The 131,879-nt window shown below is 33.2% G+C and overlaps 8 protein-coding genes across 26 annotated transcripts in view; 4 read left to right on the top strand and 4 right to left on the bottom strand.

Annotated features, from left to right (window-relative positions):
- Positions 1–746: 746 nt before the first annotated feature.
- On the bottom strand, positions 747–22,890 carry LOC148311149 (cilia- and flagella-associated protein 61-like). 4 transcript variants are annotated; one of them, XM_088257132.1, is made up of 26 exons: positions 22,695–22,890; positions 22,042–22,176; positions 21,528–21,688; positions 20,770–20,911; positions 20,524–20,659; positions 19,682–19,801; positions 18,759–19,108; positions 17,405–17,481; positions 17,199–17,316; positions 16,524–16,635; positions 15,939–16,009; positions 15,143–15,325; positions 14,091–14,310; positions 12,934–13,193; positions 11,331–11,456; positions 10,742–10,810; positions 9,538–9,827; positions 8,512–8,666; positions 7,508–7,709; positions 6,869–7,038; positions 5,794–5,984; positions 4,350–4,500; positions 3,332–3,502; positions 2,209–2,325; positions 1,545–1,613; positions 749–1,016 (listed from the first exon to the last, which is right to left on the bottom strand). In XM_088257132.1, the coding sequence occupies exons 1-26, from the start codon at positions 22,829–22,831 to the stop codon at positions 849–851; spliced, it is 4,101 nt and encodes a 1,366-aa protein (XP_088113258.1). In that variant the 5' UTR covers positions 22,832–22,890; the 3' UTR covers positions 749–848. The 4 variants fall into 4 exon arrangements, with proteins under 4 accessions (XP_088113259.1, XP_088113258.1, XP_088113260.1 ...); XM_088257133.1 differs by lacking the exon at positions 3,332–3,502 and having other exon boundaries at positions 747–1,016; XM_088257134.1 differs by lacking the exons at positions 22,042–22,176; positions 22,695–22,890 and adding an exon at positions 22,207–22,665.
- A 6,089-nt stretch (positions 22,891–28,979) lies between these two features.
- On the bottom strand, positions 28,980–54,149 carry CoRest (REST corepressor). Of its 7 annotated transcripts, none has more exons than XM_088257127.1 (11): positions 53,626–54,134; positions 49,816–49,968; positions 47,904–48,118; positions 46,157–46,327; positions 43,491–43,574; positions 40,787–40,896; positions 36,307–36,547; positions 31,292–31,442; positions 30,434–30,616; positions 29,734–29,852; positions 28,980–29,367 (listed from the first exon to the last, which is right to left on the bottom strand). In XM_088257127.1, the coding sequence occupies exons 1-11, from the start codon at positions 53,732–53,734 to the stop codon at positions 29,269–29,271; spliced, it is 1,635 nt and encodes a 544-aa protein (XP_088113253.1). In that variant the 5' UTR covers positions 53,735–54,134; the 3' UTR covers positions 28,980–29,268. The 7 variants fall into 7 exon arrangements, with proteins under 7 accessions (XP_088113253.1, XP_088113251.1, XP_088113252.1 ...); XM_088257125.1 differs by having other exon boundaries at positions 46,118–46,327; positions 53,626–54,120; XM_088257126.1 differs by having other exon boundaries at positions 43,491–43,571; positions 46,118–46,327; positions 53,626–54,120.
- A 1,094-nt stretch (positions 54,150–55,243) lies between these two features.
- Positions 55,244–85,341, top strand: LOC148311147 (uncharacterized). The gene is made up of 11 exons (XM_088257124.1): positions 55,244–55,613; positions 58,889–59,073; positions 62,748–62,821; positions 65,378–65,483; positions 67,647–67,813; positions 67,898–68,592; positions 70,948–71,261; positions 72,789–72,950; positions 73,481–73,646; positions 75,267–75,368; positions 78,208–85,341. The coding sequence occupies exons 1-11, from the start codon at positions 55,499–55,501 to the stop codon at positions 78,546–78,548; spliced, it is 2,427 nt and encodes an 808-aa protein (XP_088113250.1). The 5' UTR covers positions 55,244–55,498; the 3' UTR covers positions 78,549–85,341.
- e(y)3 (PHD finger protein enhancer of yellow 3) lies at positions 83,075–113,908 on the bottom strand. 4 transcript variants are annotated; one of them, XM_088257120.1, is made up of 16 exons: positions 113,710–113,907; positions 109,165–113,553; positions 107,057–107,501; positions 104,279–104,406; positions 103,591–103,698; positions 102,610–102,709; positions 99,216–99,345; positions 97,861–98,033; positions 96,986–97,209; positions 96,530–96,680; positions 95,770–95,810; positions 95,555–95,682; positions 94,237–94,425; positions 93,675–93,870; positions 90,759–90,868; positions 83,075–88,408 (listed from the first exon to the last, which is right to left on the bottom strand). In XM_088257120.1, exons 2-16 carry the CDS (start codon positions 113,523–113,525, stop codon positions 87,891–87,893), a joined length of 7,002 nt encoding a protein of 2,333 aa, XP_088113246.1. In that variant the 5' UTR covers positions 113,526–113,553; positions 113,710–113,907; the 3' UTR covers positions 83,075–87,890. The 4 variants fall into 4 exon arrangements, with proteins under 4 accessions (XP_088113246.1, XP_088113245.1, XP_088113248.1 ...); XM_088257119.1 differs by having other exon boundaries at positions 95,555–95,810; positions 113,710–113,906; XM_088257122.1 differs by lacking the exon at positions 103,591–103,698 and having other exon boundaries at positions 95,555–95,810; positions 113,710–113,906.
- Positions 113,909–114,899: 991 nt separating this feature from the next.
- Naa20A (N-alpha-acetyltransferase 20 A) lies at positions 114,900–118,114 on the top strand. 5 transcript variants are annotated; one of them, XM_088257116.1, is made up of 6 exons: positions 114,900–114,954; positions 115,278–115,383; positions 115,922–116,037; positions 116,789–116,918; positions 117,680–117,816; positions 117,897–118,114. In XM_088257116.1, exons 2-6 carry the CDS (start codon positions 115,331–115,333, stop codon positions 117,980–117,982), a joined length of 522 nt encoding a protein of 173 aa, XP_088113242.1. In that variant the 5' UTR covers positions 114,900–114,954; positions 115,278–115,330; the 3' UTR covers positions 117,983–118,114. The 5 variants fall into 5 exon arrangements, with proteins under 5 accessions (XP_088113242.1, XP_088113241.1, XP_088113244.1 ...); XM_088257115.1 differs by having other exon boundaries at positions 114,900–114,960; XM_088257118.1 differs by having other exon boundaries at positions 114,900–114,960; positions 115,811–116,037.
- crn (pre-mRNA splicing factor crn) lies at positions 118,015–121,536 on the bottom strand. The gene is made up of 5 exons (XM_088257113.1): positions 121,386–121,536; positions 121,128–121,313; positions 120,928–121,043; positions 120,000–120,156; positions 118,015–119,651 (listed from the first exon to the last, which is right to left on the bottom strand). The coding sequence occupies exons 1-5, from the start codon at positions 121,422–121,424 to the stop codon at positions 118,104–118,106; spliced, it is 2,046 nt and encodes a 681-aa protein (XP_088113239.1). The 5' UTR covers positions 121,425–121,536; the 3' UTR covers positions 118,015–118,103.
- Positions 121,537–122,319: 783 nt separating this feature from the next.
- mldr (mitochondrial ribonuclease P catalytic subunit) lies at positions 122,320–127,676 on the top strand. Of its 3 annotated transcripts, none has more exons than XM_088257101.1 (5): positions 122,320–122,618; positions 123,632–124,460; positions 125,207–125,584; positions 126,275–126,467; positions 127,489–127,676. In XM_088257101.1, exons 1-5 carry the CDS (start codon positions 122,528–122,530, stop codon positions 127,621–127,623), a joined length of 1,626 nt encoding a protein of 541 aa, XP_088113227.1. In that variant the 5' UTR covers positions 122,320–122,527; the 3' UTR covers positions 127,624–127,676. The 3 variants fall into 3 exon arrangements, with proteins under 3 accessions (XP_088113227.1, XP_088113228.1, XP_088113226.1); XM_088257102.1 differs by having other exon boundaries at positions 122,352–122,618; positions 123,700–124,460; positions 127,489–127,670; XM_088257100.1 differs by having other exon boundaries at positions 122,386–122,618; positions 124,061–124,460; positions 127,489–127,670.
- A 1,879-nt stretch (positions 127,677–129,555) lies between these two features.
- The window catches only part of LOC148311142 (uncharacterized), a 6,078-nt gene continuing 3,754 nt past the window's right edge, over positions 129,556–131,879 (top strand). Inside the window, exons 1-2 of the mRNA XM_088257097.1 lie at positions 129,556–129,716; positions 131,128–131,278. Coding sequence (XP_088113223.1) covers positions 129,641–129,716; positions 131,128–131,278 — 227 coding nt within the window. The 5' untranslated portion in view covers positions 129,556–129,640. The remainder of the gene's footprint in view (positions 129,717–131,127; positions 131,279–131,879) is intronic.

Raw genomic sequence — 131,879 nt, 5'->3', positions numbered from 1 at the left:
TTTTCACCTGTTGTTGAAACTAGTCGTGTTTAAGTTGTAAATAAAAACATTTGTTTTTTTACCACTTGAGTTATATTTATTTTAACTCCTAGTTTCACAAACTACAGATACTTATATCTTCAGGTCGGAATATAAACTGATATATATTCAGAGTTTATATCAGATCTGAAGAAATAAGCATCTGTAGTTTCTGAAACTAATTTCAGAAACGACTAGTCGCTAAAATAAATATAGCTTAAGTGGTAAAAAATAAATGTTTTCATTTACAATTTAAACACGACTAGTTTCGATAACTACAGATATTTTTAACAACGGGTGAAAAAACAAACTGTTTGTATCTTCACCCATTGATAAGAACATTAGTAGTTATTGAAACTAGTAGTGATTACATCAATAAACTCAATAGTGGTCTTATACAAGTGTTGTATTTTTATATTTAAATAAATCATATGTGGCCAATGACTTCAATTTAAGACTTTAATCTATGAATTGTACAATATTACTTTATAAACTTTATATGGTATAACTTATTAAACATACATATCAAATCGATCAGTGATTTGTTAACACGAAATAAATGATGCGTTTCAGCGAATTGTAAAAACAGTTTCTATTAATATTAACCGAATCATTGAAATCAAATGGCTATCTTTTTCCGTTACACAGTTAATTTAATAAACACAATTGTTAAAAATATGTATTGCATTGTAAGTAAAACAATTTCCTTCTTATAAATGTTTTGTAAATATATTTCATAGGAATTATTATAAATAAATAATAAAATAGACGTTTATGATCCAATCAATATGTTTTATTACCTCCCCAACAAATTTTAAAATTGGTTTATTTTATATAATTAGAGATCCAAGAAGGTCTTGTAAGCGTTTCGGTTGAGAATACATGGGTAGACTGTCATCATTCTCTTCCAAAAATGTGATTAGTTGTTTTGTTATTATGGTCTTAAAATCGAGCAAGTGAGTTTGTCTTCTTTGTTCACGCTTATTAGAAGTACCCGACTGAAATAAAAAATATTACGATTCGATCATTTACATACGAGTATATATACATATATGTCTTACAAGGGCGTGCTTTCCATGTCAGAAAAGTAGTGCCTATCCTAACTTACTCGCGTGACATATAAAAACACAAACAGTACCTACCCTTCTTTACTCGCTTAGCCTAGTTTTTTTTTTAATTTGCCACTTTCCCTACAAAAGTGATTGCTTTGATTTTTCTTAAATACAGTGACAGTGAACGTAACCTTAATTTTCTAAATAGAGTCGATGCGTATAGCGCTGTTATTCCTGAATGTAAACTCATGTCTCGTAAGGAACAATTAAATGTAGAATCAGTGAAAAAAAAAACAACCTTACTAAGTAGTACCAGCTTACCTTACTAACTACGTATACTGTCTACCCTAATTAATTATCTGTGCACCCCACTGTATGTCTATGGTTCTAGTAATATGTTTCGCGCGCTAAATATTATATTTCTAGGCTCTATCGGCTTAAAAAAAAATACCAAGTGAAAAAAGCAATTCTTACCTCTAGAAGGTGACTTGATCTCATTAAATTATTTAATTCTTTATGAGAATAATATTCTCCATCTCCACTCTGTAATTTCAAAAATATATTAATCAATAATTTAAATATTTAGCAAAATATACACTTGAAAGTAAATTATAAATCTAATTAAAATATCAATACTGGAAAACAAAAAAAAGCTTTAAGCGACATTTAGTCGTAAAGTGATTTATTTGAAATAGTTCCTGACATCAGTAATTCAAGGTAAATCGAAATTTACAAAAAAAGTTTTTTTGCTGTTTTTTTTTAGAGATTTAGAGATTTAGAGATTTTAAATATTTGTGTTCGTGGTATAAACACAAATATTTAAATTTCACACTATTTTCGTAGGTCTTAGGCCCGTTATTGAACATTCAACATTCCTACATAGGAATCAACTGATTGTATAATAGATTAGACTCGAACCTAGAATCTCTTGACTCAAAGACCGTGACATTAACCAGGGGACCACAACCCGACTGTTACATGTCATTTTTTATTTATTTTTAGAGTTCGATTTTTCTTTATTGAATTATCCATCAAAATCCAAAAAGACATTGAAAATAACTGACGACAAATCGGTCAGGAGCAAAACGTTTAAAATGGCGCTGAAAAAAAACATTTTCCAGTATCGATATTGCCTCACCATTCTGAATAAGTAGTTTTCTTTTAAATTATACAAGAGATTTTCAAAGCGGTCGTGATAAATTGCATAAGCCCACGGTTGCTTGAAGTATTCATAAAAATCTGATATCTTATTGTCCTGAAAAAATACAATAATAAATAAAATTAAAAAAAAGTATATGGAATTATGTTAACAATAAACAGAACTATAACACTCATATTTTCATACCACTTTTTTCGTACAAAGAACACTTGTTTTGTGGTAATATGTATAGGTACGTAACTTAAAGTTATCGTTAAAACCCGCTTAATAGAAAACATTTAACAAGATTTATAATTTATGATTCACTTGGTAAATACCACTATTTTATAATATTTACTTAGTAACTTTTAAATTTAAAATAAATAGATATTCTTCAAACCCTTATTCGCACCCCAGTGGTGCATAGGGCACTGCATATAAACGCAGTGTTATCTTGATCGTTAACACATGAAGGAAAGGTGATCAGCCCTCCGCTTCAGGTACCAGTTCAGGGTGATATTGAATCAATATTAGAGTGAAAAAATCACTAATATTTATTTGGCCCCCCCTGGGAATCGAACCCGGGACCTCCAGAATGGTAGCCGAGCGTGCTGACCATTATACTATGGAGACGGACAAAATAGATATTACCACAAAGTAACTGCGGAATCAATTCAAGAAAAATAGCTTTTTTTGCATTTCACAATACAATATAATTGTACAAAAATATCATGTATATTATGTCACTAAAAAAAAGATCCCACAAAGGCATGGCTTGTGTGTGGGTATATATTTTACTTTAGGTTATAATAAAGGGTACTGGAAAGAATACAATAGATATAAAAAAGATAAAAAGATTAAAAGTGCTAACATAAATAACAAATATTTTAACAGAAAACAAAAAATCAAAAATCAAAAAGAAACTAAATGAAAAAAGTTAGCAATTAGAATGTGCTGTATGAGTTATAAATTAAAAAGAAGAAGCTACTTAGATCTGTTTTTTTTTAATAAATAATTTGAGCAAAATTATAAATCTAAATAATTATTTTTACAGATTTAAATAATTATTTAATTCACAATTTTAATACGTGCGCATTTCAGTTATACATAATTGAAAACATACCTCATATCTGTATAACAGTTTGTTCAACATGACTTCATTTCTTCCCCATAAACATGAGATGTTGTGGACATCCAAAGGATTTTCGGTGAGACATATTATACCGCTGACTGTATTTTGTGCATTAAGACAAAGTTTAAAGTAGCCGTTTTTCGTGGTCACCAATATTCTACCCTACAATTACGTAAATGGATCATTTTCAGAAGGGAGGAATATCTAATTTATGTAACTTACTCAACTTATAAAGAATTGTATTAGACTCGTTTTGTGTTTATAACAGCCGATATAATCAACGTTTTCATTCATCATTTTCTTTTGGAAAATTCGCCTTCGTAAAAACGTTGTTTTCGTATGTTGGTAATGAACGACGTCACAGAAACGATGGATTTACTTTAATATTAGTGACATTGCTAAATTATGGGCGGCTCTATTTGTTGATGTCTATGGTCCACCCTAACACCCCTCCGTTCATATTATAACACACATGGTAGTGTAGTGGTAAACAAATAATCCACACTTCTACTATTATAGAGATGCAGCAGAGACATTTTGGGATACGCCGTATAACACACCCGATGACGTATAGCGTAATTTTATGACGTACAGCGGTGACCGTTTTTCGTTTTATTCGAAAATCTGAAGTTTAAACCTTAATATCTCCCTTACTTCTCTACAGATTTTAATAAGAATGTTACCGATACTCTTGTGATTTTTCATACTAATTTATTAGCTAATAAAAACACATCATGAAATTGATCCATTGCAGACCTTGCTAATATTAAACAAAACTAACTTACTAACTAACTAACCATCACGCCGCTTCCCCGCAGAGGTAGGCAGAGAGAATAGAACGCCACACCACTCTGTCTTTGCAAACATTCTTCGCCTCTTTCACGTTCATGCATCTCCTCATACATACCCGCCGATTATTACGATTCCTAACCTGACCACTTTCAAGTATTTGGCATACCTGATCGTCCTGATATTAAACAAACATAAATAATTTTTTAATTTGACTTACAAAATCATCTCTCGTCATGGCCAACTCCAAGGGGATGAATACTCCAGGACTCCTTATCATGAGATAGTTCAATCCACCGGGTAAGACACACAAGTTGATAAGATGGCTTTTAGGTTTGAAAGGATAGTTTAAATCTTTTTCCAAGATATTTCTAAAGAAAAAAAAGTACTACATTTTGAGTGTGTCCAAATACTTGTTCACAAATCTGGATTGTCTCCAACTAGGAGTTATTTGTAATAATAACTTCTGATAAGAGATAATCCAGATTCGTGAACCAGTATGTGGACTCACTCACAATATGGTAAATAAATTAACTGGAGAAATTATAAGCTTAAATAAAAAATGAAAATGGTATTTGCTAGCGTTTCTCAATTTTGTGAATATAATCCAGTATTCGGACCTCACATATAAATGAAATAGTTTCTTTATTGACTTGGCGTTTAATTTGTAAAACTCCATTTTAATTTATGTATTAATTTTTAAATCAAACACAATTTTTTTGACTCTACTAAGTTGTATTTTATTAACAAAAACACATTAAAAAATGGTGACAATTGATTCACCTAGTTATGGCATTTTCAAACGAATGTGAAGAAACAATTGTCACAATATTAATTTGGTGTTTTTGTTAATAAAACACAACTTAGGCAGGTGCACTAAAATCAGTTTTAGCAAATAAAAATCTATCAGCGGAAGCTAAACTGGCAGTACACAATGGAGTTCTGGTTCCAACCCTTATGTTTGGAAGCGAAGCATGGAGTTGGCAAAAGAAGGATGAAAGCAGACTGAATGCAGTCGAAATGCGATCCCTCAGACGAATGTGTGGCAAAACGATGTTTGATAGATGTTCGAATGATGAAATAAGGAAAGAATGTAAGGCTGAGATAAGCATTATCGATCAAATTAAGAAAGGTGTGTTGAGATGGTTTGGACATGTGGAGCGTATGAGTGAAGAAAGAACGGTTAAACAAATTTATGAGGCGAATGTAGTTGGAAAAAGAAGCAGAGGACGACCGAGGAAAACTTGGCACAATCAGGTATGTCAAATACTTGAAAGCGGCCGGGTCAGGAGTCGTAATAATCGTCGGGTATGTATGAGGAGATGCATGAATGTAGAAGAGGCAAAGAATGTTTGCAAAGACAGAGTTGTGTGGCGTTTGATTCTCTCTGCCTACCCCTGCGGGGAAGCGGCGTGATGGTTAGTTAGTTAGTTAAACACAACTTAGTAGACTCAAAAAATCTGTGTTTGATTTAAAAGTTAATACAGAAATAGTTTCTGCTTAATAAAAAGCTTGCCTCATCTCACAGATGTCTCTCATAAAGTATGAAACTCCCTTATGTTGTGGAGCCAGGATAATAAACACATTTACGACATATTATATTTTATATAGATACATAACTACTTCGGGAACAATCAATGGAGGTTCTAAGCCTTCTAACTTACAATTCGCTCGGGCACTTCACTGTGATACTAGGCGCAGAGGTAATCGAAAAGTTTGAGAAATTATTATTATTTTCAGCCTCCCTTTTGGTTGTAAACAAACCGTCAGTGTTTCCAAAAAGATAGAGTTCGTCATTTTTAAACGAACACTTGCTTGAAAAGGGGTTCAAACTGTAGAGAATCAATTCACCCAGCTATAATGCGAAAATAAATACATAAAATGCATGAATAAATCAAGAATTTGTTCATTGAGGATTTTATAATATCGCTGGTTAAATACCAAGGGGCCACAACGCTAAAAAACTCTTTATTCCAAAAATAGTATCTAAATCGTCAACATTTTCATATTCGAAAGACACCCATGATTCTAGCGGTACAAACGGATATTTTTTAAATATTTGAGATTGTTTCTCTTTTTCCACATTATGAATACAAAGGCCATGCGATCGATTTTTTGACCAAGCATTCCTTTCCCAAAATTTCGATGAGGGTAAGAAAATTGTTCGCCTCCGTAATGTACTGGTTATCATATATAGCTACCGTGCTCGATTCCCTGGGTGGTGAAAATAAATATTAGTGATTAAACACTCTAATATTTATTTAATATTACCCGGACTGGTCCCTGAAGCGCATGAGTGATCACCTTCCCTTCATGTAAGTAACAATCAAGATAGTACCTGCGTCAATACGATGCAGTGCCCTATGCACCATTGGATTTGATTTGTATTTTTTTAGATGGGAATTGCATTTTTTATTTATCTTGCTTATTATGTACAAAGATTAAAGATCATTAAGTGGATTTTTGTTTCTTCTAACTAAATAAAGATGTTTTTATTTGAATCTGTGTTGGGAACAGAAGGGATAATCTAGTGTGGGCCGGTCAGGAACTTCTCAGCATTTGTATTTGGAGATTTTTGAATCGTTGATGTGGGACATGGTACAAATGAGGTTGGGAAACACTTCTTTAAACCGAATAGTTTGACGGCGATCACTATAACAACTAAATAACTGTTTTTACCAAATCTAATTGCACTAAAAAGATATTTTTGGTTTATGAATAGAATACAAATTGAAATACCTTGAAACCAACTTCACAGGAAGAAAAATGTTTATGGTCCAAATGGGAAGCGTTGTATTTTTGCGAATATTTTGTGAGAGGACCAGCAGCAAATATTTGAGGATCATTTGTTTTGAATTTGGAGTTTATCACCAAACGTCCGTTATACACCAAACCACACTCATTTATAGCTATTTAAAAAAATATAAGTAAAGTCAAATAAATTAGAAAAATATTGTAGTATGTGATCGAAATATATATCGCTCACCCCTTTCAAGAACGTCATAAATCTAAAATCGTCAATTTTCAGTTGTGCATGTTTTTGGAATGCCCAGAAAATGTACTATATCCCAGCAAAAGAGGCATATTTTTAACTTAATATTTACCAGCTACATGGCAGAAAGTGTTGTTTTAGCATTTTGAAGAAAAGGTATTGTTTAATTTTTTTTTTATTTACTTAATATTTTTCAAATAGAGAAAATAACATTCAGGTTTTAACTGAAAAATCTGTTCCACAGTAAAAAGTTCATTTAGTGGCTTGATATTTATTTTTAATAAATTGTATTATAGATTTAAACTTTAAAAACGTTCTCCTGAAATTTTTTATTTTTTTATTTATGACGTTCTTGAAAGGAGTGAGCGATATATTTTTTTATTTACCTAAAAATGTGTTCGTGTTTATGCCTTTGGTTCCATAGTAAAACATGGCGATGCATTTCAATTCCTTCATTGTATAATGTGAAATGAACTTGACAGATAAAATCGTCTTACTTTTATTACAAACATTCCATGAATGAAAGTAATATTTGCTGTATATTTGAACTTTATTTTTCAATAGCGATTGTCGGACAGCATCGTCAACCTTAGCATAGGGGAAAAACGAATTCATTATAGACAAAATACAGATGACTAACTACCACTTCTACCATCGCGCTGTTTCTCCGTAGGAGTAGGCAGAGAGGGTGGAACCAAAGACTGTCCTGTCCTGACATACACTCCAAGCTTCCTCCACATCCATACATCTAGTCATACATGCCCTCCGATTATGTAGACTTCTGACAAGACCAGATGTTAGGTTCATATTGATCTGATCGTGCCAAGTCTTTTTCGGTCGTCATCGTTCTGTTTTCTCGCTCATATTCGTCAAAAATACTTTCTTAGTCATTCTCTCGCTATCCATTCACTCCACATGTCCATACCACCTTAATAAACTCTTCTTATTAAGCATTAATATTTATAATTTGTCTATACATAAATTTATATGATGATTAAGCCGTAATATTTATAATATACCATTTAAAATTAATATACTAGTTATAATCAATCTAGTTATATACTAGTACCTATTCCATTTCGAAAAACTGTTCGTAAAAAATAATTAACTGCGTAATATTAAATGTCTCATCGAGATATCAATCCTTTTTTATTCGCACCATATCTGACTGCTATCAGTTCCGCATTTGCATTTGCAAGTTGTAATCATAGAAAAGGTAGTAAGATCAATTAATAACGCGCAATATAGAAAGCATCAACACATTCAAACCCTTTTATTATCAACACATTTACACTGTGGATACATTTCCACGTACAACGTAGGATGAATTTGTGAATTTCCACATGAAGTTTATAGAACAATTGAAAAAATATATGTTTTTTCCCCTTACATATTCGTCATTGAAGAATGAGACTTGCTGAGCGCCTTCTTCAGTGGATGGGAATGGTTCCACAAAAGCTATATATTGTCCGGGAACACCAAATTCCAGTAAACCTGTTATGCAGCTGTAAGCTTCAATTGTGGCACCATATACAATTATGATATCTGGAACAATTATACGCATTTGCAGAAAACATAATTTGCAACATTGTCACCTATGTAAGATAAAAAGCAATGCACTAAGCTTTAACAAGAAGTAGAACTTTTCAGTCTAGAAAGAAAAGTAACTTACATATGTTCGTATTTATATTTTTTAGACGAAAAACTTAGTTTTTAATATGTTTGTCTTGTCTGTGATTAATTTATAAAATATTGCCATTTATAAAAGGGGTGTATGAGGCTTCGTTGAGTAGCGAATGAATTGTTCGTATTAATTACAATGAAAATATAGATATTTTAATCATTTATACACCCGCTTACATTTATGTAGTGGTTAGCTCACTAGGCTACTGTGCTGGAGGTCCCGGGTTCGATTCCCAGGAGGGTCAAAAAAAATAAAAGCGATTTTTGACTCTTATATTTATTTAATACAACCCTGGACTGGTACCCGAAGCGCAGGGCTGATCACGTTTGATTTTTGTATTTGACGATTAAGATAATATTTATTTCTATAAGATGCAGTGCTCTATGCACCATCGGGCCCGAGTAAGGGCTAAAAGAAGAAGAATCTTTTGGATCTTATTTTTTTTGTTTAAGACTTCAATTAGAATAGTACCGATTGAATAAAGAAATGAGAATAGTGTTTTTTACATAAAATTGTTTTATTTTTCTTTAAGGTTTTTTTTGCAGATCTTTTGTAGCATTTTTTTAAATTTTATAAAATAAGACGAAGATGAAGATGACAAGGTTATTGTCGAAACCAGTTGGAGAAAAGCACCAAAAATAAAAGCGGTTAAAAATAATGTTTCTACTTTTATTTTGTAAAATTATTTTCGAATAAAAAAGTATCGCATATTCTATGATAAATATGGCTTACACTTAGTAACAAATTCCGTCAGTCCTTGCAAGGTATTCAAAGCCAGATTTGCATCAATTATATCATTGATAATAAAGAGATTGACGGGTTTTCTCGGAATGGAGATACGATCCATTGACGAAGTTTGGAAAAAGGAATTAGCCGTGTGTCGACATGCCGGGGCACCTTTTGATTTGTCTCCGTTCAGCTCTTTTAAATATTCCGGATGCTGGTATTGTTCTCCGCAAAATAAAAATAGAATATCGTAAGGTAATCTCTTGTTCTCAGTGACGACAATGTACTTTTCAGATCTAGAAAAATATATATACAAAACGCTATTAATTGCTTTCGGATTGTATTTTGATATTCCAAATTGGTTAACATTTACAACATTTTGAGTGTGTCCAAATACTTGTTCACAAAATTTGGATTATCTCCAATTACAGGAGTTATTTTCATATTATTATTTTTGACATCTCATCAAAGATGAAGAAGAATATGGAAGTCTGGGCATTTACGGGGCTGACAACCGTCATAGGCTGGTTTAAGTGATCACTTTACACACGTGTAACATTCACCAATTCTACCCATTATTGACAACCACACTACTCAAATTCTTGGAAGTTCTATATATATGAACCAATTTAGAAACCTTGTTCTTGAATCACTAGAACTTCACTAGAGACATCTATTGGTGAGATGTAAAGAAGCTTTTTATTAAGTAGAAACTCTTATATTAGTATGTGAGGTCCGAATCCTGGATTATAATCACACACATGAGAAACGACAGAAAATACCATTTTCATTTTTATTTCAGCTTATAATTTGACCAGATAATTTATTTTACAACATTTTGAGTGTGTCCAAATACTTGTTCACAAAATCTGGATTACCTCCAATTACAGGAGTTATTTTCATATTATTATTTTTGACATCTCATCAAAGATGAGATGATCTCATCTCGAAGATGTCTCTAGTGAAGTTCTAGTGATTCAAGAACAAGGTTTCTAAATTGGTTCATATATATAGAACTTCCAAGAATTTGAGTAGTGTGGTTGTCAATAATGGGTAGAATTGGTGAATGTTACACGTGTGCAAAGTGATTATAGAACCAGCCTATGACGTTTGTCAGCCCCGTAAATGCCCAGACCTCCATATTCTTCTTCATCTTTGATGAGATGTCAAAAATAATAATATGGTAAATATTTGTTTGATGTTTTCTAACCTTTTGATGATCAGCATAGTATTGGTCACTACGTTGATATAAGCTTGGTATGGTGTGCAGTCAAAAATCCTAAACAAAAAACAATATAAATAACATTTGTTCTTTTTAATACGCATGACAATACATTTCGCTCACTCCTTTCAACAACGTCATATATCAAAAATCTTCATTTTTCAGTTGTGCATGTTTTTGAAATGCCCAGAAAATGTACTTTATCCCAGCAAAAGCGGCATATTTTTAACTTAATATTTACCCGCTACAGGGCAGAAAGTGTTGTTTTTGCATTTTGAAGAAAATGTTTTGTTAAATATTTTTTTTTAATATACTAAATATTTTTCAAATGGAGAAAAAACCTTCAGGTCTTACTTAAAAAGATCTGTTGCACAGTAAAAAGTTCAATAAGTGGCTTGATATTTATTTTTAATACATTGAATTATATTCTTAAACTTTAAGAACGTTCTCTTCAAGTTTTTTGATTTATGATGTTCTTGAAAGGAGTGAGCGATATGTGCTAATTTTTATTAACGACTAAACTTTGAATTTTCTTTTAGTTGCAAGAAGAAGAAAAAAACAATGAATTATATCAAACCTTTTGTTAGTATGATCGGTAGTCACCATCATAAGATCAGCAGCTTTCAAGCTGTTTTGTACATAAGGTATCCCATGGTTTGAGATCACAGTTATATTATTAAACGTTAAATACGCAGATGAAGGCCTGAAAAAGGGATAAAGAGAAGGGTAAAGAAAATATTGAGAAATTTGGAAGCAGCAATCTCGCAGCGGATCACTTTGAACGTTTACGAACAAGTAATTTTATCAAAACTTATAAGTTATGGAGTGATATTTATAATTCTTAAAAAATAATTCAGATTGTCGCACACAACTCCCCTGGGCACTGTATCAGCATCGCTTCAATTCGAATCTACATATTTATTTTTATTTGAATTACCTAACGTCCAAGTGACTCTGAAATCTAGCTACGGCTTATGCAACACCGCTTATCATGACCCTACTCAGGCTTCAACTTTTTAAGTTTCATAGCCTATGCCTACTCGTGAGTGGATTTACTCTTATGTTTAAAGTTACTATAATTTCATGTAATTCATTAGTGAAAATTCTAGGCAAAACACTAGCATTTTTAAACTACAGGTTTCTCTCTCTATATATAGAGTTCCATACATTGTTGACACACTTATCAGTACTGTATCGCCTTGCTACAAGAGCTAATCAATTTATGTATTAATTATTACATCAAATACAGATTTTCGAGTCTACTAAGTTGTATTTTACTGTCAAAAAACACATAAAAATTAATATTGTGACAATTGTTTCGCCTAGTTATGGCATTTTCAAACTTATCTGACGTTCGTTTTCAAATACCATAACTAGGCGAAACAGTTGTCACAATATTAATTTTTATGTGTTTTTTTTTAAATAAAATACAACTTAGTAGACTTAAAAAATTTGTGTTTACTTTTAACTATCAATACATAAATTAATATGGAGCTCTACAAATTAAACGCCAAATCAATAAATAAAAAAGAGCTAGTCTACACCATGCTGTCAATGTGGTCAACTGGAAGGTAGACGGTCTACTGTGGTCAACTGAAAGGTAGAACGTAGACTGTAGTCGGTCTCTGTGCTTCGCACTTACGTCTTGAGGGTGACCCGTGATCCCAATTTCATATTTTCTTCTGATTCCACCGATTTTATTCCTCTTTTTCAAGTCCAATGAGTTAATTAACCATGTTCTTCTCTTTCTGGCCCTTAACTGTGCCCAAGTGGTGCATATACCATAGGGCACCGCATCGGATTGACGTGACGTTAACATGATTTTTTATTATACGAGTAGGAAGGCAAGGTAATCAATGAATACCAATATTTGATGGAATCTATTTTATATATGGCATTCATGAAGAGATTAAGATAAAAGATTTTTTATTAAATGAGAAAGGTAATAGAAATTAGCAGCAACGGGTAGGTAGGGGATACATATCCATACTCATACAAGCTTTCGAAAGCTACCGCAAAGGTATATGATCAGGTATACCATATTAAGCAATGTGATCTGAGCCATAAATACATCAAGTCAAATTCATTGGATATACACGTATGATGGCTTACTGTTGTTATTAAGGCTATGCATGTGAGATGCTGAGGCGATTAGTGTGCGACGATATATTTTATCATACCCAAACAAAATGGCTTCCAAAAAATCAAACGCTGTGTTGCTTGCCCCGACAATCACAATATTAGTATTGACATGAATCTTGGGATAGCTGCATATAGCTGGATTGATGTACGAGATGCTTATCTGCGAGTCGAGCGATTTCTTGGGAGGAGGAACACCTTTATACTTTTCAAAATGTTCCTTATTGTAATCCATTATATGTCTCGGGATCAAGGGGACGAATTCGGAAATGGTTGACATGATATGTCTTCCGATGGAAACCTTTGGATAACAGAACTTTTAATATCAATTCACAAAAAGGTTATAAAATATATGTATGTATAAATCGATAACGCGAAAGAGGCACGCAAGTGCCGCGTAACGATTAATAAATGTCTACTATGAATAATTTATTGTAAATGCAGTTAGTTAGTAGAATTCGATTTTTTATTTTTTTTGGTAGGTAATGTATTCGAAATAAAACAAAGTATTGGATCGAATTCCACTTTTATTTTAATACAACATTTTGAGTGTGTCCAAATAAATACTTGTTCACAAAATCTGGATTATCTCCAATTACAGGAGTTATTTTCATATTATTTTTTGACATTCCATCAAAGATAAAACATCATCACTTAAATCAGCCTATGACGGTCGTCAGCCCCGTAAATGCCCAGACTGCCATATTCTTCTTCATCTTTATTTTAATATATACAATGATATAGAGTTTGATAATGTCTGGATAGGATGAAACGCCTCACATTATATATCATTGTATTTATTAAAATAAAACTGGAATTCGATCCATTAATTTATTTAATTTTATACACATACCCAAAAAATTACTTTGAATGAGTTACTTACACATAAATGGCAGTTCTATAATGTCATATTATATTATAATTAAAATGTAACTTTGTTTTAAAATCACTATAAATATTTAATAATAATTTAATTATAATGTCTACCGGTTAGTTTCGAAACCGGTAGACATTATAATTAAGTTATAATAAAATATTTATAGTGATTTTAAAACAAACATTTCAATTATAAAATGGAAAATCACAAAGTTAGTGCTTCAAATATAAATTAAGTATATCATATAATATTATTCTATATAATGACTATATACTATGAAATTTAAATTAGACAAGAGTCTTAAAAACCTGGTGAACTCACGGTTTTGAAAAAATGTATTTTGAACGGCCAGAACAATTCGTAGACCAAAGACAGGCGAAGAACCTCTCTCAGGAAGAACCGGGCGTTCTGTTGAAACTGTGGAGCTAATATCAACTGGTGCAAGGTGCTATTTCGCAAGAATGGACGAGGTTCGGCGTTCACAGCTGCATATGTTTGGTAATTTCTTTTGATATTTTTATAGTTATATTGATCGGAAGTCCTTTAAGGGAGATGTCAAAATAAGCCAGCGTTAAAAGTTGATATAAATATTACGGTAATAGTTTCCGAAATTATATTTAACCAGAGTTGTTTAAGCAATAACTCCTATACTTGGAGATAATCCAGATTTGTAAATAAATTAATAATAATAATAATAATAAAACCCTTATCCGCACCCCAATGGTGCATAGGGCACTGCTTCATATGAACACAGTGTAATCTTGATCGTTTACACACGAAGGAAAGGTGATCAGCCCTCCGCTTCAGGCACCAGGTAATATTGAATAAATATTACAGTGAAAAAATCACTTATATTTATTTGACCCCCCCCTGGGAATCGAACCCGGGACCTCCAGAACGGTAGCCGAGCGTGCTGACCATTACACTACGGAGGCGGACAAAACTGGTTAAATTATAAGTTAAAAATGATAAAATGAAAATTATATTTTCTGGAGTTTCTCATGTCTGTGATTATAATCCAGGATTCGGACTTCACATAAAATTTAAAGTGTTTCTGCTTAATAAAAAGATTCTTTCATTTCACAATAGATGTCTCTAGTGAAGTTCTAGTGATTCAAGCACAATGTTTCGAAATAGGATCATTTATATATATATATATATATATATATATATATATATATATATATATATATATATATATATATATATATATGAAACTTCCAAGCATTTGAGTGGTGTGGTTGTTAATCATGGGTAGAATTGGTGAATGTTACACGTATGTAAAGTGATCACTTCCACCAACCTATGAGACTTCCATATTCTTCTTCATCTATATTGAGATGTCAAAAAATAATAAGAGCTGTTTAACTTACTCAATCAATGCTAATGCCACAATTGTCTTTTCAGTGACCATGACATAAGCAAATTGATTTTTTGCTTTATCGCAGACGATTGTTTCAAAATGCCTCATAATACTATTATGGTTTGGGAAATTTTTGATCATTTGCTCAATTTGATGAGTATCCACCATGTCTGCATCCCTTACAAATAGTGCGCTGAAAATAACCATAAAGAAGTAAACAGCAAAAATATCATCGCCGTGTAGCGAAAAGATGATGTCATGTTTGAAAATAAGCCATGTCTATGAGGTTGACCCCTGAAATTGATAAATTGAAATAGTATCAATTTCAGTGGTATTTTTTCATAAAACACAAGTACGATACAATTAATACGATAAAATAAAAGATAATCCAGTTGAATTTTGTTATGTAAAAATAAATTTTGTTTTAAATTTTAAATTGAACAAAATCGATATTGAAAATCGCAAGAAAATAACTGCCCATCACTATTCTGAAATATCAAATACGCTTTGCTGTGTGAGTAAGAATAATATTAAAATTTTTGATGAAAAAATGTAAAAACGACAAAGAAAATTCATGTTGGTCACTTTTCGCACTACGAAGATGATATGAAAATGTTGTGCTTTTAATGTTTACACTTGCATTTTATTAGAATAGCACGTTTGTAACGAGAAACGGTTGTATGCATTATAACAAAATATCTTACTAAGCCGAAACATTATTTAATTTACATCAACGTCTTAAATAAAACTGTAACTTTATTGATGAGAACAGAAAGTTTAAATTCATAATTTATCATAATTCTCACCTTCGAATGCAATTCCTATGAAGAATATATAAACAGTGATCGAAGTTTCCTTTTGAGCGTTGAGGAACAAACTATCAAAAGAAAAATTGCATTAAATGTACATACATAATATAATCATCCTATCCAACATGTTGCTGAAAATAAATCAATCACAGTAATAAATCAATCCTCTTTTCTTCTTGCCCCTTTCTCACTTCAGCGGTGCATAGAGCAATATGGATAACACGGTATTAACTCGGTCATTGAGTATATGAAGGCAGTATGATCAATCCTACATAGGAGTGGAATATATTAGCACAACATTCGTCTCATTTTTAAACTAAAAAAATATTACTATGTATCACATTCTTGCAGTAATTAACTATTTTTTAATTTTTTCTTCATTTCAATTATCGCATGAACTTGCAATCTCTGTCTCTCTCTACTTTACAATATTCTTCACAACCCAAATACAACTAAATATCTTGCAGAAAACTGTATGTACCTTATATATCATGGTCTATCACTTTATTAGTAGTTTGTAGAAGCTACCGTGGAGGTGTATGAACCCTTTGATAAGAAAAACCTCAGAATACCAATACTAACCACAAAGTGATCCAACAAGGGGAATGATTTGCTGAAGGTGGGTATGGAAAGAAGACAATATTCCAAATCGGGATATACTTCAAAAGCAGCTTCTAAAATATCAAATCCAGACCTAGAAATATATAATACATTGAGGAGATCATCTAGGCGTTCCAGATCACAGTGCTTGTAAGTGATATTTGCTTTTAACATTTTTCAAAAGACACTTCTGGTTAAGGAGCATAATCTGTCAAAATAACTGAATATTTTCACTTAATGTTAGTTATTTTAGTATATAACTACTCAAAGTTGTTTAAATCAACTAATTTTAATTTTTAAAATCATCAATTGCAATGTCCCATTTCCAAGAATGTCTTTGATTTTTCCTTACAAAAGCCTTCTTATTCCCAGCATTGTAGCTTCAAACGTAGTCACCATATTTTTCTTTTAATAAACAGTCCTACGCCCACATCAGAGTCAGATACGGACCAAATGGTATGTTGAGATCCATTGCTATGGTCTCTAAATGACATAGCCCAATCACTATTCTACTACCGCATTTACATAGCAGCATAATATATAAATTATTTGTTGATATGTTAGCATGGGCATCCTTATCCATCAGCAAGTCTACAAACTTCTGACTTTTGGCAAAATGAAGATTCTGGCATAAATTAACTTCATTTTCATACAAACCTTTCATCAAATTTTTCATCCATTGCAAATATTTCTATTATAAATGCATTTCTTTCAACAATTTTATCAGAAGTTGGAGAATCATAAATATAAGATGAATCCACCGAAGGAAAATCAACTGTAAAATAACAAGATACAGTTACTTAATAATAAAATAAGATTGGTAAAAATATTTTAATTAATTAACAGCAGCATTAAATATTTACCCGATTTAAGTTTTTCATACAGAGATATAAATGAGGTGTCACTTTCGGAAACTCCATCATGAGATGAAATTTTTTGCCTAAAAATAACAAGCAAGTAGTCAAATAAAGGCATTTTTTTAGAAAACAAGTATAATTCATTTATAGATACCGTAGAACGGGGCTACTTGAACTTTGATGTGTTACTTGAACCCAGTACAAAAAAATATTTAGATCGTGGTATCGATTGAAGTATCGTGATAATAAGTGTCACCTGTCAGGGAAACAATGAATCATATTGATACATTCATTGTTGTAGACCAAATACAGATTTAAATCTCTTTTGTGTACAGGGCTCAAGTAACACATCAAAGCTCAAGTATCGATTGAAGTATCGTGATAATAAGTGTCACCTGTCAGGGAAACAATGAATCATATTGATACGTTCATTGTTGTAGACCAAATACAGATTTAAATCTCTTTTGTGTACAGGGCTCAAGTAACACATCAAAGCTCAAGTATCGATTGAAGTATCGTAATAATAAGTGTCACCTGTCAGGGAAACAATGAATCATATTGATACGTTCATTGTTGTAGACCAAATACAGATTTAAATCTCTTTTGTGTATAGGGCTCAAGTAACATCTACGTAGTAGTTCTACGTAGATGTTACTTGTTAAGTAGTTCTACGGTATTCATCTTAATATTTTGTGATTTTTTATTGTTTTCATTATTAAATTTGTAAGATTTTACTTTGAACTTAATTTAAGAACCTGATGACAAATAGCTTGAATCTTGAATCACAATTTATTGATTCACGCTGGTGATTTTTATTATGTGCATCTTGATAAAATATAAATAATATAATTGATTGCATCAACAACCACAGTATTCAAATTTCAGAAAGTTGCATAATGTGCTTATTGAAAACATCAACTGGATTTTTCACTAATTTATGTTGAGATATTAATAATAAAACAAAAAAATGAATAACTCCAAAGAAGGGGAAGATTGGATGCATTCAAAATTTTACAAAATCAAAATGTAATTACACAATAAGAACATGGAAAACAAAAGATATGATAAGAAAACAATCAAAATCACAATTATACACCTACTACATGAGGCTATGAAGTTCTATGAATCAGGAACGGATATCAAGCGCCCTTGAGGTAGTTTTTTTACAAAAATGGCGCTATATAAATCATCCAAGATTATTATTATTATTATTATCTTTTAAGAAAATACTTTTTAATATTTAGGAATAAGCAAAGTAAAATGTAATATTAAAAATGAAAAGCAATAACAAAAATTTATAGAACAGCATTTATAATAATATTGTATTTTAAGAAAAATAAGTTAAGAAAAAAATGCTTACGAGCCTATATGTAATACATCATGCAAAAAATTATCTATTTTGATAAAAATATTATCATCGACATTCACAATGTCATAATCATCATCAGAATCATCTTGGTAAAGTGACATATCACTGATGTAATCAATGTTGCTAGATAATATGTAAGTGTCCATGGAGGATGAAATATCATCACTCAGAGACAAATCTGAATAGGAAGAGATATATACATTATCGTTTGAAATGTATAAATTCTTATTGGTGTATTCTCCTGTGTTGTTAAATTCATTAAAATTTCTCTTAGAATCCTCTGTTTGTCCTGAATCAATGGGGCTTGAATCTTCATCGTCAAATTCTTCCGTTTTTTCATCCTGTGTCAGCAACAATAAATTCACATGTAAAAGTAAGTATGTAATAGGTTATAGATTAAATACATCCTAGTCAACTATCCATATTCGCACCCAAATGGTACATAGGGCACTGCATTAGATCAACACGTTATTAACATAATTGCCGGGTTGTGGTCCCGTGGTTAGTGTCGCGGACTCTTGGGAGTTTCTGGGTTTCGAACCCACTGTACCACACTTTGATACCTATTTTTAAAAATGAGACGTGTAGGCTCACAGAAATAGTATGAAATTGAAGTATTTTTTGTAATAATAAGCACACTTAATTTTTCTCTTTTTTTAAAAAAAAGAAAATTGTCAATTACATGAAGAATTCCTAGGCCGTAGATTTTTGGGCATATAATGATATAAATAAAGTAGCTCAGGATAAAGGACATTACCACTATGTGCGAAATGAAATAGAGAAGGAATAGTAGGTAGGAAAATAACGGTTAGCATACCTGTACTCCTACTAGCTTGCGTACTTTGGGACATTTCTGATTTTTACCCTTGATTCTGCTTAAAAATATAAATATTTTAAAGGTATGATATATTTACCTTCCCCTTTACTGTTTGTTTTCTCAATCCGGAAAAAGGTTCAAGCTCAAAATTTTCATTAAGTTTTTTATAGTTAATTTGAGTATTTAAAATCATAACACCGACAGGAACTCCTTTACTCTACAAAAATCATTTATAATATGTTTATATCTTAATGATACATACACAGCAATGCTCATATATATAGATGGTAGCTAATCAATCATTTAAAGGGCCCCAAGCGTAATGTGAATTGGTGGCCCCCTTTTTGTGCGATAAATAAATGTCTTTTTAAAAGACATTTTTTGCTGGTTTATATTACGAGGGACCACCTCAAAACTGATATATGTTTATTATTGATTCACAATGTACAATTGTATACTTACATAAGAATAACTGTTTATTCTCTAAGAGTTATTGCCAAAATCCTTAAAAATATGGATTCACTACAAAGCTCTGGATTTATTAGATTTATATTTTTTAAAAATCAAAAGAATGGGCTAATTTTAAGGCCCTACATATTCCAATGCCAGAGGCGAATGCCTGTATAATATATTTTGTATATTAATAATAATAATATATTTTGTATATTAAAAGCATTGATAACTTTGTGGTATAGTAATAAAACACTCTCCTTATCATTCATTGTTTACTTTGTGTAATACCACTATTATATAAGTGGTATTACACAAAGTAAACAATGGATGATAAGGAGTGTTTTTTTTATTGTTACCTGTTTAATAATTTACCACTGACCTGGGAATACGCTGTGATGGTTGTGTTTATATTCTCAAAAATGTGAAATACGTACAAAATGCGTTTATAAATATTTTATATAATGCAATAATAGTAAAAAGAACAACCTCTCCTACTAAAATAACCCTTTCCGAGCCAAAAGGGTGAGCAATCAATTCACTAATATAAAAGTCACCATACAGCTTTCTCGGACAATCCGATTGTTGTTGTATTATTTCCACTAAATCGTCATTGTCTTCTTCTCTGAAAAGATGAATTCATGTCCTCCAGTGGACCATTATAAAACTCAACCAGTAAATATAGAGTGTAGAGAAATGAAAAAAAAAACTTATTCAATTTTTTTATTTACTTACACAGCCCTGCGCACTTTCAGCTTGCTACAGAATCGGTCTCTGATAGCCACATACAAGTATTGTACATTATCATCATCGTAGCGTCCTTTTTGATCCACTCGTAAGAGAATATCACAGAAAGAGCTATCTTTCGGCAAAACAGCTATAAAATATGATAATAAAAAATTAAATTAAAATATGGATAGACTACTTTCTGGCAAAATATTTTTTTCATTAAAATTACATTAATTAGAAAAAAAAACACAAAATGTGTTGTTATTTTTAATACTACTGCAAACATATTTTTGAAAATATGTATATTATGTAATATATATATATTTCCAAATATTTTCAAGCTTTTTTATATTAAATACATTTTTCAACAGATAATATTTTATTTTTTATTGGTCTGCCTCCATAGTGTAATGGTTAGAGCGTTTGGCCACCATACTGGAGGTCCTGGGTTTGATTCCCAGTCAATAAGAATATTGGTGATTTTTTCACTCAAATATTTATTTCAGATCACCCTGGTCTCATATATCAAGATAATACTGATTTGATACAACATAGTGCCTTATGCACCATTAGATGCAGATAAAGGTTAGAGGAAGATCCAGGTCTATGGACATCTTCACATAAAATCATTTTAGAGCAATTATCTATAATGCTAAAAATATACAATCAAAACTCTTTTCCAGATAATGTTTACTTTATAAAAGAGAGTCCAAGAGGACATCAAAAGTTTATATGAAAGATAAATATGTATAAAATATACCTACATGGTGGCGAATTTGGTGGCATAACAAAAATAACGTATTGCAGAAAAGGATCACTCTTGAATATGGACTCTAGAATTGATCTAAGAAAAACCCTACTAAAGATTCTTTTCCAAGTGATCATGTGCACAAATAGGGAATTTCGGGGAGTCACCTTGCACAAGCTAAAAAGCAATTTTTAATAAATGCCAAACCACATGGAAGGGATGGAAATATTTATTTTATTTTATTTATTTTTCTGCTTTCATATTGTAGTAGATGGCCCCTCTGGTTGGAGGTCCCAGATCATAATAAACATGAGAGATTTTATCACTCTAATATTTATTTAAGCAGATATGAAACGTTGGACTTCACATTGTCTTCATGAGATTGATATTCAAGTTGACACCGCATTGATTCAATACAGTGCCCTATGTACCATTGGGTGCAGATGAGTCAGATTAAAAATATTATTTCTCAATTTTCTATAAATCTTGTATATTATCAACATAAATATAAATATATATTTTTAACATACTCATATAAAGTATGCATCCATGATATCCAACAATGTTCCGGAATCGCAGGACAATTCGGATATATATTTAAGGCCACAAAACCAATTATACTGCCATATATATCCATCTGGCATATTGGCAAATAACAAAGTTCCCTGAAAGAAATAACATGTTTTAAAACATACCTTAGTCTAGATTAGTAATTCATAAAACGGGAATTAATTCATCCCCTCCAGAGCACTAGGGAAACAGAACAGGTATGGGAAACAGTAGAATTTGTAAAATTGAGTTATCACTTTATTGGTCACCTACGTGGGATCATTTAACACTTCTCTTGGAAAACTATTTACAGCATGTTAAACACATTTACTCCCTATATGGAATTTTAAAAAAACCAACGTAAAAAAAAACAATCGGTTGGGATTGACAGTCAACCCGGAGTGCTGATCTGTGAGTATTGTCAATGTCCCAGGCAATAAAGAAAAGGCAGGTTCAATGATCGTTTTTGAGGCATGCAGAGTAAATGAGCCGTCTGAAATATCCTTAAAAATAACATGGGATTTTTAAAAAGATGAAAGTGATAATTGTTTTCTTTCAGATACTGTTTTTCAAATCATGCTATGAAATATCCCAATTAGCTTTATCCAGTAAATCAGGATTATAATGTAATTACAAGATGCTCTCAATTGTAAAATCTCCAAATATCTTTTTGCACTCCTGTGTAATGAGAGTGCTCAAGAATTCCGCATCTTGGATAGTCGCTCTTCTTATGCATCCTAATTCTAAATGTGCCACCTTTTCTGATAACATTTTATTAAAACAATACTAAGAAAAATGGAAATATTAATAAAAATAGAGAAAAGTCAATTTTCTAATATTATTCCGTCTGACGTAAAATTCAAATTTAAAGAACACATTTATTAAAATATTAATAAATAAGTACCGGCCATTGAACCTTCTAAGGGAGGTAGGTACTTACAATGTATTTTCATTAACCCTTTCCAATCCTATGTCGAATGTCATTCGACATCGACTTTATTCTGGTGAGTCCAATGTCGAATGTCATTCGACATTTTCTTCATCAGTTTAGTGTTAAAATACAAGCAAACATATTTTTTTCTCACTCGTATTTAGTGTAAAATGTAATAATAAGAGACAAGATTGTATACATTCAAAATAAAAATAATTTTTTAACACAAGTGTAGTTTTATTTAAAAAAAAAAACTTGGATGTATTGTTTAACCCTATAATGCTGTTAATCTATTGTAGACCTGGTGGAATTTTCAATTTTTTTTTTGAACCGGAAAGGGTTAATTGATTCGGCAGCCACTTTGTGGCAAATCTATCCAGTTTTAATTAATGTCTTACTTAGTAAATACCACTATGTATTCCTTAAAATCTACTGTGACACGTGTTTCGATGCATTCTGCATCATTTTCAAACACCGTATTTGAAGCTAATTCTAAATTTTAGAGTTGGGTCCTGGGGACGTTAAAGGTTGAAGAGAGGGTAGAAAACTTACAATGTAATTAGAGTATACATCTCAAAATAAATAAAACAAATTATCAAGCTTATGTTCGTATATTTGAGTGTTAAAGTCTTACAATTATAACATCATAAATGTATTCATTCATTTAATTATTTAAAATTACCTTATAAATATTACTTATCCGATCAAAATATAAATATTATATTCTAAATCATAGAAAAAATAAAAAAAGGAAATTCAGTAAACATAATTAAACTTATTAATACTATAACAATATGTTTCGGCATTATTAAAATACATACGCGCTATATATAATTTATACAGATTTATCATCTAGTGGACCTAAGGTGTTATTCAATACGTAGCATCAATTTAGTCTTCACAACTCAATATAACTTCCCTGTAATTTTTTTTTCCATTCAGTTCTATTTTCTATAAATTACAGGGCAACCAATTTAAATTCTAAGTGTAGCCAAATACTAATTACATATGGGCCTACAGTGCCCTGATGCTTGTATGAAATTATTTTAACAATCTTGAGATCACAATTTCGACCCACTGTTGAAATAAAATAAATAAAAAAATATATATTGTGATGTATTATTGCTTTCAAATGCATTCCCATTAGTTCTGTAGGATTAAAAAATTAAACACAAAAAGCAATTTAAAATAATTTAATATAGAAATGAAATAACTTGACCTCTAGGCAAGTAAGTACTTCGAACTAAACTGTATCCGACTTTTATTTTTAATAAAAGTTTACCATGTTCTAAGTTATATTGTGAATAAAAATGTCATGACAATCAATTCATGGGTTAAAAAGTGAAAAACCAAATATGTTAATAATATGTATACAGGAATTTCCAAATACTTTAAATGGCAGTCACCAAATTTGTCATATTTATGCTTAGTTTTCATTATTTCAAGTTTATTTAAGTTAATGAATTTAATGTACAATATAAAATTTTTGTGTACTACTTTCTTTTACACCAAGTATTAATTATTTTTATAAAATAAAGATGGCTGCAAAAAATAAAATATTCTTCCACAGCACACTTGACATTAGTGCCTAAGCCAGACAGTTTAAACGGTTTTGTCCCCTGGACTTACCAAATTGGAAGACCTGCCAGTCAAAAATGCGAGGGAAGATGTCTTCCCTGACATACAGAGTTTTCATAAACACAAAAAAAAGTCCACTGTTTATGCGAAGGTTCACATATAAACATATTAAGTATTTGAAAAAACTGACAAGGGCTCAAGTAATCTTTTAACCAGTGTTGCCAAAACAAACCGGTATTTTATTACAATTTATATGATGAGATGTCAGTATTACAGATAATTATGTGAACAAGTCCATAATCACATAAGCCTAATGCAATATCTCACACATACTCCTTTGGGATCAGTTTGGTTTTGATGATAAAGTTCGTTTACCCACTGAGAGGTTGAACTTAAATCACTAAACTCATTTGGCGGGAAGTAAAAATCCACTATTATTCTTATAGCAAGCTAGTTTCTGTTGAAAGAGTAGGTGTAAATGGAGTAAAATGGTTAAATGAATGAGTGAAGATTTGGATAATACTCGGAAAAGTTCTTATCCCAAAAATACATCATTTCTCACTGGTTAAAAGAAATCTCGATAGTAAAAAATGTTATTACAATGCATAAAATTGAACTCTTGGGATAACAGATTGTCCAATATTGCCATTTTTTGTGTTTCATCCTATCCTAGTACATAGTTAGCGAGTTAGAGCGAGTACTATACAAAACCTGTTTAAAAATAATGTGACGAATATTACATACATTTCTATGCTCAGATTACCTCATATTGTCATAAATGAACTAAGCAGTGACAGTGGAGCAGCCTTATTGCTCTACATTTTCCTAAACAGTCTTATCAATTGATTGAAAAACAATTCTTTTACATAACGCATTCAAACTTATCAGAAGAAATGCTAATCACTTTCCAAAGTGATGAATACAATAATCTGTTACAAATATTACTATGAATATAAATAAGGGAATCAAGGAAGTTATTATTCCCAATTCGATCAAGAATTTAATAAGTACACAGTGATAACAAAACTGGATAGCTAAGAGATGGTATGTTACTCAATTTTTTTTAATGACCTCTTAAATATTTTTTCATTTCATTCAAACCATTATCCGAACCCAAATGGTGCATAGGGCACTGCATCATATAAACGCAGTGTTGATCTTGATCGTAAACACATGAAGGAAAGGTGATCAGCCCTCCGCTTCAGGTACCAGTCCAGGGTAATATTGAATAAATATTAGAGTGAAAAAATCACTTATATTTATTTGACCCCCCTTGGGAATCGAACCCGGGACCTTCAGAACGGTAGCCGAGCGTGCTGACCATTACACTATGGAGGTGAACAATAACTAAAATATTTACTAAAATAAAATATACAATTACTAAACATCGATAATTTCGTTACAAAATTTAAAATCAGCAAATTAAATACTGTTTTACCATATACATACATGGTTAAAGAATACAAACATGATTTATGAGGTCCACTAAAAATCACTGGAATTACTAAAAACTTGACCAAAGGGTGATTAATAACAGCCATGGCAGTTCACTTCTAACCTTTTAACTGGGGAATATTCGTTTGCACGTTTAGAAATGTGTATACGGAGTGGAATTTTTTCTAATGCTGTGACGACACCACATTTGAACTCGAAATAAAGCACCTCCTTACAAAAGTTGAAAAGGATAAGACCAGGCCAACGGTGGTTGACAAGCCTCGATATCTTAAATCAGTTGGAAACAATTGGAAACAGTTGGAAACAAACAAACAAACAAACTAGGCGAAACAATTGTCACAATATTAATTTTTGTGTGTTATTTTTTAAATAAAATACAACTTAGTAGACTCAAAAAATATGTGTTTGATTTAAAAATTAATACATAAATTAAAATGGAATTCTACAAATTAAATGTCAAATCAATCAATAAACAATTTATATTACCCAGTTAAAAGGTTAACGACTGTTACAATCTTAAATGCTAACAGCCATCCAACTCTCTGATGATCAACTTCAAAACATTCATTTTCATTTATATTTGACATTCTAAGAGAATCACATAATAGGATTAAATATAATTTTTTGGCATATTTTTCATCAGAGAGAACTCTTCTCTTTCAAATCCCGAACGTAGTCTAAGTTTCCCGAAAATAATAAACTAAATAGGCTTGGCTTTACCGCAAATTTGGTTAATAATTATTCTTAACTCTAAATTTACCTAAATGATATGCATCAAACATACATAAACGTTTTGTTTAAATTATTTTCAAATACAAATTTGAAACAAAAAATATCTACACAATACATTGTACTACACGCATGAGAAATCACGTATACCGATGATTTCATCGTAAATCATAATCAACCGATGAAATTAAATAAAAACTCTTACAAAATTTGGACAAAAATATTCATAGCCATTACAGTAATAATTTCAAATGTACAAATAAATTACAATAGACCTAAACTAATTATTATAGCGTATTTATGTTTCTATGCCTAATGGAGTACACAAATTATATTATTCACAATACTCGTATGGAATTATTTCCAATATTACAAAACCACATTGAAAAATAATGTTAGTTGAAGCAACATTTATTTTTTTTAAAAAGTATAAATTTAGTCCTAATATAATCAAGATGTATGTTTTTTTTTTACATTTGACTATAATATTAAGAGATTTATTGTGTACTTTTTGTTTATGTCGAGTCTATGTAGACAAAATTACATTAATATGTGTTTTGCTTTAAGCCACCCAAATCATATTTAGGGGTAAAATTTAATGGCTATATCGCTTTAAAGGTAAAACCGCGGCAAAATCACAGAATGCTTGTCTAGATCTCATTTAACAATTTAATTTTTTTTTGCCATTTAAATATATTTTTTTTACTGAAATAATTATGACAAATTTAAATATTAAATTTTTATATCCATGCTTGGGTGTCGGATTTCTGATGATTAAAAATAAAAAATATTTTGCCTTGTAAAAAATATAATCTCCAAAGAAAATATTTCTAAAATCTCATACAAAGGCATATTACACGTGGCAAATTATTTTTTTAAATGATAAACTGAGATTTAGGTCAACATTTTGTGAATGAATATTTCAGGTGAATCGCAATATAGTATTTTAATTAAGAGTTTAAAAAATAATTGTACAAAAAATTACATTACCGAGAATAAAATTTCATTAATTTTGAAAACCTTGTACTAAAAAAAAAGTTATTAATTAATACCTACAGTATGAAGTATTTTAAAGTAAAAAATATGACTTTTAATAGTAAAATTATGAAATTGGTGAGAGGTGAAGATTTTTTTTACATTTATTAACACACTATCTGCGGGAAGGGTAATTTTACCGTTTCACTCGACTGTTGGTGTTGGGCGGGAAGGGTAATTTTATCTTTTCACTCGACTCATCGTAAATTGCGTGAAAGTTATTTTTACGCATGACTTTTGCGGCATCTTTTGATCTCATATCCATGTTTACAGTATGGTTAAATATTATCACTTCTTTTCAGAGATGTTTATCTCTATTACGAGCGCGAATCCGCCCGCAGATAGTGTGTGTTAAGATATAATTTTATAAATGCGTATATCGTTCAAAAGTAAAGAGTTTTGGTAAAATAAATATCTATGAAAATACTATATTTCGATCCCCCTTCAATCAATATGTTAATTGATTGTGTAAGCAATTAATTAATATTGTGTAAGCCACAATATTAGATCGGTATATTGACAGCGGAAAGATGAAAATTATCATATTTTTTTAAAAAGTAGTGTAGGCCTTTCAAAAAATCAACACCACGCATGAAAAGCATATGATTTTACAGCCAGTTTACAACATTCCGAAAGAAAGGATCGACATTCCGATATACAAAGCTTCTTCGAAGCAAAGTAATTATAAAATTGGTACAAAAATCTAAATGAAATAGTTTGGAGATTATAATGGGTTTGCCATTACATTAATAGTATTTAAAACTATTAAAAATGCTGTTTTAAACGTTTTAAAATACATGATTGTCAGGGGTAAAATTTGAAATTCCTGTTATTGTGATGACTCTTATGATCTGTTGAAAAGTTAGACTTCTCGATAGAAATTTCATTAAGTAAAATCGGTAAAAACCGAGGCAAACATATTTCAATGCAAAAACTACAGTAAAAGTCTTTAATAAGAAATAAAAGGTACCAAAATTAAAATTAAAAAATATATATATAAAATAAGGTTTGTTTTAGCCTATTTCATGTACATTGAGTGATGCTGAGCGTTGCTTCAAAAGTATTTTTTTTTTTAGCAAAATAAAAATAAAAACAATGAATTTTTTTGCAAATTTCTCGTAATTTCATTTAGAATTTCAGGCTAAACATTTCAAAAATCCTGCCAAATTAAAAATCTGAATTATCAAGCTATTTTTGTGTATATATTGTAAACTTACTTAAATCCAACATCCACAGTCAAAAAATTTCATGGATACAGAATTTATATATAATCCGATGTTAGTATTTCTCGGTATCCGCCATAGTCGATGTGATGAATAATTTACATAAGGTGTCAATACAGTTTGCAAACTGAAGGAGGAAGATTCTCCCAAGTCATAGGGTGTGTATGCAGAGAGTGCGCAGTACTAGAGTACTCGGTATACAGTTAGGTTAGGTTAGGTTAGAGGCGCGGGCTGCTAGACTAGGGTGGGGCGACGGATCATTTGGCAGTCTTGCTCTGCGGCTTAGAGGGGGTGGTGGGGGCTCCCCCCTGCTCCGCTATGGAGCCCAGCGCACAGCCTTCGCTGTCTACCTCCATCTGGAAAAATGCAAGTTTTAGTTTTAAAAAAATATATAATTAAAAGAGAAATAATTGTGTTTTTATCATTTAAAAAAATACTTCAATTTCATACAATGTATTTCTGTGAACCTAAGCGGCTCATTAATATAAATATATAAATAGGTATCAAATTGCGGTCGAGTGGGTTCGAACCCAGAAACTCTGACTCGAGAGTCCGAGAAACTAACCACGGGACCACAACCTGACACAATAAACACAATAAACACATAAAACTCGATAAGAAATTCTCATCTTCTTGTATCATGGCTCCATCATACAATTTAAAAATATATATTTGTGTGAATCACTATTTATATGATGTAATTAATACATTCAAATACTAACCTTGTCATCCTTAACTCCAATAGGGGTGGTACACCTTCCAATGCTGCCAGCAGCGGGGCCATTAGTTGTTGAGGAATTATTTACAGTATCGCCATTATCTGCACTGTTGCCATTGTTTACTGTGGACAAAATAAAAATTCCCTTTTAAAATAATCCTTTAAATAATATTTATTAGTTGCCTTTGAAAATTCTTCATGCCTATTATGTACAAGGATTTATAGCATATTTAGTTTATATGTCTTAAAAATTATAGTGAATGTGTACAGTTAAAAATAAATTAATAAGGTTGATCCCTAAAAACAATACAATAGACACTGTTGATTCAATATCTTATATCAATCAATTTTTTTTAATAACTCATTTATTTGTCTTATTTATCTTATCATATTTTCTTTATAAAACACCACTAAATCTGATGATAATTATGATGAATTTTTTTTAAAAATAATTTTAAAAATGATCTAAAATAGGTAAAGCGCCATTGTGATTTATTTGCCCGTTATTTCATTAGCAATTCAACAGGGTCAAACAAATGTCATGCAATCCTGGAGACTGAAACACTAAAAGACTCAAAAATATATCCTTTGTGTCAGAAAACGACAATGCCAGATATTTCATAAATTAATTGTAGGGATTAAACTCGTTCAAAGGCAAGTGGCAGCCCGCACATGCTCGAACAATAACGAAAATGGTGCATTACCAATGTTGAGGTCGACAAGGGAGCTGGGCAGGGGCTGGGAGGGCCCGGCGCCGCCGCTCTCGGCCTCGTGTTCCTTGAGCACCGCGTCCAGGTTGTAGCGGCGCCGGTAGCTCGCCCAGAAGGTCCTCACGTGCGACTCCGTCTTGGTGCCTATCGTCTCGGCTATTGCCTGGAAATCTTTGCCTGGAACAAATGATATTGAAACATTACCAAGAGTGAAGCATTTGAGACCTGGGAAAAAACACATGAAGTAAGAGAAATTTAAATATTTATTTTTTATTTCAAGTTGGCTACTCTCTGATTATTAGATTGAAGCATTGTTGAATGATTATATTAACACATTTCAGACGGGTGTTTTTTTAACGCATGCAGATCGCTTGCGACGGGTTTTGATAATTGTGTACATGGTTTAAACCTTAACAAAGAGATTGGTACATAATATTTATGTAAAAACATTAAATAATTCCTTATTTTCTACCTTTGTAATTAAGCCAGCGCAGAAGGTGAAAACACTCCCTGTCTTTAAGCATCAATCGACTGAACAGGTAGAAATACCTTTCCCGTCCTTAGTGAGTTAAATTTTTTGTTAATTTTGCTTTTCTTATTATTTAAGTTTTTTTTTTAAACAAATAATGTTACCCTCTGCGTAGCAATCACAAAAGCATTGTTATTAATTAACTTAACCTAAACTAACCAAGATGTAGAGTAATAAAAACTCCATGATATGAGGCAGGCAGGAACCCCCAACCCCCTATAGTCCGTGCAATGACCCGCTGAAATGTGGTAGATCTTCATGCCACACCCTAAATATATAAGTCATCTCACATGACTCAGAGATAAATTGATAAAACGACATACCATATTTCCTGACTCCTTGTACCGCCAATAGTAGTTCGTCATTTGTCCACCGAGCATTCACTTTGGAGTTTAGCTCCGCCGTTCTAAGGTCTTCGATGCTTTCGGAATTTTTACGCTTCAGCGCGCTGATTTGTTGTTTATTATTCTGCACCTATAGATGGAAATATTACAATAAATAAACAAAAAGTTATAAACCACATTAAAATAGAGGCAAAAATTACTATCTAACATTTAGATATAATAAATATTATTAGCAAGTCATTCAATAAAACTTTTTAGAGTTATTACAACTGTGCTTTACAGTTATTTACATGTACAGCTAAAATCATTCCAGTTCAACTTCAAATTTGTATTAATTCAAGCAGATTTTTCATCAGTCATGCATGTTATTAAAACACATAAATGTATTACGAAAGGAGTCCGTTATAGCCGGGTGTGTGATGTACATTTCATTAAATTAGACATGATCATGTGGGAACCGGGGTGGGCACTGGATAGGATCGGGACACAACACGGAAAACAAAGCGAGTGAATCACTAGTACTCAAGATTCAATAAAATGTGTGCAGAAATACAAAGACATGTGTTAAATTTACACATATAAAATGAACAGACTATGGTATACTTAAAATAACAGCCTAAGAGGGCTACAGAGCCGGCGAACTCACTAATTATATATGTACTTTTATTATAAATATTCTTATTACAGGAATCAAATTTTGCATAGCGCGAGTATATGAATTTTGACTAGGCAAATTGATCATAAGAAAAAATATACAAATTGATCACTTCATTCCGTGGATACAATTTTTTTTTTTTACGATATTTTTTTTTTTTTACATATTGTCAATCTTCCATACTGTGAAGTAAACAAAAAAAAAAAGAAGCTTTTTAGCAAACAAAAGTTTATGTAAAAAATTCATAATATTAAATATAAATCATTTCCGTATTAAATTGAATTACACATATCGTAGTCATACAGGAGAAAGTGACCAAGTGCATTTTTTTTTTCAAAATGTGATCATTGACTATTTGATTTCTTACTAGCTTAATATTGCCCAGAAAAAAATCCCAAAGGATTTTAAACATGGAAGTATAATATATTAGAAGTATAAAAAATGACTAACTGCATTGATGTTTATTTTCTTGCCAAGTAAAAGTGACTTAAATGGCCCTCCTGAACATTTTACGTTTTGTCAGTTGGTCACTTTCTCCTGTACGACTACGATATATGTAGGTGTATATGAATTAGGAAAACCAGTTAAATTCTTCAATTTGTTTTCTTTTAATTTTTCAATAATATTGTACAGCTCATTGTGAACGCAGAAATCTTGGATAAAAATTAATTAATGGGAATTATTGTCATACTGGACTCTAAATATGTTTGCATACCACCGTGTGAAATCATAAATTGATATTATTGGACATGAATAAAGAATTACCACAGAAAAATAATTGATAAAAAGAAAATTAGAGTTCATTATCTTAGAAGGCAAGAACTTGCTTTGGAAGAGCTGAGCTAAATAGAAGTTTACTAAATGGAATTTCAACCGTATATATGTATATTTATTAGAAAAAGTCTCAAACATGTCTTGTATATACCCAAACATATACCCAAAGCAAGAAATTTAAATACCGCCTTAAAATGGACTTATTACTCAGGTTTGGTACAATAATAACTTATTATATTTTTTTATATCCATACAAACATATTAGTTATTCAATAAGAAAATTGACTTTTATAAAATTTAACTGTTATTTTTTTTAATTATCACTCCCGTAGTCGAAGCAAGTTTTCACTGTGAGATTTTAATTGAAAAACTAAACTTTAGGACGCTGGGGAGTCGATGTTGAAAAAATCATCATTTTTAATCTTCATTTTTTTTTTAAATCTGGTAGATGCATCCCTCTGTTTAAATTCTAATTTGATACAGAAACGGGGATAGCATTTTTCTAGATTATGTTGGGTTTTATTCACACTCTTGATATTTTAGGACACATTTATTATCATTGGTTGTGTGTTAATTTTGAACTCAAAAAAACCTGAGCAAAATAACAAGAAAAGAATCAACAAGAACTTATAACCAAAAATAGAGCTGAGATTTCAGAACATCGGGAACAAACACGGTAATCCCTGAGCATCCCAATTCTAGCAACCTGACTCTGGTACTTAATCTCAAACCGTATACGAGAACGAGTATATCCATAGAAACCATTACTAAAGGGAAGCAGCGAACCGTAACTTTTCGAACAAAGTGGCTATTCCACAACAATTCTATTAATTGCTAAAAACCCAGCTTCAAAAAAAGTTTTTTATAAGTAAAACATATAAAAAATTCACATTTATACCATTTTACTTTTTATCATTATCTGTTACTAAACAATTTAATATTTTTAGAAGCTATCCATCTATCAATATAATAATATTAATTGGATATGAATACATATGAACTCCTGCAACAGAAGAAATCAGCAATTCCTCAGCTATGTGCAGAACAAATTGTACACGCAAGCTCTGGTTTATGTATATAACTCTAAGGTGAACACTTCATACGAAGACCGGTTTTGCATGCATGTTGGTGGCAAAGCATTGAAAGAGGATGAAATGCAGTACAAATCTGGGAAATTTGTTTACTTTTATTTTTTGATAACGGGAGTGCGAAAATTCATACAATAATTGGGGTCGGTATTCCATATGGAGGTTACCGATTTAACTCCATACAGTAAAAAACTTTAACATTACATACTTCATTTACTTATTAATATTTTTTTTACATATTTCTCGGTACATGGTATTAATTTATATATCTTTAAAACAAACAAAAAAAATCCCATTTAAGAATAGCCTGTGCGTGGGTATACAATATAATAAAATATATGTTACACTATGGTATGAAGCTATGAATGGCTTTGGAATTATAAGACCGCTTGTCAGCAAGTTAATCCGTATCATCAGCAAGTTAATCCGTATCGTCAGCAAGGTAATCCGTATCGTCAGCAAGTTAATCCGTATCGTCAGCAAGTTAATCCGTATTGTCAGCAAAAAGTTTGAAAAAAAAAGATGAACATTTGTTTTTCACAAAAATCCCTGACTAGACAATTACTAACGTAATGGTGACATTGAAAACATTGACGATTATTTGTTTTTTTTACAAAAATTCCAGCCTGGCCATTTATTAGGTTATGATGACATTGAAAAAATTTATGAATATTTGATTTTTACCAAAATCACTATAATTATACATAACACAAATGATGACATTTGTTTTATTTATAAATGTAATATAGAAAATAGAGGACTAAATAATGTAGTAATCTGATTACAAAAAATTAATATGCACGGTTCGTTTTCAGCATGTAGAAAAAGAATTGTGTCGAGTAGAATCGTCTTTATATAAATTCTATGGACCAGTTCTCCTACAGTTTAAGACTAGATCTAGAACTGCGACGCCCGGAGATTGCCACATCTGTCAGCAATGCTTTGAACCTTGGAACCAAGAGTAGAATTGGAGCTACGTAGACAATATTCATATACTTTAGCGAGTATTGAAAGCTGTCCCACTGCATTCCCAGATCTGATACAGAAGCATTAGGCTTCCTGACAGACCTTTTCTCACAAATATATTTTTTTTTAATTATTTATTTATTAACTGAGTTGCGAAATTTATAGAAAATGTGAAACAAAATTGTATCCCGATTTTACTGTGAATTTACAATTAAAAGCTTTCAATATCCGTGTCACTTTAGCGAGTAGTAGATAAGTACTTTAATATTTTTTTACAAAAATATTTTGATGTAATTTTAGTATATATCCCTCACCAAGATTTTTTGTCTACCGGTTTCAAGACGTACCCGTCCCTTTTCAAGACAATCACTAGAATAGTGTGCAAACAATACTACACATCACCACCATAGCACTATTCATCATTTATTAGTGCTAGTGACGTGTGGTATTGTTTGTATGCTGTTATAGTGATTGTCCTTACGAAGAGACAGGTACATCTCGAAACCGGGACACAAAAAAATCGCAGTGAATGGTTATATACTAATACATATTACTAACATTTTTGTATAGAAATATAAAAGTAAAAATGACTAACCACAAAGTAAATGCTTTAAATATTAACAACATTGAGAATAGTAGATAAGTGTTTAAAAAAACACTCTCCTTATCATCCATTGTTTATTTTGTGTAATACCACTTTTATAAACACTTATTCGTGACTGCCGGTTTCGGAAAATCATTCCATCGTGAGGTCATTAAAATAAAATTATTGCGGGTTAACATTTATATTAAAAAAAAAAAAAAACGGTTTCAGATAATCATTCCATTTATTATTTTTAATTAATTAATTTTATTTATTTAATTTTTTTTATTAATTTAATTATATATTTTTTTTATACAGATCGCTCACTGCTTTCAAGAACGTCATAAATCAAAAAACTTTATTTTTTAGAACGTTTTTAAAGTTAAAAAATATAATACAATGTATTCAAAATAAATATCAAGCCACTTACTGAAATTTTACTGTGCAACAGATCTTTTTAGGTAAAACCTGAAGAATTTTTCTCCATTTGAAAAATATTTAGTATGTTAAAAAAAAATAATTAAACATTACTTTTTTTTCAAAATGCAAAAAAAACACTTTCTGCCCTGTAGCGAGTAAATATTAAGTTAAAAATATGCCTTTTTGCTGGGATATAGTACATTTTCTGGACCGTCTGAAAACATGCACAACTGAAAATTGACAATTTTTGATTTATGACATTCTTGAAAGGAGTGAGCGAAATGTCAAATCGTAATAATTTTATTTTAATGACCACACGATGGAATGATTTTCCAAAACCTGCAGTCACGAATAAGTGTTGATAAAAGTGGTATTACACAAAGTGAACAATGGACGATAAGGAGAGAATGTTTCATTACCATACCGCAAAGTTATCAATGCCTTTAATTTACAAAATAGGTAAGTGTTTAGTGTCGGGCCGGCTATGTAGCTCCCGCAGGCCGCTTACTTGTCTCTTGAGCGACACGATCTCCCGGTCCAGCGCGTGCAGCATGGCGTCGCCCTGCGAGGGCGGGGCCGCAGGCGCGCCCGGGGGCGCGGAGGGCGCGGGCGCCGGCGAAGCCGCCATGGCCACCAGGTCGTCGTAGTTGATGTATATCCCCCGCGGCAGGCGGTGCTTGAAGCGGGCCTGCTTCGGGCCCCCGCGCCGGGACACCGGCCCGCACACGGGCCGCATTATGCCCGTGCGCCTGAGTTAGCTTTCATTTAGTTTGCATTTCAATGCCCCCCTCTTTGACTCAAGGCGATAATAATACCGGAAACTACGGACACATTCGCTAGCGTTGCATCTTCCTATTGTAAGTTTTCAAAAAAACCTGTATGTTCCTACAAATTTACTGGATTATTACCCATTACCATTAACTACGATCTCATGAGTAATTGTAAGTATATTATTATTTTTTTTTTATTTTATACATTTGACACATTTCGTCTATCCAAACTTAAAACACAGTAACGGACATTTTTTTCTTAGTACGTTTTTTTTTGCATTTTCGGACTAAGTAGAATCTACTTAGTCCAAAAATGCAAAAAAAAACCTATTACAAAAAGATGTCCCTTACTGTGTTTTGAGTTCGGACAGCCGATTTCAGATGGGCATTTTTTACATCTGCGGACCGCTGGCGACGGGATTTGATAATTATGCACATATAGTTAGGACCTGAACAAAGCGAATGGGATATTCATATAAAAACATGAAATTATTCCTTCTTTTTTGCATTTGAAATGAGGCCAGAGCAGAAGGTAAAAATACCCTTCCCTTCTTAAGCATCAATCGACCGAACGGGTAGAAATACCTTTCCCGAAGTGTGTTAATAATAGCTTGAATTTCGAATCATACGTAAGTCAGTCTTACGCACTATTGCCATTTAGATAATTGAGCTAAACAATATATTTTTTAAAATATAGTAATATAAATATAAATCTAAATGACAGTATTAAATGCCGATTCAAAAATGAAATTTAAGCCGGCGGTTATAATTTTCAATAACTGATCGGCTCACAAATATTAAAAAATAACACACTTTTAGTGTGGCACATTTTGTTCAAATGTGACAACCATCACAAAATTTTGCCAAATATTTTTAATTTATTTTATTATACTGCAATTTTACTAGCATAGCAGTATTATATGACAAAGAATTAAATGTTTTTAACGTCTATCTATGAAGTGTAAAAACCTAGCAGTTGACACATTTGTAAAATTATAATTAACTTATATTTGTGTTCTTAATATAGGATTGTGTACTATTTCAGGTGATTTAGCTGAATTTTACAACACTTATTCTTCATTTTTGTTAAATATATTTTAATCTATGTAGAAAAAAATATTTTTTATGCAAGTCTTTTATCAGTAAGTTCAATAATTAGTACTTTATATTAATGGCAATTTGATTTATTTGGTTTATCAAAAAATAGGCGGCATTGCTAGTGAACTGTGTTATTAATTTCCAGTATTATTATATTTCTACACAATTTTAATAACAAGAATTTAAAAAAGTTAATGACAAGAGCTCACAAAACATAAAAGATATTAGCTATATTTAACACAATAAAAATTAGGAAAACGAAAGATATCAACACCCTAGTTTGGCTCACATATATCGCCTCGGCACCATACTAACACTGTCTCAAATTGCTTTGATTTATAAGGAATTCCATTCAAACATACTTATCGACGCCATAACACTATGGTATGTGTTCACTGCACGCGAACGGTTTGCAGTCGCCGCGATTCGAGTTGTTAAAAATCGTCTTTTAATCTAGTTCATCAGATTTTCAAAACCATTTTATTTACACCACGTAATTATATGATAAGGTGCTTTTTTTCCCAGAACATTTTAATTGAAAAAAGGCTCAACTTCAAGAGACAGTGAAAAGCTACGGAAATGGTTAAAAGTAATTTTTCAGTCTTAAAAGAAAAATAATATGGTAAAAGTCCATGAATTAAAACATTGATAATTTTTGCTTCATATTTTTAACCATTTTCAAGGTCCCGAAATTAAGTTTTCGTAATAAATTGTACTAATAATTCAATATTTAGCATGTTTTATGATGCAAAAAGTTTTTGCCCCAAATTATGACTCTAATTTATTAGTTGGCTCTATTTTTTTTTAACAGTCCATACAACACGCAAAAAATACCAATTTCTGTCTTCTCAAATGTTTCCTGTTGTTCATGTTGAAAATTGTGAAGGGAAAAAAAAAACAAAAACTAACTATATTTACAATTAATTATATTGTTTTTTAGGCGTATCTAATATGAATGTCGTAAGAGCGAGGGATAAATTAAATATGTTTATATTTATATTTAATTTTAGTATTTCTAAGCTACTGTTAGTTTTAAACTTTTTATAAGTTTTTTTAGAATTTTTGTATAATAATTGGAACGATATTATTTTCATGTTTGAATTTTACACATACATATTCCAAAAGTCAACCAGTTGATCAGTTTGACAAATTATTCTGAACTAAAAACTTTTAAAATTAGATTTACACTTTTTTCATATTTTACGAAAAATACCTGTTACTATCCATTGTAAAGTCCTCCAAACATTCGAATATATTTTGGCGATTATGTATTCTGCCATTTGAAATTTTCAGTAAAAATCGGTTGCTTCAATTTTAAATAAACGGACTTCTTCTGTATTTTGCTACTCTTTAATGCTAATTTAAAACGAGACATATGTTATAAGCGTGTACTCTCCCTTACTATCAACCGCAAATTTAGCTACATGGGAGGTAGACAGCTCGCAATTGAGCTGATGCCCTGTCTTAGTGTGCCAGCAAGGCCGATGTATTGAAGGCTAAAGAAAGATACCACGCTGACTCCAAACCGATGGTGATATCGTGCCGAGGCAATATATGTGCGACAAGCTTAATACTTTCCGTAAATAGGAAATATTTCAAATCGTATTTGTTTATAAGCATAAATGTACTACAAGACATTTCGTATTGCAATACTCGGTAAAAAAATCACAAAAAAAACATGAATAACTCGCATCATGCACTAGATTGTCGAGATTTTTTTCATTGGTATTTGTTATATAATAAAACACATAGAATATAAATTGTAAGGACATGAACAAAAAACAGAAATAGAATTGAAATGAATAATATTTTATGCACCGAATTACTGAATCTGAACGGTAAAATAAACACTAAATCACTAATGCTCACACTTAGTCGGTTACAGCTGTAGTCGGTCATTAGGGTGGGTCGGTCTCAGTTAGGTCGGGGTATCGTAATACATGCCACTGCTGGGAATGGGCTGAGAAAACAAGCCATTATATCAACAAAGGTTGTATTACAAGGGAAACAAAACTATTTATCCAAACTTTCAATCAGTGACCATTATTATTATATTACTAAGCAAATATAAAAAAAATAATAAGTACCCAAATGACTTTTTGCGAACTTAACTGCTTACGAGATGATTTTTTTTTGACAATATTACAAATTAACCAAAAATTTTTTTATATAATTAATAATAATATAATTGTGACCAATTCACACAGTAAAACATGTGTCTGGTTTTTATTAGTTTTTCAACCATTGGTGTTGTCAAAAGAAATGAATTTTAATTCTAATACTAAATGCGAAGTCAATTTCAAAATAACAAGTATGCGACACTCAATAAAAGATTGTCAATGTGCTTCCGTGATCAGTCCCGGGCCTACCTCAGGTTTACCTGACACAGACTAATAGGCGCTAGATATTGTCCGTAGACAATTTCTATTTGATCAGTTTATTACTAACTTTGCTGATCAACGTGATGCAATGTGCAAAATTTAAACACTTTATTAAACAGTTTATATAAGGCATGACTAAAATTTGCTGACTCTACAGTAACTTTTAAATATTTTTAACACATTGGCACACTTTTTTCATACAGGAGTCACTTGTATGAATATTTAAAATAATTTTGAATAATCATTAAAACAATGCACATATTATGGTGTAGACATATTTTATAAGAGAAAAAATGTCTTCTTACATCATATAACTGTTCTGTTACAACCATATTTCCGTACAGCTATGTAAGATATGAATTATACTGCTTTAAAAATTATAGCCGTAAATGTGTGTCACTGTAAAAAAGTACACAATATTTCCTAAAAATATTTTTATGTAAACTGGTTTCTTAAATTCTTTCTATAATAAATTGGATGTAATACAAGTAACTATAAATTTGGCAAAATAAAGTTAATGAAATGCATTGTGGTCCTTTAGCAAATAGTTTGAGTTTGAATAAATTTATTTGGTATACAAGATGGATGTATAAGACAGTTTTGTGTCGCTTGTAATGCAGGCTGGGATGGCGTAGTCGGGTAGTCGGGTCGGGTAGTTGGAGAGTCGGGCAGTCGGGGATGCGGTCGGGTGCGGTCGGGCAGTCGACGTAGCGCTCGATGGTATAGGAAGAGTACACACCTGACGTGTGTGTAGCAGGCGTTGCACAGTTTATGTGTGTTGTAGGCGGTGGTTTCGTTGCAAAGTATACCGCACACAGAACACCAACCTCCGCTTCCCTCGCGGCCCACCTATAGTATGCAATTTATCTAATCACTCTGCGTGGCATTTGCTAACACTTCAAATGCTCTCCTTAAAAAAGGTCATTTGGAAGTGAATGCAATTCAAAAAAATATTCCTTCATCAATATGCTAAGATAAAATGATTATTTTGTAACTAGATATCCAAAGTCACTGTGGAAAATAGTTTGATCAACAATCATTTAAGATAAAAACTTGTTTTTTAATATTTATAAAATGACTTTAGATCGAGTAAATTATTTATCAAACTTACAAAATATATAATCAACACAAAAAAACAAGTAAAATTGTACTAACATATGTTTCCTCGGCAATCTATACAAATAAAAAAATACCAAAATATAATTTGTTTCGCTAAATAACATACATAATTCAAAAATATTTAGTCAAAAATCGGATGATAGATTCATTTACGGTGAATATTTTACTATTACCAAAATACTATAATTCAAATGTTAAAATTACAAATTATTTACAGTTCCAGCCTTAAGAGCTGACAACCAAAGGGTTTGACATACAAATTTAGAGCAAACTCCCGAATGCCTCTTATTTTATAAGTTCAGGATGCCAATATGGGGGAGACCAAAGAAGAGTAATTTCACATTTTCTGCACACATTTTAGAGACTGTCAAATCAGAGGGCAACTTGTCTTGTGAATCTCGAGGGGTTAATGTGAATTAAAGCTATGTTAAAATATGGAAGCATGCAGGAGTGAGTAGGAAGAAATGCTGTAGGCTCAATTAGCTAGCGCCATACCACGGCTGGGTGCTGAAAATATCAAATAATAATGTGTCCATGCTTGCAGAAGCGGCCTCGTACATCGCAAGCTATTCATCATTTACTTCAGCAGGTTTAGCAACTAAATCCTTCAATTAATTCTACAAATCAGTCAAATAAACCATAATGAAGAATACTAAAAGAGCAGTATGTTATTATCTAAATGAAATCATATTAACATCAGTATCATGACACTAAGTAAGCTCTAACGTCGAGAAGAAAAAATATAAATGAAGTAGGAAAAAAATGTACAAGAGACTAAAATTTTTAGGATGATATTTCAAAATTAAACATAACTCTCAATTTTGGTATGTGAAATAAACTAAGATATAAAAGAAAGAAGTCAGTATAAATAAGGAAAATATTTCATTAAAAAATAATATGTGATTTCTTTCATTATGAATTGAATTTCAACTAACAATAATAACAGATAGAATAAAATAAATTGTACTTATTTTAGTCGATAAGTTTATTTTAATGTTTTCATTGCAACAAAAATTTAAAGTAGTAACGAAAATAATAATCATTGGCAGTGCAAATATCTTTTAAAATAAACATAATAGATTCTTTTAGCCGGCATTGTATCCCGGTAAAATAAAAATATTACGGCAGGAACCTAACTAAAAAAAATTATAAAAAGTTGCTACTGCGTATAGCCACAGGAATAAAAATTGCAGCGGGGATAAAGCAGTATCTGTTGTTTGCTACGCCTGCCACGCCAAGGTTGAACCTTGGTAGAGAGCAGTGGTGGAATAAAGAAGACAATGCGGTGGATCATTAATAAAGCAACGTAAGATGATGTCGGAAATAAGCAAATCATTATGAAAGTTTTTTTAATGATGATGATAGCGATAAAGAAATGCATCTAATGAGTGCATCTACTCGAAAGTGGATGAAAGGTCTAGGCGAAATTAAAAGAAGAAGGTGTCTCCCAAATTTTGAGGCATTACATTGTTTTGGTGGTTATTGCCAAAAACGGTTTTTGAAATTTTGAAAACATCTGCGTGTGAGAGAAAATATGGAACGAATAACAATTTTCGAGTCGCATCTATTACGGAATTAATATCTGCAATTGGGTAGGATTTTTTATAAAATATTTTACGTTGAGAATTTACATAATAAAATATTTGAACTAGTGATATATTAGGAATTTCTTTCTAAACAGTCGTAAGAAATTTACAAGATAAAATTCATCATGGTTAAGATAAACCTCGGGGATTACAAAGTGAAGTAGATTGAAAATATAATAAACTTGATTGGATTGATGTGCCTTTTTTTTGGTAACATGTTATATTTGACTGCAGAAAACTGGTTTATCATTAATCAGGGGACAAAATTGCATATGAATTAGAATTAAAAAATTGCTATTGGCACACATCGATACCAAAATTGTGATAAATAATAATCATGGTATTTAACAGCATTAATTTTATCTGTAAAATTAGAAAGCTGATCATACTTATGTTTAATGTGAAGGTGTCATAAAAATTGAATTCATAGTGAATTTATATAAAAACTAAAGATGAGGAATTCATACATACATGGAAAGGCAAGTGAATTACGAGACTGCGAGTCGAATCCCCGACTGAAAAAACCCTTATTTTCTTTTAACGATAATTTTCCTTCGCTTTGCAATAAATAAAATTTAAAAAGTATTTTAATTTACAAGCGAAGATAGGAAGATGTATAAAAATTAAAACACCGTTGAAGGGGGTATCTTTAAAACTCAATAATAGCCACAAAAGTGAGAGAAATGAGGGGACGGTTTGATGATACAGTAGAAGTGTGACGGGGGGGGGGTGACCCACCTGGGGGGGGCTGGACGGGCGGCCCGGTAGGGGCGGGGGGGGTGAGCCCGAGCCTCTCCGAATGCCGCGGTGGATGGTCCACTTCTGAGCACACATAATCATGTCAGAACAATAGAGGAAAGAAAAAACAGTGTATGCACAAAGTTAGCCAGCTTGACATCTTTGCCAAGCACGTCATAGTCTTCCGTTTCCTAATACAAAATGGTGTATGAAACAAACTATCATCAAACTTCCATATTATGAAATCACGGGAAAAAAATTGTTGAACATAATTTGTAGTACAGAATGAATCATATACGTATAATGTTATCATACGTGTGTATATATTAGAAAGACATTTTAAGGTTGTCTGATTTTTTTTTAATTTCTCAGAGTAAACTCAATATTGACCATCAAAATATATGGTTTACCGTTACACATCTGGAATTTATTCAATTATAATCCACAGCCGTATGTAAATATGGAGGTCTTGGATGAAAATTATTTGCTAAGTATTACTATCATATTGGACACATTTTTATTGCATGCACCTTTTTAGGTGAAATAGTAAATCAGTACATATTGGAGGATTTGTTTTTTTTTGTTGGAAAATTGTATTTAACAATTATTTTATAGAAAAAAAAAATTATATACAAAAGATAGATTCTCAAATTTCTATTTTGAGTAAATATATTCGTTACTGATATAACTTTCGTGAATAGAAATATATTTTACAGGAATTTGAATAAAAAAAATTGAGAACAGAAAATATATATGTATTTTCTATGATATACAGTTTCAATAAAAAACAATTGAAACTCTTAGTTATCAAAAAACGATTGATTTTAATAATGTAGAGGGAAATTTAGAACTTAGATTATGTTTATTTAAGATACGTAAAATATTGATTTAAAATCGGATCCAGTTAAAATTTTACTAACACTTCGGTTATAGTCTTTTTTGCAACATCTATTCCAGTATAGGCTTTTAGCTAAATATTTAATAATTTCTTATAATCAACAAATTAACTTTAAGAATAACATGTCCTCTTTACTCCTAAAACATGGGAATGTAACAAAATATTTCTTATTCCCTGATATCAGAATATCAGAATATGGGCATCATTAGTTGAATTAACACTTTTAATCTAATTAACAGAATTTGTATGGTAATCAAAACCTTAAATGACTTGTTCACTAAAATGGAGAGATGAAAGCTTTATGTATTATAAAACGCATCAATAAAATATAGTTTATGTAAAGTTTGCAGCATACTATAAAAATATATATTTATCGAAAAATCCTACTAAATTTCATAATACTAAGATTCGAGCCTGCGAGCATTCGAATTAAAGCAATTCTTACGGTGAAATGTATATATTTTTGAGTTATGTAAGCCTTCTTACTATAGAATAACATCATAATATGTATATCAAAGCACTTCTGAAGCAAAAATACGAAATCTGTGATTAAATATCAAAAATAAATATCTATCACCTAACTATCTATCAAATCACCTCAAGTACATACATACAATGATCTCTGGAAACATGGTTAAAAATGTGGTATAAAATGACGTCAGTTGGCAAAAAAGTATCTTTTTTTACATTAAAAATTATTAAACAGATCTCATTCGCTCTAAGCCATAACAATTTAATTTTAATTTTCCAAAACAATAATCAAACTCGGTACCGGATTATCATAAAGACCCATTAAGCCCATTTCTTCCCATAATTCTCAGCTGACAAACTAATATCCATTGTCAAAAAAACGATAAGTTAAAAAAATTGTTTTATATTTTGTAGTCCTATCCTGGAAGAGCTAACCCGGGGCCCGGGGTCATCAAGGACCTAGAACCACGTGCCTAAAATTCTCTGTAATGTAAAAAGCACACTGCAAATATTGTTGCTGATCAACATGACAAAAACGTAACATTTACAAATCAATTTTTAAAAAATGTAAGTTTGAAATTTAGTAAATAAAACCTTTTTTAATGAAAAAAGATGGAAGTCTGAGCATCACCCTTCTGCCCATTATTGAACATCCATATTGCATTAATTCTCGAAACCTGTACATATGCGATGGTCTTAGATCCTTCCACATACCGGAAAAAAGGGAAGAACGATGCATGTTTCATATAAAGTTGAGAAACGTGTGAAATTGACATTTCGTCCGTAGGGTGAATATAATAAGACGATGATACTTTGTTGCCAAAAAACGTGGAGAAGTATAAAGAGTTAAGGATTAGCAATATAAAAGGGTTTGTGTATTAAATGTTAAATCAAACACTGATTTTTCGAGTCTACTAAGTTGAATTTTATTGTTGAAAAAAAAAACATCAATCAAAATCGGCGAAACAATTGTCACAAAATTGATTTTTATGTGTTTTTTCAACAGTAAAATACAACTTAGTAGATTTAAAAAATCAGTGTTTGATTTAACATTTAAAGGTGGGGACTGACCGGAGTCATTTCGTCGTAACGTAAAACGATGTGAGCATTTGCATAGCCAGTACAGCATTCCAAGTCGGATCCATAGTCGGATGCTCGCCGCGAGCGACGTTACGACGAAATGCTCCGGTCAGTCTCCACCTTAATACATAAATTAAAATGGAGTTCTACAAATCAAATAATATAAAAGGGTATTTACATGTTCGGTGAGGGCGGGAGGCGAGCGCGGAGCACGTACCTTCTCCTCGGCATCGGACTCGCGGTCGTCGGAGGCGCGATCGGAGGTGCGGTCGGGGGAGCCCTCGCGCTTCACGGCCGCAGGGTTGCGGTCCATGGCCGAGGTGCGGGTGCGGGACTTCTTCCACGAGTAGTAGTACTTCACGAGCGATGCGATCGACTTGTCGGGCAGCTGCAAACACCCCAGGCAATTAACACATTGTTGTATCAACCTCGACCCTAATTATCTCAGACAGTCTGCGGCCCGACCATTAGTATACTAATCACAAGTAACCGCAAACCCAATTCCAATCTGAAAATGTTTTTTGGCGTCACTAACGCTCTACCAAAAGTAAGCAAACGGAACGCTTATAATGTCTCCTGCTCTCTTCCAATAGTATGTAAAAGACGCTTTTAAGCGTTTACTGCAAACAATGTCTTCATTTACACGAGCTTATTCTAAGGTCTTAAAGTGACTAAGAAACTTAACTAAAAGCTCCCATCTTTCCGTTTTTTTTATGACTTTTTTTTATAATTTTAAGATTTAACATTTTTTTGTTGCCCTAGTTAAGGGAAATCGTTCTAAAATAATGTAAAACGCAAGCTAAGTTAACAAAGCTTTTTCATAATATCATTGTAAGTAGGTAGTAAGTTTTTTAAAATCGCCTCACGATTATGAAAAATTCATAAATTAATATTGATTTATTAAATTCATTAAAAAAAACTGATTTTAGTATTTTGACATGAATTAAATGGCAATGGGCAAAATATTGTTTTTTCTCAGCAGTCTTTGTTCAAACATTACTGTATAAATGGGGTCAATATACGAAACCATACTTGTCACTAGGTATTTTACTATCAACCACGTCGGTGCCATGATAACAGAGTTGCAAGCTGGAGAAAATACAGAGTAATAAACACCTTCATAACACAGAAATCTTATGGCTCAGGCATTGTATTCAGAGTGAACGCAGAAATCAATAACACTTGTTCTCTATACACTAATTGAGGTATGGTCGAAGAAAAAATAAAAAGCATAACTCCCGTATTGAATTGCCCATTGTTATTTTACTGCGCTTAAATGCTTGTAACGTTTTAGTGCATCTACCATATTTATAATCTAGACCAGTGGTCGGTAAGCTACTACCCGCGGGTAATTGAATTACCCACTACGGCATTTTGAATTACCCAGCAAGAAAATATAATGATTTTTTTATTACATTTTTTTTAAAAACATTATTTAAAGAATACGCTGCGGAATAGACTTAAGCTAGCAAATCTCAATTCCTGTGTTCGACTCAAGTTAAACACATACATATTCGAGAAACATCAAAAAACTTTCTAAAAAAATTCAAAAAAGAAAACCCATTTATAATTAAACTCATAAAAAACTTAGTACCTACTTAGAATCATACATTGATTTAGAGAGCGATTTAAGATTTTATTTGAATTTAAATCAGTACTCCGTGGTAGTTCATTAAGAAAACCAAGGTAGCCATTAATCAAAATATTATGTATTGTTTGTTTTTTAAAATAAATTATTCACACATATATGTATTTATTTAATTTTATGGAAATAATTTTTTCTTTAAAACTTTTGTTTTTTTAAATGTAATTTTATAGATTGATTTTTTTTACTCAGTCTCTCAAAAGGTTGCCAAAAATTGATCTACACTATGCTCAGCTTACGAGATGTGCCGAGATGATTTTAAAAATACCTAAAAAAACAACAGGGACATTAAACGTCTAGAAAGAATTAAAATTATTACCATCTGCCTAATTCTGTGGAAGCTCTTGCCATGAAACTGGAATGCCTGCTCGAACAAGACCTTGTCCTCCACCGTCCACTCGTCCGGGAAGGGTGTGAAGTTGGCCAGGTCCAACACGGCTCTCTCCAGGTCGTGCTTGTGCCAGAACAGCATACCGAGTGCCTGCTCACCGTTGTAGCCGTACTTCTCCTTGGCCACTGTTATGTACTCGTCCACTGCGGAAGGAAGGGATACTGTCAAGTTAGCTAACAAACAGCGCGATAATTTCTCTAGTCATGTGTTTTTTCGCAAGGAAGCGATACTGTCAAGTCAGCTAACAAACAGCTCAAGAATTTCTTTAGTGATGTGTTTTTTCGCAAGGAAGCGATACTGTCAAGTCAGCTAAAAAACAGCTCAAGAATTTATTTAGTCATGTATTTTTTTGCAAAGAAGCGATACTGTCAAGTCAGCTAACAAACATGACAATATTCTCCACCGTCATGTATTTTTTATTTGCAGCTTTGCATATTTTTTTATACAAACATAACCCACGAAAAGAGACTGCTGGACAAGTATTATTCATTAGGCCACCATTCTTGGCATTGAAAAAACTTTAATGTCAGCTAAAACAAGAGAACAAAGACTCCCTCCGTACAAATATGAATGAATTGCAATACAACCAAAACTGCACAATTTTCAACTCCCGGATCAAGTTTGTTGTCTGCTTCCGTAATATTAAAATGGTCAGCACGCTCGGCTACCGTAAGTGATTTTTCATTCTAATATTAATTCAATATTACCCTGGACTGGTACCTGAAACGGAGGGCTGATCGCCTTTCCTTCATGTGTTACGATCAAGATAACACTGCATTTATATGATGCAGTGCCCTATGCACCATCGGGTGCAGATAATGGTTTGAAGAAGAGGAAGGATCACATATAACTGAACTAAGAAAGTATTAAGATACAATTTATTGTAATTTTTAAAAATGCACTATCCGTAGAAAAAAAAACATTAAAAAGTAAATTACTCACAAATAAAAATATAATGTCCAATGTCTAGTTGTAAGATTACATGTTCTCAATGTATTAAAAGACGAAGTCAACAGGTCTTCTGTTTATTTCACCAACTATAGTAATCATATATGACCCCGCCCTCTTGTGATAATCCTTTACTATACGCTGCACTGCTGCGTCGCAGGGTAACAATACATGCTATGAAGTATGCATTGTTTTGAGCGCGTCAACAAAGTAAATGATTTATTTATAGATTTGGCGTTAAATTTGTAGAACTCCATTTTAATTTATGTATTAAATGTCGTAGTGACTTTTCAGTCTAATATTTATTTAATATGACCCTGGACTGGTACCTGAAGCGGAAGGCTGATCACCTTTCCTTCATGTATTTAACGATCAAGATAACACTGCGTCTATATGATGCAGTGCCCTATGCACCATTGGGGTGCGGATAAGGGTTAGAAAAAGAAGAGGAGTAAATGTTAAATCAAACGCTGGTTTTTTTGCGTCTACTGAGCTGTATTTTATTGTTGAAAAAACACATAAAAATCAATTTTGTGAAATGCCATAACAATAAAATACACCTTTTCATTCAAACCCTTATCCGCACCCCATAGGGCACTGCATCATATAAATACAGTGTTATCTTGATCATTAACACATGAAGAAAAGATGATCAGCCCTCCGCTTCAGGTACCAGTCCAGGGTTATATCGAATAAATATTAGAGTGAAAAAAATCACTAGTATTTATTTGAACCCCCCTGGGAATCGAACCCGAGACCTTCAGTATGGTAGCCGAGCGTGCTGACCATTACACTATGGAAGCGGAAAATACACCTTAATAGACTCAAAACATCAGTGTTTGATTTAACATTTAATACATAGAGTAAATAATAAAAGTGTGCAAGTACTAACACTTGATGTCGGGTATGTCCACCGTGGGTGACCAGACGAGGAGCGCTCGGTCGGCGATCAGGTCCGGCTTCCTGTCCACGGGTGGCTCCAACTCCGGACACACGGCCTGGTAGTCGCGCCCCACGCGGATCTTCTCCGCCGGAAATGGGACCACTGCCACGCCGGGAATGCGTGGAATCACCATCGGAACGGAACAGACAAAAACGAAGAAATTAGCACCATTATAATGCGGTGTTAGTTCTAAAGTCATTAAATGAAAAATTGTAAAATATATAAAACTCACATAAAAACCTTTTCATTGTTTTTGAATGGCAAATTATACGAGGTTCAGTTTAGTGGAATGTTGTATAAGGTGACCAAGTGTAAATGGTGTATTGTAGGCTATTACACAATGCAACTTCACAAACTAGCTCAGAAAGACTAACAAAGTCCATTAAAACAGTTTCAATTTATACAACAGTGACGTTTAATGTTACCAGGGTAAAACGTTGCACTTATGCCGGTAAAGTTTTCTCTACGCTTAAGCAGGTTCTCGTATATTTTATGCCTATTCGTATTATAGTCTATGGTGGCCGTTGAACTCTATGAGCTACCTTTTGACGTGCTGTTTTATTTGGTTCATTGTGCAAAATTTAAGTTGGTTGGATAATGGAGTGAAAATCAGCATATATGTTAATACGCTAGAAAGAGATCCCCAAAGTGGAACTTATGGACAAACACACATCTGAATGTAAATAAACTATCCCGTTAACTGTCTAGGAAAGTGCATTTATGGACGGCCAATAATCAAGCCGATCAGGGGAGTGGTAAGGGAAACTACTAGCTACAAAACTAAAAGTATTTTACATTTCACTGTCTCGGATTTCCAATTCACATAACCCATCTCACTGTGGATTGCTTTGTGTGTAGATGCCACATTATGGTCAAACATAGACAGGACTGTGATGAAAATTAAATACATAATATACATATATTTATTGCGCCTTAAATAATAACCACTATTTTTACCCCATATTTTCAAAGATATAGTAAACTCCCCATATAACGTTGAGATAAGAACTGCGTTATCGGTGGGAACATTAAAGAGAGCAAATGTTTTTAAATTAATTTTAAATTTATTAATGAATTATTTCAGTCATTTCCGTTAATTGAAATGTAATTTTTTTTAAAACATTAACCCCTCACAACGTTCACTCCAATAACGCAGTAGCTATCTCAATGTTATAGGGGGTTTTACTGTAATATGTTCACCATAAAGACCAAAACGAGAGTAAATAGAACAGATAATATAGATATATCGCTCACTCCTTTCAAGAACGTCATAAATCAAAAATTGTCAATTTTGAGTTGTGCATGTTTTCGGAATGCCCAGAAAATGTACTATATCCCAGGAAAAGAGTCATATTTTTAACTTTATATTTACTCGCTACAGGGCAGAAAATGAAATTTTTGCATTTTGAAGAAAAGGTATTGTTTAATTATTATTTTAAATATACAAAATATTTTTCAAATGGAGAAAAACCTATAAAGGTTTAACTTAAAAGATCTGTTGCACAGTAAAAAGTTCAATAAGTGGCTTGATATTTACTTTTAGTACATTGTGTTATATTTTTAAACTTTAAAAACGTTCTCCTGAAAAATCAAGTTTTTTGATTTATGACGTTCTTGAAAGGAGTGAGCGATATGTGTTGTGCTATTATGTTTACATTATAAGATGCGAAAAGTGGACTCTATCAGTATAAGAAAACGTTAAGGGACCTTATCATAGTATGAACTATAAACTATATTAGTCTTAATCTTAAGAAATACGCATGCTTTAAAATCACAACCTGATTTCACAAGTTACTGAAGACAAACTGCAATGACAGTGAAAATCACAATGTCATTCCATGTAATGACATGGGTGAATGACCTTTTTTATAGTTATTATAAAGTTGTTAAAAGCAAACATAGCTGCTGCCAAAATGAAGTTAAAATTGATTCCTCTATTCTATAAAGGTGATTAACATATTTAACTCGGAGTTAGTCACCACAATGCAAAGGTTCTGAGGATGAAGTGGTTTAAGTGGGTGACCGATGGACATGTTTAATGCTCTAAAATACTAAATTTTCTTATACTTAAATTTTCTTTTGTCCGCCTCCGTAGTGTAATGGTCAGCACACTCGGCTACCGTTCTGGAGGTCTCGGGTTCGATTCCCAAGGGGGGTAAAATAAATATAAGTGATTTTTTCACTGTAATATTTATTCAATATTACCATGGACTGGTACCTGAAGCGGAGGGCTGATCACCTTTCCTTCATGTGTAAACGATCAAGATAACGCTGCGTTTAAATGACACAGTGCCCTATGCACCATTGGGGTGCGGATAAGGGTTTTATTATTATTATTAAAATACTAAACTTTAGCACGACAAAACGAGCCGCACAATGAACAGTGGTAGGCACCCCTTGTAGATGTCGCTAGATGCAAGAAAAAAAAAATAATCAAACTAGGTGGGTCACCGTGGCCTCTATACAAAATTTAAAGTCGGATAATATAACAAAACCGTTAATAAAAATATATTTTTTCAAAAAAGTGGGCATAGCTGACAAACCACAATGAAAACAAGGATGTTTTTAATAAGTGATGTGAGCAGGCACTACTTAGGAATACTTTTTTTATGGTGACCATCTTTGTTCTATCAAATGACTACATGACTATAACCCAGCATTTTTATCATCGTTATGAAATTCAAAAACTGCATATCGAAAGAGGTAAAAAAAACTTTTTGGGTGCAGTTTCCATCGATATTTCTGTCAAATGAATCCAATTTCCCCCAAAAATATTAAATTTTCTTAGTGCGGCTAATGCTTTCTATGGGTATATTTCAAGAGAAAAAATATATTTTTATTATAATAAACATAAGTATGGATATTATATATAACCTCTTAGAGTTTCAGGGCTTTCATTTTCCAAAACAAAAGATTACAAAATCGAAAATTATGTGTACATTTTACATCTTTATACTGTATTATGAAAATCCTAACTATGTACCTACTTATTTTAATAAAATGAAAGTAGCACAAAAAGAAATACTGCTTTTTTCTTACATTTTTTTTTCCCACACTTAAAAAGTATTTTTGATTATTTATATTTAAATTTTTTACATTTAAGTATGTAATATACTTTTTGAGAGCATTGCTAAATTTATTTTTCTTCTATAAAATCAGGGAGAAATCAGGGAATAAAATTCCAGAGGAAAAAACTACTTTATAAAATAAAATATTATTTATTATAAACCATTCCTGGGCTTACAAGAAATAGTACATGAGAGAAAATGAAAATAAAATTGTTCTACCATTGAGGTAAAAGCATGGGATAAAAAGCGAGTGTTCTTGAGCACTGACTTAAAATTAAATTCTTTACTGGTACAGAAGTACAAAATTAAAAAAGAAAACATGTCAAATAAAATACCTACATAATTAAACTATAACCAAACCATGCATGAGCGGGTGGAAGACTCCAGTCAGGACCCAGAAGACTTCAAGGATCAGACTTTTAGATAAAACAAGTATAATAAATTTTTCCAGAATATTTCAGACGATATTTTTTAGTGGTGCACCAATAGAGAATGTATTTATTTGCTTAAAATAATTTAAAGATAAAAACCATATGCCCTGGCTTCAGCATCATCAGCCTCCTACAAAATGGAGGACGCGACAGTCTGGAAGTCTTTACACGCGCAAAAGGATAAATAATAGAGTTTGGGAAAAATTTATAAATGGGACTAGTCAGGTCTTTTACAAAACTAAGCGAAAAATAGGACATACCGTTCTCATCGTCGGAGCTAGATCCGGGACTTCCATGTCCATTGGGGCTTGGTCCTCTGGACCTCCGTCCGTTGCGAACACCGTCGGTATTTCTTTCTGCCAATACCATGTTTGATAAATTAAAGTCCAATTGCACTTCTAGAGAAAAGGTTTCGATGCTGTCACACCATTAGATTAAAAACCGCATCGAGTTATCGCTAACACCGATACCCGAATCCAGACTCCGCGGGGCACATCAATAAATTGACAACGAGCGATTGGCAAACTTTTCTACAGGCGCCTGTACTTTCGTAAGTTGGTTGCGCACAGATGCTTTCAAATTCAAATAAAATGGACTATTTAAAATTTATCTAGCGATATCAAATTCAAGTTTTTACTTTAATGCTTCGCATTATTTAATGAAAGACATTTTATAAATATATCGTGTAAATATAAAACGTAATGCATGATACAGAAATAGGCGCGCACAACCGAATAGAAATTTTTAAAATTGATACCGCCACCACAATGAACGTATTACGCATGCTTTATAATTATGCCTCCTAGATAATAAATTCAGAACCGTTCTCTATCGCCATAACAGCTTAAAAATGTATGTAGGTTTATTGGTTTATTTGGTTTCTACGACCAAAACTAAAATGTTATTATACTATTTTTAGTAATTTGCTAAATAAAACAGTAACTTGAGAATGTTGTGTCTCTAAATTCAATTTTAAGGTTTTTGAACGGATGATTTCACAAAAATAACAATAGATTTATTATATTACTGATTATACCTACTTTTTTTCAGTGTAAATTTTATCTAAAAAAATATTATGAAGCAAAAATAGTTTTTATTTTTTTAGTTTTTAATTACTCAATGTCAACATTTATTCCCAAAATATCATAAATTCTAGATAGATAGAATGGATTTTTTCAAAATTACAAACATAAATCAAATACACATATAATATTCCCGATGAGTTATTTCTATTTCTCATTTTGGGATATTTTGTTTTAGCAAACCTACTTAAAATAAATATAAGAATGATTTGACATTCCTGCACTCTTACAAAGACACATTAGGATATGGAATCCTCAAGGTGTCTTTGATTCGCTCTTAAGGTTACATTTTTTTGTGAGATTTAATAAAATAAAACACTTCTCGCGTTTCTGCCATTTAAAAATTTACGAGAGAATCAAAATATATTAAATGCCTAATAATCGAAAGCCGGTTTACAAATACATAACGAGTAATGAGAAATTACTTTTTAAACACATTTTGTATTTATTTACTATAGAAGGCACTGATCGTAATCAAACAGATAACGAACTCCCTGTTTTATCTACCGATTCCTTAAGAGGAATATAACTACAGTCAAGTTTAGTTACTCAATGTTTTCTCACTTATAAAAAAACAGTCCAAACTTAAATAAAATATGAAAAATAATAATTTGTTGTATTAATAAAAATTGTTTTTACTGTTTTAAAGGTGATAGATGAAACGAAAGGATCTTTAGTGTCAAATTATAATTAAAATAAATTAAATATCAGTGAATGAGGAGAGTGTTGTTAGTATGAATTAATTTCAATAGATGTCTCTACTGTAGCCAAATTTGACCCTGAGATAAGAAAAGTTGTCAGTCAAAATTATTAATATCGCTATGATTGCGTTTTTCTATCAGACCGGTATTTGTTTTTCTGGTGGTTTTCATTTTAACGCTGCGCTCATTTTAATTATGGTTGTGTCGTCTAGTGTGATCTTGTTTCTTAACAATAAAAGTTTTTTAGGGCATCTCTATAATTAGATATTTTTCTGTGAAAACGCCGGGTGTTCGCAATGTTTATATATTGTTTAATATAGTTTTAACTGTGGAAACTTAATTCTCTCAAAATGAGGGTCGTGGGATTAATAAGTGGCGGAAAAGACAGTTGTTATAATATGATGCAGTGTGTAGCAGCTGGTCACACTATTGTTGCTTTGGCTAACATTCAACCCAGTGGCAGAGGTATTTTGGTCCACCTTGCTTTTTTTCTTCATATACATATCTACGTATTATTATACTTATAATGTGCTTATTATTATTATACAATACAAAATAAATTATGCGTACAAAATCGTAGCACATTGATTTACATAACATTATTTACTTGTCAAATAATGACATGCTTATTAGTATAATCTGTCAAAATATATATATTTTTTAAATATATAAATAAACATCACATTTAAAGGGAAAATCGATTACTCTGTTATTTGAATGAAATTTTGAGTCTTATGCACGATTTTGTGTACTTTTAATGAATGATTAGCAATAAAAATGTATAATTCTTATCATGGAAAGGGTTTTGTTAGCAGATGTGCGCCTATATGGTATACCCTTGAAAAATATATAATTATAAATATAGTTTGGATTATTTTTATGGTTTTTTGTTTCGTATTATGCATTAAAAATGTACCTTCAATTTGAATTTTTATTGAACTTAAACTACTCTTTTTGAAATTTATTCTAAAATCTTTTCTTAGGAAAATTCCATTTTCAAATTTAAAGAAAAAAAAATAGGAATATAAATACTACCTATGTCCAAGATTTTAAACCAATGCAAGAGCCACAATACGAGTGTTATATTTTCAAATAAAGTGTATGGGAATATGGTAACAACACATGGAACTTATGTCAGGGTTTTTAAGACCATATTTCTATGAAAAAAATGCAAAATGAAAACTTATCAATGATGACAAAATAATTTCCCATACTGAATTCTTCCTGATTTGTCATAAGGTATTAAAATGGAATAGCAACCAGCATTTTATAAACCGCAGTGGTATTTATACTGTATATTTTTGGTGTGGATTTTTCATTGTTGGAATAGACAGCCTTTGCCAAAAAACACAACATTGTCCATCTTAAAAGAACTATATTTTATCACAACATTTTTGGGCGTGTCCAAAACCTTGTTCACAAATCTGGACCAAAAATGTTGGGAATAAAATACCCTATTATTTATTTATTTATTTATTGAACGGCTAATGCCTTTAACATAATACATATATACAGTATCTAATATAAAAATACACTAATAAGCACTCTAATAGAGAAACAAAAAGTCTTAAACATAAAATAATAATAAAATAACAAATAGTAAGCACTTGTAAATACACGTCTCCTTCACACACTATCAGCAAGAGAGAGTGAAACACAACGTTTAAATTTATCCATTATAACATGGAGAAGAAATGCTGAGAAAGTACAGACATCAAGGTGGATAGCAATATATTAAATAGATCTATACATCCAAAAGCATTGGCTAACATGTGAAGCCGCGGAATCGGAGAGAACATGGCATAGTTTGCATTATGTAAAAATACTGCAAATATAGATTTTTGCCTAGTACCTCTTCGACGCTCGCTAAGCTTTATTTGATTTAGGAGATCAAGGCTGTTCAAAAATTGTTAAGAATTTTATATAGTGACCAAATCAGTAATTATACAGAACTCCGGTTCTTAACTCATAAATATACTTGTCAAAATCTCATGACTTCTGCTATATTTGCAACAGGAATAACATACTCATTTGCTATCTTATTACAAATAATAATGCTAGAAGTACTTATTAAAACACAGTGCCTTTTATGTTAAAAATGTGGCTATGCATGAATTCGTTGTTTCTTTGCCAAATCAGGTGAGTTGATGCATTACTCAAATGGTTTGCTGTACCTTAGTAATCATTATTGGCAAAGACTAACAATTTGGGTTGTGAAGCGTTAATTAATCATTCTGGACCCGAGAAGCTATATGCCAAGCTAATCAAGGGGTGTACAGTTTACACCTGCGCTATTTACTCCTTCACAATAAAATTTCAGTAAAAACTTGATATAGGGTGTCCGGTGGGAGAATTAAGATGTTAAATTTTAATAAAAAATAAACTGCAAAGGATAAACATTTATTTCCATAATTATTACAAAAAAGAGAAGTGCGGATTTGTTTTCTTAAAAATTATTTCATCTTAATGTAGACCCTCACGTCAGACTCACTCTTGGAATCTGGCCTCAGTATTCCGTGCCACTCGCTAGAGAAGTGACGTCGGGATGCCGTTAACTTCACGAACGATATTTTTTTTAGTGTAGAGATTGTTGTGGGGTTTGTTTCATTCACTTAAGTTTTGAGTTACCCCCACAGTAAAAAGTAAAAAAGAAGTGAGATCTGGCAACCTGGGTAGACAGGGGATGTTACTACTCTAACATTGTCTCGCAGAAAATTTTAATTAAATTGGAATCATTGGGTTTAAGAGCTTTCACTATTTGAATCTAAAAAGCGTAAAATTTAGAGTCCTTCTTCAATATTTCGTGCACAGTAGTTTTTGGAAGCCCTAGGGTAGCCGCTCTCTTGCGCATGCGACGAGTTGTATGTTTTGATTTTTTCTGGACATCGTGCTGGGCCCCGGCCGTGGATCGTTTGCTTAGTAAAGTGTAAAATACCGACTCCGCGACCATCTCTGCGCTAAAAAAAAATATTGTTCGCAAAGTTAATGGCATCCCGACGCCACTTCTTTAGCAAGTGGCACAGAATACTGAGGCCAGATTCCAAGGGTGTGTCCAACGTGACAGACTACATTCAGACGAAATAATTAAAAAAAAAAAAAATCCGCACTTCTCTTCTTTAAAATAGTTACTGAAAAAAATGTTAAACCTTTCCAGTTTATTTTTTATTGAAATTTTAAATCCGAATTATGCCACCGGACACCTGATATAATGGACTAACTGAGGGTAGGGGATGTCCTTTAAAACCGAAAGTCTGCTATGTAAAAATTGGTTTAAAATAAATCAAATAATGCTTTTTTTTCAAATATGAACACTATTTAGATATAAATAAACATTACAAGACACAATCATAATTCTATTTACTGTCTTCAGACACTTGTCGTGAAGTGATGTTGCTGTTTGATATTGAAGCACTTGGTTAGCATGTTGAGCTACCGTGCTGGAGGTCTCGGGTTCGAAACCCGGGGGGGGATGAAATAAATATTAGTGATTTTGCGCTGTAATATTTATTTAATTATTACCTTCGACTGGACCCCGAAGCGCAGGAGTGATCACCCTGCCTTCATGAAAGTAACGATCAAGATAACACTGCGTCAATACGATGCAGTGTTATCTATAAGATAGGGTTAGAAGAAGAAGAATTATGTTATATTTTGAAATGCAAAACAAAAAGGTATATATTTTTACACTTTTTTTTAAATCTTGCCATGATTTTGAATCTCATTGTTTCAATTTTTTTCAGATGAGCTGGACAGTTATATGTACCAAACGGTGGGCCACCAGGGTATCAGCATTATTGCAGAGGCTATGGGGCTACCCCTTTATCGAGGGACAACCAAAGGCCACGCCCTCGAGAAGGGCAGGCTTTATCAGAAAACCGACAACGATGAGGTGGAAGACTTGTTTGAACTCTTACAACGTGTAAAAGTGAGTTTTATTATCACATTTTCCTTCCTCGATATGTTCATCCTGGATATTTCTAAATTGGTCTTCTTGTTATGCTGACTACCCGCACTAAATGATCGGATCACATCGGATGGACACAGGATTTATTTATTTTCTTTTTTGTTACTAAATAAATGAGAAATATTTGTGTTTTTATTGTTTACAAAAATACTTAAATTTCAAACAATTTCTGTAATGAAATTTACAGAAATTATAATTGTAATAATTCATGAAATAGGTATCAAATTGTGGTAGTGGGTTCGAACCGAGAAACTCTGACTCAAGAGTCCGCGACACTAACCATGGGACCACAACCCGACACTGTCTTTTATTACATTTGGTCTTTAATTACATGAAGGCAAGGTGGTTATTAGTCCAGCGTTTTTATACATATACCCACAGATTTTTTTAAACACAAAAAGTTCCGGAAGTCACTTCATGTCTAGATTTATACTAAAAAAATATTTTTTCAAATATTCATGACAATACCGTATTTTACATTTGTGACTCATTACATAAATCGCTCACTCCTTTCAAGAACGTCATAAATCAAAAATTGACAATTTTCAGTTGTGCATGTTTTCGGAATGCCCAGAAAATGTACTATATCCCAGAAAAAGAGGCATATTTTTAAGTTAATATTTACCCGCTACAGGGCAGAAAGTGTTGTTTTTGCATTTTGAAGAAAAGGTATTGTTAAATTATATTTTTTAAATATACTTAATATTTTTCAAATGGAGAAAAAACCTTCAGGTTTTACCTAAAAAAAAATCTGTTTTACAGTAAAAAGTCCAATAAGTGGCTTGATATTTATTTTTAATACATTGTTTTATATTTTTAAACTTTAAAAACGTTCTCCTGAAAAATCAAGTTTTTTTTTATTTATGACGTTCTTGAAAGCAGTGAGCGAAATATAGATTGTAATTACCTAAGCGCAAATATTGTTTCGTCTAATTAATTTTGAAAATTTATATTTTTTTTATTTATCCATGAAAAAAGGTGCCGGAATGCTAATCCACCGTGTTATTTGGAAAAATGCCCTGCATATACCTATCGTTCCACCTATATTGATAAATCGTTTTTCAATGTTTTTAGTTTTTCATCCCTCTTATTGCTAATTTTATATAAATAAAGTACTGCGCATCTCTTCTGTGCAAAATTTTGCTTGAATTTGTCTGATTTCAAAGACAGCTGAATAATTTTTGTAATCTATTTTCAAGTTCCTTGAGCCCTAGGGCTTTCTTCAGGCATGCTTGTTACAATTTTAAAATCTTGTTCGACTGGATTCCAGTAAGTGATAGTGCCGTATTCTAAAATGGCCCTCTGTATGTTACATACATAATTACTTTATTCAATTTACAATAAATTTTTAGACCGATATTTTCCATTCTAGAATGTAATTAGGGGCCGAATTCAACTTTAATGTGTCATCAATCGGTTGTCTTTGTCAATCTTAATAATGACTAATAATGTTTTTGTAATATTTTTCTAAACCTTATCCGCACCCAATGGTGCATAGGGCACTGCATCGAATAGAAGCAGTGTTATCTTGATCCTTTAATACACGAAGGAAAGGTGATCAGCCTTGCGCTTCAGGTACCAGTCCAGGGTGATGATATTGAAAAATCACTAATATTTATTTTGACCGTCTTGGGAATCGAACCCGGGGCCTCCAGCATGGTAGCCTAGCACGCGAACCACTACACTATGAAGTGATATACAAATAGGGAAATGTGCTTATATCAGAATGTCTAGGTATTTATGTTTCTTGTTATGATTTAGATGAGAGATTTTGCTATCTAATATTTTTATAAAAATAATGTTTTTTTTTATTTGATAAAAAAAAAATACTGCCAAGCGTCATCATTACAATGTTGCATGTTGTTGGTTTTTTTTTCTTCTTCCAAACAACCATGTCCTCATTTTCTGTATTTGTAATACAATTGTGTGGTTAAGAGGGACATACAAAAAGATTGTATGCAAAAATAACAATTGAATGCACAGGAAATATTTTTTGTATAACTTTGTGCGTACATCTGTATAATACATTATTATTACTATCCATTAAATTTTATAGATTCGCAGCTGTACCCGTCATTTATTTATTCAACAACTTTTATTTATTTGTGAAGATAATTACGGTTATCGCCGGAAATCCAGTTACAATTGGAAAATGGTATTTTCCTGGTATTTTCAATGTTCTTTATCTTATTATTTTATGTTTCAATATCTGTAACTTCCAGTATTTGCAATTGTACATTCTACAAGTGTTTTTTACAATTTTGTATAAACCGACAAATATTTCCAATGGACCAATTCTCAAATTTCATATGATGCATGTACCTCTATCTTTAACATGATTCCATTAGAATTGTCTTCCAATCGAATCTACATGTTATACAGCTTAATAAAATTGTTAAATTAAAATTATTGTGGACTTATTTAATTGGCTTTTATCACTGTCAATCTATCTATTTTTATATTTTTTATGTACAAGCTGTATATAGCTGTATGTTCCCAAACAAATAAAAAAAAACTTTAAAAAAATCTTCTTCTTCTTCTGATTGGTGTAGGCCTTGTGGCCTGTTTTTTAAAGGGATTAGCCTCCTGCGATGTTGATTCCCAGCTGTCAATCCAACTCTTTGGTGGTCTGCCCGGGAATCTACCTTGAGGTTGGCCGTGCAGTGCAATGTGGGGGAGTCTGGATGGTTCCATTTTCCTCACACGCACATACCAACGCTACTTCGTTGCCTTCCCCACCTGACGACATCTTGGATCTCGCATATTTCCCTTATTCTGGTGTTTCTTATTCTGTCTCGTAGACTCTTGCCAGATATCGCTCACTCGTTTCAAGAATGTCATAAATCAAAAATCGTCAATTTTCAGTTGTGCATGTTTTCGGAATGCCCAGAAAATGTACTATATCCCAGCAAAAGAGGCATATTTTTAACTTAATATTTACCCGCTACAGGGCAGAAAATGTTGCTTTTGCATTTTGAAGAAAAGGTATTGTTTAATTATTTTTTTTTAATAAACTAAATATTTTTCAAATGGAGAAAAAACTTTCAGGTTTTACCTAAGAAGATCTGTTGATATTTATTTTTAATACATTGTGTTATATTTTTAAACTTTAAAAACGTTCTCCTGAAAAATCTAGTTTTTCGATTTATGACGTTCTTGAAAGGAGTGAGCGATATGTTTCTTAGAGTCTAAAAAAAACTGAAATCTGAAATTTACCCCATTCATGAAGAACTTTTTTGATAGGCTAAATATAGATATATTTTTTTTATTGTTTGACCATTGAGAGGAAGCCCGAGAAAAAAATTGCAAAAGAGAGGAACGGCAGACAGTATTAACACTCCACAATATATCTTTACTGTAAAACCACATGATGTGTATCAAAGATCAAACTATTGAGATATGCCTCATGGGTTGACGAAAACAATTTATTTAATCAAGTGTTGTATTTGAGGTCATGCTATCATTTGGCACTTATCATTTTAATAATTCCTATAGCCCACCTATAAAAAATATACTACTTAATCTTACTATTTTGTTTTGATGGTTGCGTCTGCGTAAACATTACCCAATTTGTTTTTTAAGATTAAAAGTTTACGGTTTGATAACAAATTTTATGAATGCTATTTATGTTTCAGAATGAAATTCATATCGAAGGTGTCGCCGTTGGCGCCATTCTTTCGGACTATCAGCGTGTCAGAGTGGAAAATATGTAAGACCTCGTTTTATTAATGGACTTTTTTTTTGTTTGATATAAATATTATGACATACTTAATCATTAGTAGTTTTGAAACAATTTGAATTTAAAATATAGCAACTCGATATTTAAAATATTTACCTATACCAGGGGCTCCCAATCTTTTTCAGCCTGCGGCGCACTTACAAGTTTAGTATTTTGTCTTACGGCGCCCCTATTTCCTTTCTATGGCGCACAAGGGCGCCGCAGCGCACATTTTGAGAACCCCGGAACTACACAGTAGATACTGCCTTTGTTCGCCTCCGTAGTGTAGTAATTATTACATTTGACTACCATGCTGGAGGTCGCAGTTTGATACCCAGGGGATTAAAATAAATATCAATTTTACTTTGATATTTTTTAATATAACAATTGAATAAATATCATTTATTTAATAAAGCTCCTCATACGGCATATGAGGAGGTGAAGAGAGCTTCCGAAAATAGACGAGAATGGCGAAGGAGATGTCATCTGTTGCTGCAGATCAATCCGCAGGATTGAGACTAGATGGAGAGAATAAAGCATATGACAGATCACCTTGCCTTCATATAATAAATTATCAAATTATAATAATATTTCATAAATTTGATGCAGTACTCTATGCACCACTAGATACTCTATTTATCAATTTCTCTATAATCAGAATGTTTAGAAAATTCCAAAGATGCGTGTTTTTTTTAATGCCCAAAATGCACTAATCACAAAATGTAAAAACTCTATTGTGAAAACAGTGTTAACTGTGTTCTGTATAGGATTTATAGGAGCCGGTTATTTATACGGGCTAACTACCACCCTTTGAGACTAAAAAATCCGTGGATTGTTTCTGGCCACTTTAATGTGTCCTAAAATTGGACTGAAGTTGTTTTGTGGAAGTATAGATAGGATAATTTGTTTAAATTGAATTTTTCCCACTATTTGACCTGGTAATTTGATAGTCTACTTCAGAGGTGAGGAATCTTTTTATTTCTAAAGGGAGGAATCTTTTTATTCCTGATTGAACATTCCACATTTATAAAAAAATTCAACTCAGTCCATCGACTACTTTTCGAATTTTCCAGATACAGAAGTTGAATTTTTATATATGACAATATTTTCAGTTTAAAAAAAAATGTTATAGGTCAGAAGGCTGTATCAGAGTAGTCAAGAGGCCGGAGGTTCCCCAACCTTGATCTACTGTATTTAAATTGTCTTCAGATGTTAATGCTAACACCTGTGACAGAGATATACGGTAGACATGTATTGCTATCATTATATCAAGAAAAAAAATAAATTTCATCTAGTGATTCCAATTTTAATGACGTTTTTAATAACAAATTAATAGGTTTATTTAATATTTTGAAAACTGCATCTAATGTGTGGGAAATTTTCACATATCGTTCACTCCTTTCAAGAACGTCATAAATCAAAAAACTTTATTTTTCAGGAGAACGTTTTTAAAGTTTAAAAATATAATACAATGTATTAAAAATAAATATCAAGCCACTTATTAAACTTTTTACAGTGTAACAGATTTTTTTAGGTAAAACCTGAAGGTTTTTTCTCCATTTCAAAAATGTTTAATATATTAAAAAAATAATTAAACAATACGTTTTCTTTAAAATGCAAAAACAACACTTTCTGTCTTGTAGTGAGTAAATATTAAGTTAAAAATACGCCTCTTTTGCTGGGATATAGTACATTTTCTGGGCATTCCGAAAATATGCACAATAGAAATTTAAGATTTTTCATTTATGACATTCTTGAAAGGATTGAGCTATATTTTCTTCATTATTAAATAAACTAATAAATAAATTACAAGACAATTATCACTTTTTTATTGAAATGTTTAAAGAGACGATGTAGATATAAAAGATTAAACTGTCTGCATTTTGGTTGGCGTGAATATGAACAAATAGTAACGTCACCAGTTGTGACATCATCACTACTTCAAATTCCCAAGTCTCCTTGATAACAACTGCATATATGTTTGGGTAATGCTCGCGGAGAGGACACAAGCAAACGACATTGCAAATGTATCACAAGGTTATGCACAACTGTTGGTGTCGCCAAATCAGTAATAGGCTGTTCAAAAAGGAAATTTTCAAATTATTAGTGTGTCGAATTTTTCTCGGTTGACGGATTTTCGAAGTAAATAAATACCAGTTGAATTATCGGAAACAGTGGCTTTAAAATAGTTTTTCCAAGTGCTCCTTCGAGAAAGAGGCCTAGCTTGCTTATCCCTTCATTAAATAGTTTTTCCACATTTATTAACACATTTTTATCGGGTGGTTTTTTCATCAACCCCGACCTCAATTAGTAAAATAATTAGGGTTGTATACTAATCACAAGTAACCGCAAACCCGATTCCGATCTGTACAATGTTTTTTTGGCATCTTGCATTTTGCCAAAAGTAAGCAAATAGAACGCTTATAAATATCTCCCCTTATTAGTATACTAATTAAGGAAGGGATTGATGAGATACACACCCGACAACAATGTATTTTTTAACAAAGATTTATGAATAAGTTATGAATATTAGAATTATTATTTTAGTTGCAGTCGGCTGGGATTGGTCTCTCTGGCTTATTTATGGCGAAGAGACCAAACAGAATTGCTTCAAGAAATGATAGACTGCCACGTTTACGCCATTGTTATCAAGGTATATCATTGCATTAGTATATCACTAGATCGTTATATTAAAACGTTGATTGTCATGTCAGCTGTCGGTGGCCGAAACAAGACATTCGAATTGCGCTCACCAGACCTGACCAGATCCTGCGCTAACACCGACAAGGTGGTTGACACAGTGCCATCATTTGAATTCTTCCTATTCATGTCCGAGACTTGAAGAAACTCAATAATTTGACATAAAATTATATAAATACCACTGTTGTATTTGCATCTATTTTATGAAATAAAACCATGAAATACTAAAAATTTATTTGAACATTTTACAAAAATCCTATTGGCAGTCAAGTGTCAACTTGATTAAATCACTCAATTTATATTATTCTCAATATTATTGATATTTAAAGCATTTACTTTGTGGTTAGTCATTTTTACTTATTTTAACAAAAATGTTAATAATATTAGTATTTAACCACTCACCCGGATTATTATGTCTACCGGTTTTGAGACGTATCCGTCTCTTCATCAGGACAATCATTACCACAGCATGCAAACAATACCACCCTTCACTACCATAGTACCATTTACACTCGTAACACATGTTTGTGCTGAAACCTTTAGTGCATGTTGGTATTCGGGTCGACCAAAAATCGTATGTGCTAAACATTTTGTGTAGTTTTAAGTGTGTAAATGGTGCTATGGTGGTGAAGGGTGGTATTGTTTGCATGCTGTGGTAGTGATTGTCCTGACGAAGAGACGGGTACCTCTCGAAACTGGTAGACATAAAAATCTGGGTGAGTGGTTATATACTAATATTATTAACATTTTTGTAAAAAAAAAGCATTCAATTTATATTTAATGCTAGCCGTACCCAACCATGCGTTGTCCTGGTTCAATCTGGTTAGATAGGAAAAAAATAGAGCACATTTTTCTAATTGGTTTAACTTCACAGTGCTTGTGGGTATACAGTACTTTAGCAGCTGTACTTTAGAAGCACACTGTCTGCCATGAGCAATGTTTTATATTGCAGTTATGTTCAGAGATGACAATGCTATATGGCAAAAAAAACATGTTCCTGTCACATGAATATAAAATCACAAAAATAATATTTAAGTAGAACGCTATGTCAAAATTTCAAAGGAATCAGTGAATAGCTTTAGGAGATTTAAGATTTTTAATTGATTTACATTTTTATTTACATAGATTTATCAATTTAGATATTCATCCATGAATTTATCAGAAATGTTAACAATATTATTTAACAAAGTGACTATGATGATTGATTACAGCGCTCTGGTGTATAATGAGATAGTGTCATATATTTTTTATGAAAACACCTTGACCCATGCAATGTTATTTGATAAATTTATTATTTATGTACACAGGATGTTATTTTTAACTCCACAATTTAAAATTCACATTTATCACTGTGTCCATGCAATATGAGCGGATAGTAAGCCATCCGTACTGTGCAAACAAATTTGCAAATTTATTGGCGTGTCACCAGGTTTGTCTACGATTTTCTGACATTTTAATCCTTTACTCAACTCATATCTTAAAAATATTATATTGTAATTATTTGGAAAAAAAAATAGCAATAAATATATTTAAATTTTATATCATATCATATTGTATTAATATAGCAATGTGTAATTATTTGTATGATTACACTTCTTTTTAAATATCTGTATGTACATTTGTGTAGTTTATCTAAATATATGCTAGATTTTGTGACCTCTGAGTCAGTGTTACAAAAATATACTCTGCAGGTATATTTTAAAACAGATGTGCAGTAATAATAAAACATTTTATCAACTTCATAATTTAATTTAGTATATTGTAAAAGCAGAAAGATAATTCTGTTAATTTAAGTATAAACGTGTGCAATTATATTATGATTCCCACTAATGCAATTCTTAAAACATTTCGGACGGGTGTTTTTTACGCCTGCGGACCACTGACGATGGGATTTGATATTTGTGTACATATAGCTTAGACCTTAACAAAGAGATTGGTACATAATATTCATATAAAAACATTTAATAATTCCTTCTTTTCTGACTTTGAAATGAAGCCGGCGCAGAAGGTAAAAATACCCTTACCGTACTTAAGCATCAATCGATCGAACGGGTAGAAATATATTTCCCATCCTTAGTGTGTTAACATAGCAATCATACGAGAACATATTTGCCAGGTTGCAGCTCTGGGATTAGAACCAAATGCCTTGGGCCATCCGCTGAAAACTCTCCAGACACAATTGCTGAGGGCTCGGGATAAATTTGGCCTCAATGTTTGCGGAGAGGGCGGAGAGTATGAAACATTTACCTTAGACTGCCCACTTTTCAAAAGTCGAATCGTTGTGTAAGTTTCTTACATTTATTAGTGTTTGATATATGATTATTTTAAAATTTATTTTCCTAAAAAAATTTTTCATTGTGATTCCAGTGATGAAACCCAAATAGTCATCCATTCTAATGACCCCATCGCTCCTGCCGGTTATATGAATTTACTAAAACTTCACTTGGAGGCTAAGTCATCCGATTCGGATTCAATACCGCTAAACATGGTGAAGTCATCCTTAGATTTTATCAGCGACTTAAACGAATCATCCTACAGCGATCTTAGCGATCTGGAGTTGAGCGAGAGTGAATTAGAAAACACGGAAATAACGAAGCAGAGGAGACAGTCTATGTCCGAATCTGCCGTTTTGAATCCGCTTTTAGACGACCATCCGATAGGAACTGTTCTCAGTTTGCCCACTACCTACTCTTGTCCTTCCATTCTCATCGAAAACAACGTGTCCAACATCGAAAATCAAAATAAGACCCAACGAAATCCGAATTTATGCTGCAAAAGATTGAGCTTGAGTAATTCCGGCGTTAATTATCAGCGGCAAACGAGTCTCACGGTGGATACGGACCTTGAGAAGGAAAATCAGCAAGGCCGGAGGAGCAGAACTTCAAGTAGGACCTACCCTTCTAACCCGCCGAGTCCCATAAAGTACGAATGCGAGAAGATGACCATAGAGAATACGGGAAGCATCTTCTGCAACGCTACAGGCTGGAGTTGGATCGGCGGAATAGTGGGAGACGGCGCAGACTCTGATGTCGCGATGGACGACGCCATGAACAAACTTTGTAGTAGGTAAACTTGTCGATCTAATGTATTTTCATTATTATTATTTTTTACAAATATTTATATGCATTTCCCGTGTACTCGATAACCACACTGTTAAATCAAAGGTAATAACTGAAATTATCTCTATCAAAATTACGTTAATTTTACGAATTATCAAAAGTACAGTATGTACTTTTTAAAAAAAGAAGTTAATTTTGTCAATAAAATAAGAAAACATTTTACATTCAGTATTTTTTCCGAGAGACTTTTTTGGCTATGCTAATATTTTTTTTTAAATGTACCCAGTTTTCAGTAACCAGCTGAACGATTTTTGCAGTTCTCTGATATAAATAAAGATGTTTGTTCGCCTCCCTAGTATAGTGATCAGCGCATTTGGCTACTGTGCCGGCGGAGGTCCTGGGTTCGATTCCCAAAGGTGGTTCAAATATATTTCAGTGATTTTCCACAGCAATATTTAATATTACCCTTTACTGGTACCTGAAGCACCAGACTCCTTCAAGTATTTAACAATCAAGATACCACTGCTTCTATACAATGTAGTGCCCTATGCACCATTGTGTGGGTAAGAATTTAAAAAAGAAAATAATTTGTAAAACCTTTAAGGAAGAATAAAATAAATATCTTAAAAATAGTTCTCTTTTAAAGCTTTTTAATATTAACCAAGGTTAAGATTTAAAGGTGATCAATCAAATATACACTGTAAATTTTCAAATATTGGATACTAACAGACAGTGCTTTAGTAAAACACAGGGTGTTTGTCCACTACCGGGATTTCACCGTCCGGCAGTCCGGTTTTGAAAAATGAAAACGACTACGACAGTTTAGCGTGATCGAATTTACGCGCAACGTGTTCACGCACCGATCAAGAGCACCTATCCGAAGGAATATGGACAAAAGCACAAGCCAGTCCAAGCCAATCATCATTTTAAAACGCTAACTGACGTGCAGGACGGTAAAATTCCGTGTTATTCCGGGTAGTGGACAAGCGCCCTAATAGCGTGTAATAGGTATTTTGGAAAAGCGTGCAAAAAATATTATAATGTTTAAGTTATTTTTTTGGTTTTTGCTTTTTAACATTAGGTTTAAACGGAAAATGAAAAAATCAATATCATTGCTATGTACTTGTATTTTCACCTCATTGTGCTTATCCCAAATACATCGCTCACTCCTTTAAAGAACGTCATAAATCAAAAAACTTGATTTTTCAGGAGAACATTTTTAAAGTTTAAAAACATAATACAAAGTATTAAAAATAAATATCAAGCCACTTATTGAACTTTTTACTGTGCAACAGATCTTTTTAGGTAAAACCTGAAGGTTTTTTATCCATTTAAAAAATATTGAGTATAATTTAAAAAAAAATTAAACAATACCTTTTCTTCAAAATGCAAAAACAACACTTTCTGCCCTGTAGCGGGTAAATATTAAGTTAAAAATAAGCCTCTTTTTCTGGGATATAGTACATTTTCTGGGCATTCCGAAAACATGCACAACTGAAAATTGACGAATTTTGATTTATGACGTTCTTGAAAGGAGTGAGCGACATATTACTTGCTGTTTTTCTTATTACTTTTTACTGCACTTCATTGTGTGTTACGCAGTTTCAAATAATTCAAAGTTCAGTTTCAATAATTAAAAAAAAAAATTAAAAAAGTCATTGGTGGAATTACATTTTATGCAAGAATAAAACCACAACTAAATAGCTATTTTCACTTTTTTATTTATTTGTAGTTATTTTTTATTTTTTAAATTTTGAATTGAATTTATTTCACAAAATTAGCTTCTTTGTACCTCCTCGTGAGCTGTACTTTGTGATCTTCTGATTAGCAATATATTTGATTGATGGATTCACAGCTATCACATGGTTATTGACATTGATTGATCTATTAAGTATATCATGTACAATGACCTATAGTCGCCGTATTATAGGAATACTTATTTGATAGATATACACTCATCAAGTGCGGTGTTTTTGTATTATTTTTTTTAAATACATAAATAAAATACTCCATGGTCACCAGTGGTAAAAATATTATCAATCATTATCTAGAAAATATTATAGAAACAAATATTTAAAAAAACAAGTAAATAAAATAGTTTTTTTCTTCTTTTTTTTACTTGGATTTTTTCACTAAATTTATTTTAAATATTTTGTAAGTAAAGTAAGTAGTTTCTTTTTAAGACAATTTTTTTTTCCAGTCTTAAAAAAAAAAAAACTTCTCATCACTATTTTGAATCATCAGAATAGTTTTCTTACAGTACGATTACTGTTAATGTATTCATAGTTTTCTTGATATGTTTTTTTTTTTTTTTTAAATATTTACTCTCAAATTGATCTTTAATGTTTTAATTCTCAGGTCTTCTAGACTCGAAAGGTCTGTCTTTGACCAATGTGTGCGCTGTCACCTTGTATGTGCGTAATATGAAGGACTACGCTTTATTCAACTCTGCGTACGTACGCGCCATGAACTTCCCCGACCCGCCGGCCCGGGTGTGCGTAGAGTGCCCCCTGCCGGAGAATATCGGCGTTATTTTAGAAGCCCTCGCGCACAAATGTCCACTGAGAGATGGAGACTATGACGGGTTTGAATTAGAAAGACACACGATGCACGTTCAGGGAATATCACATTGGGCGCCCGCTAACATAGGCCCCTATAGTCAGGCAGTTAGGGTAAGTGTAAAATAATGTTTTTTTATATTAATGATACAGACTTGCATTATTTACAAGTTTGATAAGTGTACTTACTTAAGTTTGGGGGAGATGATTCCAAAATTGAACCTTATTTTTGGTTAAACCATTAGAATTTCCAAAACTTTGAAGCGTGTCACTCAGTCAATCGGTGTTATAAGTTTTTATTTTTATTAAATAGAAATCTTTGTGTTTTTTATTATTATTTATAAATATACTTCAATTTAATACTCTTTCTGTGAGCCTAAGCGGCTCATTATTAAAAATAGGTATAAAATTGTGGTAGAGTGAGTTCGAACCCAGAAACTGACTCAACAGTCATTAACTGACGCAACATTAACCACGGGACCACAATTCGATACAGTTAAGTATTCGATAAGAAATAAATTTACATAATTGTTCATTTACATTGAACAAACTGTTTATTCTTTAAATAAAAGTAGTTCTCACGGACTCGATAGCAAATGCAACTCTTACTTTATGTATATCTGGGATGAGCTGTAAATGTGACACTAAAACGCAAAACACAGTTTTGAAGGCAAGTGATTTCGGCTTCACTCAAAGAAACCTTTGACTCAACCTATCTAAATAAAATCTTTGTATTTGCCATACTGCCCCAGTTATTAAGGAATTAAAAATTATCAAGTGAAATATTTCAGTTAGTGATTCGGCAGTCACTTTGTGGCAATATAAATACTACAGGTCAAATCTCGGTATTACGAACTTCACGGGACCATAAAAATATTTCGCTATAATGAAAATTTGTTACACTGGATGTATAGGATATGACACATTTTAAATTTATTTTATCGCTATATAATACCCACTCTTATTAGAAAATCAAAATTATTTATTACTGTTACACTACACCAGATCTTCCGGCCAGTGATCAATACAATATAGGTACCTACCTACTACAGGACACAACAGAAATATAACTTTGATTTTCAAACTGTGAGACTTTATTGGAAAAAAGAAATTTATTAGCAATGAAAGAAAAGTGAATTAAAAAGCAAGTTCAAATAGGTTTTTAATTTTTAATAAAAAAAATCATGAATTTTCTTTTGGACTTCTCAATGTTTTAAAATGAATTGTAACATTATTTTATAATTTTGAAAAAAAAGTTAGTTATGTATTCTGAGATCGGCTTCGCTACATTAATTTTGGTTGAGTACATTTTATATGGAAGTTTTCCGGGGACGAATTGCAGATTCGTTATACTGGAAATTTCATTAATTCAGTATTCGCTACAAAGAAATTTGACCTGTACTATGTATTTCTTAAAATCTATTGTGATACGTGTTTAGATGCATTCCAAATCATTTTCAAACTTCATTGTTTGAAAATGATGCGTTAAACCATGTGTCATAATAGATTTGAAGAAATAGCGGTATTTACCAAGTAAAACTTAAATTTAAAATGAAATATTTTAGTTTTGTTCAATATTATCTATTATCCCTCAGCTCGTATGGTTTTCACTTAAATATTTTGTGTAATTTGGCTTTGCAGGTAGGAGATATAATAAATCTCGCCGGTCAGATTCCGCTAGTTCCTGGAAGTATGATTCTATCAGAGAATGATGGCAGAGTTCAGTGTCGCCTCGCACTCCGTCACGTTCAGAGACTCTTAAACGCCATGGATTCCAAAACTCAAATAAGAGACGTTGTGCAGGTAACTAATTTTTACTCATTGTTTTACAGTTGGATGACATGAAAACAACTTTTTAAACTTCTCACCTTTCAAGAAAAACTTATATTTTCAATACAAAAACGGTGTTTTAAGCAAAAAATTCAATTAATTCAAATGTTACCTGGATTTAATGAAAATTAATTTGCCGTCTATTGATTACTGGGCCTTAAGACATTTCTTTATGATAGTCAGAGAGAGTGCATCGGGTAGAAATGGAATTATTGAAGGACAAAAACAAAAAATGGGGCAAAAAGCATTAACTCCAAAATATGCTATTTTGACTTAGTGATACAAATTATAAAGTTTTTAACATTCTTTAAACTGGCAAAATACACTAAATAGTTTAAAATGCCATATTTATGTGGTTTTAACATTAAATTCATCTTTAAGTTTAATAGCGGGTATTTTATTCAGGCTAAAAGTTTTAAATAACAGGGATTTTGAAACAGGGATTTTAGAGCTAACGTTTTTTGCCAGTACACCCACGATATATTGTTTTTATGACTTTCCAGGCGGTATGCTACTTGACGCATCCTTCCCTAATAGCGGAGGCCCGACGCCAGTGGGAGCGGAGAACTAACAACGCCATCGTGGACTATGTGGTGGTGCCGCGGCTGCCCAGGGACGCCCCCCTCGAGTGGCACGTGTGGGCACACAGACACAACTCCAGATTCGAATGTAACTTCATTTTTAAACTTAACCAAACTTTACCAAAATCCGAAATATCAGCTTTTGGTACTCTAAAGAGAAATGCCATATGCATCTGACACTTTTAAGGTGGAGTCTGACCGAAGCATTTTGTCGTAACATAACGTCGTAACATTGCTCGCGACGAGCATCACCTAGTATTTGAAACTATGGATGGAGCGCTCGGCTCGGTGTACTGACTGCCTGAATGCTCGCATTGTAACGTGTTACGTTATGACGAAATGCTCCGGTCAGTCTCCGCCTTTATAAATATTTATAAAAGTATAAGAATATAGATAGTAGTAGAGTATAGTATACATATACATAAATAGGAGTAGAGTATAGTTGTCCACCTCCGTAGTGTAATGGTCAGTATGCTCGGCTACCATTCTGGAGGTGCCGGTTTCGATTCCCAGGAAGGTGGTCAAATTAATATCAAGTGATTTTTTCACTCTAATATTTATTCAATATTATTCTGGACTGGTACTTGAAGCGGAAGAATGAGCACCTTTCCTTCATGTGTTAACACTACTTTTATATGATGCAGTGCCCTATGCACCATTGGGGTGGGGATAAGGGTTTGAGGAAGAGTATAGTATAGTAGTAGAGTAAAGTACCAAAATATATCTGATCCTTTTATAAATATTTATAAAAGTATCAGATACATTTTTTACAGTATGTTAGGGATTCCTTCAGGGTTGTGCAAAATTTTTCAATTCATATTATGTTTTCCAATAAGTTATACATCGATATTTAGAATTAAATTATCATTAATATCTTACAATTAGTTGTAATATTACAAAAATTGGAGTCACGAAAATACTTAAATAGAAACGAATAAAGTACCGTAGAACTGGGCTACTTGAACTTTGATGTGTTACTTGGGCCCACCTGTAAGTATCACCTGTCAGGGAAACAATGAATCCTATCGATACGTTCATTATTGTAGACCAAATACAGATCTAAATATTTTTTTTGTACTGGGCTCAAGTAACACATCAAAGTTCAAGTAGCCCCGTTCTACGGTACATTGAACCAATTTTGTTTCCGCGAAGAGTAAGTAGTGTTAAGCTGTGATATAAAGTCCTCAAATGCAGCAAGTGAAGGGCAAAAGCTGCGTTAAACTTGGACCAAACGATTATACACATCTAAAAAAAAAAAATGACCTTTTTATTTACTCTATTCATTCGTTCATTCGAACCCTTATCCGCGCCCCAATGGTGCATAGGGCACTGCATCATATAAACGCAGTGTTATCTTGATCGTTAATACACGAAGGAAGGGTGACTAGCCCTCCGCTTCAGGTACCAGTCGAGGGTAATATGGTCCGCCTCCGTAGTGTAATGGTCAGCACGCTTGGCTGCCGTTTTGAAGGTCCCGGGTTCGATTCCCAGAGGGTGGTCTTATAAATATAATTGATTTTTTCACTCTAAAATTTGTTCAATATTTACTCTTTACTTCATGATTAAAACACAACTACATTTGTATTATCATAAGTTCAGAACAAGTTCATTTATGACGTGTAGACTTGGATAATCTTATAATTGGCTTTAATTAGGATCCGATGACCTTATTACGTTATATTAATAACCTTTGCATTATTTTGAACAGATGAAGAAACTGGATGCAGTGTTGGAGATTACAAAGTAGCCATCAGAAGGCGTTGGAACTACGAGAACAATGTAGCTGCCGTTGTTTGTTACGTTGCTACAGGTGAGAACTGTGCTTTTATTTCTCGTAATAAAATATGTACATATATGTATTAAGAGATAAATAATACACTCTTAAATAAGCTTTGTTGGGAAATTGTGTGCAGTTTAACAAATCAGTTTTTTACAACATTTTGAGTGTGTCCAAATACTTGTTCACAAAATCTGGATTATCTCCAATTACAGGAGTTATTTTCATATTATTTTTTGACATCTCATCAAAGATGAAGAAGAATATGGAAGTCTGGGCATTTACGTATTTGGACACACTCAAAATGTTGTAAATAAATTATCTGGTCAAATTATAAGCTTAATAATAAAAATGAAAATGGTATTTTCTGGCGTTTCTCATGTGTGTGATTATAATCCAGGATTCGGATCTCACATACTAATATAAGAGTTTCTGCTTAACCCGATGGTTGCCAGAGACGAGATATCTCGGCAAATGGCGGAGTGCCCGTATGGCCAGAGACGAGATATCTCGTCAGTACTTTTGATGACGTATTACTCCGCAGTTTTAACTCATATTGACAATCTGTCAAAAACGGAACATACATTGCCATCAGTTGAAGTTGTCAGAAAATATTTTATAAAGTTTTTAAATACTTTTAAGTGATTTATCGGTATCACTTTCAGCTGACAGTTGACAGATGTCATTAGGGCTACCACTCAAACCACTTGAAATATTGATTATTTTAATCGATTGTTTTGAACGCCAGGGGTTTTTATTTTGCTCAATTTTTTTGTGTTTTTCTTATTATTTTAAAATATTCCATTGATAAATAATAGTTGTGTGTTAATATTAAATTTAATAAAAACTTGCGTGTGCGACTTAGTGTGACAACCCTGAAAATTTGAAACTGGTTTAACTTCAAGAATAAAACTCTAACAATCGATGCGGGATATAATATTTGGTAAGTAAATTATAATTCAATAAAAAAAACAAAAAAAAAATCTTTAGACAACTTTTTTTTTTCAAAAAAATACTTGGCCTGTTGAGCACTGCGGCGTAATTTATTTGCGGCTATGAAAAGGTTAATAAAAAGCTTCTTTACATCTCACCAATAGATGTCTCTAGTGAAGTTCTAGTAATTCATGAACAAGGTTTCTAAATTGGTTCATATATATAGAACTTCCAAGAATTTGAGTAGTGTGGTTGTCAATAATGGGTAGAATTGGTGAATGTTACACGTGTGTAAAGTGATCACTTAAACCAGCCTATGACGGTCGTAAGCCCCGTAAATGCCCAGACTTCCATATTCTTCTTCATCTTTGATGAGATGTCAAAAAATAAATCAGTTTTTGATCAAATGTATTTTTTTACTTATATGTATGCTAAAAGTGCTAAAGACTTGTTTGCAAAAATAGTAATCTCAAATTTAATGACATCGTAAGGGTAAAAACAATAGGTTTTTATAAAAATTTGTTTCTCTTTTCACTAAAAATTGGTTGAAATATTTATTTGTGAATATTATTGAGAAATCGGAACTTCCCAGCTTGCCGCCAAAATACACTGGTTTTATTGTCAGCATATATCGACGGCCGCGCTTTTGGCAAAGTATATCAGAGTCGATATATCGATTCTCAGCACTTTTTACAGTTCAAAAAAAAGCTATCATAATAAATAATATATAATGAACTGAACATTCATTTATGTAACAATCAATAAATTATAATGATGTAAAAAATGGTTTAGTTTTATAAAAATATTAAATAATAATTAAATATAATACTGAAAATGCATCATTGTTATGATTGTTATAAAATATACTTGTCTGTTTTTAATAGATTTATACTATCCACTGACACTTTGTGATGGAATTGCATTTTAATATATTATTAGATTAAAACCAATATTTTTAGCTTTTCCACTTTATTTTTATTTGACCAGCGACCGGGTTTCGTCATTACCGACATCATCAGACTGGTGGGAGGCTATTCAAATTGTTATGTTATATATAAAACAAGGCAGGAGTTGATAACCATGATTTGATATAATTCAAATCATGGTTATCAACTCCTTATCATTATCAAATCATGGTTATCAACTCCTGCCTTGTTTTATATATAACATAACAATTTGTATAGCCTCCCACCAGTCTGATGATGTCGGTAACGACGAAATCCGGTCGCTGGTCAAATAAAAATAAAGTGGAAAAGCTAAAAATATTGGTTTTAATCTAATAATATATTGTCTGTTTTTGATGTTGTTTTCGGTACCTATTTCAATATGTTTACCACTTCACCGAACATTAATTAAAGTAGTCCCTTCTCTCCTCTTCTTGTGTCATTGAAACGTTATCACTTAATATTGTACAAACACTCAAGATCTCATTTTATTCTTGTTAAAATAATGTGTATATATTTTTGTCTTCTAAGTAGAGATTTTGTGCCATATTTCAATTGCCTACAATGTATGTAATTTTATAAGATAATTCATATGTAATGCGATCACATCAGTGAAGCTTATTATTGTTGAAATTAATATTTAACCTTTTTTTATAGTCAGTTGAAAAATAAAAAAAATTATTGAAAGAATTATGGATAAGTGAATTTTGGTTTTTATTATTTTAAAAGAGGTTGAGTAAATTCACTTCAGGCGCCATACCGGTCAAGAAAAAACATATTTTAAAAGAGACTTTTTTTTATTTAAAAATGAGAAATATCAGTGTTTTTATTATTTACAAATTACTTCAATCTCATACTATTTCTGTGAGCCTAAGCGGCTCATTGTTAGAAATAGGTATCAAATTGTGGTAGAGTGGGCTCGAACCGAGAAACTCTCACTCAAGAGTCCGCGACACTAACCACTGGACCTTAACCCGACTACGTTTGTTTGGTAGGTTCATCCCCTTCGACTACACAACTCTCTTTTCAAAATGAGGAATGGTTACTCCAACACAAAACCCTGGCCACTCGCATCACTGAAGAAGAAATCACCAGCATCCTGGACTACTGTCTCAAGAAACTATTGAAGGATTATCAAAAGGAGGTCACGGTCGGGCTTAGGATATTTTACAAAGTGACCGTCTCCCCCGATGTCACCTTGTTACTCCAGGCGCTGAAAACATTCAGGAATGAAAAGCTGCCAAACTTGGCATTTACCGTAGTTCCTGTCATTCATTTACAAAATGCTTTTACTTTCCTTTCCATATCGGCTATAAGGCATGAAAGTTCTTTATAAAAATGTTCATCATTTTGTGTACATAAAGTTTGTTACGGCTAAAAATTGGCTAAACCGAAATTCACGGCAGAATAATATGTTGTATGTAGATTAATTGTGATTGATACCACCACAGCCAAAATTATTGTTCCTGTAAACGCATCAACTTTTACTGTTTCTAAATCTTTTATCTTTACAACATACTCCGAGGAGTGAATAATATTTATTTGGGATTTAATATTTCCCGCATAGTGCTAAGATGAGAGGGTCATTTTTCGTGAAATATGAATTTCTAAGATCTATGTAATATTAAACTTCATAAAATTAAGAAAAAAATACCACAAACAAATGTTCATTTTTGCCCCTGCTCTTAATTTTTGAGAAATTTAATCGTTATAATTGCATGTCATCAAATATAAAAATGCTTATTTATAAAATATATGTGTAATGATGAACTGTCGTATCATTTTTATACAAATGATATGAGCATCTACCTTGCAACCTGGCATTAAGCCGGCCTTAGTGATTGTGGGATACTCAGACTTCCATCTTCTTTCGTATCAAAATGATACACGCTTCATCTCAAGTTGAGACACCTTTGATATATTAATATATCATCCGTAGGGTGAATAATCCAGTGTCATCAGGTCTTATTTGTAAAAAGAAAATGTCAAAATATGTGTTCTTGTTTTTTAAATGTTTTATGTTGGCACTCCAAATGATTGGGAAAAAAGTTTAGTCATTTGATATTTTGTTAAAAAAATGCAAACCTGAATTTTTTAAAAATATTTATATCAACATGTACCATGTCAGCTCATTATTACGTATATAGATTTTATTCCAAATAATTATCAATGTGCCCAGTTTCTAAATCTTTCTTATTGAAAAAATAACTTTATACCTAGTAATATTATCTCCTACTGAGGCCCTTTTCAGAGTGCTGTGGCACTGAAATTGTGTTGAATATTTCATTAATCATTTGGCTAATGCCTCTGACATCATGAAAAGTCTACCCTGATAAGGTTTCTCCCTCGGGCCATTCATCATTATTTATCTCGGTCATCTTGACAAGCTTGCTCCGCAGGAATACCGCATCCGATGTACGGTTGTTTTTCTCTACACTTCATCATGCCTAATTCTCAATGTACCCCTTCGCATGTTGTTTATTTTTCGGTTCAATGTCGTATTATTTTATTATTTTACATAGAAAAGTTGTAAGAAAAACTTAAAAGTAACTCTGATCTATAGAGGTAATATTATTTGTCGGACATTTTGATATAAGCACATGTTTTTGGTGGAAAATGTTGGCTGTGAGTCTTAATGGTTTTGGGCCTTGCTATATTTAATACTCAACAATACTATAGTTAATTCAAAACTATTGTTCCAAGTGGCTTCTGATAACAGTAATGAACCTTTTTTGTAATGATTTACAGCACATATTATTGTAAGTTTCGCTATAGAGAGCTAATTTTTTAGTTTTATTACGCCTGTCACAATGGTGCTATTTCTTAAGCACAATTTTTGAAAGCAGAATGAGATCCCTCAAAAACATAGATACTTTGTTATTTATACATACATACTTGAATTAGAATTAGAAGTTAATTTCCACATATGATGAATAAAGACATATTTTGTCATTTTAAATATCTTAACAAAGAAAAACATGTTTTTATACAAAGGGTCAAATTAAACTGTATAAGTGTTCAAATATGTCAAAATATATTGAAAAGAGTTCTCATCTAAGTCCTGAAAAGGAAAGCTGTTTATTTCACAAAGTTCTCAACAGATGACAGTTCCATCCGAGACAACTTAAAAAAATTGAGGCAATATGTATGTTCAATGATGGGTAAAATGGTTAATGTTACATCGTATAATGTGATCACTTAAGGTAGACAATGCCAAGTGATAAGCCTTGCAAATGCCCAGACTTCCAAATACTCTTTGTAAAAAAAGATGCTTCATCCCGCTCCCCCTCAAACCCCCCCTAAATCTTGTTATGTTACTATATTTTGTTTATATCTCTTCCAATCCTTACCCGCACCCAATGACGCATAGTTTACTGCATTTGATCAATGCAGTGTTAACTTGATTGTTACTTATGCAAAGGAAGGTGATCAGTCCTGCTCTTCAATTTTCTTTGCTTCTCGATTTAGGTTTTATAATCATATCTTGATTTTTTCTATCAAAACATTTAAATGCTACTCAAAATTACCAAAATTAAAATCAGACCCAAAAAATATATTATTGGAATTCTTGAAAACTGCATCTGTATTAAATAATTGTTTTTCTTACAGTCACTCAATAAGCATATTAATGTTAAAGGAAAAAAGGATACCAAAACACAATATATGATTGTTGTTAAGATATTTTGCCGTATACAATTATTTAGTGGTAGAATCGCTAACCGGGTTTTTCTTATGTACATGTTTATTTAACTAGTTAAAAATGCCACATTAATTAACAGTGACATTGTTTATTTATTTCTAATACCTTTAATGGGAACAAAATAAAGACATCTCTTGTGTAAGTTCACTTGAATTTTATTGTTTATATTAATACATACTTTGCATAAAACAGACTATATTGTCTGTTCATAATATGCATATTTCTACTTAGAAATTGTATTTCATGTTCACTGCTTATGTTTAAATGCATTTGATTTATTTTAGTTGAATATATCCAAAGTAAGAACTTTCTGTTGCCATGGTAGTTTTGACAAAATACTTATTTTTCATGGATTTGTTAATTTTACTGATGTAAAGGGTATTTAAGGGAGATATAGTCGGAGACGTAATGATCTTGCCTCCACAAGTACCATGAAGAGTAATAAACTCTCTAATATCATTATTCACTAATCCTGTTAATATACTTCCTCAAACCCTTATCCACACCCGATGGTGCATAGAGCACTGCATCATATAAACCCAGCGTTATCTTGATTGTTATTAACATATGGAAAGGTGATCAGCAAACGGCGCTCTACTGCTGTCGAATGCAGTGCCTGCAAGTCCAAAACACACTCCAAGCTCTTTAGAAAGACTGCCATTTTCAGTAATGTATACTTACTTCCAATACTGGCAAACATGGTACAGTAAAACATTTTTTTCTTAATTTTTCTAGGGACTGACAAAAAATTTATATATTTTTTTAAAGTGTTGAAGTTAGAAAATCAAAAATTAACATAAAAATTGAGCCATACCAATTGCTGTAATTGCAAACGATTACAGCAAAACCGCAATTTAATATCACCAAATTAAATGTTTTCATTCTACTTTTGTATTTTTTATACAAACAACAAAAACCCGATTTAGCAAGAAACCCAAAATGTCTACAATTTTTTTATAAATTCGTAATATTTTTTTTAAAAATAGAAATTAAAATAAAATTTCACATTTATTAAAAATAAACGTTATTTACATCCTATTTCAAACTTAAAAATGAAAATATTTTAGATTTTCGCAAGACTAAACTGATTTTTCGACTACAGCCTCCCTAAATAATACTTTTGCAAATACAGTAGATTGATTCCTGATTATCCTGAGCACATTTTTTTTTGCTGAAACTAAAATAACTTATTACTTAATTAACTATGTATTGTATAAACAAAAAAATATATTTTCTTATTAATGGATTAATCTTGGATATTATTATTCATAGTGCCTATTGTAAATTAATTATGTAAACTATGTATTATGGCTAGTAATATATTTACCAATTCATGGATTGTGTATCATTTATTATATCAAATATTTCAATCAGAACCCTAACACCAAAAAACAAATCAATCTGGGTACCACTGGAATATTTATGAAATATCTTACAACTGCAGTGTCCTAGAATTTTTTTAGTAACTTCGATACTCATTATCCTTTTATATAATTTGTTTTTAGGGAAAACAGGTAACAGGATTGATTTTATAAATACAGCAGGATCTCTATAACCCCGCTAAACCGAACGCCCACTCATTCCTTAAATACATGCCTAGAATAGGCTGGACCAAGTGGATATTTCTGTGCCAGAGAAGATGCTTTTACATAAATTGCGAGACAAAGCTCTTTACTTGTGATTAAATAAATCGCCACCAAATAAAATATTTGATTTCTATAAAAAGATGTAAATTTACTTGTGCGTATTTTTAGGAAGTTTATATTACAGATGGTATTTATTATATAGTATGGTATTTATTTCCTAAACAGAAGTTAAATTCACTGATACAATACTTATCTATGCCTATAGATATTCTTCTGACCTGTATTTCACCGCCACAATACTTATCTATACATATAGATAATTCTTTTGACCTGTATCCACACCCAACAGCGCAGGGCATCCATCGACGTGATGTTGAGTTGATTGCTAACCACACGAAGGCCGGTCATGCACCCTGGATTCTTGGATCTAGGAGTGGAATATATTGGAAGGGATATGCGGGAAAGGTAAGGATAAATAGTAGGTGTAATGAATATAGCCGAAAGAAGTGGTATGGGTGAGTATCCTAGCAGGAAGCTGTCTTGGAAATAAATGGGGTATGAATAAGAATCGGAAAGTAATTTTGCAGTGTGGGATTACGATTTATTATTGTAAGATAGTTTGTTTACAACAGATTTGTACGATTCAATGTTCAATATTCATGTATGCATTACTTGAAATATCTGTTAAGTCTCTATTTCTGTCACTATTCTAATTATATACGGATACACAATTATATTCCTACACATGTAGTAAGCAAAAATACTATGTACAGTTTTACCAAGAAATTAAAAATAGATTAGATATATAATTCTGAAAATCTTTCGATGATTTTGCTACACTAACATTATAATAACACTACTTAACTTTAAGCATTGTTAGTAGAAAAATCTAATATATTCACCACATACCCAGCATACATAATATTATCTAATCTATGATTTATACGCAATATCAAACTGTAATATTCCTTCGGGACGTAGCCGGAATTCTGTTTTCAGAAGGGCTCATTTCGTAAACAATTTCATAAATACCAACTTAAATGTCATGATTTTTAGCTACACGTGAACACACTAAATGATTGTTTCCTTTTTACAAATAATATATTTGTCATTAGTGTGAAATCTTTACCCGGATAACTTTCAATTACAATTGTATTAAATAGAGATCAACATTATTAAACAAAATGAATCGAGTAATCTAAATGTGGTGATTAAATGGAATTGATTTAGTTTCACATGAAAAAAAAATAATTGCTACAAATTAACACTCTTAAAAATTAAACAAATTGTCAATAATTCAATATAAAAAGTCATAAATGCTGTGGAATATGACGAACATAGCCGCTGCTGATGGAAACTAGTTTGGACATTCGGCAAAAGCTCGTTAATTCAAAATTGAAGGGACGAAAGTTTAAAAAATATTTTTAATTTGGAATTGATAAATTGACAAAAATTCCATCTTTGAAATAAATACTGATATTTCCAAAGTAATTCATATAAAAAATTAAAGCAATGGATTTTTTTAGCTTTAAAAAAAATGTAAAAAAATATTGTGTCTGAACCTTTTCCCGGTGTTTTATATGATTTTATTTCAGATTTCTGCACAAATATCTATTTGAATTTTGAATTAACAATTTTTCTCTAATATTTGAAGGTTTTTTCATGAAAAGTCATTAAAGGAATTAGAAACTCAAGATATTCTTTTGAATTCTGGCAAAATTCGCATTGTTGTTTGAATTAAAAAGCTTTTACTTACTGTGACGTATATAAACCTTTAATAAAATAAAAAAAGGTAATTTCATTTTGTTGACATGTATTTTCATTTGTGATATAAATTCCGTGATTGTATTGGGGATTAATGTTCTTTATAATATTTATAAACAGAATTATAAATTATAACGACAACTATTCAGATAAAACAATTAATAAAAACACAGAAGAATTGAAACTAAATTTTTATCCACACTTACAGAGAGCTGATATGGAAATGGTTGGCTTTTTTAGCGGCAAAATAATTTATTCCGTTAAAATATATTACATATGAGGGTGCTGGAAGATGTGGAATAATTATTCACCTATAATAAAAAAATGATATATCGCTCACTCCTTTCAAGAACGTCATAAATCAAAAATCGTCAATTTTCAGTTGTGCATGTTTTCGGAATGCCCAGAAAATGTACTATATCCCAGCAAAAGAGGCATATTTTTAACTTAATATTTACCCGCTACAGGGCAGAAGGAGTTGTTTTGCATTTTTAAGAAAAGGTATTGTTTAATTATTTTTTTAAATATATTAAATATTTTTCAAATGGAGAAAAAACCTGCAGGTTTTACCTAAAAAGATCTGTTGTATAGTAAAAAGTTCAAGAAGTGGCTTGAAATTTATTTTTTAATACATTGTATTATATTTTTAAACTTTAAAAACGTTCTCCTGAAAAATCAAGTTTTTTGATTTATGATGTTCTTGAAAGGAGTGAGCGATATGACAAATGTTCTTTAACTGTCTCTAAAAAGCTGTAAGTAACTTCTTTACTGGAGAATTAAAAAATTGCAGCTTAAACCCGCACATTGTGAGCACACTGCAAAAAAGTGACGTTTAAATATGTATTGTCCGAGTTTTGTGAATTTGTTTCTGAAATTCTGTTATTGTTGACATATTAGCTAAAGGTGAATCTGAATGATATATTCTATCATTTCAAACTTTTCTCCTCAATTTCTGCAGCATGCTCACAATATTGCAAGACTAAAAAAAAGAACACTAATTTTTAATTATTTTGCAAAATGTTAATTTTAAATACCTTTGTGGGTTATGATGCTTTATGAATGGCCTATGAATTTATTTTTAAGTAGTTTTTTTATAAAATAGTATTTTAAGAAAAACAAACAACAGCTTCGGGTGAATTTGTTATTTTAAATGCTAATACTTTTATAAAATAATATTTTTATATTGAAAAAAATGTACATGTAAATAAAAATGCATTTTTAAATATTTTTGTAAAATGGCTTCAATTATTGGATACAATCAAATTGTTTTTAAATAATAACATTTTGTATAAAACATACATTTTCTTCAATAAAAATTCAAGACATCCAATTTTCTAAGGGAGTTGAAAGGCCGCCAATTTATTTTTATTTTAAATATCCAGATAATTATTCAAATAAACCAAATGTCCACTTGGAAAGTAAGGAAGTGAAAATATAAATACGTAGGTCTATTTATTATAAAATTTATTTAAACCTGAACATATACTTTGGGAGAATAAAGATAATATCTTTGGATATATTGCATGCTATGCATTTGTAATTTTATTAGAAGTACAGTTTAAATTGTATTACATAAATGTAAATCCTAATTTTATGATGATAACTTATTCGAGTGTCAATGTAGATTATTTTAATATCTTCCGGATCTCCCTTCAACTATAATTTTAGTCATTTTAAAGAAAAGTAAATTAAGTCCAAATATAATAAATAGATTATGAAAAATATGTTCCCTTTCTAATATAATGCCGTCAAAGCATTAAAATAATTAAAATTAAGAAAAAAAAAACTATATTAAAACAGAATCGCGTTTTACAGGCTAAGCTAATATAAATAAAGAAATAGAAAATGATCTCAACCTTAAATTGTATCGGGATAAAAGGAAGATCGTAAATTTAAATACTTTTGCTCTCCATACAAGCGTATGCAAAATTGATCACAAATCAAAGGTACACGGCGAAAACGGGCCCGTAGTATTTTTAGTCCACTAAGATTTGAATCCCAATTTCCGCATCCCCGTAGGTACGACGATATAAATAAAATCAACAAAAAAAATCTTCCTACTCCACAAAAATAAATCACAGCCAAAACAGACTCATTGTGTGTTTATACACAAAATAGTCTCATTACATCATAAACAAAACAAAAACTAGCTATTATATTTTATAAGCAATGTTTTTTTTCATAAATTGAGTTTATAATGCTATTTTAAAGGTATCAAAAGAAGACATTTATATGTTTTAGAATCCGAGTAAAATTCCATGCGCTTACCTATTGATATATAAAATTACAGATGATTGACAGATGCAATTAGCAAACAATGATATATTCATAATATTATTATTATATTTTTAGAGTAATGTTGCTATTAACCTTTTAATAAGTGCGTAAAAAATATCCCCGCCTCCATCGTATAGCGGTTAACACATTTGGCTACCATGCTGGAGGCCCCGGGTTTGATTCCCAGGGGGCTCAAGATAAATTAAGTGTTTTTCACTCTGCTATTATTTAATATTATTCTGGACTGGGGTATCTTAAACTTAAGATTTATCACAGTGCCTTCGTATAATTAATAATCAACATAACATTGCATCAGTTTGATGCAGTACCCTATGCACTATTGGGTGAGGATAATGGTTAGTAGTTGTAGTAAAATTTCTTTGACAAAATTTTAATTTTAATATACAATTGGCGAAAATTCAAAAATTTTGCTAAGTTAGATTCCTCAAATTACAAATGAACTGACTTTTGCTGTGGCTTGTTCTTTAAAGTTGTAAGAAAGATTAAGGTAAGATTTTTTTTCTCAATTTTACTAAATGTCAAAACCCAGTTTCTAACAAAATATTTTCAACATTTATTTAGCTAACCTGCGCCGATTTTTTCCGTGTACCTCTCAAATTCTAATACTCTGGGAAGGCGACATTTCTTCACCACTAGGTGTGGTTAAGTAGTTTTGCATATTGATCATTCACTTTATTGAATCCGTTTAATTTAAGTCAACGGGAATTGTCACTCTTACGTTGAGTTGGCGCCTCACTAGCGGAACAATAAAGACCGGTAAAATGAAACGCACTGTGCGGTGTGACAAAATTCAAGTCGGACCGATTTGGAAGATAAAGAAACGGGTCAACACTATCATTGTCAACAGTTAAACAAAGAGATTACTAAGTTTTCCAGGAAAGTAGAGACGGATCCTAGGAATGGCTCTTCATAGAACCGGTAATATTGTAATACCCTCCGCGCGTCGCGTCCTCCCGCACCCCCTTTACAGGTAACATTAACCTAACAAATACATTCTTCACTTACGTCTTACAATTTACGTGCATTTTATACAATAAGAAATTCGCATTTGCTTAAAATACTATGTACATTTATCACTAATTAAAGAATTCATTATTAACATCGTAGCTCCGTCCAAACCTCAAATTAACGTCCATATGAAAAATATAACACGATATCGACGAGATTCAACACAAACGGGAAATCTCTATTTTTTAATATTTCATTTTCAACGATGCCGAAAATTGCAGCGGCTCACTTCGGGGCGGCGTTTCGAGGAAACCGAAGATTAAACTAACTCATCCGACAAAATAAGGCGCTATTAATTCTGTACACTAAAAGGGCGGAGGTTTCAAGCGCCGCCGTCCGCCGCATCAGGCGGGACGGCGCCGTCTCCGTCCCTCTCGTCTATGCGGCTCTCCTCGCACGCACTGTCCGCCGTGTCGGCGGCCATGTCCGCGTCGGACTCGGCGCAGTCCCCCAGGATGGAGGCCACGGCGGCCTCGGCGGCCAGCCGGTCCGACAGCTCGTCCCCCTCCTCCTCCCGGAGCGGAGCGGCGATCCCGTCGAACAGGCGCCGGCTGGCGCACTTGAAGTCCTCCACCAGCTTGGTGACCTTGTTGGGGGTGGGCAGAGGCTCTCTCTTGTCCGGCGCGGAGTTGGAGTCGCAGTTCCTGTCCAGGGAGTCGGCGGGCAAGGAGGAGTTAGAGTCGGTGACAATGCTGTGGTTGCTGGTGTCAGCGGAGGGCGGCGGGGCTCGACGCGGGGTCCGTTCCCCGCGCCGCTTGTGCTTGGGATTGTTCCCCCTCCGGCAGTCCACGCACGTGAAGTTCAACACGTCCAGCTGCTTTCCCGTTTGGCGCACACACTCTGCGACAAAACACGTTTCACTTTATTATAAACTAATAAAATTACTAAAACATTCACATAGATAATATTTATGGAAAATAGATTTGCGCTAAACCGAGTAATGAGATGAAGAATATGAGGCCATGTTGTTATGTCAAAAAGCATTCGTGAATTAGCGTGCTGTTGAGAATACACCATTTTACTTGCCTTATACTTCAGAAGCTGAAATGAATTCCAGAAACATAGTGATAGTATAGCTTAATATAAAAAAAATAAACATTCACAAACCACTTCATGTGTCGATTATAACGGAAAGCATGTGATATTTCCAACAATCAACCTTATAAGGATTGTATAACAACAATGAGAGTGAAAACTGCATCTCTCAAAGGAAAATGGGGGCACATTTTCACTTCAGTAAGCCAACTATATGTATTTTCAAAAAAAACCTTTAGCTGAACTACATTCCACACAGAAATTAATATAAATCTACACTATTTTATAACATAAAATAATGATTTTCTAAAGTGAAATTATGAATAGTAAATATAAACTAGTTATAAAAATTCCAGACACAAGAATTTAAAATTTAAAAAAATTCTAACTATGAATTGTAAAGGTCAAATCACATTAATCTAGAGTTGTGAATGATCTAACCTAATAAAATCTCCACTATTGACTGGATATGGAATCGAGAACACTAATAGCAAACACGGTCATCTCTAAACAGCAAGAACAGTTCTAATGACTTTGTTACTAAATCCAACACATAACCATTTCCCTTTATTCAATTACTCCACACACTTTTTAATATAGATTTGCCCTTGATTGTATTTATATCAGGTGAATTGCTATAGATATTAAAATACAAATCAGTATTATATTATTATGTAATAGGAATGAAATCTAGTAATATTGAAAAAAAAGTGGTAAAACAAGAATAAAATGTAATCCCTAGCCGCGAAACCACTGATATGAAGGGCCCAGTTAATCTTGATATTAAATTTTAAATTAGTATAAAAACAATTATTATTATAACTGTTAACAATAGAGGGAAAAATCAGAAATTAAATTTATGCATGTTTCCATTTTCTACATTTTCAACAACAATTTCAGATATTAAGTTAAAATTACTAAGTTAAACAGAAGGGAAATATATTTTTTTTGTATATTTTTTTGCAAATCTTTGATAATGTATTACATAATTCAATTATTTATCAACCCCCCCCCTCTTCCCCCACAGGCTAGGGGTTGAATTAACAGGATGATGTTGTGTTCATAGAAATCAACACATTATAGGAGGGGTTTGCGTGAAAGTCCATAGAAATCACAACAGTATAGAAGAGATATCTTCCAACAATGTGATCAGTTCTATTATTTATTAAATTGGCACTTACTTTGTGGAATACCATGATGATGTAGATATAAAAATAAAACACTTGTATAAGACCACTTATACGAGTTTATTAACCACCCTACCTTCGGGTTATTTTTAGGCATAATTTTTATAAACAAGCAAAAAAATCACAACGTTTGTTGTCACAAAATATTGGCATGAAACCTGACAAAAATTTGTCAATGTATCCAGTAAGCATTGAATATTTTTGGAACAGATATCTTTTCTAGTAGGTCATACAGGTTAGTGCGGAATGGTGAAGAAAAACCGCGTGAATCACGTACGTTTGTATGTGTAGGGCGGTTAATGTAAAGATGACTAGTTCAACAAGTACTTTATTTTTACTTGTTGATGAGAACTACAGATGTTCTCATCAACAAGTAAAAATAAAGTTTGTATTTACACCTGTTGATGAGAACACCTGTGGCTTTCGAAACTGGTCTTGTTTACACTAATAATTTTTTTTAATGTTTTATTTTTATATTCAAATTATCGATTGTATACATATTAAGGTTAGGTATTAGATCTAGTAGCACGTTGGGTCAAAGTTTCTCGGTTCGAACCACTCTACCACAATTTGATACCTATTTCTAATAATGAGCCGCTCAGGCCCACAGAAATACTATGAAATTGAAGTATCTTTGTAAAGAATAAAAACACAAATTTTACTCTTTTTAAAAATAAAAATAACACATCTGTAGTTCTTGAAACTAGTTATGTTTATAATTTATATTTGAAGCACTAACTTTGTGATTTTCCATTTTATAATTAAAATGTAACTTTGTTTTAAAATTACTTTAGTGATTTTAAAACAAAGTTACATTTTAATTATAGTTATATTTAAACTAATAAACCCAAAAAAACATTTAAATGATCAACTGTTTACATTTTAAGGTTAAGTAATGATCTACTAGCAAGTAAGCTAACAGAGATTGAGTCTGTTAGCATATCAGGCGGATGAGCCATACTCCTCACCTTGATGGAACCTCCTGTTGCAGTGGGTGCAGATGACGAGTCCCATGGCCCCCTTGCGCCCGATGAAGCACTTCTCGCACACAGAGCAGAAGCGGCCGGCCCTCCACGCCCTGCAAACCCATCCCGAAACATACACACCCGGAACACCACTCTCGCCGCGTCAGGCTGGCCAACCACTAAACTGAGCATTTATTCACAAACCGACTTCAAGTTTGTTATTCTATATTCCCAACTGTTACTGGGAAGCCTCGTTAACAATATTATGACTAATACGTATTCTGAGGGCAAGCAGCCATTGTAGGCTGATATTTTTATTTTAATATGTTGTATGAATTGGACATTGAATTGATGTGAAGGATGTTTGATAGATATTTGAATTGCATATAAATTTAATCAATATTTGAAGCACTAACTTCATTATTTTATTTATTTTATAACCTAACTAAAGTAACTATAAATATATAAATACTTATTTTAGTTTTTTTTAATATAGCTGTGTGCTTTGAGTTCAGTCAACATAATAATTGAGTTATAATAAGATATATGTATAGTGATCTATTACAAAGTTATTTTGCAAGTTATAGTGTATATTTTTAAAAAGAAAATACGACACAGATATATGCAGATAATGTAATTTATATTTTATGCATATTAATGTAAATATTTTAAAATTAAAATTTATCATTGATAAAGCGCAATGTAATTGTTTTATAATTTAAACTAGAATCTATTCTGATTGTTGAAATGAGCTTAAAAAATACCACTCTAATATTATTTATGCTATCTGTATATAAATCACGCGAAAACGACAGGTTTATTAAATTACTTGTGCAAATTTTCCTTGACAAAAATTTAAAAAAAAAACTCATAATTTTAGTATGTATAGCCATATATCGTCAATTCATACACAATGTGGCTTATTTATTATATGAATCCACGTGTATATCACATGGTCCATGTTGCGTGTGCATCGACAATATAGAGTGGGATAAAAAAACTAGGCGTTTTCTTCTTTTCTTTTTCATTTTCAATAAATGCATTACGTTTAGCAGGTGGCCCAGTCTATGCTTTATTAGTAGACACAGCGAAAATGTTAAAATACTCAGGATGATAAAGCAATGGCAACACAAACAAGAACGTTAACACAAGCCTGTTCTAACAGGGTACATAACACATGTTAGAAATATGCCCAGCCCATAAGATTATATATACATGATAGTTCAGACAAAATGTGACGTCTTACCATGAATCCATCCATGACAAAATAGAGACAATATGTAATGCTATCAAAGATATCTCAACAAAGACGAAGAGAAGTCATAGTGGTTTAGGTAATCAATTTATATTATACCGTTCTACATATGATATAAGAACCAGTTTTTTTAACCTTTCCGGGAGTATGGACGTAAATGAACGTCAGTGCGAATTTTCCTCAAAGGAGTATCGACGTAATGAACGTCCAAGTCTATCTGTCAGTTGGTATGATGTAATTTGTATAGTAATGACATCTGTGGATATTTGTATTTAACTTTGTCATAAAATAAAACCTAGAGATGGTGAGCTTTATTTTTTATTTAATTTATTTTTACATAATTTCTATCTTCATAAAACAAAGATTTTATTTTTTTAAATACATATTTAATGTAAAAAAATCCACTCCCCAGTGAAAGTCGGACATCAATTATTGTACTCCTGGAAAGGTTAAAACTTCTACATAATCCATATGTTATTTACTTCATTTTTGTTGAGCTACCTTTGGGATTCGGATATAGTCAGAATCATATGTATTCTTTGATCCTAAAGGCGTACAAGGCACCACATCGGATCAAAACGATGTAAACTTGAAATGTTTTGGATGTATCTTAAAGTGAGACATTTTTAAAAAATTAATTCCATTTTTCATTTCATTTGAGTAATGATATGATGATAACATATGTAGCTTAAGCAAATGTATTATAGATGTCAAGAGAGATGAAGGGATTTATCGGAAGCGAGTATGAAAGTCTCATTCTCCATTCTGACAAGTGTTTTAAGTGTAAATATCACTCTATATCATTTTTTGTAGGTTGTATTTATTCTGTACCAATTCAGTATTTGTGTGCTTGAATAGATTTTGACATAACCAAAATATTTTTCATAAGCAAATGTAGGCTGTATGCTACTGTAGCGCTACAAAGGTTCGCTACAAGCGAGCGCTTGTTCCTGCTTGCGTGTTAGTGTAATGTATCACCGAATTAGTAACATACTACATTTCCATGAGCGAATTTTGTAAAAAGGAAAATGATTTTGAAAAATACAGTAAAACCTCAATATAACAGACTAATTGGGGCTTGTTCGTTAAAGCCAAAAGTCCGCTATATAAAATTATGTATAAAATAAATATTTTAAATGAATATAACCACTCTGTTTAGATAATAAATAAACAATATAAAACACAAACAAAATTCTATTTATTGCCTTCGGTCACTCATCGTGAAGTGACATTGCTGTTTGATATCGATGCGCTTACTTTCGATAATCCTGCTTTGAAAAAGGAAGCAAGTTTTGTTCGCACTTTTTTTTTACAATCAACTCTCTAAAATTACAAAAATGCGTTTAATAGTAATTGAACAGATTTTTTATCTGTCATATCTGAAGTTAGTTAAATAGAGGTCCGTTTTATCAAGGTTTAACTGTAAAAGTATTTTTTTAAATGCCTTTATATGTAAATAATTGATTAATTTTTTAATGTCTTTTATGTCTCATATCTATCTTAAATGTTGATACTGTATGCAGAGTAATTCATTCATAAATTGAAGCGGACACCGCTTGCTGTTATCGGTGGTATGAAAAAAAAGTGAACCGCTAAATGCTCCACACCGATGTATGTATTATGCATAATAAATGGATAAGGAATATGAATAGTGGCTCTCTTACCTTGCGCAGGGGGCGCACAGGGTGTGGGAGTAGACCCGCTGGCCGGAGTGGCCCTTCTTAAGGTGGTGGTGCCACTGGTCAGGAGGGGGTGCGGCGCCCGACGCAGGGGGCGGGGGGGGCTCCGAGCCCGGGGGGCCTGACGGGGAGCGCGCGCCGCACGACCGGCATATCGCGCAGTGCCCGCAGTGCCATCGCCCTGAAATCATGATCAAGCGAATTGTGGTCAGTCTCTCAGAACCCACTTTAACACAACATGATTTCTATTTTTTATAATGGCTAACATAAAATATTTGTGTAAATAATAAGCCGTCCACCTCTACCGTAATGGTGGTCCAGAGTTCAATTCCCGGGGGGGGGTTCAAATAATATAAGTGATTTTTAGCTCTACTGTTTATTCAATTCATTATCCGATCCGATCGTGTCAATGATCAAGATAACACACTGCATTTATATTATGCAGTGCCCTATGCACCATCTGGATGCCGGACTGACTTTGGAGGAAGCCAAGGAGATGCTCCACCTAAAGAAGAAGGTTGTTGGCTAGGTTAGTTTGGTAGCTCACCAGTGGGAACCTTCCGGAGGCCGACGCAGTAGATGTGGTATCCCCGGTCGCAGAGGTCGCAAAACAGCATCTTGTCGTCGTCGGCGAGGTCTCCGCAGCGCGCGCAGCACTTGCAGTCGGCGCACTGCCACGAGTACTCGCGCACCATCTTGGCCACCGAGGGCACCATCTCCAGGCACCACGGGTGGACTGCAAACATCACACGACCATTGACAATGTGCAAATACGACTGACTATTACATTAGAATTTCCTGATTGGCCCACACTAGAGTATCCCTCCTGTTCCCAACACAGATTCAAATAAAAACATATTTAGTTAGCTAGAAGAAACAAAAATCCACTAAATGATCTATAAACCTTGTACATATTAAGCAAGGAAAATAATAAATGCAATTCCCATCTAAAAAAAAAATACACTAGAACTGATTGATTTATAGATTTGGCGTTTAATTTGTAGAACTCCATTTTAATTTATATATTAAATATGAAAATATAAATTATTTTTAGAGTCTACTAAATTATATTTTATTATTAAAAACATATAAAAAAAATTATTAACAAAATATAATCTGGTAGACTCTAAAAATGAGTATTCGATTTTAATATTCAATATGTAAATTACACTAGAACAGGGGTCGGCAACCTCTTAGACCAAAAGAACCAAACATGAGTGGCAAAACGGTTTGGAAATTTTTGGGGAGCTAATTCTTAATTTACAATAATTTAATTGCATTCATTGAAATAATTTTTTGACATCACAACATAGATGAAGAAGAATAAAGAAGTCTGGGCAATTGCAGGGTTTAATGGACACCCTGTCTCCTCAATTAGTCCGTTTTATCAAGGTTTTATTGTACCGTAGAACAGGGCTACTTGAACTTTGATGTGTTACTTGAGCCCAGAACAAAAAAAATATTTAGATCGTTGTATCGATCGAAGTATCGTGACAATAAGTGTCACCTGTCAGGGAAACAATGAATCATGTCGATACGTTCATTATTGTAGACCAAAATCTTTTTTTGTACTGGGCTCAAGTAACACATCAAAGTTCAAGTAGCCCCGTTCTACGGTACTTGACAATGTAATAGCGCTTTGAATGGGGGTGGATTACGCAAAAAAAAAATTTGATCGTGGTATTGATCGAAGTATCGTAAAAATAAGTGTCACCTGTCAGAGAAACAATGAATCATGTCGATACGTTCATTATTGTAGACCAAAAAATTTTTTTGTACTAGGCTCAAGTAACACATCAAAGTTTTACAGTACTTGACAATGTTATAGCGCTTTGAATGGGGGTTGATTACGCAAAGTAACATACCTTTTTTCTGGCAGGTGGCGCACGTGATGAAGTTCTCGTGGGGGTATCGCTTGTTGCAGTGCTCCGTGCCGGCGCACAGCTTGCAGCGCTGCGGCTCCGCAGGGCCGGGGGGCGCGCAGGGGGCCGCCCCCTCCGCGCCCTCTGCCCCCTCGCCCGGGCAGGGGGCGCCCGGGGGGGCCGAGAGGGCGCCCGAGGGGGCGGGGGAGGCGGCCGCCGAAGCCCGCAGCTTGGATTTGGTCGCTGCGCCACCTTTCCGCTGCGGAAACAAATATTTTTCCATAAGCATAAGATGGCATGAAAGGAAGGATGAGTGTGTGAAAAACCATTTTATGACAGAGTCAAAAACGAAGATAAAAGAAAGGAATATAAGGCTTAACTAGGGATAGTTGAAAAGATTAAGAAGAGTTCTTTAAGGTGGTATGGACACGTGGAGCAAATGGATAGCGAGAGAATGACTAGGAAAGTATTTGTGGCGAATGTTAAAGGGAGAACAGAAAGAAGACACCCGAAAGAGATTTGGTACAATCAGATCAATCAGAACCTAAAATCTGGTGGTGTGAAAAGTCTGCATAATTGGAGGGCATGTATGACTAGATGTATGGATGTGAAGGAAGCGAGGAGTGTATGTCAGGACAGAAGAGTGTGGCGTTCCATTCTTTCTGCCTACCCCTGCGGAGAAACGGGGTGATGATAGTAGTAGTAGTATAAGGTAGCATAAGTCTACCCAACCACATCACAGCGCCTGTTTAATTGGTAAGATCTCATTATATATTCATGTATTTGAACATTACAGAAACGAAATAAGTACATTGGCGGGCTTATTACTAAAAAGCAATATCTTCCGTCAAAACGTTTGATACCATATATAGCTGTTTGCAATCAGAAGGTAGATAGTACTTAAACATAAAAAAAAAAACATAAATTTAGCCAACAGTAAACATGAAGTGCTTTTGTAGAATATGATGTGGAACTTACCCTGAAGTGGCGTTCACTGGTTTCACTATCCGAGTCATCGGGGCTGGAGTTGCTAATATCGGAGTCATCGTTGGAGGAGTCGGATAAGGAGTCATCATTACCTCTCCGAGGGCTGGCCAACAAGTTCAGTACGGTGTTCAGGGGGAAATATCTGCAAAGAACAAACAAATCATAACATTTTATACAATTTCCAAAACTAATATCGAGAAATATTTAACTGGTTCACTGCCATGAGCGCATTAACGCTCTCCAATTCCGTGCTCGCCAGGCTGGCCATACTAAACGAGCACGTAAACACGTTCTCCTTCTCGTTGAATATTTTTTTAATTAGAGACTGGTTGAGAGGGTGTTACCTGACCTCCTGCGGGTGGTAGTGGTCCTGGCTCCTATGTAAACCCCTCATATAGGACGATCACGGGTAGATGTATGATGAGAGACTGGTTGAGAGGGTGGTACCTGAGCTCCTGCGGGTGGTAGTGGCGGTAGTGGTCCGTGTACTGGCCGGGCAGCACGGCCACGGGGTAGTGGCAGGTGGTGGAGGGGCTGGGCGCGCGCGGGACCTGCGGGCGGCGCGGCCGGTGCAGCGTGAGGGTCTGCAGGTCCAGCGAAGCCGGGCGGCGCTGCCGGTTGAGCCGCGCGTTCCACGCCGCTGCCGACTGGACCGCCTTCTCCGCCGTCTCCTGCGAACCGGGGCATTCATTCAATCATAAACACCAGTGGTGACATTTTCAATAATGGATTATTTTTTCATAACAAGCATAAGTTGTTCCAGAATCATACTCGTTAAGCAAAAAAAAATATTTATTGACTTGGCGTTTAATTTGTAGAACTCCATTTTAATTTATGTATTAATTTTAAATCAAACACAGATTTTTTGAGTCTACTAAGAGTCTACTTAGTAGACTCAAAAAATCTGTGTTTGATTTAAAATTAATACATAAAAAAATAAAATAAAAAAAATAAATAAAATATATATAATTAAAATATAACTTATATAATATTTAAAACAAGGTTATATTTTAATTTTAAAATGGAATATCACAAGGTTATTGATTCCCAGGGGGGGGGGTTAAATATTATTATTTATTCAATATATGCCTGTTGCCTGAAGCGGAAGGCTGATCGCCTTTCCTTCATGTGTTAACGATCAAAATAATTTCAGCGTTTATATGATGCAATGCCCTATGCACCATGGATAGAGGTTAGAGAGAGAAATTATAATTTAATAAACATAAAAAAAAACAGATTTTTATTTTTACAAAAAATATTTGGCCCGATAAGCACTGCGGAAAAATTTATTTGCGGCTATGAAAAGGTTGATTGATACTCACGGTTTTGGATTTCTGCGTGGGTAGTGCGGGTGTCTGGGCGACCTTGGCGGGGGGCGGCGGGGGCGGCCGCGCCTCCCTCCGCTCCCGCAGGTGCTTCCTGTACTCCTCGTACTTGAGCGGGTAGTCCGTGTACATAATGTCCAGCACCTCGCCGGCGTCCACCGCCCACACACCTGAGCAAACAACGGAACCTACATTCGCAAACATCACTTTGTTTCTTTCATTCATCCGGTCATTTTTCTTGAGGGTACCTATGGGGTGCTAATAATTGAGAAAATTCTTCACAACATTTTAGGTGTGTCCAATCCTTGTTCACAAATTTGGGTTTCTCCGCTTTATTTTTACATTTTGAAATCTCAATATAACTGGAGAAGAATATAAAAGTCTGGGTATTTACACAAATTATGATGTATGGTTAAGAAAGCTTAATACTGCCGCAAAATCACACGTAAAATAACGTGGATTTTTTTATAAATTTTTTTAATAGAGAAAGAGAAATATATATGTGTTTTTTATTATTTACAAAAATACTTAAATTTCATAATATTTCTGTGAGCCTATGCGGCTTGGCTCATTATTAAAAATAGGTATCAAATTGTGGTAGAATGGGTTCAAATCAAGAAACACTGACTCAAGAGTCCATGACACTAACCACGGGACCACAACTCGACACATTTATATGATATATGTACGAGTTCCAAAAGTTTGAGTAGTTTAGTTGTCAATCATGGGTAGAATAGTGGATGTTACACATGTATAAAGTGATCACTAAACCTGCTTATGACAAGTCATAACCCGTGTAAATACCCAGACTTCCGTATTCTTCTTTATCTATGTTGAGATGTCATCAAAATGTAAGAATATTCTATGGTGTCTTGAATCTGCTTTATATAGTACATATTTGTACTACAACGTGATGATTTCGAGATATGGATGTAGAAATGTACATATTGTAATGACCTATTGTCAGAAACAATATAGTTTTTTAAAGGAAAACTACTGTTTGCCAAAGCTTACAATAGGGCACCTCCGCCGCCTCCGTAGTGTAATGGTCAGCACACTCGGCTACCGTTCTGGAGGTCCCGGGTTCGATTCCCAAGAGGGGTAAAATAAATATAAGTGATTTTTTCACTGTAATATTTATTCAATGCTGCCTGAAGCGGAGGGCTGATCACCCTTCTTTCATGTCTAAAACGATCAAGATAACACTGTGTTTATATGACACAGTGCCCTATGCACCATTGGGGTGCGGATAAGGGTTTTATTATTATATTATTATTACAATAGGGAGATCAATAAATAAGTGATCACAAACATTACTGATTTTTTGTCACAGTATATTTTTAAATGCCTACCAAGGTCGCACAAGGCTTCCGATATTAGTCCTCGATCTCTGATGTAGTTCTTCTCGTCGGCGCTCAAAGGTCTTCTCTTCAGGTCGGGGTATCTTCTCTTAAAGCTTTTCACTCCCAGGTACAATGCCACCTAAAACAAAAGCATTTTTTATAAATATATGTACAATCAAACTTCCACAGGATGAAAAATAACAAATATTTTTTATGCATATAGAGCATTAACAATATCTTTCATGTGATTTGCCTTCTATGTTATAAACATTCATGTATATTCTACATTTATTCCTATAAATTTTCCCTTTTGTCTTAGTTGACCATTTAGAATTTCACCTACACGCCTCGCGGACACATATTACACCTTTAACCTTCCCCTCCCGGTGATATGTATTTACTACAACTCGACTTTTCAAATGAGAATATCAATATAAAATATAATGGATACGGGGCCTAGAATTTTTGTATTCCTCCGTAGTATAATTGTCTATTACATGAAAGTATTATAACATAAAGTTATTCATTTTCAGCGATGGAAATAAATAATTTGTGAAAAAATCAGGAATAAAATCACCAATACACAAACGTTTCTGTGCTTTGTAAATATACACGCATGTCGTAACGTGTTTACTACGCCTGTGGCACGCATATCATCTTGCGTGACGGTCGTGTGGCTACACCAACCGATGCGGTTATTTACGATGTATTTTTTTTCTTGTTTTCAGATAATACCAGAGCTAACATTACAAAATTGTTACATTTCAACCTCAACTATGGTCAACAAAAGCAACATTTAGGAATTTTCACGTTTTTCCCGTTTTTAAACCACATTTTCATATGGTGTACAAAATACGTATCATCGGAATGCGCGGGAGTTTTTAGCACCGTAAGAGAAGGGTTAATTTCTTTTAAGCTGTTCGGCTGTCCAATTTTAAAACACAGTAAAGGACATTTTTTTGTAGTACGTTTTTTTTGCTTTTTTGGACTAAGTAGAATCTATTTAGTCCAAAAATGCAAAAAAAACATACTACAAAAAAATTGCCCCTTACTGTGTTTTGAGTTTGGACAGCCGTGTTAACCAAGAATGACTTTTAAATACGCGAAAGGTAAATAGTATCAAACATGGGTAGGACGTATAGAAACATCCTCAAAATATATGTTATACGCTTAAACAGAAGGGACTTGTTTTTTTCATTTAACAAATGAGTGAGTGTAGTATACTTTTGTTTATTTATTGTAATTGTTTATTTTTCTTTACATTTTTATATGTAAGTAAATGGGAAAAATATGAATTTTAGTCGTTTAATTAATTGTAAGCATTGATAAATTTTTTTTTAATTAAATTACATCACGGGGGCGGAGACGTAATATGTAACATATCTTTAAAAGTGCATTATCCATTATCCAAAAAGGGACTTTCCAGTTAAGATGTTAATAATCATTAAAACTACTCGCATATTTGGATATATTTTCAATCTAGACATATGTATTATGTTATTTAGGGATAATAATCTTTCCCTACCATATAATTGCTTGAGTTTTACAAAGTCATTCAAAACTGTATTTTCCATACAGTTTTGTTTGGCTGATTGCGTCACCTGCCATTTCCCAAATGAGAGATATGAATTTGACTGCTATAGAAATTACAAAGAAAATAAATAACAATGAAATTGAAGAAGTTCTACTCACTGTTCGGAGATTGAATGTTCGATAATAATAAATATACTTTGACGCGTTTGTTCTATCAACAAGAGCTAAAACCCATTTGACGCCGTCTTCAAAATTGAAATAGAGCAAATTGAATTTTATACAAATTGTGACATTTATTTTTCACATTAATTACTTTCATTTGTTTTGCAGAAATTTCAATTAAACTCAAAAATAAGAAGTTTCAAAAACAAAATCTAAAAATAGGCACTAATATAGCGAGAAATACACGATTGTATGGCAACATTTCCAAAGATCAAATTTCCCAGTAAAGCATTTAAAATTCGACAATACAAATTGCGACTTTATTTTTCACACTAATTACAGTAAAACCTCTATATAACGAATCTCTATTTAATGAACTTCGGATATGATATTTTTTATATTTGATGGGATAAATTATCCCATCAAATATAAAACCACCTGTTAATATTATACATGCTTAAATTCAAATATTGCCACATGTAAACAGTTTTAGCGGCCATGAAGTTACCAGTATTAAGATCACATATCGACCATCTAAAACATGTATTGAATGTTCGTTAGATATGCATTCTCGTAATTTTAGAGAGTTGATGATGAAAATAACTTCTATAATTGGAGAAACAGATTTGTGAACAAGTATTTGGACACACTCAAAATGTCGTAAACTTGATTCCTTATTCAAAGCAGGATTACTGAAAGCAAGCATGTCAATATCAAACAGCAATGTTACTTCACGATGAGTGTCCGAAGGCAATAAATAGAATTTTGTTTGTGTTTTGTATTGTTACCTATACATAGATTTTATATTTTTGAAAAAAAAATTGTTTTTTTATTTTTTTAATGGACTTTCGGCTTTAACGGACACACCCTCCCCCCAATTAGTCCGTTATATCGAGATTTTACACTACTTTCATTTGTTTTGCTGGAATTTTAATTAAACGTACCAAACAAGTTCTAAAAATAAAATCTAAAAATATATCAATAAATATACGGGTTCATAGCACGGTTGCCAACATAGAATGGATAAATATCACGATATATGATTATTGGCTAATAAATTAATATGAAAAATCACAAGACTATCGGTGACATTCTTATAGAAATCTGTAGAGAACTAAGGGAGATATGAAGGTTTAAACTTTAGATATTTGAATAAAACGAAAAATGTGCATTCGCATATGTCATCAAATTTCCGTCATCAAATGTTTTATGACATCATATGGTTTATTGTCTATGGTTTATAGAGCTGTAATAGTAGTAGTGTAGATTGTTTGTTTACCACTACACTACCATTTGTGTTATACAAATATGAGGGGAGGGGGGAGCAGGAGGGTGTACCATAGACATCAACAAATAGAGCCGCCAATAATTTAGCAATGACACCAACATTAAAATAACTCCACCGTTTCTGTGACGTTATTCATTGCCTACTAACGAAAATAACATTTTTTCGAAAGCGAATTTTCTAAAAGAAAATGATGAATGAAAATATTAATTATATCGACTGTTATAAACACAAAACGAGTTTAATACAATCCTTTATAAGTTGAGTATGTTAAATTAGATATTCCTCCCGTCTGACAAAGATCCATTTTCCCGTAAAGAATGAGCTAAAGAAAAGCTTGTGATGAGCGGCGAGTCGGCCATGCTGCCCGTAAAGAAGTAAAATTCGATTATGCATTGAGTTTATTGAGTTTCATGAAGTTACCTGTTCTTGAATCATGACTGTTTGCGGAGCGTCTCCAGAAGCCGTTCCTTCGGGTGGCCAGTCATACTCTGCTACATCGGCCGGAGTCCATTCCTTATGACTGTAAAAACCATGACATTATTCATAATATACTTTTAATTCAATTTTAGGTAGAAATAAATTTATAATTTCAAGTATGATGAGTTTTGTTATGAAATTTGAAGGCTCTTCATTTGAACAGATGTCGGTCATATAAACAGATATTTCGTAAGTATAATCCTGCTAACAAGAAGCGAAATTACAAACGTAAATAAAAAAAAAATTTAAGCAAAGTTGCGTATAGCTGAGGACGCCAATGTGGCGTACGCGTTGATGATGCATGGCTAAAATAGGATACCAAATTGGCATACGTGAAGTTCAAAGATTTAATTTTTTCAAACAACACGCAGTTTCAGGCCTAAGTTTCTTGTGAAATTTTGCTCATATCAATTGTGATCAGAGGTGTGCAACAAGATAAACCGTAAACCCAAAGACCGATCTATTATCAGTTTAGTCCAAGTGTGACTCGGGTTGGGAGTTTCCATTATAATGATGAGCCTGAGTGCTGCTCGGGAAAATCGTATTCCGACTTATCGGTATAGATTTGCCTGAGAGAATATATTTATGCATCAGTTTTTATTGACTAATGCGAGTGGTTTTCGGGCAATTTTGTTTTGACTTGTTGGTGACAATTTTTTGCACTGGCAAATTTTCTAATTTTCAAAAATTCGACCATTAAATGATTAAATAATAAATTCACATTAAATGTACTGCATATTCTTGATTTCAACCTGGGATCCTCATACAAATATATTTTCTCAATTTACTTTAAAAAAAAACAGGTATTTCAATCATTTAAAAACGGACAATTTTTGTGAGAATCGGTGTCAGATGTAAAAATATGCTAAAGCTTCAATTTACTATACTTAAGGCATATAAATATTTGAAATAATGTATGATTACCCTTCATCTAACATATCCATCAACCGTGTCCGTTTAGATTTTCCACTCTCCGCTGTAATTCCACTCAATACTGAACTCTGAGACTCTTCATCTATTAACCCGACATTTCTGGAAAAAAAAATGTGTGAATGTAATTAAATAACCTTCATTAAGTCGCAGTCAGCTTCGATTGTCGAATTAATAGATTTAACAGCTCTTCACTAGTGTTTCCCAAAAGTTTATTCTCAACATTTTGAGTGTGTCCAAATTCTTTTTCACAAATCTGGGTTTCAATTATAAATTTTGTTTAAAAACTAGCTACATATTACATTACTTTTATATTTTCTATTTTTATTAGATATAATACGGATGAATAAGGTCCAAATAATGGAGATTCTACAGTATATATATCGTAGCCGTACAGGAGTAATTGACCAACTAACAAAACGTAAAATGTTCAGGAGGGCCATTTAAGTCACTTTTGCTTGGCAAGAAAAAAAACATAAATGCAGTTTGTCATTTTTAACAAGTCAATATATTATACTTCTAAATTTAAAATCGCTTTGGGATTTTTTTCATGGCAATATTAAGCTAGTAAGATATCAAATAGTCAATAATCACGTTTTTGTAAAAAATGCACTTGATCATTTTCTCCTGTATGACTACGATATGTATGTGTCCTGTGCAAAAGAGGCAAGATCTTGTATACCTTTGAGGAGTTGCATTGTCTCCGATCATGCATGTTTCCTCTTCGAATACTTGAAGTGCCGGAGTGAGGGTTGGCTCCAATTTACTTTTCCTTCCTTCTCTTTTAATCTCCGTAAGAGGAAGGGCATCCTGGAAAAAACATTTCATTAGCAACGACTAGAATTTTCCAGTTCTTCCATATACAAAATAACCAGTCTAGATATACGAATATGTACATTATTGCTTATAACATATTATTTTATAAAAAAAAGGCAGTCAATGTATGTACAACAATTTCTAAATAAATAACATAACAGGAATACAGTAGTCGATAAAAACAAGAAAAAATTGATCTTAAAAATTCTACTAATAAAACATATTAATGGTTTTGCAATATTACTGAAGTTTTTTTTCTAAATAGGCCCCACGACTTTTATAGGAGTCATATCAGAAAAATATTTTTTAACAATTATTTTTTTGACAACATTGTTTTTTTTTTTTAAATATTCATATTTATCATGGTGATTTTTATAAATATAATACATATGAATCAAAGAAAGCTTTATATTTTCGTACCGTATTATACATTAAAATATATTTTGTGTGAATATAATTGTCAAAATGAATTAATGATGTGTAAATTTATTTCGAACACATTCGACAGAATACATTCAGTCCTACTTAGTTGATATTCGTAATTACATTTATGCAAAACACACAAATCATGTATTTACTGAAATGTTTTAAATGACATAATGAAAGGATGTCAAAAATATCACACCTCTGGCACACAAACACTAAAGAAATTGGTGGAATCGGACAGGTATAAAATTACACCTGGTCAGAAATTCATAACAGGAAATAATAAATTGATAATGGTATATTCATATCATAAACTCACCACACTTAAGGTACAGGTGATATTACAATACATCTTCATTTTCAATAACTCTGATTAGAAAACCGAAATCAGCACTGAATTAAAATAGTTAAATCGACAATGATTATTATTATACAAGAGTGAAAAACTTGTAGATACAGGTGAGATTATTTTATTTTATGCAAAACTACATTGAAAATTTACATTTTGACCGTAAAAAACTTTTCATAATCGCGTCTGGAGTGATATATTCCCAAGTATTGGAAAAAGCTTCTCAAAGCAAGAGCTGTACCCAAGTCACACCAATACACACACTACACTGGTTAAAAATAGACACCAACTCATTTACACACATGTGCTCCTATAGAAATACCAACTTTACAATCTGTCTAGGGGGGAACTCGTGTTTATTAACTCAGTTTAATAATACTGTGCAATATGTTAGTGTGACGTGTGATTGCTTATTTTAAATTCAAAATTGTAGTGGAAAACATTATGTGAATTTCAAATGAAAACATGGTTCATGAGTGAATTTCATTTTGTCACAAGTGTTACTAGAACATATCTAGTGTCAAAAAAGATGTTGTACATATTTTAAGGTTTACTTAAAAAATAGTAGTTATAGTTAGATATTTTAATTATATACTTTATTACATACTTTATGGACAGTTCTAAATGTAATATTGACAATGTTAAAATCACAATGCAAATCAAGTTCCATACACATTGATTAATCCATTTAAAATGTGTGAAATTTGGCTAGGTAAGTCAATGAAGAAAAAAAATTAGGTCGATACCAAACCTCGCTATGATTCAAATAAACAAAAGTGACATTCAAATACGGTCCCATAAAAAAAAGCTGTATTTTATTTCCGAAAAATCCTAAATAACCTTTTTTTTATAAATGAATTATTATCATGTTTAATGTTAATGTAAGCAATGGAACAAGGAAGTACCAAATCTGCATTATATATTGATATCATGGGGTATAAAATAACCAATATTTTGTCCGCCTCAGTAGTGTAATGGTCAGCACGCTCGGCTACCGTTCTGGAGGTCCCGGGTTCGATTCCCAAGGGGGGTAAAATAAATATAAGTGATTTATTCACTGTAATATTTATTCAATACTACCATGGACTGGTACCTGAAGCGGAGGCCTGATCACCTTTCTTTCATGTGTAAACGATCAAGATAACACTGCGTTTATATGACACAGTGCCCTATGCATCATTAGGGTGCGGATAAGGGTTTTATATATATTTATATATTATATAAAATAACAGGGTAATGAAAATTTATTCATATTTTCGGAATCTGTCGTAAAATTTATACTTCATATGAAAATGCAAAAATAGAAACACAACAATTGAAGCATAAATTAAATGAGGTAAATGGAGTAAAAAAAAATAATGAATGCATATCGTGGGTATATTATCAAAAAACTTTAACTCTAAAATCCCTGTTAATAATCCCTGTTATTCAAAGCTTTTAGCCTGAGCAAATTACCCCCTATTAAACTTAAAGCTAAATTTACTTTTAAAAACACATATATATGACATTTCAACGAACTTAGTGTATTTTGCCAGTTTATAGAACGTTGAAAACTTTAAAATATGCATCGTTAAGTCAAATTGCATACTTTTATATTTTTTTTACAAAAATATTAGTATATAAGGTTATATTTATTATATTATATTACTCATTTGTTATATGTTATATTACTCATTTGTCTCTAATATTAACATTTTTGTAAAAAAAAATTTAAAAGTAAAAATAACCACAAAGTAAATGCTTTAAATATTAATAATATTGAGAATACAAAATTGCATATTTTTGAGTTAACGTTTTTTGCCAGTACACCCACGATATATGAAAAAAATATTCTATGCGGGCAATGAAAAGATAAGATTAAAATCTAACCTGCAGCTGTATTTCTTCGCCGCGGAGGCCACCTGGCACTCGGCCTCCCCTGCTGCCTCTGCCCCCCCGGCTGCCTCTGCCGCCCCTCGGCTTCCTGGGGCTGCCGCGGGGCCCCCGACCCCGCCCCCTGCCCCGGGTGGCCGGGGACTCCTCCGCCCCCTCCACCCCCTCGGACGCGGCCCCTTCGGAGCTGTCCGCCTCCGCCTTCTCCTCCCGGGGCTCCTCGGCCGCGAGAGCCGTCACCGACACCTTGCAGGGGGTGATAAGCGGCGAGTCGGCCATGCTGGCGGTGATGTTGAGGAAGAACTTGTGAGCCGAGTCCACCGGACTCCTGGGCTCGGTGGCGGCGTCCCGCGTCTGGGACATAATGCTACTCGCCGAGGCGCGCCGGGAACCTCGCCCTCTGCCCCTAGTTCGGGGGGTGCGTAAAATAATGGGTCGATCCCTAGAAAAAAAATATTCATTAAAACTATTACTTACTAACTTATAACCCTTATCCACACCCAATGGTGCATAGGGCACTGCATCGAATTGACGGAGTGTTATCTTGATCATTACTTACATGAAGGCAAGGTCACTTTTGCGCTTCAGGAACCAGTCCAGGGTAATATTAAATAAATATTACAGTGTAAAATCACTATTTATTTTCACCCCCCCGGGAATCGAACCTGGGACCTCCAGCACGGTAGCTGAACACGCTGACCATTACACCACGGAGGCGGACACATTAAAACTAACACAACATGACTATAAAAGACGCTACGCACTAACCTAGCTGACTATTACTGAATTCAGTATTATTTTTTGTTTTACTAGCTACTTCAAATAAATATAATTCAAAATATATTAAAAAATTACACCTGCATACTTTGGGTAGGGTATTTTTTGGTCAAATGTAAATTATTCAACTTTGCCGCAGTGAAGTTGGGTATTTAAGAGATTTAAGTATCACATGGGCCAAAGGAGTCAAAGCTGATGTGTAATATAATTTAAGTCACATCTTAACATCAAAAGGTAACACTGCTTGGCAAGTCTAGTTAATATAATCTACATTCATGTAGTGCAAATACATCATAGGCATACAGGAGAAAGTGCCAAGTGCATTTTTAACAAAAATGTGAACATTGATATCTTACTAGCTTAATACTGCCCTGAAAAAAATCTCAAAGGATTTTAAACTTGGAAGTATAATATATTGACTTGTTAAAAATGACTAACTGCATTGATATTTTCTTGCCAAGCAAATAATAATAATAATAATAAAACCCTTATCCGCACCCCAATGGTGCATAGGGGACTGCTTCATATGAACACAGTGTTATCTTGATCGTTTACACACGAAGGAAAGGTGATCAGCCCTCCGCTTCAGGTACCAGTCCAGGGTAGCATTGAATAAATATTACAGTGAAAAAATCACTTATATTTATTTGACCTCCCTGGGAATCGAACCCGGGACCTCCAGAACGGTAGCCGAGCGTGCTGACCATTACACTACAGAGGCGGAAATTTGTTAAAAATGACTAACTGCATTGATATTTTCTTGCCAAGCAAAAGTGATTTAAATGGCCCTCCTGAACATTTTACATTATGTTAGATGGTCACTTTCTCCTGTACAACTACGATATTTCAAACAAGAAGCTTGTAATTTTTTAAGATTTTTGCACATTTTAGGGAAGTTTTACCATAGACTATTTTTTTTTTTTACCATACATAGGAAAACATTTTTATCTTAACACATTGTTATCGGCAACCCCAACTCCTATTATACTCAGTCAACCGCCCGACCTTCAGTATACTAATCACAAGTAACCGCAAACCCGATTCCGATCTGTATGTCTTTTTTTTGCATCTATCGCGCTCTACCAACAGTAAGCTAATAGAATGCTTATAAGCGTCTTCTGCTCTCTACCCACAGTACGTAAAAAACACAAAGAGAAGTCACAATAGACCTAGCATGGTCGCAGTGACAAGGGATGCAAGATCCCTTAACCTCTTATGTTTAAAAAAAAAATTAAAAATGTAAAATACGCTTTTAAGCGTTTCCCGCCATCAATGTGTTAAAATAAAATTTTGAGGTTATAAAAATTATAAACGAAAATAGTTTTTACCTCGGTGTTCTCGTGGCTCTGACCGGTCGCTCTTCCAGTGCTGGAGTAGGAATCTTGGGCGTTCTCGTAATGCCGTCGGCAAGGGGCACTTTACGAGGCCGACCCCTTTTCCTGGGTTGAGGTTTAAAAGGGGGAGAGTGGACGGTGAGGGGGGATTGGGCCATTATATTGACAATACTGTTATTCAGACTAGTCATTCCGGAGGAAGAATGCACCGTGGGAACAAAGTGCGCCTTGGCTATGCTCTCGATATCCAACGGGTCTTGAGACAGGTCATCCACTATCATGCATTCCTGGGAACTCGATCCTTCGTTCAGGGCCATCATGTCTTCGTCTACTTTGTTGAATATGGGACTCTCCGTGCACAGGCGGTTGACTTCGGAGACAGTATCGTCCGAACTAGTTGTCGAATTGGAGTCCGCCTCGACGGCTGATACACTTTTGGCATGGGCGAATGGAAAATTTTCAACCGCTTTTGTTTTGTCTTCCTGCTTGTTTTGCAGCTTTGTCAAGATACACTGAAGTTTAGATTCTCCGTTGTTAGACAGAAGCAGTTGCGCGGGCTTGGGCAGGATGGCGGCGTTATGTCCGCTGTTAGTTTTATTGTAGTCGGTTATATTTTCTTCTTTCGAACCCAGCGATAAGACAGATATAGACGCGTTGGATCGCAAGTCCATTTTGTTGGGAGTTTCAATATTAGGTTTAGATTTTGGCACCTTTGTAATAGATGTATTGGAATTGATCAAGAGATTATCCAATTTCAATCTCTTCGCCTCTGAAGATTTATCCCCTTCTGAGCAATTTTTCAACACGTCTTCCGTAGGAGTCGAACGCTTTGTGCCAGATCTTAAAAATTGACCGACATTCTCTTTAGCTATTTCGTCAGAATCTTCAACTTCTTGATTTACTAATTTAGTTTGGCAACCGTCTTTAGTAAACTTTAATTTAATATGCCCTACCGGAGAATTTAAACTCTGCTCATTTTCCGCCTTTTCTTTAGAATTTTCGGGTCTCGTTTGAGAATCCGAGCTCTGCTCTTGAGGGATTTTTATCGTAAGTTTTGGGACGACTTGTTCCGCATTCAGAGAAGAATCCGTCTCATTTTTACTTTGCTCCGAATCTGATTTCTTTTGACATTTTTCAGTTACGATCTCCGAAGTCGATCCCTGGGTGGTCTTATTGATTTTAAGTATTATTCGAGGAGAATCGAGACCGCTTTCTTGAAAACTAGGAGAAGACTTGGACGATGAAGTTATTATCTCCAAAGGCTTATCCATATTTTCGGGAATGGGTTTTATTATCAGTCTGAGCGGATTATAGATGTCCGCATCTCCGGAAACTTTATCTTGATGTTTGGCAGATTTAGATACGGCATTCTCATACTTGGCATTTGCCATCGGGACTTCAGAAGCGGGCTTGAGTAACGATTTCATGTTTAACTTGGGCACCGTGAGAGTCTCTTCGGGTTTACTTCTGGATTTTAAAATCATTTTGAAGGATCCGATACTATTGACGTCACTATCTACTCCAATATGCGAGGACACGAGCTCTTCGGCGGGTTTAGGAATGGGTTTAATGCTTACTTTAGGCACGGAAGAATGCTCTTCGGGTTTAACGATCGGTTTGATAGTAAGTTTGGGAACTGTCGGAGAATCCGACCGCTCGGAAACTCTGGATTCGTGTTCTTGAGGAATCTTAATTGTCAGTTTGGGAACATGGGGTTCCAAAGAAGCCTCACTTTTTGGATTTGTCCTTTTCGATAACTTTGGAATGTTAGAGGCGTCACTAGGCGAATCCACTTTTGTGTCGGATGCGTTTTCGACAATTTTCGTTAGTTTGATTTTCATTTTTAAATCATTTTCATCGACGCAATTATTTTCCACGCACTCGGTCAAAGCCTCGGGTTTCCCAATTTTAATTGTCATTTTTGGTATTCCTTCATTATGGGTCACCGCATCTGAATCATTTTTACTATCAATGCTAGCATCGTGAGACTTATTGAGCTTGATGGTCATTTTCTCAATCGGAGGAGGAATTAACGGTTTTATTGTAACTTTAGGTATAACTGTGTTTGGAGAATCACACCTGGACGGAGGCTTCCTCCCGGGTTTCTGTTTCACGGTCTCGCAGTCTACTTTAGGTATAGTAGATAGGGACTTTATCGTTAACTTGGGTACCGCGGGACACCTGTCGGGCACATCACACTCCGTCGTTTCAACAGTCGGTGATTGGACGCATTTTGAAGAAATCTCATTTTCTGAACTATCCGATTCGGATACTTCGCTGCAACTTGAAGATTTGGTTTCTTTACTCGGCGCACTTTCTTCGTCTTCATCGGGTTTTATAATCGGTTTGATATTTAGTTTAGTCAAATTGGGAATTTTAGGTTCCGTCGCATCGTTTAAGGTTTCATTGGCCTTGGAAAGCCAGGCATTTTTAGATTCCGGGGGAATTATGGGTTTGATATTAATTTTGGGTGTTTTACCGCTCTGTTTTGTTTCTTCGCTAGACTTGGGGCACAGTTTTAAGGTTAATTTGGGAATAACTTTAGCGGACTCTTCGGAATTCACCAAGTTTGGAATGTCTTCGCATTGTTCGACTTTAAGACTATGGATAAAAGCGTTGGACTTATTGGGTATATGAGATTCTTCTACGACAGTTCGGCTCAATTTTAGGGGAGAAACCTTTCGAACATCTAGGACATCATTTGAGTTATCGGGACATATGTCGCGATCTTCTCTTAACTCGTCTATGTTGTTCTGTACGATAGAATTACAAGAATGACTATTCTCCGCGCTCGGAAGGCAATCACTCCGGGCGAGAACCTTATCAATTTTCACTATTTCACTCGTTTCATTATTCCCGCTACAACTTTCCGAGTTTGTGCAAGCTTCGGCAATACTCGAAGAGTCGGAAGATTTCGTAATGTTAACATTACCGGAATCTCTTAATTCTAAAGCATTTTCATCTGCAGTCACAATAGCGACATTTTCTTTAGGGTCATTGATTTTCACTAACGATGAGGCTGCAATATCGACCGAGGGGCTTAACCTCTCGGAGCACTGCGTCGTTTCACTAACAACAGGTTGCTTGGGAAGCGGGACCGAACTGACGGCAAGGGGTTGACTCCTCAAGTTGGAGTTTCGGACCAGTTTGACTTTCTTAGGAGATAAACTCGTCGGGGCCTTCTCCGGAGATACGTCCATCGCAGCCTTTTCCGGAGATACACTCATCGCGGCCTTCTTGGGAGATACACTCGTCGCAGCCTTCTCGGGAGACTCACTCCTGGCCTCGGGGGCAGCGGCGAAGTCACTCGCGACGGGAGTGGACCCGGAGGCCTCGGGTGGTCGGACCGCTTCCACGGGACAGGCGACCGGAGTAGCGAGAGGAACGGCAGCTTTGGGAGGTTCTACCACTTTTGCGGTGTGAAGCGTCGGCCGGATGAGTTTTCGCCGTTGAACGGGCATAGTTTTACTAAGAGCACTGTCCGTATTTTGTTCATTGGGAAGTGTATTACTATCTACAGGCATAACCTCACTTCTCAGGGAAGCTGCGGGACCGGCAGTACGTATATCAGAAACACTGTCGGGCAAAATCCGATCGCAAATGTCCGTTTCCAATTTGGCAGCACTGACGGAGTTCACAGCTCCCGAATCGTTACAACCCCCACTCTTGTCGTTAGTTCTTACATTATGTTCTTCTATAATTTTATTATTTTTTACAGGCACTATCACCACAGTACTGGAGCTGCTAATTATATTGACCATCTGGTCGGATTTGGTGGAATCCGGCAATATGTCCGGGGGCTTGGTAGGTTCCCGGTCGAGAGATGTCATCTCCTCCGGAAGATTGTTGGTTCGCGCCGAGCTTCCTTCGGACTCCGCGCGATCTGGTCCCGGCGCGCCGCTCTCCCCCCGACTGCCGGAAGCCACGCAGTTGGTCTTCTTGAAGTCCCGAAGTTCGGGAGGCGCGACCGCTTCTCGAGCTTGAATGACTTTACTTTCCGCGAGAAAAGCATCGTCGAGATCGGTGGAATCCGCCAGATATTTAGTTCGTTTTGCCGGCTTGGGATCGTCGATTATATCGTCGATCATTTTCAGAATAGTTTCCGTATTGTGACAGGCGTCATCGTCGATCGGCGGACTCAGTCGGTGCGCGAGCTCGTCGAGCGCCGTCGGGTCGCTTCCGACGACGTCCTCTTCCATGGCGGCCGACGATCCGCGGTCGGTATTTACATTCGGGACCTTTGTGGACTTCTCGTCACTGACCTCGCCAGACAGCTTTTCACACGTATTTTCCCGCGTCGTCGATTGGCGCGCAGCGTCCTGCATGGCACCCGCATCGTCCTCAGAACTTTCCATTATCTGTTGATAGACAGAGTTACCATTGCTGCAAATAAACAAACCGTAAATTAGAAATATTTAATGTCGAATATTTTTTTCAACTAACCTAACATTACACTTGACAAGCCTGACTAAATGCACAAATTTGATAGGTCGCGTAAGTATAACGGTGTTTTAAACATAATTTTTAATTTACACGTACACGCATTGTATAATTTCATATTCAAAAAACTTAAAAACCACTCCGAGAACTCAAGATTTGCACTAATAAAAAATCAAAACTGAAAACCGGCAAACAAAAAGCTTGTAAACGCCATTTTTCAAGCCAAGGACATGGCCGGAGCCAACCATCAAATAACAAACATGGCAGCAGTATCGCTTCACTCTACCCAACCTAACGGTAAAAGCAACGGTCATTGTAGACAACTTCAAGTCAAAAAGTTTTTTCCTACTTGATGCTTGCTAAGTACTTACCTTCAATTAGTGTAAAAGTAGGTAGTAGGGACATCTAAGTATATAAATACATATTTTTTAATTTTTATTTACTTTTTATTAGGAAATCGACATTTTTCTGTAAAATTTATTATTTTTCGTTGCATTATCCAACTAAGCTTATTATGTTAGTATATGATGAGTTAATTTAAATTTCTAACAAAATAAAAAATTCTCATAAATCTCAACAATATTACTTGTCTTCATACGTTAGAATATATATGATATGGTTAGTATAATTAATTTATACATGTTTTTGTTGAGTTGATATTAGTAACTAACGATGATTGTAATATTTGTAATTGATAATATTTTCAAACGGTGTAATCTCCTTCCTCGTAGCTCGGAAGGAAAACGGGGTCGGCTGGAGGCGTTTGAGATTGAAGTTTGGAGATGGTGCTACAGGCGCATGTTGGAGATTCATTGGTCGAAACATGTAGAGAACAATGAGGTATTAAGCAGGGCCGGGGAATTCAGATGCTTACTAAATAAAGTAGCACAACAGCGAGCCAAATGGATAGGCCATAATATAAGACACCCAGGCCTGTTTCTTACGATTGTGAAAGGCATATGCGAGGGCAAAAACTACACAGGATGACCCAGCTCAATCTACATGGATCAAAATATCTCTGTCATGAGTTGTAGCGGATAGGCCGAGTTTAAGAGACGAGCGGAGGATAGAGCCGGGTGGAGACTGACCATGAAAGAAGCAAACCAATCATCACCAAGATTATAATCCACGAAGAAGATGGTTGCAGTCATGATAAAGAGTACTACATAGTTATTTGCTGTAGACATATTTTGAAACTGTTTTATGGTAGTTATAATAAATGTTATGGCTAGTTATGTTACATTCAGTTGCCTTACTCTGATTTTAATAATCGTGTTCAAGTATTTGTCATTGTTCAAAGAGCTGATCTCAATCAAACCCATTAAATATTGGCATTGTGCATAGGTAGCGGTAAGCAAAGACTAACTATTATATACGTTTGCGAGTTACCGAGTTTGATCGTGTTCACTAATACACTAGTATATAATCCTTGGAGTTCACAGTATACCTACCTACTACCTATAGTTTGATGTAATCTTTGGCAAATTAGTTAGTCTGTGATCTTTGGTATTCGCTGAACACAGCCCGTGAAATAAAACTTAATTTTTCACATTTTTTGTACGTCAAGTCGCTAAGCGATTCGAGTTTTTTTTTATATATATATATTTATTTTGAAGATCGCTTTAAGTGAAAATTATTTAAATTTGTAATTTAATAAATATTTCTAGGTTAGATTTGACGATCTGCTTTAAAACCAAACACAAAAAACAAAGGAAGAAAAATGACTACTTTGCGACCGTTCACTTGTAATGATATGCTTAAATTCAATAATGTGTAAGTATTTCCTATTTATTTAATATGGCGTATATTAAAAAAAACATTATCATTTATTCTTCTTTCTTTTCTACTTCTGTTACTCTATACATTTCTTTTTACGCGCATTTTTGCCACTGTTTCTTGGTTCAAATTTTACGTTTAAACTACACGGTAAAGACCCTACATACATAGTCTTGTTTATACAGTTTATTTTTACCATACTTACTTCTAAGTGCGCTATAGTTGCCTAAAGTCCAGATTATGTTTAATCTCGTTTCTTATTTTCCAATTTACTCTTTGATTGCTCTATTTTCTTATCTTATTTGCTTGTTTTTAATTTATTCTAAACCTGGTTTATTATTTTCATATTTACTATGCATTTTACCCCATACTTGCTTCATATACTCTTTTACTATTTTTTTCTTGTACTTTTTTATGTTTTTAGGTACCCAATTAAACACCGTCCCAAAATGAGAGTAATACACGCTGCCCTTTGGAAATATTATGTATGTAATATGTTTTAAAAGTATAATAACTATATGTGTTTAATTTGCAGCAATTTAGATCCTCTAACAGAAACCTATGGACTTTTGTTTTATACTCAGTACTTGGCTCATTGGCCTGAATATTTTCAAGTTGCGGAATCTCCCAGCGGTGAAATTATGGGATACAGTTAGTAGTTTTTTTTTAGTAATCTAATTTAAGTTCTAGTTGTAGTAAGTACTCTACAATTATCCCATTTTATATAAATTAATTTTAAAATGTTAAATTACTATCTATATTGTACTCTTTCTCATATTTATTTTGCGCAATATGCTATTATCACATTTTTATTTGTTTATAAACTGGCAAATAAATAAAAAAAAACAAAGACAATCTTAACAATTCTTGTTGAAATCTTTAAAAAAAGAAAGAATAATATTAATAATTAAACTATCCATATACCAGATGGATGTTTATGTGGTGAAGAGCCCTATGCACCATTGGATGTGAATAGGGGTATAAAGAGTTAGTTTGTTAATTCCAAAACCTCTGCGTAGTTTAACTCTCTCTAACTCTTATCCGGAACCAATGGTGCATAGGGCACTGCATCATATAGAAGCAGTGCTATCTTGATCGTCATATACACGAAGGAAATTTGATCAGTCCTACGCTTCTGGCCAGTTCAAGGTAAAGTTAAATAAATATTGGAGTGAAAATTTACATATTTATTTTGATCCCCTTGGGTATCGAACCCGGGACCTCCAGCGTAGTAGCCAAACATTCTAACTACTACACCACAGATACTTAAACTTTATTTTTTTATTCTTAGTTCATATTTCCTGTTGCAAGTATTTAGTATTCAGTTTGAGATCTGACAGGGACAAAATCGTTTTTGCACTAGTTTTAACGATGGCATAACCAACATATATTTGAATTTTAGTCATGGGAAAAGCGGAAGGACACAAGGAGAAATGGCATGGCCATGTAACAGCACTCACTGTGGCTCCTGAATATAGGAGATTGGGACTGGCAGCTACACTTATGAAGTTTCTGGAAGATGTGTCTGAGAAGTAAATTTCCAATTCTTTTAGTTGGTTTTCCTTCCGCGGAATAAACCTGTATTGATTATAGTCCTTAATTAAAAACAGCATTCTAATCTCAATAGTAGTTTCTTCATATTTACCTCCAACGAGGTAACTTCAAGCGATGCCTTTGATACATGTGATTCATTAGTTATATTTTTTTAGCTGTGATTGTAAGAATATAAACATATTTATTACTTAGAAATAGTTCACTTTGTTAAGATATTCAATATTCTAGTGTTAAAAATGTAAATAAGGTACAGTAAAAACTTCTTGATTAAAACAATTTAATTCCATTACCATAATTCTGGGAATATTAGAAAATTCTAAACTCTATATTTTTTTCATTCAAAATTATTTGAAAATGCTCCATAATTAGAAATTATGTTTTGTCTTCATAAATTAAGAAATGGGTGAAAATAATCAAAATACCCTTGCCTCAGTTTGTATATGGAAAATGTGGTTTTCGTTGATTAAATTCAGTATAGAAGTATATGCTGTGCCTATTTCTTCACAGTTTTGCATGTTGTATTTGAATAAATGTAAGAAATAACCGAGGGCGATAAAAAACTATGATATGAATTATTAATTTTGCAGTCAGGATAGGAGGTATCACAAAACCCTGGTTCAACGAGTTATCTTTATCAAGTTATGTAATCAATAAGCTTTGCTGTAATTTCTTTCTTACTTTGTGTTTTAATTTTTATTAGTGGTAAATATTTTTTAATTGCAAATGTATATGATTACAGGAAAAATGCTTACTTTGTTGACTTATTTGTGAGGGTGAGTAACAAAGTAGCCATTGCAATGTATACGGAACTGGGCTATATTGTGTACAGACAAGTCCTAGAATATTACTCTGGGGATCCTGACGAAGATGCGTATGGTATGAAAATAGAGTAAAATTCAATAATTGAAGTGAATAAATCATAGAAATGTTTTCTTTATCATATAATTCCGTTTCAGATATGAGAAAAGCATGTTCGAGAGATGTCGAGAAAAAATCTGTGATACCCTTGACACATCCTGTTAGACCTGAGGATGTTGATTGATTATAAAAACAGGAAAAATAAAACAACAGTCATTAAAATAAAATGTTTATCAAACTTGGATTTGTGAGAAATGTAACTAATATTGGATAATGTACCTTTAAGATAAATAGAAATAAAGTATTTATGAATTAGTTTGAATTGTTTCATTTTCAACGCTTTCTTTTTCTTTAATTTTCTTCCAGTTTTTAGCAGCGGCAAGAAGTTTGAGATTAGGTTTAACCATTTCGTCTTCGGGGAATATGTAGTCGAACACTTCTTCCCAACCTTCTTCGACTCCACTTTCTGAAACAATCTTTTGTCTCTTTTTCACCCTGCGAGGCATCTTCTCCAACACCTTCTTGATACTACTGTTATCATCTCCACTTTCATTTTCAAAGTCCCTCCAAGCTTCCAGTAAGAGGACTCTAGATTCCTTCTCTTGCACATTTCTTAAACTATCATTAGCCCGCTCATAAACGCGTCTGGCCATCTCGATGTTGATATTGTCTGTATTTTCGGCATTGAGCTCAAATTTCGCGTAAGACATCCACACTTTAACGTGAACAGTACGTTCTAGAAGTCTCTCATACAACTGCCTAGCATTTTCAGTTTCTCCCTGAGACACTTCAAAATCGATAAAACTCTTCCACAGTAATTCAGGCATATCCAGTCTGGATTGATTTATGGCCAGCTCATAAATAGCTCTGGCTCTATCGATGTCTCCCAGGAGTGTTTCAAGTTCCGCAAATTTCATCCACGTGATACAATTCTCGGGACCAAATTCCAAAAATTTCTGATACAGTATCCGACATCTGTCGAATTCTCTGAGCTGTATTTCTAAATCTATATAGCCCCTGTAGAGTTTATCTCTAGGGCAAATACCGAGAGCCAAGCCTAGAGTTTTCCTCGCTTGCATTAAGTTTTTACACCTGATCTCAAATTGTGCATACATTAGCCATATCTTGGAAAATGTGAAGGTTTTATGGGGGAGAAGATCCAAACATGTTCTGTATATTTGCCTAGTACGATCGACGTCTTGCGCTTCTAATTCTTCAAACAGGGCATAGTTTATCCACAAATAAATATACCTTCTCCAGAAATGCTTTTCCTTTGTTGGAGGAACATTTGCAATGGCTCTTTCGTAAGTCTCTCTGATTTCTTCTAATTTTCCATCATTTTCAATTAATCGCAGAAAATCAAACCACGCATCGTAGTTAGTCGGATTATCCTTTACTTCTTGTTCATATTGGAATTTTCGTTTGCTCACTATCACATCTTCAATACCAGACCTATCACCGTACTTCTTCTCATGGATAGTGTAGGCTTTGTATAGGTCGTTAGTTTTCTCTTTTGGAATATGCTGAAGGGCATATTTGTATATAACCTTGGCCCTGTCGTGTTCTTTCTGGTTTTCTTCAAATCTGGCAAAAGCGATAAACAGCTTCTCATCTAAAGTTTCATCTCCATAGAATTCAACAGCTCTTTCGAACACTTTTCTCGAACCATTGATAAATCCATGATTTTCTTCGAAGCGTGCATATTTTATCCAATTTTTTACATCTGGATGAACCATCACAAAACGTTCGTATATTTGTCGAGCCCTATCAATCTCTTTATAACGGAGCTCGAAGTTTATGTAAGTTTGCCAGGCCTGTTCATCTGGTTGCCATTCCATCCAGCGCTCGAACACCTGCAATGGGAAGAATGAAAAGTACACTCAAAATAATGTTTTGAATATTGAAAGCATTAACTTTCGAGAAATAAAAATAGTTTGTGTTCTGATCCACTCACATTTTTATTAACCAACTAGTTTCGGCAACAACCTGTTGCCCTCTTCAGGGTTTAATTTATTACTTATAAATTAAACCCTGCAGTTATAAATTAAACCCTGAAGAGGGCAACAGGTTGTTGCCGAAACTAGTTGGTTAGTAAAAATGTGAGTGAATCAGAACACAAAGTATTTTTATTTCTCGAAATAATACACTCAAAATAAGACTATTTTAGTGTCATAATTGCAGTATTTGAAATGGATATGTACCTGTCTTGCTCCAGCTACATTTTCCAACATCTCTTCCATATAAGTGTATTTGTACCAGAACTGCGCTACTCGAGGAAGTATGGTGACAGCCCGGTCCCACAGGTTGCGCGCATGATTTACTTGACGATTCCTCATTTCTAATTCCGCATATTTTAACCTGAAAGCAAAGATCCCATGTGATACCAATACACACTTCTTACCGTAAACCAAGCTGTGGTGACAGTATTTAAAGCTGGAGGACGAACGCAGAAATAAAAACATTCATAACTTATATCTCTGCTTAGGCTTTGCTTGGAAGATGAAAAAATAAATAAAGTTTGTTACAAGGTAATCCATACACACTGATCATTTCGCATATGAAATACTTTTAATACTATGATCAATAAAAAGTTTGCCGTATACATATATAATCAGTGGCGTGCACAGACTTTTTAATCAGGGTAGGGTTGGGTAAGGATAAGGCATAGTAGGCACTGGTCATGTTTCTAAGTAGAATGCGAGTTATCCAGCGTAGGCACTGCTTTCCTGCCTATATGGAATGCACGCCCCTGTATATAATATAATTTTAACCTAGTATTATAGCGTTACCTGTCTAGTGTTGATGTGGAGTTTTCAACTCCACGGTTTAATTGAATTAAATTCAATGAATCAGAACTAAAGAAATTTTTTATTTCGTTGCTTGTAAACATGAGTATATGAAAAGGTCATAAGTGTAAAAATGTGTGCAAAATCTAAGTTTCCCATAAAATTATACTGTCATAATACAAACATCGATGTTCATTATATAAATTTTACTAAGCATATTGTAAAATATCCCGTATTAAAGTACTAAAGTAAACTGAATCCAAGTACTTAATAAAGATGCGCGGAAATTTTAAAATAAGTTAAAACAGATGTTTAAGGAAGGAAGATTAATAAAAAGGCGAACCATAGTGTAATATTGCGATGGTCCATATCCAGAGCCCTTTCGTAGATAGAACGTGCACGCTGAACTTGCTTTTGTGATTCTTCCCATGATGCGTATTTCAACCAATTGCTGATTACCTAAAAAAAAAGAAGATTAAAACATAAATCAGGTAATCAGCAGAAGGGGTTATTGCATTAGGTCATAATTATTTGTATACTCACCATTCGGTTTTTTCTAATATTGTCTTCAAAAGCCTTTCGTTTCCGATGCTGATAATCCTTTAATTCATCGGGATCTGAAATCTTCTGTTTTGGTGGTGGTGGAAGGATTTCCAAATCACGCTCTTTAGCCTCCCGTAGCAGTTGTTCAGCAGTGATTTGGATTTCTGCCGGAGCTTTGTTTTTCACCTAGAATGAGAAAATTAAGTTAGAAAAATTTAGGTTAACTACAAGATATTATAATGCTATTATCGTACGTACCTTGGCAACTTTCGGCATTTTTTGAGATTTAGTTTCCATGTTTATGTTTTGATTATAAAGGATACAAATTAAAACGAAATATAGAAAACAACGCTTATCGTTTTCGTCGTTTCTAAATGTCGCCCGCAGCTTGTCAAAACACAATATCCACAGATTTCCACACTGAAAAAATTTAAGCTTAGATAAATATTATCCATGATTAAAATATTAAAAAAGGTAAGTACCTACTTAAAATGATAAAGCATTAATGTTCTAAAGTTTTTTTTGCAATCGAGTCACATTTTCAGCTATGATTTCCAAAATTCGCTAGGAATGCAAACAAAACTAATACAAATACAGTTCGTTTTTTTCCTAGAATTTTCACTCATGAATTACATGAAATCAAAGAATTTTAAACATAAATAGGAAATCCACTCACGAGTAGGCATAGGCTATGAAACATAAAAAGTTGAAGCATGAGTTGGGTCATGATAAGCGGTGTTGCATAAGCCGTAGCTAAATCTCAGAGTCACTTGGACGTAAGGTATTTAAAAAAAAAAAACAAATAAATTCACATATCCGTCATGTTGAAATATTATAAATACTTAAACTCTCAAAGCATTATGTTATAAAGCGCACAACTGAACCCACCCCTCTATTTAAATTTCGGTCGTAAACTTTGTGACTTCATTATGTAAGAATGTCACGACATGTGGATTGAATACAAAATGTGGGTTTTAGGCATTTCAATACGAATGAAAACGAGATTGGGTTTTCCATTCATCCCGCGCATTCTATTCACATTTTCCAAGTAAAAAGGGAATGATATGATGGGCGTAGTCCTAAATCTGAGGAGGGGCAGTATAATATGAAATTATTTTTATCGACGTAGTCACTGGCTTTTATATTTTTTAAATTTTGACATTTATGGGTCCAAACAATTTGTCTGTGGTTTAAAATTTTAACCATTTACATAACCTATAAAATAGTTTTGAATCGTAAACGTCAAATTTGAAATTTACCAATCAATTCCAATAAAAATATCTGATTTAAAGCAATTTCAATGTTGCAGAATTCTCATTGAAACTAAATAATATTTTTTCAGTGGTATTACAGTATTATCTACCTTAATGATATTATAAATTCTAACTCATGTGCATAAAATGCTCAAATTAACTATACGTTTGAGGAGGTATTCCCAAACTCTAAAATTATGTGTTTTCAACAGCCGAAAAATTAACCATGTGCTAACAGGTAACAATCTATCATTATCATATTTTATTTCATTAAAAAAAAGTTTTTTATAAATAATTTACAAATTAAAATGTGATCCTGCATTGATTTACATATTTGAAAATCTAAGATTACATTGCTACGCGGAAAACTTTTTAAAAACTGTAAATTTTATTAAATAAAACATTACCTACAAAGCTTTTCCATATTAATTTTATTTGACTAGTGACTGGATTTCATCGTTACCGACATTATCAGACTAGTGAGAGTTTTTTTTCCAGACAAAAACACTCGCTATGGTGGGAGGTTAGACAAAATTCTATGTTATGTACACAACAAGGCAGGGGTTGAGAACCATTATTTTATATAATTTTTATAATGAAAGTAAAAAGTGATTTATGATAATAATTACATGTAAAATAAGGGCGTTTGTCCACTACACGGAATTTTACCGTCCAGAACTTCAGTTAGCATGTTAAAACGGATGATTGGCTTGGATTGGCTTGTGCTTTTGTCTTTCTTTCTTCGGATCGGTGCGCTCGATCGGTGCATGATCATGGTGCGCGTAAATTCGATCACAATAAACTGTCGTAGTCGCTTTTATTTTGAAAACCGGACTGCCGGACGCTAAAATTCTGTATAGTGCGCAAGCGCTCTAAGAGTTAAAAGCAGGATTTTATACAAATTTTAATGAGAAAAGGATTTAAGCTACTTATTTAAATTTTTAATTAATGTTTTACATAGTAAATACCACTATTTCTTAAAATCTACTGTGACACGTGTTTCGATGCATTCTGCATCATTTTCAAACACCGTATAATAGTGGTATTTACTAAGTAAAATATTAATTAAAAATGGAGATTTTACCACAAAGTGACTGCTGAATTAATTAATGAAATTACTGATTTAAATAATGTTTGAATGTATCTGGAACTGTCCGCTGACAACTTCTTCTACCGCGCTGTGTAAAATAAATATTAAACTTTTATATACTTGCACAAGTATGATGATTCTAGAATTCAATTTTTTTTTAGGATCACGATTGTTTCAAACCAAAAGTAGAACGAAATATGTAAATAATTCATCACCAGATACTTTCCAGGCTGTTAGAAGATTACATTTTTTGGATGATTATTTCGGAAATACTACTAAGGAGACAAATTTGGAATGGGCAAACGTAAAAGAAGAATATATAAAAGCAGACAGAAATGCCAATGAAAGAAATGTCGATGCTCTTATTATAGAACATCTAATAAGAAGAAAGAATTGGTGTCGTGGAAAGGACTTTATTTCATACATAAACGATAGCGGCGTAACACTTAATATAGGTGCCATTGGGAAATTATTGAGGTTTTACTTTCTCTTAGGATCAAAAGAAGAACTCAATGAAAAAGAAAAATTAACTATAAAACAATTGTATAAAGACACACTTTCGAAATACACAGTACTTGATTCCTTTTTAGGGGATAATTTCATTTCTGCTCTCTCTCTTACTGACGATTGGAAAGAAGGCTTGAATATTATCGAGAAGATGAAAGCGTTTTCTAAGCCCGCACAAATCGCTCACACTTCCGTCGCGAATGCCGCTTTCGCCAACAAGGATCCTGATACCGGATGGAGCGTCCTTCGTGACATGGCTGACTCTTATCAACAGCCTAATAAATCTGTGTATTTATCCTGGATTCAATTCTGCTTGTCTGCGTACAAAAATGACAAAGTAAAGCTGCTGTCAGAAATAGAAAGAATACTGTATTATACTGCAGAAAATAATATAGTTATTGGACGAAGCATTGTAGATACTTTGGCTAATGTGTTTAGCACGGAACTCAATTGGGGAGCTGAATTAGTGAGAATCAAGTCCAAGTATGTTGTTTTTATTTTGAATTATTTAGTCTCTCTTCATAATGTAGTCTCTTCAGCTGGAGGTCCCGGGTTTGATTCCTTCTTCTTCTAACCCTTATCCACACCCAATGGTGCATAGGGTACTACATCATATAAATGCAGTGTTATCTTGATTGTTAACACATGAAAAAAAGGCCATCAGCTCTCCACTTCAAGTACCAGCCAGGGTAATATTGAATTAATATTAGAATGAAAAAATCACTTATATTTATTTGACCCCCCTCCTGGGAATCGAACTCGGGACCTTCAGTATGATAGGCGAGCGAGCTGACCATTACACTACGGAGGCGGACATCCTATGGGGACTTGATACCTAGGGGGGTTTAAAATAAGTACAAACGTTTTTTTACTCTAATATTTATTAAATATTTATCTGGGTTGGTATTTGAAGTGTAGAAGTGATCACTCGCCTTTTCTGGAATATCAGCAATTTTGTGTTTCAACACTAGTCACAAATGAGCTATATATTTACAAAATTTTTATTCAAAATATCTTGTATTTGGTCCAAGTTGTACGTGAATCAAAAGTGTTAGTAAGATGTTTTTTCTCTTTTAAATTAATGCATTTCTTGCTATCTGGACAGTGTTATTCATCTAAGAATCTTGTTGATGGAGGTTCTGTTTTAAATTTTGTATCAACTACTAAAAAATATAAACTATTATAAATTAAATATACTTCTACATGTATTTTTTTGTTTATGTTTTCAGGGGATTGTGTTTTGCGTGTAAGAATACTCTGAGTGCTATAGAAGTGACTAAAAATGAATTTGAAGAATTAAGGGCAGAGTTTTACGACAAAGTGTTGCTTGGGAAAAATGTGTTTGTAAAATCAACGCCTGAAGAACACAAACAATTTTTGGACATGTTGGATAAACACGCACCTTTTGATGTAGTCGTGGACGGATTGAATGTTGCCTATTCTAAACCGAACCATTGCAACTCGGGTTTCATTGTTTCAGTAGTAAAGAGATTTGTATCCGAGGGGAAAAAAATCCTAGTGCTCGGACGCATGCATATGAAATATTGGTCCAAATCTGACATGGATTACATTAATAAAAATGCTCTACTGTATTTAACCAATGACTTGTAAGTAAATATATTAAAAATAATATCTGATGACAATATTTTGAGTGTACGATTTGACCCTGTTAAACTTTTTATTTCCAACATAAACCCATGCCATCGGTCAAATTCAGTTAATTGATCACTTACTTGAGTTTACATTTATTCTGCAATATTTACAATGGTATAGAATGCTTATTACTACTTATATTTATGTAAAGAAATGATAACTGATCACGTTGCACTTTTAATGTTACATAGTTTAATGAAAGGACTATGCGGTAAATGGGTAACTGAAGGTAGGTCTGGTCGCTCCGGTGGCTGGGGACGAGAGAGAATATACCTTCAGTTGTCAGTCCTTTTAAAAATCCCATGTCGTTCTTCGCGTGGTGACGTCACGCTGGTCCGCGATGGCGCGGTGACGTCGCGCTCATCAGCGGTGTACTTGTCTGTGGTGGTCGGAGCTGGTTGGCTCACCACACTGATTTATGCGCCATGGAAAATTGGACATTTATTATGTGCGCCATCCATAGAAGCCGAGGCAGACATTTGAACGATGTTATACTCCATACATATTGCCATTGTTTGGCCTTTCAAACGAATATTTTTCTTTTATGATATCTCACATGCACTTTGTTTTATTTAAATTTAAAGATAGGAAGCTCTTGAAAGACCTTGTATAATGCCTGCATTTTGTATCTTTTAAATTTTCAGATCTTATGATGACCCATTTATACTTTTTGCTTCACTCAGAGCTCCACACACTAAATTTTTATCCAGGGATTTTATGCGCGGTCACAAATTCCTGTTGAAAAATGAAAGACTTCAATTCATTTTTCGAAGATGGCAACAGAAGAATCAAATTTTTCTGACATTTGTGGATGCAAACGGAAAAGCCATTATAAAAGTATGTATTAAATAGATTTATTTACAATTTTACAGAGATACAATTTGTCAGAGCTCAAAGAATCTGGACATTTTTCTTTTATAAAAAAGTCTCTTATACCTATCTATGCTTTCTTTTATGGGGGGGGGGGGGTAAAATGACGGGACCTTAACCCAGCATTTTGCTCAATAGAGGTTTCTCTTATGTCTCTCTTATAACACATTGTTTGCGGGAAATGCTTAAGCTTCTTTTACACACTGTTGGTAAAGAGCGGGAGACGCTCATGAGCGTTTTATTTGCTTACTTTTGGAAGAGCGCGATAGATGCCAAAAAACATTGAACAGATTAAAATTGGGTTTGCGGTTACTTGTGATTTGTATACTGAGAGTCAGACTAGGGTCGGTATAATTATATCGAGTATAATTAGGTTCGGGGTTGATGAAAAAACCGCCCGACAATAAAATTCATTACAAATATTTCTGGTATATATTGATATTGGGTGAAACACTTAAGTACTGTTAAAATTGGTAAAAACCGAATAACGGACTTTTTTCTAATAATTCGAAATAATACGCGTTTGTCTCTAAAAATATGAAGGGTGTCGATAGATTATGCCATCAATTTGAAGAAACAAGTGTCGAAAAGGGTATTTTTACATGCAATAGGCAAATAATATGCTTTTTACTGTATAAAATGTCAAACAATAATTAACTGATATGGCAAAACTCTCCTAACTTGTTATAAAGTATTTAGGGTTATGATATTTAGGGTATTTTGTTTTATATTATATTCTTTTCCAGTTGCTTATGTTGTATAGTAGATTTATAAGCATTGAACTATAATATTTAAAAAAAAATTCGACATGATTATATTTTCAATTTTTTTAAATGTGTTAATATCCAGGTTTGACTGTTTAGTAAAAAATATGGGTTGCTAACATATAGAAACATAGGGCATTACAGAAAGGACATTTCAATCAATTATCGAGGAATGTCAAACCCATTTTTATTTTGTGAGGATTGATAAGTAACTTTTTTTTCAGGATTCGCTGAAATTTTTGTCCGTGGCTCATAAAACTACCGGTTGGCATATCCCCTTTCGGTTGGAAGACGATAAAGTATATCAAGACACTATTAATTTGCCATCAAACTGGCTTTGTCTTCAACCCAAAAAATAATTATATACATATTTTTTTTAGCACAATAAATGTTTTATATTCGATGTTTTAAATTGTTTTTTATTTGATTTCCTCTTTCATTTTAAACCACTTATTAATTTAAAGGTAATCCTGAACTTTTGTAAACTTGTTATTTCATACATCGCTCACTCCTTTCAAGAACGTCATAATTCAAGAAACTTGATTTTTTAGGAGAACGTTTTTAAAGTTTAAAAATATAACACAATGTATTAAAAATAAATATCAAGCCATTTATTAAACTTTTTACTGTGCAACAGATCTTTTTAGGTAAAACCTGAAGGTTTTTTCTTCATTTGAAAAATATTTAGTATATTTAAAAAATTATTAAACAATACCTTTTCTTCAAAATGCAAAGACAATACTTTCTGCCCTGTAGCGAGTAAATATTAAGTTAAAAATATGCCGCTTTTGCTGGGATATAGTACATTTTCTGGGCATTCCGAAAACATACACAACTGAAAATTGTCGATTTTTGATTCATACGTTCTTGAAAGGAGTGAGCGACATATTTAAATTTATCAGTTGGGACATTTATTCCAAAGGCTCAATGATAACACATAATAATACTAGCTTGACTAAGCGGTGGGTGCAATACTTAGCTAGCCATATTTTGTTTACAAATATACAGTATTATAAAATAAAATGAAAATAATAAAATTAATAAATATTGTAAATAAAGTAATGAAATTCTGGAGAGACAATGGCAACACTGTGCTCCACTGTTTTCACATGTCCAGCCCCCATCTGTACTCCACAAGCAGTTTTATTTATTATTTATTTCTTTAATTAGCTTATATTACACTAATATAAACTATCATTTACACTTAATTTACATCATATATATATTTACATCTTACAGTAAACAAAACATTTATTTTTAAATTCTTTCAGACTCTTTTCATTTTTCATACATTCAGGCATCTCATCATACATTTTCAAACCCTTATACATTAAACAATTTTGTGACTCGGGTTTTTTCAACAATGGCAGTCTTATTTTATCCTTATTTCTTGTAATATGTTCATGAAAATTTTTATTTAACACTATTTTATCCTTAGAATATTTGGGTAATAGGTTTAGTAATGGGTTTAAAAAATTATATATAAAGATCAGCATATTTAATTTTAGTCTTTTATAGATAATCAGTTGAGTTCTTCTTTCATTTTTTTATATATTATAATGAGGTTGGAGCTCTTCATTAGTCATCTCAGGAGTCTGCCATTAAACGTCTTATTAGCCCATTCTAGTGTGGTTTATGCTCCTTTCTTTTCTATTCTACCAGAAGGGCCCACAGTAACGGATACAGCTAGTGTATAATAAATGTTTTAAGAATTTCCCATATGTAGGTATATATTATTCTCTTTATTATAGTGCTTTCACACAAATATCATGGTTAGATTAACGCAGAGAACATCATAGTCTAAGCTTAACTCGAAGTTATACAGTTTACACCCGCGCTGTGCCAGGCGGGTTTCCCGCAAGGTATCGGATCCTCCCATTTTTGCTACCGTACAGGAGGTCCCAGGTTAGATTCCCAGGGAGGGTCAACTAAATATAAGTGATTTTTTCACTCTAATATTTATTCAATATTACCCTGGACTGGTACCTGAAGCGGAGGGCTGATCACCTTTCCTTCATGTGTTAATGATGTGATGCAGTGCCCTATACACCATTGGGATGCGGATAAGGGTTTGAATGAATGAATGAATATATTATTGCTCAATTATCACACATATTTACTTAACCAATTAGATTTTAAATTCTAAGACAATATATACAAAAAATGGAATTAATAAGAAATTGTTGGTGTGCATATTATACTAATTATACAACAGGCACTGATAAATTTAATTGTTTATATGATTCAAAATGTTGGTCAGGTAGGAACACTATAAACCATTAATTTTGATTTTAAAAGAAACAATTGAAACATGAAGTTTTGAAGTCTAGATAAAATTATTGTATTGTGATTTTTAAGAAGAAATTTGATATTAATATGGCTTTATCGTATGCCGGTTCATCAATTTCATATTTACATCAGCCCGTATATGCTACAAAGAGATTGAAAAGAGGTTGGTATTTTGACATTTATTATCGGTATAATTGAACCACATTTGGTAAATTTATTTATCTCAGAAACGATACATTAAAGAGGAAATTATAATCATGAGTCTGGTTTATTTTTAAAATAAACAAAAATATTTGTATTTTTTTTATTTACACAAATATTTCAATTTCATACTATTTCTGTCAACCTAAGCGGCTCATTATTAGAAATAGGTATCAAATTGTGGTAGATTAGTGTTATAGATTATGTTCAGCTCAATGTCGAAAATTGGCATCTATACCATACATAGTAAAAAAATACACTCCTGTCCTCTTTGCAAAGGGAAAAGAGAAACTAATATAATTAAGAAAAAATTACAATTAAAATAAAACCAAGCATATTAGACACTCAATCCTCCTTAGGTAAAGTAAATACTTGTTCTAAGGTAGGCAGCATTTGCTAATTTTAGATTCTTAGTGGGAGTTTTGTGGTTCAGTCCCACAACCATAACTTGACTCCTAATTTCAAATATTAATATCTTAACATAGATGAAGAATAAAATGGGAATCTGGGTATTTATAGGGTTTAAACTTATAACTTCAGTTCTGAACTGAATACTTCTATAACTCGGTAGTGTAAAGGTAAAGGGGTATATCTGTCTCAGACCAAATTTTACAGGCGAGCAAAAACAAACTTGTGAAATTAAATATTTTTTCAGGTGGCAAATGTACATATCTTAATAAAACTAAATCAGTATTGTAACTACAGCTATATCCTTCGACCAGATTATGGAATATACTATTTTAAACATTTTGTGGAACAAACTTAGAAAATGAAATTTTTTACAGATATACCCCTTTGCGATTGCACTACCGAACTTGACTCCTAATTTCAAATATTGATATCTCAACATAGATGAAGAATAATATGGGAATCTGGGTATTTACAGGGTTTAAACTTATGACTTCAGTTCAGTTCATTTCAGTCCCACTACCATAACTTGACTCCTAATTTCAAATATTGATATCTCAACATAGATGAAGAATAATATGGGAATCTGGGTATTTACAGGGTTTAAACTCATGACTTCAGTTCAGTTCATTTCAGTCCCACTACCATAACTTGACTCCTAATTTCAAATATTGATATCTCAACATAGATGAAGAATAATATGGAAATCTGGGTATTTAAAAGGTTTATGAAGTACCAAATTGGACGTTTAATAAATCAAATTTGACGTTTTACAAATGGACATTTTATTGTATTTTATAAAAATGTTAGAATTTTTTAAAATGTTTTGAGAGTAGTACTCATGATTCAATGAAGTACTGAACTTGTCTTAAAATTATGACAGCCCGATTTGGTTTGTAAAATGTCCAATTTGAAGTGAAAAACCCATATGAGCACGTTATGTAAAAATGGTTTTGATTTTAAAGCTCGGGACAGGCCATCCAGAGTGTCTGTCCTATCAAGGCCGTCACAACGTCGCCTTGAAGAGTTATGGAATGAGAAAGGGCACACTTTACCCCCTCATTACAGCAACAACATCAAAGGCGCACTTGAAGCCAACTACTTCGTCACACCAGAGTGAGAATTATGTATTTGTTTTAAACTTTAAAGTGTATGGGGCTGCTCATCTGGCGGGCTTGGCTTCTCAACCAACGGGCTTAACATCCCAGCCGGCGGGATTACCATCACAGCAGCGGGATGACATCCCAGTTGGCAGGATTGACATTTTAGCTGGCATGATTAACATCCCAGCCGGTGGAATATACATCGCAGCCGGCTGGATTGACATCCCAACCACGGGATTGACATCCCAGCCGGCAAACTTAGCTTCCCAGCCGGCGGGCTTGGCTACCCATCTGACGGGCTTGACTTGCCAAACGGCAGGCTGTCCGCCCACCAAGCACACGCAGGCTTGGCTAGGATAATTGCTTGATGTGATATGACATATGGAGACGCCCACGCACCGTATTAAGCTGCCGATACTGCAGCAGCGCATACGAGAACCACGAAAACAGACAGACACCTGTAAAATATTGTTTCGCTCATACGAAAAAATTGTTGGTTAGCGATAATAAAACTTGATGACTTAGAACGCAAAAATACGAAGAACAGTGATAGCGAAATATCTTGAATAGTATTTATATTAATATTATGTTTTTTTTTAATAGAAATTTTGACC

This window comes from Brachycentrus maculatus, unplaced genomic scaffold (genome assembly GCF_059751285.1).
Source record: "Brachycentrus maculatus isolate JH-2025_06_01 unplaced genomic scaffold, ASM5975128v1 h1tg000071l, whole genome shotgun sequence".
Classification (NCBI taxonomy): Eukaryota; Metazoa; Arthropoda; class Insecta; order Trichoptera; family Brachycentridae; genus Brachycentrus; species Brachycentrus maculatus.
This window is presented reverse-complemented; position numbering and strand designations above follow the sequence as displayed.

What these genes read in the sequence shown, in the direction of transcription:
- mldr (XM_088257101.1), top strand. Translation starts at nt 122,528, where the DNA reads ATGCTCAAATTAACTATACGTTTGAGGAGGTATTCCCAAACTCTAAAA. An exon ending in TTAGTGAGAATCAAGTCCAA is followed by an intron (nt 124,461 to 125,206) that starts GTATGTTGTTTT and finishes TTATGTTTTCAG; the next exon opens with GGGATTGTGTTTTGCGTGTA. An exon ending in ACGGAAAAGCCATTATAAAA is followed by an intron (nt 126,468 to 127,488) that starts GTATGTATTAAA and finishes CTTTTTTTTCAG; the next exon opens with GATTCGCTGAAATTTTTGTC.
- CoRest (XM_088257125.1), bottom strand. Translation starts at nt 53,734, where the DNA reads ATGGTATTGGCAGAAAGAAATACCGACGGTGTTCGCAACGGACGGAGG. An exon ending in TCCACAGAATTAGGCAGATG is followed by an intron (nt 46,328 to 47,903) that starts GTAATAATTTTA and finishes GGGTGTTTGCAG; the next exon opens with CTGCCCGACAAGTCGATCGC. An exon ending in GCCTGCTACACACACGTCAG is followed by an intron (nt 36,548 to 40,786) that starts GTGTGTACTCTT and finishes AAGCTAACTCAG; the next exon opens with GCGCACGGGCATAATGCGGC.
- LOC148311147 (XM_088257124.1), top strand. Translation starts at nt 55,499, where the DNA reads ATGAGGGTCGTGGGATTAATAAGTGGCGGAAAAGACAGTTGTTATAAT. An exon ending in TTCAAAAGTCGAATCGTTGT is followed by an intron (nt 67,814 to 67,897) that starts GTAAGTTTCTTA and finishes TTGTGATTCCAG; the next exon opens with TGATGAAACCCAAATAGTCA. An exon ending in CGCCATGAACAAACTTTGTA is followed by an intron (nt 68,593 to 70,947) that starts GTAGGTAAACTT and finishes TTTAATTCTCAG; the next exon opens with GTCTTCTAGACTCGAAAGGT.
- Naa20A (XM_088257116.1), top strand. Translation starts at nt 115,331, where the DNA reads ATGACTACTTTGCGACCGTTCACTTGTAATGATATGCTTAAATTCAAT. An exon ending in ATGCTTAAATTCAATAATGT is followed by an intron (nt 115,384 to 115,921) that starts GTAAGTATTTCC and finishes TTTAATTTGCAG; the next exon opens with CAATTTAGATCCTCTAACAG. An exon ending in TCCTGACGAAGATGCGTATG is followed by an intron (nt 117,817 to 117,896) that starts GTATGAAAATAG and finishes ATTCCGTTTCAG; the next exon opens with ATATGAGAAAAGCATGTTCG.
- LOC148311149 (XM_088257132.1), bottom strand. Translation starts at nt 22,831, where the DNA reads ATGTTATCAGAAAAGGTGGCACATTTAGAATTAGGATGCATAAGAAGA. An exon ending in GTGGCATTAGCATTGATTGA is followed by an intron (nt 14,311 to 15,142) that starts GTAAGTTAAACA and finishes TCTCCCTTAAAG; the next exon opens with GACTTCCGATCAATATAACT. An exon ending in GATCAAGTCACCTTCTAGAG is followed by an intron (nt 1,017 to 1,544) that starts GTAAGAATTGCT and finishes TTTTTATTTCAG; the next exon opens with TCGGGTACTTCTAATAAGCG.
- crn (XM_088257113.1), bottom strand. Translation starts at nt 121,424, where the DNA reads ATGGAAACTAAATCTCAAAAAATGCCGAAAGTTGCCAAG. An exon ending in ATATTAGAAAAAACCGAATG is followed by an intron (nt 121,044 to 121,127) that starts GTGAGTATACAA and finishes CTTTTTTTTTAG; the next exon opens with GTAATCAGCAATTGGTTGAA. An exon ending in CATCGCAATATTACACTATG is followed by an intron (nt 120,157 to 120,927) that starts GTTCGCCTTTTT and finishes CTTTGCTTTCAG; the next exon opens with GTTAAAATATGCGGAATTAG.